The sequence below is a fragment of the Schistocerca gregaria genome, chromosome 5 (genome assembly GCF_023897955.1).
Source record: "Schistocerca gregaria isolate iqSchGreg1 chromosome 5, iqSchGreg1.2, whole genome shotgun sequence".
Classification (NCBI taxonomy): Eukaryota; Metazoa; Arthropoda; class Insecta; order Orthoptera; family Acrididae; genus Schistocerca; species Schistocerca gregaria.
The window spans coordinates 145,759,523-145,903,701 of NC_064924.1; the positions used below are offsets into that span (position 1 = coordinate 145,759,523).

Consider the following 144,179-nt stretch of genomic DNA (forward strand, 5'->3'; position numbering starts at 1 on the left):
GCCAACCTACACAAAATCCTCGTCTGCCCTATTCCACTCCTGCTCCAAAGCCTTTGCCCCATGACTTGTATCCATGTATCTTTGTCTTGAATATAAGAACTGTCTGATGCATGCTACCAATATCACCATCTCCAGTCCTGTCACAGACACATACTGTCCCATACAGCGCAGGGCTACCCCTAGAAGCAGCCATGTAATCTACCAACTTACCTGCAACAACTGCGCAGCATTTTATGAGGCATGTTCAGAAAATAAGTGTACTGTGACCATAATGTTAATTAGCTACATTGAGTGGTAGAGAGGGGATATCCTGACCAGAGCGAGCATTGCGGAAACATGTAGAACCTAACTCACCTTGTAGTGTCCAGTTCCATGCAAGATGTCGGTAAGAAATCCTGGTAAGTGCGAGCCACATGCTGTGACCTGCCTCCTACTCAAGGAAGGAATAAGACCTATCAAAATTTTTCGGAAATCAAAATGATTTACAGCGAAGGTTTTATGAATGGAATGTGTGTGTTTAAGTGTTGTAGGGAGTTTAGTGGGGACAGAACAAATGTTTATATGAACAGGGGAGCCAATGGCCTTCCATTTTAACTGATGAGTTGGTGCAAAAAATCTAGGAAACTGTTGGTGAAGACTGCCAGTTGACAGTGGATGAAATTTCTGCAATGTTTCCACAACTCTCCAGAATGTTCATATACAAAACGCTCGTAGAAATGCTGGGATACTGGAAACTGTGTGCAAGATGGTTCCCAAAACAGCTGACAGAGCAGCATAAGACAAACCAAGTCACTTTCTAGAGTGACTTGAATTGGAAAGTGAGGACTTTCAGAGCTCTATTGTGGGTAGAGATGAAACACGGGTGGCTCACTACACACCTGAGACAAAAAGACAGGTAACACAGTGGTGTCACACCAATTCCCCATGGATCGAAAAATCCAAAGCCACAACTGTGGGCAAAAACATCATGGACACAATGCTTTGGGACAGAAGAGGCATCATTTTGGTCAAATTTCTGCCTCTGGAGGAGACTATCAATGCATGACAATGTCAAGAGACCCAAAAAACTCAAAGGAGCATTTAAAACAAAGGGAGAAGAATGCCGACCAGTGGAGCGTTCTTTTAGGATAACAGCACCAATCCTCACACAGCCTTAGCCACAAAGGCTCTCTTAGACTCATTTAGTTGGGATGTTTTGAACTGCCCTCTGTACTCTTCTCTGTTCTCACTCCAACCTCTCTTATGTCTTCTGTCTCCCCCTCCCCCCCCTCCCACCCCTCCTTCCCCCAGTGCACCTGCATAGATCTTTTCTTTTCCCTTCTCTACCTCTTCCCCCCCTCAGCAAAGCCTCCTAATGCTGCAACTAGCAGCCCACCATCCTGCCTCACTAACCTTGTCCATACCCATAGGCACCACTACAGTGTTTTACCCCACACCCACACTGCTGCCCATATGCCTTTTCTGCACCACCACTACCCACATTAGCTGAGATTGCCACTCATTGCAGTTGGGCTTCAGTGCCCAGAGATGGCAGTGGTGATGTATATGTGCAAGTTGTGCATGTGTAAATGTGATGAATGACTATGTCCAATTGATTAGTCTACTTTTAAATTGTTTGTCTGCTGATTAACAGACCGTCTATGCGGTGAATAGCAATTTGTTCTTATTCACGTTGATATCCCTAGTTTAAGAAAAGTGAGCCCCATAATATATAGTTTATCTGACTGAGATGATCAAATAGCATCAACGAAGCATCTCCATCAGTCAGGTTTCGCTCAGAAAGGAAAATTTCCACAGAATTGTAAATGCTGAATCAGTTACATTATTAAGAGAGAATATACTGCATGAAAACTGGATGAAGTTTACCTAGGAGACCCATTACATGATAAATTTAACTCCTTCCTAAAAATATTCTTACAGCATTACAAATCCAGTTTTCCTTTACAAGGGGCCAGGGACATTCACAGTGGAAACTGAGAAAATGGATGGCTAACGTTAGAGATCATAATCTCATGGTCTAGGAAGAGAGAACTTAATTTAATAAAAAGGACTAGCTCTAATCAAGACTTTCAGACGTACTACAAGCGATATTGTAAAATTCTATCACCAAAAAGGCATGTGCTATGGACAAAAGATTCAAAATTCCAAGGACAGTTTAGCAAATTCAGCAACAAAAATGGTACTGAATTCCCAGATGAATAGTGGCAGTGAGATAGATGATATGAAGTTCAAATCATTGACTACTGGCTACTAAATTCAGTAAATGATTTCTAAATGTGGCTCAAAACAAAAAATGGTCCTTTGCAAGCATATCCAATAAAACTTACTTAGACAGGCAATGCTAATTCCACCACTGGACAGCAGTTTTTCCAAGCATCTGTTAGAGAGATATTTTAAATATCACTGGGTGACTAAAAAGTAGTCCGCAACTCATGGTCATGCAGTAGCGCTCTCGCTTCCCATGCCCGGGTTCGATTCCCGGCGGGGTCAAGGATTTTCTATGCCTCGTGATGACTGAGTGTTGAGTGATGTCCTTAGGTTAGTTAGGTTTAAGTATTTCTAGAGCCATTTGGACCATTTTTGAACTAAAAAGTAGTAACTCTTTTGACTATCATGGTAGCTCAGCCACAGTGCTAAAATTTTGTGCTGGAAACTAAATTACAAATCAAAATAACTTCTATGTACAGAGTAATTATAATTAAAGTTAAATTTTCAAAACTCTATAGAAATAACACCATTGGTCATAATGATGTCAAATTGCAAATGAATATTATTGGAGAAGGGGGAAAACGTATGGCAGAAAAAAATAGTGTGAAAATTGATCAATAGATGGCCCTGTATGTGTCAGAATATGTAGTCGAAAACGCCTGTCATGCGCACGACCCATTGAAGTTGGTATAAACACGCTGGATATACGGCTTTTCCTCCTTCCGTGTATGCTACCTCCGCCATGATTGTCTCAATGCAGGATCGCACTCTGCTTGTAAAGCTGTAGTACAAGAAAGATGACTGTGCACACGTCGCTCTGCAGAAGTTCTGGACACTTAAGGGTTTGAAAAAAAGCGTGGGCCTGATGACTGCTGTGGGTTTGGGGAAAAAGATTTCAAAATTCGAAAAAAAAGAAGGTTCTTTTTGTGTGCAACCTGGTAGAGGGAGGAAACGAATTGATTCTACATCAGTGGAAGCAGTGGCCACAGCAATGCAGGAGGAGACGAGTGGTAATGTGCAAATGTGTAGTGCACGGAGAATTGCCCGACTATTCGGCATACCCGTGAGCACAGTTCATCAAATCCTACCGAACATCCTTCTTTGCTATCCATTCAAAATTACCCATGTGCATGAGTTACTTCCTGTTCACCCACCAGCATGAGAGAACTTAGCTTTAGAATTTCTTGCTCGCATGGAAGTGGACAACTATTGACTGTGGAAGATTTTGTGGACAGACGACCCATGTCCATCTGACAGGATATGTAAATACACGGGTACCACTTCATCCTGAAAAGGTCACTGTGTGACGCAGGTTTATGTCATCATTTTTTCGTGGAAAGAAGGATTGTCCGTATGCTTCTGTGTGGGCTCTAATCTCTCTGATTTTATCCTCATGGTCTCTTCATGAGATATACGTAGGTGGGAGCAATATACTGCTTGACTCTTCGGTGAAGGTATGTTCTTGAAACTTTAACAAAAGCCCGTACCGAGCTACTGAGCATCCCTCCTACAGAGTCTTCCACTGGAGTTTATCTATCATCTCTGTAACGCTTTCACGATTACTAAATGATCCTGTAACGAAGCGTGCTGCTCTCCGTTGGATCTTCTCTATCTCTTCTATCAACCCTATCTGGTACGGATCCCACACTGTTGAGCAGTATTCAAGCAGTGGGCGAACAAGCGTACTGTAACCTACTTCCTTTGTTTTCGGATTGCATTTCCTTAGGATTCTTCCAATGAATCTCAGTCTGGCATCTGCTTTACCGACGATCAACTTTATATGATCATTCCATTTTAAATCACTCCTAATGCCTACTCCCAGATAATTTATGGAATTAACTGCTTCCAGTTGCTGACCAGCTATTCTGTAGCTAAATGATAAGGGATCTATCTTTCTATGTATTCGCAGCACATTACACTTGTCTACATTGAGATTCAATTGCCATTCCCTGCACCATGCATCAATTCGCTGCAGATCCTCCTGCATTTCAGTACAATTTTTCATTGTTGCAACCTCTCGGTACACCACAGCATCATCTGCAAAAAGCCTCAGTGAACTTCCGATGTCATCCACCAGCTCATTTATGTATATTGTGAATAGCAACGGTCCTATGACACTCCCCTGCGGCACACCTGAAATCACTCTTACTTCGGAAGACTTCTCTCCATTCAGAATGACTTGCTGCGATCTGTTATCTAGGAACTCCTCAATCCAATCACACAATTGGTCTGATAGTCTGTATGCTCTTACTTTGTTCATTAAATGACTGTGGGGAACTGTGTCAAACGCCTTGCGGAAGTCAAGAAACACAGCATCTACCTGTGAACCCGTGTCTATGGCCCTCTGAGTCTCGTGGATGAATAGCGCGAGCTGGGTTTCACATGACTGTCTTTTTCGAAACCCATGCTGATTCCTACAGAGTAGATTTCTAGTCTCCAGAAAAGTTATTATACTCGAACATAATACGTGTTCCAAAATTCTACAACTGATCGACGTTAGAGATATAGGTCTATATTTCTGCACATCTGTTCGACGTCCCTTCTTGAAAATGGGGATGACCTGGGCCCTTTTCCAATCCTTTGGAACGCTTCGCTCTTCTAGAGACTTACGGTACACTGCTGCAAGAAGGGGGCAAGTTCCTTCGCGTACTCTGTGTAAAAGGATGCGACTACTCCCTATGTGATCCATACTTTGTAGCTGTTACTCCTCAATGGCTTTTCCATATGTCTTTTGAGAGGAAAGGCAATTTTAAAGTAATGGGACAAAACATCAACAAATAATTTTGTTTACTTATCACAGTCATTCTCACAATGAACATTTTCTTAAATCTCATAATTCAGCAGGTACTTATTTAACATTTGACATTAAACTGTTGGTATGTCTTCTGTACATGAGTTTGGATTTGTTTACACCCAGTTCTGTAAGTAAGAGACCCTTGTACTGTAAAACCCTATTGGGCAACTTTTGTAAACTGAGTGCCAGTGTAGAAACAGTTTTCATAAATATAACACTGACTGAACTGCAGGATTTGAGTGTTACTCTCTTAGGCATGTTGCCTATGTTGAGACAGGGACAAAGAATGTACTCAGTAGATTACTCACATCAGTTCATCCATGTGATTCAATCACAAAGTTTATATTAAAATCACCACACAATATAAATCTATTGCATTTGGTCAGGAAAAGGTCCACAACTTGACCCAATTTATTTTGAAATACTTGAATGTTACCATCTGTTTTTGTGGTGTAATCTCAAGAACAAGAAGCTCACAATGTTTCTCAACATTTAGGCTGTTTGTTTTCAGTGCACAGAATTGGGTATCTCCTCTACCTAACATCATACAGCAACCATCTCTTTTGGAAGTTCTGAAATACTATGAGACAGTATTATAATTTGTAATATTGGTTACTGTTTGTTATCACCCTTTAGCCAGTGTCCTGTAAGTTACCATATATTACATCTAGATTATTGAGTTCATTTAAATAGTGCATCAGATTTCCAAGAGCTTATTCCTGATGCATCGTACTTTCTGATAGATAACACAGATTGCTGTGACACTTGTCATGCATGTAAATTTTGGAATAGTTACGTTTTTAATAAGAGGTCAAGATACCAGCCAATATGAAAGTTTTTGTGTTTCTCCATGAAAAAAAGGGTACAAATTATAGGCATAAAATTGAAAAGTAGAATGAATGTCTATTGACCGTACAATTTAGTTAGTGCACTGAAAATGAATATCTTGAGTCTCCATGTAGGATAATGAGTCTTTACAGTTAGAGTTTTAAGGTTTTGTGATCTGTCCAGCTTGTTTCCAAAAATTGTTCTTAATGTGTTAACTGGGTGACTGACTCTTGACTTTTTTTTTGTCTCCTCTCATGCACCTGACTCATTAATGAAAAGAACTGCAGTACACTGCTTGCAGTCTGCACTGATGACACAGATAAGCAGTATGCACTGATAACATAGATAGCCTCAGAAATGAAAAACTGTCTAATACAATGTGTATTAGAAACTGACTGAGTTAAACCCTTGCACAAAAAGGGGAAATAAGCTCAGAAATACAAACCTATTGCTGTAATCTCAAGAATAAGCAAATTGATTGAGAAAAGAAGGCCCGCGGAGTAGACAACATTCCATTAGAACTACTGACAACCTTTGGAGAGCCAGTCCTGACAAAACTCTACCATCCGGTGAGCAAGATGTATGAGACAGGCGAAATATCCTCAGACTTCAAGAAGAATATAATAATCCCAATCCCAAAGAATGCAGGTGTTGACAGATGTGAAAATTACCGAACTATCAGTTTAATAAGTCACAGCTGCAAAATACTAACGCGAATTATTTACAGACGATTGGAAAAACTGACAGAAGCGGACCACGGGGAAGATCAGTTTGGATTCTGCAGAAATGTTGGAACACGTGAGGCGATACTGACCCTACGACTTATCTTAGAAGAAAGATTAAGGACAGGCAAACCTACATTTCTAGCATTTGTAGACTTAGAGAAAGCTTTTGACAATGTTGATTGGAATACTCTCTCTCAAATTCTGAAGATGGCAGGAATAAACTACAGAGAGCGAAAGGCTATTTACAATTTGTACACAAAGCAGATGGCAGTTATAAGAGTCGAGGGGCATGAAAGGGAAGCAGTGGTTGGGAAGGGAGTGAGACAGGGTTGTAGCCTATCCCCGATGTTATTCAATCTGTATATTGAGCTAGCAGTTAAGGAAACAAAAGAAAAATTCGGAGTAGGTATTAAAATCCATGGAGAAGAAATAAAAACTTTGAGGTTCGCCGATGACATTGTAATTCTGTCAGAGACAGCAAAGGACTTGGAAGAGCAGTTGAACGGAATGGATAGTGCCTTGAAAGGAGGATATAAGATGAACATCAACAAAAGCAAAACGAGGATAATCGAATGTAGTCGAATTAAGTCGGGTGATGCTGAGGGAATTAGATTAGGAAATGAGACACTTAAAGTAGTAAAGGAGTTTTGCTATGTGGGGAGCAAAATAACTGATGATGGTCAAAGTAGAGAGGATATAAAATGTAGACTGGCAATGGCAAGGAAAGCATTTCTTAAGAAGAGAAATTTGCTAACATCGAGTATTGATTTAAGTGTCAGGAAGTCGTTTCTCAAAGTATTTGTATGGAGTGTAGCCATGTATGGAAGTGAAACATGCACGATAAATAGCTTTGACAAGAAGAGAATAGAAGCTTTCGAAATGTGGTGCTACAGAAGAATGCTGAAGATTAGATGGGTTGATCACATAACTAATGAGGAGGTATTGAATAGAATTGGGGAGAAGAGGAGCTTGTGGCACAACTTGACTAGAAGAAGGGATAGGTTGGTAGGACATGTCCTAAGACATCGAGGGATCACCTATTTAGTATTGGAGGGCAGCGTGGAGGGTAAAAATCGTAGAGGGACACCAAGAGATGAATACACTAAACAGATTCAGAAGGATGTAGGTTGCAGTAGGTACTGGGAGATGAAGAAGCTTGCACAGGATAGAGTAACATGGAGAGCTGCATCAAACTAGTCTCAGGGCTGAAGACCACAACAACAACAAGGTTATTACATGAACTGTAAGTTTTACTTAAGTGGAATAGAGTCCACGTTCTGTGGTACAAGCTAATCAGTAATAGCCCTCTTGCAAACAATATTGGTGATCTCCTATTACAAAATTTAGCCCCACTGCTAGTCTTGATCTGGTCATTATGCATGGTTGTAGCCTGAGCGAGTCAGTGAGTGAGCTCGCACTGCAACTAACTGACAGACGCCAAACTGGAATGTGAGTTGGTGAGCAAGTCCGGTCAGCGACGGCGGCCTAAGTACTTGCAGTGGAGAGGGCGTTGGCAGTGTGTTGCTTGTGAGTCTCTCTCTGGCCTGTCTCATGACAGGTGCGCTTGGTCGAGTGCCTACTATTGATCTTCGTGCCACATCTTTGCCAGCACAAAACCCAGATGTCAAGTAGCAATTTTTCATAATTTGCTACCAAATGATCATAAGATGTTGACAGGAGATAGCTTTAAAAATCTACTAAAGGATGGGTTATTCATAGATGCCCTTATAACTTGGACTGAATAATGATTTAAGTAACAATCAGACCAATTATATACTATGGGATTGATGATTGTCCTACTGTTTGCGTTATTTAATAGTAGAATATTGTAAGAAATAATGTTGTAATTTGAACTTGAATCAACATTATCCATGTGCCTAAAATTACGTATTATGAGCAGAAAAAAATGAATTTGAAAAACAATGTAAACAACGTTTTTCTTATGAGAACTGCTCTGCATTTTGATCGACTTTCCTGTATTATTTATAATGAACAATGTCTGTATATTGTGAAGGCCAACTTAGCATTAAATGACCTTTTCTAAGCTTGCTTAATTTTCCTTGCACATGAGCCATAATAACATTGCACATGTAATTATTGCCAAGGCCATTGAGCTGAAGTGAAATCTTCCTCAAATGTTATTTGAATCAACAATACAATCATTTCTGAATACTTTGCAGATTTCTGAGAATTAATTATTTTCAATTTTTACTTGTTGCCTTGCACAAGACTCATTCACTAAGTCATAAATAACAATGAGCTATGTTAGTGTATTTAACATTTGTACATGTACTAACACGTAATTTCAGGTCTACAGAGCATTTTCTGTCTCACTTTTGTAGACATCATTTGCGCCAGCTGTTACTATGAAAATGTCAGTTATTTAACAATCCACTTTAGTGGACTCAACATATTCATAACTTCAGACAAACAGCACCAGGTTTCACAAAACCAAATCCTCTCAGATTGTATTTCACATTTAGCCAGGAAGCAATAATATGGCAGTGATTGCCACCTACCATGATCACTTTTCTAATTACACTGTCATCTCAAGAAGAAAATGTATTTAAAAAAAAAAATGTGGAATACTGTGGCATCATTCACGCAGTTGAGTACTGCTTTGTAGCAAATACTTCGATGCACAGAACCTTGAAAATGAAATGAAAGAGCAGACTGTAGGTATACAGTGGATGGGTTGTGCATACAGTGGGTCCATAATCAGACATCTATGTGATGTTAAAGATTCCTCATCATTGTAGCCACCAGCCATCTGAGATCCACTATTGGATTAAGGCTGCTGTTAGACTATTCCATCCGCGATGGTCTTCTCTTTGCACCCATGTTTCGTTAATTAGTCATCTAGGTCAATCCCTTCAAATTCAACACAGAACTGTCAATATCCATTGTATTAAAGGACAACATTCAATATGGCACAGTGTACATGTCTTAGAAGAGCAGACAGTTGACACATGTGCCTGCAGTATTGGATGACCGAACATATCATGATGCTGCACAAAGTTTTAAGTAATACTGAATGTATGTACTTTGATTTAATAATTGTCAGTTCAGAAAATATCTTGGTTCTAGGCTGAAGCTTTTGCACTAAATAAATGTGAATAAACGCATTAAATAAAATGATTTTAAAAATTAAGATTAATGAACACAAACCACTGAGACATTCCTGCAATACATAACTAATAGAGTTCTTTGAAAATAATTTGAGGGAGACAAACACAAAATTTTACTCAAGTTTGCAACATCTTATTCACTATTGTTGTCATCAATCCAAAGACTGGTTTCATGCAGATCTCCCTGTTAGTCTATCCTGTGCAAACCTTTTCATCTCTGCAGAACTACTGCAACCTTCATTCATTTGAACCTGCTTAATGTGGTCAAGCCTTGGTCTCTTCCAGCAACTTTTACCCTTCACACTTCTCATCAGTTACCAGTTAGAAAATTTTTTCATGCCTCAGAATGTATCGTACCGACCGGTCCCTTCTCTTAGTCAAGTTGTACCACATACCTCTTTATCTCCCTAACTCAATTCAGTACCACCTCATCAGTTATCCAATCCATCCTTTCTATAATTCTTCTATAGCACCTCATTTTAAAAGCTTATATCTTCTTTTTATCTGAACGGATTATTGTCCTTGTTTCATTTCCCTGCTAGGTTACACCCCAGATAAATAATTTCAGAAAATTGATTTCATTGCTAAATAATTCATCTTTTTCAGAAAAGCTTTTCTGCTCTTTGTTTAATCTATATTTTAGCCACATGAAGTTATTTTTCTGCTCTTATAGCAAAACTCATCTATTACTTATCACGTCTCATTTCTTCACCTAATTCTCTCAGCATCTATATTCCACTGGCCTTGTTTTACTTTAACTCATATTCATCTTGTAAGTGGCAGTCAAATTTAAATGGGACAGACAGAAAACAGTAAGTAAATTGTTTATTATTTCAAAAATAATTGTCATAACTGTTAATAGATTTATTCAACATTGAGACGAGACAAGACAATCAGTGCCTTCATGGAAAAATGTTTGCTGTTTGCCTATTGAACCATGATTGTACCCAAGCATGCACATCATCATCTGAAGCACATCAACGCCTACAAATGTCTTTCTTCAGAGCTCCAAAAATATGGAAATCACACAGGGAGAGATTGGGACTGTATCAAGAATGTGTAAGGGCTTCCCAGCGAAACTTCTGCACTGTACCGAAAACAACCTTGGCAACATGTGGGCAGGCCCAGGGTTGTTTCAATAATGCTGCATAAATTTCACTGGAAAGCCCTTACACATCCTCCAAACAGCCCCAATCTCTCCCCATGTGATTTTCATACATATGGAGACCCCAAAGAAATACACACATAACCGCTGATTAGCTTCAGAAGAAGTGGTACACAGCTGGGTACAATCATGTAGGCAACTGCACACATTTTTCCACGAAGCCATTGACCATCTTATCTCACAGTGGAATAATAGTTATGGTGATTACTTTTGAGACAATGAACAATTTCCTTTCTTTTTTTCAACGTTTGACTACATTTACATAATCTCTTTTCAGGATACCATCCATTCTGTTAAACTGCTCCTCCTTTACCATCTCTGACAAAATTGCGGTATCATTGGCAAATGTCAAAGCTTTTAATTCTTCTCACCAAATTTTAATGCCTTTTCCAAATTTCTCCTTGGTTTCCTTTAATGCTCACTCACTGTACAGACTGAATAACATCAGGGATAGACTGCAAATCTGACTCACCCCTTTCTCAACAAATGTTCCTATTTCATGTCCTTCACCTCATATAACTGAAATCTGGTTTCTGTATAAGTTGTAGATAAAATATTTCTCCCTGTGTTTTATCCCTGCTACCTCCAGCATTAACAAAGAATACTTTTTAATGATAATTTATTTACAGAGGCATTAGTTGTTTTCGTACTACTGTAAATATATATCTGAACAGAAAGATTCTACTCTGCGAAAGAGTTGGTGATTTTCTACATATGCTATTGGAAATATATTTATCTACCTCAGCAATTAATTGTGTTTATTTACTTTTGTTATTTTTTCTTTACACACACACAGGATATCCCATTGATCTTGACCACCCCCAAATAACTGTTTGTCCAGATGCAAATTACAAAATGTTTCAAGCAAATGTTCTTTAGCCGTCATGGGGACATCAATCAGCATGATTGCCTTCATTGTAGCTTTGTTTTTTCACAAAGATATGAACAGCGGCACGACTTTTTTAAATGGCACCCTGTATTTTTTATTCGGTAATTCATTTCCTCTCCTGAAGAGCTATTCAAAAATTTAACACAGTGTACAATTCACTGAAACACAGGTAAAATGCACACCCCTCATTCTGTTAACCATCGTCAGTTGAAGAGTTGTGCGAGTAGAATGTATACCAACGAAGAGAAGGTAGACATGCTACTCAACTAGGGGGAATGTAAGTTAGCAGAACAGTAATTGCAACACTGTTTTCTTATGTACGGGTACATTTAGCACAGTAGTTTAGTCCTTTTAAATACTGTTGTGTAGAGTAGTGATACAGTAAAGGCTGTCCTTCCTACAAACTGCAATTATGTAACATTTCTTTTATTGTTGATGTTGAAAGTAGGCAAAATGCTCGGAACTGTACACAGAGCAATATCCTGACAAGAACCCACCTTTGACTTGTTGCGACGCTTCAGGAAATGTGAAGTTTCAACCCACGAGAATGCAATCGTCATAGCACTCGCACAGACGAAGCTGATGAAGTTGTTGTTCTCACTTCCGTTGCTATGAATCCACATGTGAGCACACAACAGCTTGAACATGAGATTGGCATTCCTAAAACCAGTGTACATTGTACTCTTACACATCACCAGTTCCATCCTTACCATGTACAACAACATCAAGAGTTACATGGGAATGATTTCCCAAATTGTGTACAGTTCTGTCAGTGGGCACAGCAGCAAATTCTCACCAACCCAAATTACTTCTCCAGTTTCTATTTACTTATGAATGTTCCTTCTCAAACAAAGGACAGGTAAATACAAGGAACATGCATTATTGGTCCAGTGACAACCCACGATGGCTTAGACAGGTGGAACATCAGCATCAATGGAGAGTTAACGTCTGATGTGGGATGCTTGGTACTACAATTATTGGCCCTTATTTCATCAATGGCAGTCTAAACGGCACAGCATATGCCAACTTCCTGAGATGAATTCTTCCTCCTCTTCTGGATGAAGTGTCGCTAAGAACCAGAATGCTTATGTGGTAACACGATGGATGTCCAGCACATAATGCCTTGCGTGCACATCATGTTCTGAACCGCAGGTATCCTGCCAAATTTATTGGTTGAGGAGGAACAGTTACTTGGTCTGCTAGGTCTCCTGATATAAATCCTCTGGATTTTTTTCTTTGAGGATGCATTAAAGACATTGTCTATCACTATATTCCAAGACATTGTCTATCACTATATTCCAACAATTCCAGAGGGCATGCAGGAATGTATTGTGCTTGCTTGTAATTCTCTTCAGCAAGCAACACTGGAAGCTGTTAATCAGTCTTTCATTCAACGAGTGCACCAGTATATTAGTATCAAGGGTCACCACTTTGAGAACCTTTGAATGTTCTACTCCTGGGCAATGGTACAGGCGAGTCAAAGTCAATTTTGTGTTATGTTTTTACTTGATTTTCATTTGTTTTCTGACAACTCCAGCAAGTGGACGAGTTTTCGCTCGCAGGCTCAGAGTCAATGTTGTGTTATGTAATTAATAACGTTGTGTTTCAGTGAATTGTACATTGTGATACATTTTTGAATAGGTCTTTAGAAGAGGAAATGAATTACTGAATATTAAATACAGGGCGTCATTTAAAAAAGTCATACCACTGTTCATATCTTTGTAAAAAACAAAGCTACAGTGAATGCAATCATGTCCTCCTGAAGCTAAAGAACATTTGCTTGAAACATTTTGCAATTTGCATCTGGACATTATATATATACGGAATATTAACAGAGAAGGGGGAAACGTATGGCAGAAGGAAAATAAATAGTTATAAAATGTAGCAATAGATGGCACTGTAAGCATCACAATTTAATAATGGTATACTGAATCATATAACAATGTCTAAGGGGTAAACAAGCTGTACTACTCAGTGTGCATGGGTGTACAGGTGTGATACTGTTAGTTACGTAAGCCCATCAACCAAGGCAAGGTCATATCACATCGGATGGAAAAAATCGGTTTTTAATTGTGCTGATGCCAAAAACCACATAAAAAGCATCAACCACATCTGTTTTTAACTGCTCTGAGGCCAAAAACTGCATAAAAAGCATCAATCAAAGTAAAATCCGTGTGACTGGCCCAAAACATGTTCAATACACTGTCCACCATGTTCTGCTACAAGTTGAAATCGAGAAACAGCATGTTTCACAACTGACTGAAATGTTTCCGGGATCACGTTCAGACTGTGTTGCGCAATGTGTAGCTTCAATGCAGCTAAGTTTGCAATCAGAACTCAGAACACAACATTTTTCATACAGCTCCATTGCCAGAAGTCACAGAGATTAAGATCAGGTGATCAGGACAGCCAGGCTGGAGGGAAATGGCAGCTGATATTCTAGCATTTCCAAAATGGCACTTAACTGGATTTGCAACGTGCGGAGGTGTGCCATCTCGCATAAAAATGATGCCATTCACACTGTTGGGAGACCTGGAATGACGTGGTGCTTAAAAAGACTCTCAAAGTTCTTACCTGTGACGTTACAGGTATTGTAGCTTGTACTGCAACTTTTTGTTAAAAAGACTGTGCCTAACACCTATAGCTCAAAGACTGGACTCATTTCTATGAAAAAAATATACATATGTCTTATGACCTGCCCCTTGAGTGTTACTGCCTTCTGTTGCCAATTTATAGAATTATTTTGAAAGAAACATTAGCTGCTGTTTTGAATGGCTGAGCCAATAGGACCACACTGACAATTTTGTTTTGTGTACTATTTAGATTTTGCATTTGGCTGTATTTCTGCTACAAATATATCTTGTTTGTTGAGTGAGCAAGAAATTCTGGAAGCTCAAGAACAAGAAATCTCTCTATAACTTGCCTCACACTTTTCTTTGGGAGGAAAATTATATTTTTGTATCATTATTCTGAAATTTGTAATCTAGTAAAGAAGTAAAGTAAATATGAAAAACAAATCTTGAAGCTAGGCCCTTTTTTTTTAGTATTATTCTTGGAGATTCACCAGTTACATACATGCCAGTAACTTTAAATAATGGCATAAATGGCTGGTTCCCTAGGACCTCCAAAGTGGCAACAGATTTTTTAAAAAATATATTAATACAAGTATAATACAAAAGGCTCTGGAAGAAAAGGAATCAGAGATTTACAACAGGGAAAGCTTCCACAGGTTTCCAGCACGGCATTACACCCCAGGACAAAATCACGGACAGAAGAGTGAAGTAGGTTCCAAAATATGACAATAAAAGAATACTGGACAAGGAAAAAGACAAAATGAAACAAAAGTTGACCCAAATTAATGGTGTCCTCAGATGTCCAAAATGAAAATAAGAAGAAGACAAGCATAGAAAACACTGATTATTGTTTCTCTGAATATTAAACTTTTAATAATTTTTTAAAACAATGTCAACTATATAAAATACTGGTTATGTTTATCATAATACTGTTTTACAAAAATATAAGATCTGGTGGATGTTACTGTGCTAAACATAAACAAGAAAAACAATGCATTTTAAAAAACAATAAACATTTTCAAAATACATTTTGTGTTTTCCACATAAAAAGATGAGTTTCAAGTTATGACACCTACTATAATAAAATCACAACAGTGTAACATCGCTTTTTAATGATACTGTCATAAAATTTTCATACAAGATCAAAACAAAAACACTTTATACAATGTAGAAAATTCATTTCATTTGAAAAATATGATACAAAATGCAATTTTTCACACATAAAACAGCCTTCAGATCTATAGCATTGTGAATTGTGACACAATTAAATTCTCTTAAAATAGTGTACAGTATTTATGACATAAATATTATTATATTTTATCTTTCACATGCACACCCCTTGCTTGCACACACACACACACACACACACACACACAGAGAGAGAGAGAGTTTATATACAATTAAAATATTGCAAAATGGCATCCATAAATAAATTTGTACAACATCTGTGGCACTTTTGTCAATAATGGGCCTTTTAATATCTTATAAAATTAAACTTGTGTGAGACAGTGAGTGTACATAAACTGAATTAATTTCTGGAACAATATTAATGATGAGATGAACACACTGTAATGCAGGATCAAATTCTGTAGCTGCAACTGCTGCAACGAGATACTGTTTTTCCTTCTCCTAATCTAATTGTTTCCCTCTCCACACTTTCAGTATACGTGTTTGCATCATGTCTTCGCTGAAATAAACAACACTACATTGTATTATTAGTGCAGCAATAACACAAAACAGTGTGACATTATAATTTTATATAGAGTATAAACCACAAAGAACAATTTAATCATTGCTAACACAAGGTTTAAGAATAAAGAAAGAAGACTGTACATATCAAAAGGACCTGAAGATGTAGAAAGATTTCAGATAAAATTGTGTAAAAGTAAAACACAGATTTTGAACTCCCAAACATTTTCAAGGAGAGGTGCAAGCTCTGATAATTAATAGGTTATGAACTGCACATTAAAAGTTAATTAATTGCAGGAACATAGGAAATTAAGCAAATTGAACCAGGGCACAGGTTACTGAGAATTTCATTGGAAGCATTTGGCTGAAACAGGAAAATAAATACAAAAGAAGACAAATAAGTAAATTCAAGAAGTGATATAGTGAAAGCAGCACAGGATTAAATAGACACAGACAAGGCCCCAATAGAAATCCTTGGATACTACTAATCTTGGATGTTAACTAAGAAAGACAAAAGAAATGAAATTTTTAAGGAATATTATAAGATATACCCTCAGATCAAGTACAAAACAATATTACAAGAGAACAATTTATACATACTGTATAAATGAAAAACTGAGCAAAATAGTATAAGATTGAAGTAACATACTGACAAATGAAGAAGACAGATTTGTTGAATAAGTAATTAATTATGAACGAACAGTGAAGACAGAAAGAGCTGTAAAGCATACTCCATTGCAAACAAGAATAAGAAGGTGATGGTGGTGAAAATATAAGAATGCTGCAAATGAAGCAGACAAATGGGAATACATACATATCAAAATTCACATTGACAAGTGGTGTCAAATACCAGAACAGGAATGGCTAGAGGAGAAAAGCAAACCTTCAAAAGCACGTATGACCGGAAGAAACAGATGCCACAAATGCGAAAATTAAAGATACATTTGCAGGAGAGAGAAACATCTACATGAACATTACATATCTGATGACACACCAGTAGGGAAAGAAGAGAAAGCTGACAGACGAAATATGCAAAAGAACTATTCACAGGAAAGAAAAATGAATACAATATTATAGAAAGGAAACATGAAGCAGATGAAGATGAGATGGGAGATATGAGGCCGTTAGGACGATTTGACAGCACACTAAAAAACCTAAGTGAAAACAAGACCCCTGGAATAGATGGCATTCCCTCATAACTATAGAAATATTTGGGAGAGTGAGCCATGACAAAACTATTCCACCTGATGTGTAAGTAATACAACACATAAGAAAAATCCTCCATGCATATATTAATTCCAATTCCAAAGAAGGCAGGTGCTAACAAATGTGAATAGTGTGAAAAGTTAATGTTTTGATTGTTGTTGTTGTTGTTGTCTTCAGTCCTGAGACTGGTTTGATGCAGCTCTCCATGCTACTCTATCCTGTGCAAGCTGCTTCATCTCCCAGTACCTACTGCAACCTACATCCTTCTGAATCTGCTTAGTGTACTCATCTCTCGGTCTCCCTCTACGATTTTTACCCTCCACGCTGCCCTCCAATGCTAAATTTGTGATCCCTTGATGCCTCAAAACATGTCCTACCAACCGATCCCTTCTTCTAGTCAAGTTGTGCCACAAACTTCTCTTCTCCCCAATCCTATTCAATACCTCCTCATTAGTTACGTGATCTATCCACCTTATCTTCAGTATTCTTCTGTAGCACCACATTTCGAAAGCTTCTATTCTCTTCTTGTCCAAACTAGTTATCGTCCATGTTTCACTTCCATACATGGCTACACTCCAAACAAATATTTTCAGAAATGACTTCCTGACACTTAAATCTATATTCGATGTTAACAAATTTCTCTTCTTCAGAAACACTTTCCTTGCCATTGCCAGTCTACATTTTATATCCTCTCTACTTCAACCATCATCAGTTATTTTACTTCCTAAATAGCAAAACTCCTTTACTACTTTAAGTGTCTCATTTCCTAATCTAATTCCCTCAGCATCACCCGATTTAATTTGACTACATTCCATTATCCTCGTTTTGCTTTTGTTAATGTTCATCTTATATCCTCCTTTCAAGACACTGTCCATTCCGTTCAACTGCTCTTCCAAGTCCTTTGCCGTCTCTGACAGAATTACAATGTCATCGGCGAACCTCAAAGTTTTTACTTCGTCTCCATGAATTTTAATACCTACTCCAAATTTTTCTTTTGTTTCCTTTACTGCTTGCTCAATATACAGATTGAATAACATCGGGGAGAGGCTACAACCCTGTCTCACTCCTTTCCCAACTACTGCTTCCCTTTCATGCCCCTCGACTCTTATGACTGCCATCTGGTTTCTGTACAAATTATAAATAGCGTTTCGCTCCCTGTATTTTACCCCTGCCACCTTTAGAATTTGAAAAAGAGTATTCCAGTCAACATTGTCAAAAGCTTTCTCTAAGTCTACAAATGCTAGAAACGTAGGTTTGCCTTTTCTTAATCTTTCTTCTAAGATAAGTCGTAAGGTCAGTATTGCCTCACGTGTTCCAACATTTCGACGGAATCCAAACTGATCCTCCCCGAGGTCTGCATCTACCAGTTTTTCCATTCGTCTGTAAAGAATTCGCGTTAGTATTTTGCAGCCGTGACTTATTAAACTGATAGTTCGGTAATTTTCACATCTGTCAGCACCTGCTTTCTTTGGGATTGGAATTATTATATTCTTCTTGAAGTCTGAGGGTATTTCGCCTGTCTCATACATCTTGCTCACCAGCTGGTAGAGTTTTGTCAGGACTGGTTGTCCCAAGGCCGTCAGTAGTTCTAACGGAATGTTGTCTACTCCGGGGGCCTTGTTTCGACTCAGGTCTTTCAGTGCTCTGTCAAATTCTTCATGCAGTATCGTATCTCCCATTTCGTCTTCATCTACATCCTCTTCCATTTCCATAATATTGTCCTCAAGTACATCGCCCTTGTATAAACCTTCTATATACTCCTTCCACCTTTCTGCCATCCCTTCTTTGCTTAGAACTGGGCTGCCATCTGAGCTCTTGATATTCATACACGTGGTTCTCTTCTCTCCAAAGGTCTCTTTAATTTTCCTGTAGGCAGTATCTATCTTACCCCTAGTGAGATAAGCTTCTACATCCTTACATTTGTCCTCTAGCCATCCCTGTTTAGCCATTTTGCACTTCCTGTCGATCTCATTTTTGAGACGTTTGTATTCCTTTTTGCCTGCTTCATTTACTGCATTTTTATATTTTCTCCTTTCATCAATTAAATTCAATATTTCTTCTGTTACCCAAGGATTTCTAGCAGCCCTCTTCTTTGTACCTACTTTATCCTCTGCTGCCTGCACTACTACATCCCTCAGAGCTACCCATTCTTCTTCTACTGTATTTCTTTCCCCTATTCCTGTCAATTGTTCCCTTATGCTCTCCCTGAAACTCTGTACAACCTCTGGTTCTTTCAGTTTATCCAGGTCCCATCTCCTTAATTTCCCACATTTTTGCAGTTTCTTCAGTTTTAATCTACAGGTCATAACCAAAAGATTGTGGTCAGAGTCCACACCTGCCCCTGGAAATGTCTTACAACTTAAAACCTGGTTCCTAAATCTCTGTCTTACCATTATATAATCTATCTGATACCTTTTAGTATCTCCAGGGTTCTTCCACGTATACAACCTTCTTTCATGATTCTTAAACCAAGTGTTAGCTATGATTAAGTTGTGCTCTGTGCAAAATTCTACTAGGCGGCTTCCTCTTTCATTTCTTAGCCCCAGTCCATATTCACCTACTATGTTTCCTTCTCTCCCTTTTCCTACACTCGAATTCCAGTCACCCATTACTATTAAGTTTTCGTCTCCCTTCACTATCTGAATAATTTCTTTTATTTCATCGTACATTTCTTCAATTTCTTCATCATCTGCAGAGCTAGTTGGCATATAAACTTGTACTACTATAGTAGGTGTGGGCTTCGTATCTATCTTGGCCACAATAATGCGTTCACTTGGCTGTTTGTAGTAGCTTACCCGCATTCCTATTTTCCTATTCATTATTAAACCTACTCCTGCATTACCCCTATTTGATTGTGTGTTTATAACCCTGTAGCCACCTGACCAGAAGTCTTGTTCCTCCTGCCACCGAACTTCACTAATTCCCACTATATCTAACTTTAACCTATCCATTTCCCTTTTTAAATTTTCTAACCTAACTGCCCGATTAAGGGATCTGACATTCCACGCTCCGATCCGTAGAACGCCAGTTTTCTTTCTCCTGATAACGACATCCTCCTGAGTAGTCCCCGCCCGGAGATCTGAATGGGGGACTATTTTACCTCCGGAATATTTTACCCAAGAGGATGCCATCATCATTTAATCATACAGTAAAGCTGCATGTCCTCGGGAAAAATTACGGCTGTTTTGATTAACAACACAAATTATTTATAGAATAATCGAAAGATGGTTCAAAGATGACCTCTTTAAAGAGTAGCTTGGTTTTCGGAGAAATGTAGCAACATGCAGGCAGTGATCTAATGACTTATCTTAAAAGTAAACAGCACCAACTTGACCTCATTTATTATGGAGGAAAAACAAAAAGCACACTTGCAAGAGACCAGCCACCAAAATCCAACCTGTGCAAAGAATGAGGCCATAATTTTCATAGTATGCAGTTAGAACTACAACATAAAAATGTTCAAAGCAACAGTGTATCTGACATCAGCAGACACCAAGTGCTTGAATATTTAAAAGCTAGTCTTTCAGATCATCATATTATCAGAATTTTGACCCAAATTTTCACACAGGATTGATTTCTCGGGTTTATATCTCGCAAGTGCACTTTTTTCCTCTTTAAAATAAGATGTCATGTTTTCTAGATAGAGGACACACTGAAAAAAGACAAACCTACATATAAAGCTTTTGACAAATATGCTCTTTGAATTTCTAAAGGCAGCAGGGATGGATGAAGTGCTTTTGACAATTTGTGTAGAAACCAGGTAAAAGATACAGTGGAAAATGCAGGATGGAATGTAACAATATTATGAGAAGAAAAATTGCTAATCACATTATAGTGGGGATGCTGAGTTGTAGACAGATACAAGATCTGAAGAATGTTAAATGGGAGCATTAGTTGGAAAGGAAGTGGGAATGAATTGTAGCCTATTGCAGATATTATTCAATCTGTAGATTGAACATGCAGTAAAAGAAACTAAAGTGAAATATGGAAATGATGTTGCAGTTCATGAAGAAATAAAAATTTTGAGGTTTGCCAACAACATTATAATTCTGTCATAGACTGCGAAGGACTTGGAGGAGTAGTTGAAAGGAATGTATAGTGTCTTGAAATGAGGTTGTAATATGAACATAAACAAAAGTAAAACAAGGGTAACGTAGTGTAGTCAAATCAGGTAATGCTGAGGTATTTTTATTAGGAAATAATACATTGAACACAGATGAATTTTGCTACTTGGAAAACAAAATAACTGACAGTGGTGGAAGTACAGAGTATATAAAATGCAGACTTGCAATAGCAAGAAAAGCTTTTCTGAAAAAGAAATCAAACAATGGAAAATCTATGATATAACAATGCTAATATGAATTATGATAGGTTTCTACTCACCTCATAGACAAGGCATTAAGTGGCAGACAGGCACATTTAAAAGTAGACTAAGCTACTGGATAAAGTCTTTTGTCACTTCTATATGGTGGGTCACACTCTATCCTAATTAATACTGTTTTATGAAAAAGGCATATTTGAGATTTAATTGTTAGGAAGTATTATCTGGAAGTGCCAATCTAGAGTTTATCCTTGTACGCAAGTGAAATGTAGGTGCTAAATAGTACCAAAACTCCACTCATTCCACTTTCCTTGACTGTCTTATTCTGCCCATGTTGGAAAGTACTGTTCAACAAACCTTGGCCGTTATTCTATTTTAGTCTTTATCAAAATTTCTAACCATAATGTAGGAACATTTTGTGCATCCTATGACAGCAGGTTAATCTAGATTACAAATTTTAATACACAAAGTTTGACTGTCAACTCGTCATTGTGACTTTTCTAACAACATTTTAATCATGGCTCGACATACAGTCCGCTTCATTTGCATTTGTTTTAGGATAGATTAATCAAGAAATGTGTCAAAGCACACCTTGCAAACATTCTATCACTGTGAATGGTAAACTGCACTCAACAACAAAACTGGCAAGTTTTATTTGGGCTCCATGTGCTAATCTTTGAATGCCACTTCCACTAGTAACTTAACTGAAAAATGTAAAGCCTCTTCACAGGCAACAGACAAACACTTCACATATGTAATGTATCAACAAAAATATCCACTTTTTGAAAATATAATGTAATTGGGTAGAGAAAAAATCTACTTGCCAAGCAGTGGCATGAGAACACCCACCCTGTTTGGTAAGTCTCCCTTACCTGGAGTTCTGGGTGGCTTTTCTGAACTCTATCCCTTTTCCTAAACCTCACCTGTTCTTTTCATTCACCCCTCTTCCTTCCCCTTCAACCCTTCTGCCGACAAAGAAGTTACTGGCTCTGAAAGCTTGCATACGTAATACCTTTTTTATCTCTCCAATGTGCTTTTCACTTTTGTTGTGTATTCTTACACTTCTTGTTTCTGAAATAAGTTACACCATAAAAACTCTCTTCACCCCAATTCACTGGATGGAGCTGGATGCAAACAGTCCCCACAGTCCGCAATACTTTCCCACCACTGTCTTTCTTATCTGTGTTTCATCATTGTACTTTTACGATGACTTTCTGCATAACACATTGCTTGTATAACTTATTCTCTACTCTCCCAGAAAAGAATGTGAATTTTACTTTCATAGTGAACAGTCACTTGAGTTCAGCACTGGATACTGCACACTAATCTTTAGTAGCTCATGAGGACCTCAAACCTGAGCTGAAAATGCTCCCTCATGCTCAAGAAAGGTAATGGTGACTGGTACAATGGTTCCAATATTATCCATCATTACTATAGTGAAACAATGTATGTTGATTAATGTTGTAAATTGCTGGCTGAAATATAACAAATACAAGACAGACAGATCATGCCATTATTATCTTTGGAAAGAGCACATTGTAAAGTCTAGAGAAATAGATTTATTTGCTCTTTTAGTGATAGAGGCAAAGTTTTCATGGAGAGAAAACTTAATAAATCACCGAGTCATGAACTGTGATAAAGTGCTTCAATTTCAAAAGTTTAACTTCAAGAGTTTTAAAAGAATTGGGTTTGACACTGAAGGAAATTTTCAACATTTGTGAAGTGTGTCCATGCATCCATTGAACATGCTGAAATCAAACAATGTAAAATCCATGATGGAATGTAACAATATTGTGAAAAGGATGGTTGCAAAAACCCATACAACTGGCGAGACTGGTACGATGCCATACGCAAACATACTGATGGCCTGTGCTCATCAGATTTTACATGAAGTAGTGAGTATGATAATGTTTTTGGCTAATAGGTGTGAGTCCATGTCTTGTGACAAATTCATTTTAGCCAGGAGATCTTTGAGACTATCTGGCTGCCTCAACTTCTTGGCTTTAGATATTTGCCTTGACGTGACTTCTGTAGCACCCCACAGAGGACATGTGTGCCTTATGGTTTGTCACAGATGCAGTCATGGTCCCCCAGTTACATTTAGTTAACTACAGAAAAAGACACTAGCTGCCTAAAAGTATTGAATAATGGTTTGCCACAGGGATCTGTCATTGTTCCTCTCTTGCTTAATCTCTGTTATCCCTCCACACAGTCCAGAAAGTTTCGCTATGCAGACGACTGGACAATAGCTACCCAACACAAAACCTTTGAAAGAACTGACGAAATTCTAACTTCTGATCTATATATCTGCAGCCACTATTTCCACATATGGAGGTTACAACGAATCTCAAATAAAAGAGAAGTTTCATGTTTTCACCTGTCCAATAGATTGGAACACAGAGCCTTCGATATCTGTTTTGAAGGAGACAAACTTCATCATAATATGCACCCAAAATACCTTGGGATCACATTAGATAGGGCCCTCTCTTTCAAGGAGCAGTTGACACAAACATCTACTAAGCTTAAAACTAGAAACAACATTCTCCATAACTCTGCAGCTCTCGTTGGGGATTGTCAGCAGACACTCTCTGGGTATCAACACTCAGTTTGGTATACTCAGCAGCAGAGTATTGTGCACCTGTCTGGCTTAATGGTCCACATGTAAAAAAGACATATGTACAGCTGAATGAGGCCATGTGCATTTTTAACTGATCAATACAGTCTTCTTCCACATACTGGCTGCCCATCTTGAGCCACATTGCATCTCCTTATATCAAACTGAAGAGCGCGCTACTGCTTGAATATGAGAAGACTGTTAATAACACTGGCCTTCCAATAATAGACAGCGCATTCACTGGGGGCGAAAAAGACTATGATCAAAACATACCACTCTCACCACAGCCAGAATGCTCATGGAACCTGAATTCAATCCCATTGATGAATGGGAATGCCGCTGGCAATAATATGATCCCCACAATGTTTGAAGCTGCCTTGTATCCAGAAGAAACCCCTGGATTCGACCAGCTTCAGGCAATTTGGACTACCTCGAACCGCATCCGAACGGGCCATGGACAATGCACAGACACACTCTGCAAGTGGGGCAAATCTTCATCACCATCGTGTGACTGTGGTGCTGAACGGCAGATAACTGCTCATGTAGTATCAACATTTCCTGCACGTGCCTACAAAGGTCCTTTAGAAGATTTCCTCACTGCGGCGAGTGATATTATAAAATACATAAAAGACCTTGATATCCATCTATAGCTGTTATTTGTGTTATTTTATGCTGGAGAGCTGTGCTTAAATGTTGACGTGTAGTAGTTTTGTAATCTTTGTATGTATTGCCATACGGTAAATAAATGACTAATAGGTGCTGCATTTGTTAACCAGAGACAAAAAATGCAGTCTAATTTTGTAGCAGAATGTTTAAAATTATTTAAATACAACTCCTAAATTTTGCTGCAGTTCATCAGATACTGATTCACCATTACATGCCAGAGACAAAGGACTAATCTTAACAGCGGATGGAAGTGCACCAATGAAATTGAAATCTTTTCCAGTCATAGGAAAAGCCTTGGCTATCATTTTCTGGGTTCTCACGGTGAGCTGCTCACAGACTACCCTACAAGTGCTCAATCATTGCTGCAGAGTATTATGCTTCAATTTACAGCATGCATCACACATTTATAAGGGGACACAGCTGGCAGTACTACAAAAACAGCAGTGTACATAGACTACGAAATGCCATAAGCTGCTACTGATAATGATATCAAATATGATCTGAAGACAATGCTACCTGTGCAGATGTTATGCTGATTGTCCCACAAAGAGTCTGGCAGAAACTGCAGGCAGTACCACTACTGAGATTCCTCCTTAGCACTGTTCTGACTGACCATTATTAGGAGATGCTTGTAGCAAGCTGGCCTGAAGCTTTTACAGAAATTGCAATCAGTGCTACAAGATCATCTTGCATCACGCAAAAGTTTTCCCTGAGCACATGGACTAGGCCTACACTGGAATACCATCAAATGTTTGCCCAGAATAATTTTCTTCATATGTACACCAATCTACAATAATGTGTTTGCAAAAATTTCTTGAGAAGTGTGATATGGGGCTTTCCATCTGCTACCAAAATTGGGCCAAAAAGCATCTATCCCTACAAACAATCTGGCTTTTTAGAAGCAGCATTATTTTTTAAAATCATTTTGACCTTTACAAAAATACTCATAATAAAGAGCATCACATTTTACTAGGACAAAAGAGGTTTCTATAAAGAACAAAATCCATGCTGTCATAGTATATCTGAAAAACACTAATAGTTATTACCTCTGAGGGAGATACTGCTATCATAGGAATATCCCTGCTGTCTGTTGGGAGAGCAGCATTTTATAGGGTAAATTCAGAGTTCAGGCTATCAGTATTAAAACCCAATAAAGCTGATAATTTTGATCCTTTAATGTGAAGATAAAAACTGGACATGGAATCAATATATTAGAAGGTTGGCAACAAACTAATTTTATTTCTAGTAGATGAATTGCAGTCTACAAAACATGCAGCTTTTCTATTTATTTCTGATTGTCACTTGACTAAAATAGTATCAGATACGGCGAGGAGGAGGAGGAGTTGGTGCTTACAGTAAAATGAGATACAAATATAAAACATTGCCATCTTTAGATTTTTGCAGTGAGCAACATATGCCTCAGCTACAAACATAGAAATCCATGAAAAGTTAACATTAATACACTACTGGAAATGGAAAAAAGAACACATTGACACCGGTGTGTCAGCCCCACCATACTTGCTCCGGACACTGCGAGAGGGCTATACAAGCAATGATCACACGCACGGCACAGCGGACACACCAGGAACTGCGGTGTTGGCCGTGGAATGGCGCTAGCTGCGCAGCATTTGTGCACCGCCGCCGTCAGTGTCAGCCAGTTTGCCGTGGCATACGGAGCTCCATCGCAGTCTTTAACACTGGTAGCATGCCGCGACAGCGTGGACGTGAACCGTATGTGCAGTTGACGGACTTTGAGCGAGGGCGTATAGTGGGCATGCGGGAGGCCGGGTGCACGTACCGCCGAATTGCTCAACACGTGGGGCGTGAGGTCTCCACAGTACATCGATGTTGTCGCCAGTGGTCGGCGGAAGGTGCACGTGCCCGTCGACCTGGGACCGGACCGCAGAGACGCACGGATGCACGCCAAGACCGTAGGATCCTACGCAGTGCCGTAGGGGACCGCACCACCACTTCCCAGCAAATTAGGGACACTGTTGCTCCTGGGGTATCGGCGAGGACCATTCGCAACAGTCTCCATGAAGCTGGGCTACGGTCCCGCACACCGTTAGGCCGTCTTCCGCTCACACCCCAACATCGTGCATCCCGCCTCCAGTGGTGTCGCGACAGGCGTGAATGGAGGGACGAATGGAGACGTGTCGTCTTCAGCGATGAGAGTCGCTTCTGCCTTGGTGCCAATGATGGTCGTATGCGTGTTTGGCGCCGTGCAGGTGAGCGCCACAATCAGGACTGCATACGACCGAGGCACACAGGGCCAACACCCGGCATCATGGTGTGGGGAGCGATCTCCTACACTGGCCGTACACCTCTGGTGATCGTCAAGGGGACACTGGATAGTGCACGGTACATCCAAACCGTCATCGAACCCATCTTTCTACCATTCCTAGACCGGCAAGGGAACTTGCTGTTCCAACAGGACAATGCACGTCCGCATGTATCCCGTGCCACCCAACGTGCTCTAGAAGGTGTAAGTCAACTACCCTGGCCAGCAAGATCTCCGGATCTGTCCCCCATTGAGCATGTTTGGGACTGGATGAAGCGTCGTCTCACGCGGTCTGCACGTCCAGCACGAACGCTGGTCCAACTGAGGCGCCAGGTGGAAATGGCATGGCAAGCCGTTCCACAGGACTACATCCAGCATCTCTACGATCGTCTCCATGGGAGAATAGCAGCCTGCATTGCTGCGAAAGGTGGATATACACTGTACTAGTGCCGACATTGTGCATGCTCTGTTGCCTGTGTATGTGCCTGTGGTTCTGTCAGTGTGATCATGTGATGTATCTGACCCCAGGAATGTGTCAAAGTTTCCCCTTCCTGGGACAATGAATTCATGGTGTTCTTATTTCAATTTACAGGAGTGTAGTTACAATATATACAGGTCCAGCTGGTAATTTTGAGTTGATGCTTTACTTATTTAAAAAATCTATACAGGCTTTCGTAATACTAGCTGGAAATTTCAATTTAAAATATTTTTAGAGCAGGCTTATTCTAATGCTCTACTTAAGTCCCTTGACATTTAGTACACTCCAACTCCCCTGGAACAATTTTGCAATAAGAATTGGCAGCACTGCCACTGACAGCTGTTTTACATACACACACTAAGACAGCAAATTGTAGACATTTGGTATCATACTGCAAGACATTATTTGAAAAGAAGTGGAATGCCACAAGGCAGTAAACGAAAATGGAATTTAAGGACTGCACTTTTTCTTGTGGTAGAAAGCAGATTTAAAATATCTTCAATTACGGAGAATAGGGCCACACAAATAATGAACTAATAATATAATTTACTCTGTGACACAGTCATAGGCCATAATGGAAACAATTGAACTAAAAATTAGCCCGTGTGATTAGATTAAATGCTTCTAAACACAGGGTCAAAGCTGCATCAGAATATTCTGAAAAATTAAGATAAGACTTCTTACGAAAGGTCACTGATCACACTATTATCATACCATTTCACAAAAGGGAGATACAACAATAGTAACGAATTGCCAAAACATGGCATTGTTGCTGACATTTTACATTTTTTTAATTTATAAGCTGGGAAAATATTCTCCACTTGTAAACATGGATTTGAAATGGAATAATTGATTGAACAGGCTATATTTATCTTGAAAGGCTATATAGTAATACTATATGACTTATGTACTGCTTTTTGCATCATGCTACCCCTATTAAAATAATATAGAATGAGAGATACAGAAGGTTCATGGTGTTTAACTTACCTCCATGACAAAGTATTCCAATGACCATCACCCAGATATAGGTATTTAACAATATTGTGAAAAGGAGAGTTGCTACTTACCATATAACAGAGATGCTAAGTTGCGGATAGGCACAACAAACAGCTGTCACAAATATAGCTTTCGGCCAGTAAGGCCTTTGCCAAAATTAAGACCCCCCCCCCCCCTTTCCACCCCCACACACGACTGCAGTCTCAAGCAACTGAGGCCACCAGTTGCCTGAGACTGCAATCATGTATGTGAGAGTTGCATTTGCGTGAGTGTGTATACGTTGTGTAATTTTGGCGAAGGCCTTACTGGCCAAAAGCTATATTTGTGATAGTCTTTTTGTTATGCCTACCTGCGACTCAGCATCTCCGCTATATGGTAACAACTTTCCTTTTCACAATATAGTTACATTACTTCCTTGATTTTCCACTGTTAGATATAGGCACACATCTATCTATCTATATCTAACAGTGGAAAACTTCAACACCTATTTCTTCCAAAATGACCTCTCTTTTCTTTGACTGTATTCAAGCTTTCAAAAAATGATTTTTCTGCTGAAAGGCAGTAGCATTTTCCTGCCAGTGAACTGAATGCATCTCCGACTGAAGGTGTTTCTGGACATTATTCATGTTTTCCAGCTCAATGTGGTGCTTATAAAATCTGCAGACTTTTGACCTTTGATGTGCATTCATAACTGTGCAACCCATGCTTGACAACGCTACACACAGAACTGACAAGGGACTTTGTGTGAAATGATTGGTAAGTCACATCATCTTTGTTTTTAGATATATTTATTTAACTGGATAGATAAAAAATTTTACTCACCAAGCGGCAGCAGAACACACACAAGACTGTTGTGATTGGCAAGCTTTCAGAGCCAGTGGCTCCTCCTTCAGGCAGAAGGGTTGAAGAGGAAGGGTGAAGGAAAAGGACTGGAGAGGTCTAGGAAAAGGGGTAGATTTTTGGAAAGTCACCCAGAACTGTGGGTAAGTAGAAACAAAAGAAACTACTGTAACATAAGTGGAAAAAATTTCGCACAGTCAAAAATGAGACAGACTTTCTCTCTCAATAGTTATAGAGCTGAGTGTGAGCACTAGAGGCGATAACGGCATATGGCCACAAGAGTAAACAAACTAGAATTTGGACCACTAGACAAGCTGTGCAGAGGAATGATCCCTGCCTCCCTATCACAGGGCAGCAGCCCACACCTTGTTTTTTTGTGAAAGCAGAACTGACACATCACCACAGGGGTTGCCTATCTCTTCTGACGTGGTATAGGTCTCAATCTAAATCAGTGTTAGGCTAGTGAGTCACTTCACTCATTTAAAGATAAAAAAAATAAAATAATGAGCAACACACAACACAAAACATTTGGGAATGGTTACCACGCAATTCCTTGTTGAAGTTGACTTAATTCAGGCCTGACCCCTAGCGGTCCTCCTCCATCCAATTTGCCACGTTAAGTGTCAACATACCAATTTTTGAACTTTGGCTAACAAACAAACATACGTGTTTTTCGCTATAATATGCTAGGTCCCACAGCTGAGTACTATGTTGCATTACACGGTCATTATCTCAAATAGACCACTCAACTGCCCACTGTTAGCTTGGTACCATAACACTGAGCGTGCTGATACATCGTCATTGTGATTATCGACCTTTTATTTTGCAAAAATGTTTTTATTCGCATTATCTTTCCAAAATGGGCTTTGTCAGATGATGTACAACACCAATAACAGAAAGTTGTTTACATTATATGCATAAAATAAAGCAATTTCAGACTGTCTCTGGTAAAACATTCATCTGGATACAATTAGCTATGAAATAGGGTCTATTAAGTAATTTTGCATTTTTGCATTTTGAGGCAAAATTTGCGTGTATTTCACACTTAGCACAAAATATGAATTTTTCTGGTCTGTATTAATGAGTCATGCTAGATTTTTTTAGGAGCTCAACTTGTAAAGATAATGTTTTCAGAATACAGAAGCACTTTTCATGAATTACATCTGAAGTTAATTACAGAATATCCTGCCAATCAATCTTCAGAACTGTAGTATTTTAACAACTCTTTCACTATTCATTCATTATTGATAAAATTATTTAACTGGATAGATTAAAAACTCTACTCATAAGGGGCAGCAGAACACACACAAAAAAGACTGTTGTGACTGGCAAGTTTTCGGAGCCAGTGGTTTCTCCTTCAGGCAGAAGGGTTGAAGGGGAAGGGTGAAGGAAAAGGACTGGAGAGGTCTAGCAAAAGGGGTAGATTTTTGGAAAGTCACCCAGAACTGTGGGTAAGAGGAGACTACCATACTGGATGATAAGGAAAGACTTTCCTTCACATCCAATACTTCAGCCTCCCCTGACCCGTGGTTCTGGGTGACTTTCCCAAAATCTACCCCTTTTCTTAAACCTTTGCAGTCCTTTTCCTTCACCCTTCTTCCTTCCTCTTCAACCCTTCTGCCTGAAGGAGGAGCCACTGGCTCTGAAAGCTTGCCAATCACAACAGTCTTGTGTGTGTTCTGCTGCCGCTTGGTGAGTAAGATTTTTTATCTATCCAGTTAAATAAATATATCTAAAAACAAAGATGATGTGACTTACCAAACGAAAGCACTGGCAGGTCGATAGAAACACAAACAAACCTAATCCTTCACCTACACATCAGTTTGTGTTTCTATCGACCTGCCAGCGCTTTCGTTTGGTAAGTCGCATCATCTTTGTTTTTAGATATTTTTCCCCCTGGAATGTTTCCCTCTATTATATTCAGTTAAATAAATATATTCATTCATGTCATTCATATTACCAATTCTGGTCTTTTCTCTAAAAAATCATCCAAAGTTGTGCCTATAACATTGGAACCATAAAACAACCTCTATATAGACTTTAAAGATTTATTATTAATACGGCAAGGACTCAGATACAGGGCTACAAAAGTGCTCAACAATCTGTCATGGAATTAAAAAAAGTTGAAGATACTGTCGTGAGATGTAACACGGAATTAAAGAACATTCTAGTGGAAACTCCTCCTACACCGTTGAAGAGCACCTTCACAGAAAGTCTTGTAGTTATTGTATTAGATTATAATACAGAAAGGTCCAATAACGTGGCATAATGCGGATACAAAACTAGATGGCTAACCAAAAAACACGTACAAAAAACTGCATAGAAACTAAGAAATTTTGAAACTGGTATATGGTGCTAATGATGTAACTCTGAAGACTGTTTAGAGGTGGTATGAGAGATTTAAAAGCGAAAATGAACTGGTAGAAGATGAGCAATGTTTGTGACGTCCATTAATCTCAGAAACAGAAGAAAATGAGCAAAAACTAGCAACAATTGTTTGTTCGGAAACGCAGTTAACTATTCAAGAGCTTACTGAAAAAGCAAAATTTCTTCTCAGACTTCTGAGTGACAAACTGATGAAAATCATGTTTCAGTTTGCATGGATTTGTAGGATTGTCTTAATTCAGACATGGACTGCATGTCCAGAACTGTAACTGGAGATGAAATTTGGGTCTATGGGTACCACCATGACAAAAAAATTCTGAGTTGCCAGAAATCAGTGAGTATCCTCGGCCTAAAAAGGCACGTTAGTTAAAATCAAATATCAACATAAATGTTCATTTTTTCCTTTTTCTCTTTTTTTGATATTGAGGGCGTAGTGCTATTACAGTTTATTTCATGGGGAATAACTGTAAATGATGAGTTTTACAAGGGTGTACTGCAACATATGCAAAACAACATATGAAGAAAAAATCCTGAAAAATGGACTTATGGCTTGCTTCTTTATCACAACAATGTGGTGTGATTCACAAGTTTTTGGCTGAAAAAAAGTGTTCTTGTCTGCCCACATCTGCCTTACTCACTAGTTTAGCACCATGGGATTCCTGCTTCTTCCCAAAAATTAGAACTGTTCTTAAAGGAAAATGTTTTGACACCATTCCTGACATTGAGAGGGCCATGGCAGGGCAACTGGATGCTTTCCAATAGAAGATTTCCAAAAATGCTTCCAGTGATAGATTCCACATTGTGATAAGTGCATTATTATTGAAGACCAGTACTACTTTGAAGGAGATTAAATCAAACTCCCTGTGAGCTTCTTACTTTGTTCCTAATAAAATTATTCACCGTGTCTTTTGAGCGCACCTCATATAATCAACATGTTTTTCCCATAAGCTGCTATTTACTGTAATTACAAAGCATGCAACACTTAACATTTGATAGCTACAAAACTACCTGCACAATTTACAGTTACTCAACAGAAACTCTGACTTATTCGAAAAATTACACTTAAAGCAAACTAAATTTCATAGTGTTTGCTTTCAGTTCACTTTTGAGAAATAACTGGCAGAGTTTGCTTTTCATACACCTGGTAGTCTTATAGTCACACATATTCTGTCCTGTGTACTTTAATATCAGATCAATACATTTCAGTGCCCCAGTGTCCTTGGCAATGGGTTCCGTTATCTCATTGTTGTCACCTTCTTCTCCTTCTACCAAACACAATTGGTTTACTATATCTACATTGCTTTGCTACTTAAATCCAATTTTTGAGCCATTGCTGTTTTAAGCACTTGCAGAGGTTTCTATCACCTACATCTTCACAATCAGTAAATTGTACTGTAAATGAAAGTTTTTTCTAATTATAACAATACTTCTTCCTTCATTGGTATTTTTTTCCAAAATTCACATAACTATGCTAAGATAATCAGTAACTGAATAATCAGGAGTTTGCTGCGTAATTAATATATCACTGTAAATTATATAAATTATATTCCCTCACAAAATTATTTCACTTGAATTGCACATAAATAAAATACACATCCTTGACTTATTTCCATACCCTAGAGAATTCTTCCCAGGGAATCCATGGAATATGATGTACCTGCAGTAAAGACTCAATGACCTTATTGTAGTTGCAACTTATGTCTATATGATGTGCAATGGTGACCAAACTCATTTTACATTTTGATCTTTGTAAGGCAGGAGCCTACTGTTAACTATTTTGGTGACACTGTGTAATCTGTTTCACTACTACCTGTCCACATAGTGCTCACATCTATTGCTGATACAAGGATTTCTTGCAAATAAATTGTATTTACAGTTTCAAAGAGTAAATGATATGTTTAGCACATGTATGTCTGAAAGACTATAACATAACATTCCACTAAAAATGTACTTTAAACATCAGAAAATCCAGGCTAGAATGTAACAATATTACGAAAAGGATAGTTGCTATTCATCCTATAGCGGAGATGCTCAGTCGCAGGAAGACACAACAAAAAGACTGTCACACAATAAGCTCTCAGCCAACAAGGCCTTTGTTAAAAAGAGATGACACACACGTCACACAATAAGCTTTCGGTCAACAAGGTCTTTATCAACAAACAAACAAACACACACACACACACACACACACACACACACACACACACACACACACACACACACACACACACACGTAACTCACACATGCATGACCACAGCTTCCGTGGTCTGCTTGTTTCTTGGCCACATTTTGTCGGCGGCCATTAATGCGGCAACAGCTTGTTGGTTGTCATGCCCAAATAGAATGCAGTACATTGGTTGCATCTTAGCTTGTAGATCACACGGTTGGTGTCACAGGTAGCCCTGCCTTTGATGGGATAGGTGATGTTTGTGACCAGACTGGAGAAGGTCATGCTGGTTGGAGGATAATGGGATAGGTCTTGCATCTAGGCCTATTACAGAACTATAAGCCATGAGGTAGGGGGTTGCGAGCAGGGGTGTGTAGGGATGGATGAGTATGTTGTGTAGACAGCAGGATACCACTGTGGGACAGGTGGGAAGGATAGTGGGCAGGACATTACCCATCTCAGGGCACGATGAGAGGTAGTCAAACCCTGGTGGAGAAAGTAATTCAGTTGCTCCAGCCATGGGTGGTACTGAGTTATGAGAGGAACGCTCCTCTGTGGCCGCATGGTCGGTGTTTGGGAGGTGGTGAGTGACTGGAAAGATAAGGCGTGGGAGATATTCTTTTGTACAAGGTTGGGAGGATAATTACGGTCTGTGAAAGCTTCGGTGAGATCTTTAGTATATTTCAATAGGGACTGCTCATCACTACAGATGCGATGGGCACAGGCAATTAGGGGAATGGAACAGGCGGCAGCTGTCAGAGTGGAGGTATTGCTGGTGGTTAGTAGGTTTGTATGAACAGAGGTACAGATGTAGTCGTCATCGAGGTGGATGTCAACATCTAGCTGACAAGCCTTGTCTCACAGATCTACTACATTCACCCCTCTCTCCTAAACACTCTCCCACCACCACACAGAATCCAGAACCTAAACAGACCTGAAACACAGTCATGAGCCTTTCATCCAAAAGCCGTAGAAATATCAGTCCCTTCCAAACGCCTCACCTTTTGCCCCACTCCTAAACTCAATCATGCAGGACTTGTTCAAGACCTCCTTTCCTTCTCCCGGTCACTACAGTGGAAACCCTACTAATGAGACTCAACCAAAGTCCAATATTCAACCACGCCCACCTCCGTTCACTCCTCCATCCAACTGTGATCCACCCCCATTGCCCCCAAGTCACCGCCTGTTAATTTTCCAGAATTTATTAATCTTGAACCTTGCCTCACCATCATTCCCCAAATCCCTCAACATGCAAAGTGACCTTTCATCTGCAGAAAGAACTGCAGTCCACCATCTCAAAACTGATCCCGACCTTATAATCCTACCTGCTGACAAAGGCTCCACCACTGTTGCTTTGAATTGTAAGGATTACCTGGCAGAAGGACTCTGCCATGTGCTGGATACACCCACCTACAAACCTTGCCACAGCGACCCCATTCCAAAAATCCAGCAGGATCTCCAGTCTCTCCTCAAACCCTTACGACAGAAGTGCACGACACATGACTTTGGGGCCGAAAACTGGAAGACATGGGCTAGAGCCCATGACTGCGCCTTGTGGATGGCTCCTTGCAGGCAACGCTCAGCACCACCAGTACTGGAGCAGCAGTACGAGATGCATATAGAGAAGGCGAGACGAGGGACCTACAGCTGCTGCTAGACCGTTAATGACCACTAAAAATAGAGACACACTCAATACAGAGCCCTGCAGGACTCCATTCTGCTGGATATGGATGGAAATATTGAAGGCACCAACTTGGACACAAAAATTACTCATACAATGTGCAATGTGGCAAGGATACGATGTCGCCAGGTCGTGTTGTATGCTTTACGTAAGTCAAAAAGACGGCAACCAGGTGTTGCCATCTGGAAAAGGCTGTTCAGATGGCAGACTTGAGGGGCACAACCGCCGACATACCATATGTTTCAGCAGCTTACAAAGACCGTTGGTGAGTCTGATGGCCTGATACCTATCCACATTAAGTAGGTTTTTACGGGGTTTGAGCACTAGAATGATGGTGCTCTCCCACCGTTGTGATGGAAAGATGGCACCACACCAGATCCGGTTGAAAACATTGAGGAGATGTCACTTGTAGTCAGATGAGAGATGTCTAATCATCTGGCTGTGGATCCGATCAGACCCAGGAGCTGTGTCGAGGCAATGTGCAAGGGCACTGAGGAGCTCCCACTCTAAATGGGGCGTTATAGGATTCACAGTGGTGTGCAGTGAATGAGAGGACATTCCCTTCCAGCCGCCATTTGAGAGTGCGAAAGGCTGGGGGGGGGGGGGGGGGAGGGGGGGGGGGTTAATTCTCCACTGTAGAGGCTCGAGCAAAGTGCTCGGCAATCGCGTTTGTGTCTGTAGATAACATGCCATTTATAGTAACACTAGGAACACCTGTTGAGATCTGCTACCGTAAGAGACGTTTGATCTTTGCCCAGACTTAGGAAGGTGACGTATGGCACCCAATGGCCAAGCACTATCTCTCTCAACACTCCTGCTTCTGTCGTTTGATAAGATGGCAAACAGAACCGTTTACAGACTATGAGGTGCTCCAGGGAAGAGTTCTGCTTATGCCACTGTAGAGCTTGCCGGCGCTCCTTAATTGCTTCAGCGACTTCCGGCAACCACCAAGGGACTGCCTTAGGCCTTGGGCACGCTAAAGTGGGATCGCATTTTCTGCCGCAGAAACAATTGTTGTAGTCACATGCTCAACCAGTACACCAATGTTACTGTGTGAGGGAGATTCAACAGTAACAGCAGAGGTGAAAGTTTCCCAGTGCGCCTTGTTTAAAGCCCATCTGGGCACGCATCCATGGGCCCGATGCTGGTGCAGTGACAGGAAGATGGGGAAGTGGTCACTACCGCACAGGTCGTCATGTGCTCTCCAATGGATAGATGGGAGAAGTCCTGGGCTGCAAATTGATAAATCAATGGCCGAGTAACTACCATGAGCCACTCTGAAATGTGTGGCGTCCCAATATTTAAGAGACAGAGGTCGAACTGAGACAGTAAAGTTTCGACATCTGTGCCTTGGCCAGTAAGCACAGTGCCACCCCACAAGGTGTTATGGGCGTTAACATCTCCTAAAAGTAGGAAAGGTTTAGGGCAGCTAATACTTTCAGGGGGTATTGCACCATCTGGAGGAAAATATACATTGCAGACAGTTATTTCCTGTGTCGTCCTTATTCTGACAGCCACAGCTTCAAGAGGGGTTTGAAGGGACACAGGTTCACTAAAGACTTAGTTTAGGACATAAACGCAAACTCCACCTGACACTCGATTATAGTCGCTACAGTTCCTGTAATATCCCTTACAGCCATGGAGGGCAGGGATCCACATTGTCAGGAACCAGGTTTTCTGGAGGGCAATGCAGACAGCAGGTGTTAAGCTTAACAGTTGCCATAGCTCAGCCAGGCAGTGGAAAAAACCGCTGCAATTCCACTGGAGGATGACGTCATCATGAGATCGTATGGAATATTCAATGAGATAGTTTATGCCTCAGAGTCACCTGCTGCCACCGATTTATTGCCTGGCGAGATCTAGGTCCTCAGCCAAAATCTCCACCCCATCCTGAGATGCAGAGCTTGTAGGTAGTGGTGGTGTGGGTGCCATTGCAATTTCCTTGATCGTAGGGGTTTTCTTTTTGGATTTCTATCGCTGTTCCTTGGGTTCCCCTGGCTGGGAGGACTTCACTGGCTCAGTCTCCAGGACTGAGGATGAGCCTGAAGCCCTACGACCAGCTGCTTTTAGGCTCTTCAGCCACTGGCGGGTGTCATCTTTCCCACTAGCAGAAACCAGGGAAGGGAGTGACCCACGGGACCCCTTTCTAGTGAGAGAAGCTGATGAAGACTTACCCTTCTCCAGCTTAGAATTGGGGACAGACGTCCCCATTGGTTTGGGGGTAGGGGTGGGGTGGTGTTGCTCCCTAAGCAGGTGGTGCAGGAGTAACAGGGAAGGAAATGCCCTCCACATCCAGGGGGCAGGTGTAGTCTTCTAGCTTTGAGAAGTGACTGGGGTTGGCAGAGCTGATGGTGCCAGAACTGTTGCAGCGGTGACGTATGACAATGTCATACGCACAGGATGTAGGCGTTCAAATTTTCTCTAAGCCTCAGTGTAGGTCAGTCGTTCCAGGGTCTTGTACTCCATGAGTTTCTTTTCTTTCTGGAGAATCCTGCAGTCTGGTGAACAAGGCAAATGGTGCTCTCTGCAGTGAACACAGATGGGAGGTGGGTCACATGGAATATTGGGATGTGATGGGCATCCGCAATCTCAATGTGATGCTGGAAGTACTGCGGGAAGACATACGGCCAAACGTCCAGCACTTAAAGCATTGGAGGAGGGATATAGGGCTTTACATTACAGCAGGATATGTATCACCCTCAAAGGCCAAGATGAAGGCAACGGTGGCAACCTGATTATCCCTCAGACCCTGGTGGACAAGCTGGACGAAATGTACACCTCGCCACTCTAAATTGGCATACAGCTCAGTGTCAAGCTGCAAAAGAAGGTCCCTGTGAAATATGATATCCTGGACCATATTTAAGCTCTTATGGGGCATGATGATTACAGAAAGATTCCCCAGCTTTCACAAGCGAGTAACGCATGGGGACTGAGCAGAGGATGCTGTTTTGATCCAGGCTGACCCAGATCTCATTCTGGACAAGCCCTCCAGCTCCCCAAGCTTGTCCTCTAAATGCGTCATCATCATGAAAGATTCCCTATCAGCTCTCTAAAACACAGGGTACCGGGATGAATAAGATCCGCTGACATCATTAGTTTGACATTCCTCCCATAGTGTGGCTAGGGAGGGGAACAATTTGAGGTCATACTTCTATGTGCTGAATTAAGCTCGTGAATGCTTAGAGACTGTTGGTGTTTCACCGCCAACAAGAGATGATGGACTACGCTTCATCGCATGTCATCTGCTCTGATGCCACCCACTCCGACCAGGGGGCCTCCCCATGGGCGCCACCCAGTGGCAGCAAAGGCCACCTGGCAGGATGGTCATTGCCGCGAGCCCCAATGCCCCAGGGGGATGGGCATCTATCCCTTCGCATACATAGCTACAACCAACAGGGTACATGGCGGCCCCACCACAATGGACTGGCTACCGTGCTGGATATCAGGTGCAAAGTAGTCCATGGTCATCGTCAACACAGAAAGCGACATTGCATAGTGCGTGGTGGAAAACGCACCCAGGAAGGTGTCCTTGCCTAAGAGAAGGAGAATGGGTAGGACTGCAATGCAACGATGAGAAAGTGGGCTACAGATCTCGATGCATGATGGACACGATGCACCATGTAGGCGCCCTTCCCTAATTGGCTCGATCTTCGGGAAAATTTTGAAGAATGGAGGTCAAATCCTACAGGGGACCATCATATAAAGGCCGAAAGGTGTGAAACTCCTTTTAGTCACCTCTTACTACAGGCAGGAATACCTCGGGCCTCTTCTAGCCCCCGGACCCCAGGGGGATGGCAAACATGCCGCCAAACACGACATTCTTTGTTTCAATGATTGCTTCACAGCCTGTGCCATATGGATCCTTCCAACCAATACCAGATTACCTGAATTGCACAGGTGAGAACTCTCCCTGCAATATATCGTATCTTCCTGTAACCCTCCTGGCATCAACCTTCATTAATCATTGTCCTCACCCATCCAGAATTCCCTGTTCCTATTCTAGCACTACACAGCCATTTTCCCACCAACGCACCCAGTCTTTCTACTTCTCTCCTTTTCCGCCACCCCCTCCTCCCAATTTTGCCCCCACCCTCTAACCTCCTGACTGCAGTCAGCTGCCCTACCCTCTCTCCATCTCATCCCTGCATGCTCCCCAGAAGCACGTCACTGTCCCCCGCCCTTGCCCTGCTATCCCTCCCCCTGCCCACCCAAGCCTCCTTTCTCCCACCCATTTGCCTCTTCCATCAGGCGCTGAAGCTGCTCGTAGTGTGACTTCAGTTGACAGAGGCTGTGGTAGTGTGTGCGTGTCTGTCATCTATTTTTGACAAAGGCCTTGTTGGCCAAAAGCTTATTGCGTGACAGTCTTTTTGTTGTGCCTGTCTGCGAGTCAGCATCTCCGCTATAAGATGAGTAGCAACTATCCTTTTGATAAAATGAATATGTAATTTAGATATAGCAACTGAGAAAAAGACTTCTGCTGATGTTTCATTGTTCAGGAAATATGAGGGATAAACATTAGAAACAATAAAAGTTTCAATTTTGCATTTGCTTGTGTCCTTTACACAAACCGGCATAGGCTGATGCCCAGAGAAACTGGCAGGAGGTTTCACTATCTTAGAATCTCTACATCACCAGAAGCTGGAAGTACACAACTGGTACACAACTCATTCACCAATGTAAACACCTGGCAAGACACAGGGAAGAACACACAAGCTGTGGTGATTTAATTAATTTCTTGTAACAGTTGTTAACTGACTGGCAAACAAGCAGCAGTACAGTTTGCATGTGGGACTCATTATGGCCAACTTATCAGCAAGCTCAGAGACAGAGCAGAGATGGAGGCACTTGGAGGAGAATCAAGAATGGTCTTGAAAAGAACTAGTTGGAACGTTAAATGTATAGCCTGTTGTGATGGCCACACTGTTAACAGTATTCAATGTTCTATAGCAAGGACTTACACACTGATATTACTGCCAAACTGAATATGGTACTTGATCACTGCTTACTTGTTCAGTACAATTTCCTCATTTGTAATAATAGCACAACAATATAGCTCCTGCATTATTGTTAAAACCTGTTGGACCCATCGTGTTATATTACAATTTGTCAGAGGTTTTCTTTTTCTTAAAAAAAACCTCTGATCTACCAATTATTATTATTTGAATTTAATTTAGTCCTGACGAAACACTTTTGCGGCTATGTATTGGATACTTACTCATGTTATTAAAACACCCAAAAAGTTTTCAAAAACAACATGTAATCTATTACTGACCTTCAGTTCTGTAGCGAGACACATAAATGCATCATCAATATTTGTATTATCTTTTGCAGATGCCTCCAAGACAAAGAGTATCTCAGGAATATATTCACACATGGCCTCTGCTTCAGCAAATTCTACCTCCCTCAAGCTTTCCATATCACACTTGTTTCCTGTTGACATAGAAAATATACACAAAATGATGATAAATTAATGTAGCAAATACCTTGTATACATTATCAGCAGCTCTCATAAAAGTGTGTAAATACTGAGATAAATCGACTACACGTATCCATATCAAATGCTTGAGAAAATACATTTAAAAGTAAAAATCAAAAGAAAGACATAAATGATGTACCAATCACAAATGATAAATAGCGAAATAGAGATAATAACAACAATAGCAAAAACTGGAGAGAAGGCCTATCTTACTTAACACCTGTGATCACTATCGACATGCAGAAAATTCTGCACTATGGATATTTGAAGAATAGTTCCTAGCACTGATGCCCCCACTGAGGGCAATTGCCTTCTGGGACTTCTGCGATGCCAAATAACCCAACATTTTTGGCATTTTGGCCACTGATACCAGAATCCTCAACAGGAGTGTAGCGTTCTTTGTTCTGAACACCATGAGTAACCACATACTAGCCATAATGCAACCAACAGTGCCATAACTACTCAGAAAGGACTGAATATTATACGCTGTGTTTCCAGTTTGTTAAGATGGTGATGAAATATACATAACTACCAAATATGATATTTTGCACATTGTTTTCTGAGCACTATAGCTCCAATTTTAATCAAATTATTTGTTTAATTTATTTGGGGTTGTGCAGATAGTGTACTGACAACATTTTCAGACTACTGTCCCATTTTCAATCATCAAAACTAGTACATGCATCCTTGAAGAATGGCACAATGCCACTACTGAACACTACCCTTCGCAACGACTGTCTGTCTTCAAACCTACAACCTCCTTCCTGGTCAGCTGCATCAACTAAATCCTCACCCACAACTACTTCTCCATAACCTACAAGCCAATCTGTGATACAGCAATGGCAACCCTCATGGCACCATCCTGTCCTAACTATCCTTGAGCCATCTACAGGAATCTTTCCTAACTACCCAGTTTCCCAGCCCCTCACCTTGTTCAGATTCACTGATGATATCTTCGTGATCTGGACCGAGGGTCAGGACACCTTGTCGACATTCCTTCAGAACCTCAACGTCTTCTGCCCCATTCACTTCACCTGATCTTCCTCAACCCAATTAGCCACCTTCCTCGATTCGGACCTCCAACCCAAGGATGGCTACATCAATACCCCAACCATATTAAACTTACCAACTGCCAACACTGCCTTCACTTTGACACCTGCCGTCAATTCCATATGAAGAAGGCCCTTTCATACAGCCTAGCCACATGCCATCGTCACATCTACAGTTGTGAGCAGTCCCTCTCCAAATACACCAAAAATCTCTCAGAGGCCTTCACAGACAATAATTACCCACCCAACCTTACACAGAAACAGATCTCTCATGTCTTGTCTCTCCAGTCACCTACCACACCCCTTGTGACTTAGTGCCAGCCACGATTGGAGCAACTGAATCACATTTTCTAACAGGGTTTCAATTACCTCCAGTTGCGGCCTGAAATGAGAAGTTTCCTACTCACAATCCTTCACACCCCTCCCACAGTGGGATTCTGCTGCCCACCAAACCTACACAATATCTTTGCCCATCCTTACTTAAACTCCTGCCCGCAACTCCTTGCCCCACGGATCATAGGCCAAGACCGAGGTGCAAAACCTGTACCATACATCTCCCCACCACCTTCTACTCCAGTCCAGTCACTGGCATATTCTATACTATCAAAGGCGCAGCTGCCTGTGAAAGCAGTCATGTGATATATAAACTAAGCTGCAACCACTGGTTTGGTTTTTGTTTTGTTTTGCTTTAGGGCACAAAAACAATTGGGGTCATATGCGGCCAAGTCAAAACTATGGAACACGCAGACAGAGAGGAATTTTTTTCAAAAAGACTGTATGTCAGTCCCGATTGACAGAATAGAAGACAGCTAAAAACAGGCATGTGGAAAAGGGCTAAAAGACACCATACAGCCCACACAACATTTGCTAAAACAGCCGATAACTCAGACAGCAAACCCAAATGGGAACATAAAAGGTTAAAAAATGAACACTCCATCAGGAAATGACAGACAGTTAAAACTTGAGTGGTTATGTGTATAAAGTGGTCGGGTAGGGCCACTTAGCAAATGACAATGGCTAAAAAGGCAGTGCCTAATACGCAGCTGAGTTAAAATAACCTCCTCCCGCTGGGAGGGCCGAGAGGAGGTAGTCCAAGCCACTGGTAGAGGCTTAATAAGCTGGAGCTTATTCCTGTGAAGGGAGAACCATTGGCAATGCCAAAGGGACACAGAGGTCATCGGAGGGACTATATGTACTCGGGTGGAGGTACGAGGACTGCAGCTCTGGCAGCAGTGTCAGCAGCCTCGTTTCCTGGCAGACCGACATGACCAGGAAACCACAGAATCATCACACTGGCTCCACCAAGAGTGAGAAGCTGACAGTTTCCTGGACCCACTGCAGTAAGGGATGGGTGGTGTATAGCACACATAGACTTTGAAGGACGCTGAGTGAGTCTGAGCAGAGGACACAACTGAAAAGGCTGTGTCTCCGGATGTACTTCATGTCCTGATACAAAGTGAAGAGCTTGGCTGTAAATACTGAGGAGTGTGCCAGAAGCCGGTATCAAAAGACACGGGTGCCCATGGCGAAGGAACACCCGACTCCATGGTCAGTCCGAGAGCCATCAGTGTATACAAAGGTATTATCGCGAAGTTCCATGCGAAGGTCCTGAAGCTGAAGGTGATAAGACTGAGGCTGGAGTCGTGTCCTTAGGAAGTGAATGAAGGCCAAGGTTAACATTGGCCACTTCACGAAGTGAAGGTGATGAAGTGTTCACACACACCAGGAAAGGTGCAGGTAGCGTGAAGTTAAGCTGCCGTAGCAAGTGCAGAAAGCAGATTCCAGGAGGTAACAGAGAAGAAGGACGAGCCCCATACTGACTATCAAAGGAATCAGAAAAGGAGGCATAGGATGGGTGGCCACGAATGGCAGACAAACGGCATGCATATCTGCTGGGGAGAAAGTCACTGCAGTAGGACATGGGTAGTTCAGCAGCTTCAGCATACAGACACTCAACCGGGCTGATGTAAAAGGCGCCCATGGCCAAACGGATGCCACGATGGTGGATAGTGTTGACATAAACAAAGCACCAATAGTCGAATTTCGAATGAACAAACCATGAGTATAAACAGAGGAGGGTGGTTTGATCGGCATTCCACCAGGAAATACCACTGACGACATGTAGGTCATTCAGGAACCGCGTACAGCGAGCATGAGCCCCAGGATTTTCGTAGGTTTGACGAACGTAAGGTCAACAGGCCCAAGATGTAAAGATGGTGGGAGAAACTACTTGCATTGCCAGAAATTCATACAGATGGTTTTGTCAGTGGAAAAGCAAAAGCCATTGTTGATGCTCCAGGAGTAAAGACAATCAAGACACCGCTGAAGATGCTACTCACAAGGGAACCTCCCCATCGCACTTCCCTCAGGTTTAGTTATAAGTTGGCACAGTGGATACGCCTTGAGAAACTGAACACATATCAATAGAGAAAACAGGAAGAAGTTGCGTGGAATTCTGAAAAAAAAAAAAAAAAGCAAAATATACAAACTGAGTAGTCCATGCGTAAGATAGGCAACATCAAGGATAGTGTGAGCTCAGGAGCGCTGTGGTCCCGTGGTTAGCGTGAGCAGCTGCGGAAAGAGAGGTCCTTAGTTCAAGTCTTCTCTCGAGTGAAAAGTTTACATTCTTTATTTTAGCAAAGTTATGATCTGTCCGTTCGTTCATTGACTTCTCTGTTCACTGTAGTAAGTTTAGTGTCAGTGTTTTGCGACTGAACCGCAAAACTGTGCGATTAGTAGACGAAAGGATGTGCCTCTCCAATGGGAACCAAAAACATTTGATCGCACGGTCATAGGTCAACCGATTCCTCCACAGGAAAACACATCTGATATATTCTATACGACACTGGTGACGGCATGTGCGTCACATGACAAGAATATGTTGTCGACCTACATAACTTGTACACTTGGCGAACGGGTAAAAAGATTCTTCTACCTTGCCCAATTTAGGTATTCTCGTAGATGTGATAATCACTCCCAAAAAAGTGATGAAAACAGAAGAGTTTGTCACAGAAACTGCAACAAATGAATGCAACAGTTTCACAGTCGAAGAGTTTTCCCTGTGGTCTGTCAAATCATATGTTTTTACCTCGCATCGGACTGATGGACAGACATTTAATAATTGTCTTAAAATAAAAAATTAAACTTTTCACTCGAAGGAAGACTTGAACCAAGGACCTCCCGTTCCACAGCTGCTCACGCTAACCACGGGACCACGGCACTCCTGAGCTCACACTGTTGCCTTATCTTGCACATGGACTACTCAGTTTGTATATTTTGCTTATTTTTTTCATAGTTCCACACAACTTCTTCCTGTTTTCTTGATTGACCTATGTTCAGTTTTTCAAGGCCTGTCCAGTGTGCCAACTTGTAACTAAATCTGAGGGGGTGCGATGGGGAGGTTCCCTTGGCAGTGAGACAGGTCCATTGAGAACTGCAATAGGTGGCCAAATCGTTAACAAAAAGTGAGCCAGAGATGCCCAGTGGGAGACAGGCCATGACAGGCTTAATGACGATAGTAAAGAGGACAACACTCAGGACGGAATCCTGAGGCACACCATTTTCTTGGATAAAGGTGTCCGTCAAGGCAGAACCCACACGCACCTTGAAAACTCAATCTCATAAAAATGCCTGAAGGAAACAGGGAAGGTGGCCACGGAAGCCCCACATATAAAGAGTACGGAGGATACCAGTTCTCCACCAGGTGTCATAGGCTCTCTCCAAATCGAAAAACATGGCCGTAGTCAGCAGAAAACCATTCATGACGTGTGTGGACAAAGTAACGAGATGGTCAACTGCAGAACACCTTGCTTGAAATCCACACTGCATTCGTCAAAAAACCGCGAGACTCTGGCCACAATACCAGCTGCGTATAAATCATATGTTCCACCGCCTTGCATGCGCAACTGTTAAGAGAGGTGGGGCAGTAGCTAGAAGGTTCTTGTCCTTATCGGGCTTAGGTATGAATATCATGGTGGCTTCACACCAGTGTCTGGGAAATGTGCCCTCTCCCCAGATGCAGTTGTACTTTAAGCATAAAGTGCTTGCCTACAAGAGAAAGGTGCTACAACATCTGAATGTGGACGGGTTCAGCCCTGGGGCAGAGGATCAGGATGAACTGATAGCATGATCACGGATCGAGCTCCCTCATAGTAAAGGCGGCATTGTAGCACTCTCAATTCAGAGAAGAGAAGGGTGTCACCCAAGCCTCATCCACTAGTTTCCAATGGAGGAAGGCAGGCTGATAGTGGGAAGAGCTCAAAACTTCCGCAAAATGGTGGCCCAAGGTGTTGAAGATAGCAACAGGGTCCACGATAACATCATTTGCTCCTGTGAGGCTTGAAATGGGTAAATGGATCTTGGTCCCAGAGAGCCACTGGGGGACTGGGACACGGTGTGGTAAAGAGGAACTGTGAGGAATGGAACATACTGCAGCAGTAAGGATAATGTTGGTGAGATAGTGCACCTGGTCATCATAACTGGGGAAATCTTTTTCTTCGAAGGTTGCCAGGGAGGAGTAACGCTGCCAGTCAGCCATAGTAAGCTGCTATTTGGGGTTGCACGCAGATGGGGTAGGAGTCAGCAAACGGAGAGCACACGGGAAATGGTCGCTCAATAGGTGTCAGGAAGAATGGACCATTCAAGACAATGGGCGAGCTGGACAGTGCAAAAGGACAGGTCCAAATGTGAATAGGTGTGTAAGGAGTCGGAAAGGAAAGTGGTTGCTCCAGCGTTAAGGCAGAAGAGGTTAAGTTGGTTAAGAAGGTCAGCCAAGAGAGCACCTCTCTGACAGGTCCTGGGAGAACCCCAAAGGGGATGATGTGCATTGAAGCCACTGAGTAGCAAAAACGAGGGAAGTGGCTGCCCAATAAGGTGAAAGAAGGCTGCCCTGGTGACATCAACTGAATGAAGTGCCTAAATGGTAAAGAGGGAAAAAGTCAGGCAGGGAAGGAAAAGACGAACTGCAACAGCTTGAAGACCAGTAGTCAGGGAGATGGACTGACTATGAAGGTCAGCACGACACCCTCACGAGACGGAATGCCGAGCTCAAGGGGAAGATCAAAATGAATCGGTAAATAATGTGAAAGCTCGAAGAGGTTACGAGGGTGCAATTTCGTTTCCTGAAGGCAGAGTACAAAGGGATACTGCAATGCTAAAAGCACCTGTAAATCCTCTGTGTGGGACCGAACACCTTGAAGTAGGGGTGTCAACTCGGCGGCCACCGAGTGACAGCCGGTGTAGAGTCGCTACTACAGGGCACAGAAGCAGGAGGATCCTGCTCCATGGGGTCCACAGCAGCATCAACTTGCTTGTGCAGTCAGTCCGTGGAGTCCAACGCTGAAAAACGGTTGGTGGGGCGCACTGGTGAGACAGAGACAGGCCGGCCGTGCTAAGGTACCACATGGCGACACCGTCAAGCAGGATCTTAAAGTTGGCTAAGAAGACTGTTTGCCTTCGACGGATTTCTTCGAGCCTTTCCTGTTACAGGAAGACTCGGGTGTTGTTTGGCTGGAGAGATGGAGGAACTCTTCACAGGAGTACTCCTCCTGTCCTTTCCTGCCTAGGTTGACAGTTTGTTGCACATTTCATTAACTGTACAGAGTAACCCACCACTTTGAAATTGAAGGTGGGTCAGATGCTTCTGAATTTAACAGCAAAGACTTCTCAATTGTTACCATCTTATTGGTATACAGTTGTTAATGCTGTTTTTTATAATATAGAGAACATAATACATAAAGATTTCTCTGAGGTTACAGCGAATTGAATGCTTAACAACTGTTAAAATGGTTCCATATAATTTGTTACTACCTAGTTGATGAGGATATAATTTATATAATGCAAATGTCAAAGAAAAAAAAAAAAGAAAATGTAACACAATGAGAGTGGTGATAATAATTTGTAGTATGTAGAGGGAAGTGATACGCTGTATTTGGATGTGTAATAAAGTCTGAGTAACATGTAGGTTAATAATGGCCTATTTCTACCTATTTCAGATGACAAGGTCTCGATACAACCTCGAGGTATTCTCACTTGAAATGGTTTGTGCTAATGTATACAGATTAAATGGTGATTGAGCACTTTATACACGAAATACATTAATTTTAGCTTCACATGAGAAATACAATTATGTTTCTAACTTGTTAGTAGAAATAGAATATAGTTCATTGCTACTTGAATGCATTATTCCTTAAATAACTTAATACATTTATAATATATGTAAAATTCATTGTTGTAGCTTTGAATAGAAAAGAGAATATACTTCTGTCTGCACACAATAAGACAAGTAATACATTACTGTTTGTGTGTAGTGTACATTAAACACTATGCAGGATGTCACTGGGGAGGAGGAGCCTCTGAATAAAAGTTCTTCGAGTCTTCTCCTCTCGAGTGACATTATCTTATTACTACAGTCTTAGTATGTGGTGCCAGTGTTTGTTTGTTTTATGATTGTTGTGTTGTTGGCGACTGTGTTGTGGCATGCTGTGTCATGCATTGTGGATTTTGGTCCCTTACAAGTTGATACCTTCTGAGTCATGTTAATGTAGTGTTCCTTCCTCATTTTCGGAATCTGTGGTCATGTTTGTGTCCTTCCATGTGGTTTGTTGTGTTGTTTGTGCTTGTCTACGCCTCCTTCCATATGGGTTTTGGCACTTGTATTCTTTGTGCACAGTGTTCAATACAATATTGGTTATGCTATTTATTGTGTTCCAGTCATCGGGATTAAGTATTATTTTGGCGATGTCATTGTCATTCTGTATAGGTCTCACTTGTGCTAGCGTGTTGCACAGCAGTGTGACATGTTCTGGTGTCCCAGTTTCTCTGCATACTTCATTGTTAGTTAGTCCCATATGGTTTTAATGTACCGGATACGGCCCATGGCCTGTCAGGAAATGGACCACCCCCCAGCTTGGGTTGACATGTTTCAGTTTTGTCATTCGTGTACATCAGGAAAGAAAGAGTGTAATCAGCGACCCTTGTCGGATGCATCCTGCTCTTCCTGCCATGTTTGCATCAGCCATTGTTTCATTTGTGTTTTGTTCATAATGTCGGTTCCCGTAATTTCAGTGACTTTATCGAGCCTGTCACTCGTAAGCCAGTAAAGTGCAGCTATATAACGTTTGTTGCACAGCGGTACGGGAGGATGACGATGCTACCTTGACACTGGGCGATTTCACAACCTCAGAGCTGAATTTGAGGTTGCACGTCTGCGTGGCCATGTCCTTCATAGAGCGAGAGGTAACAAGAACAGAACTATAGGTGCCAGAACAGAGGGTTTGTGACTAGCAAGGAACTTGCGAGCTACTGGGTAAGGCACTTTTTCCTTTACCCGAATCTCTTGGACAGCCCGCTCATCAAGATACATGGGATAACCCCTAGAGAAGGTGGCACGGCCACCATTGCAGTTGATACAGCGGGGAGAAGGAGGCGGACAATGGCCCTCGTGTGTATCCGTACCACAGGTTACACATTTGGCTGTGTGTCGACAAGATGTTCCACTGTGGGTGAAACGATTACACTGGTTGCAGCGCATCAGGTTCAGAATGTATGGCCGGACTGTGATAATTTCATAGCCTGCTTTGATCTTGGACAGCAGAAACACTATCAAAGGTGAGGAAAAGAGTGCGGGAAGGCACTAAGGAGGAATCTACCTTTTCCATTACACAACGGACGGCGGTGACATGCTGATCTGAGAGGTAAGATTAGATCTTAGCCTTGGTTAGACTGCCGAGCAGACTAGCATAAATTACATCACAGGAAGAATCCAAAGTTCTATGGGCCTCAACACGAACACTGTAGCTGTGGAGAAGCGAGGCAGCAAGCAGTTGTTGAGAATCAGTGCAGAGAGTCTCCAAAAGCAAAGTGCCATTCCATAAATGAGAGGAGGATTTCACAGGACTAGCAACTGCATCAACACCTTTCTGAATAATAAATGGATTTACCATGGTGAAGGACTGACAGTCTTCAGTATGTGGTGCAGTGGGAAGGGGCTTTGAATCATTAACCCTATTACATTTACGTTACGTAGTTGTTGATTGGGAAGATGATTAACTCATTGTGAAAAAATTCCCATGATTGCCAGCATCTCCGATAGTGTGCTTCTTCCAACTGGGGGATTCCTTCACAATGGGGAGCACCCACCTTAGATGACTGTTCACACCTCAGGTCACACCTTCCAAACATCTGACAGATGGACCAATCGGCAATTTGGGAATGTTGCAGCTCAGGCAATCGCCACTCCCTGGGCCTGACTTGTACCAGGGAGTACGTGTGGACCCTACCTGTCGACCCGGGGTTGGGAATTATGCACTGCCCAGTCACCTGTTACCCGTCAGATGTGTAGGCTCGTCTTCAGGAACGCACAGGGAGGAAGAAGGGAAAGAGAAACATGCCGAAGCAGGGGAATGAGAGGAGAAGGGAAACAAGGAAAGGAAAAGGGAGCGAAAAACAAAGGTGAGACTCTTTGTATGTCCGCGACAGACAACGCATAGCATTCCCAATTACATCCCAGACATGTTCCCCAAGTGAGGGGAAAAAGAATAATAAGAGGATAGATATGCAACACAGAAAGGAAAAAATGCTGCAAAGGCTGGGGGTCATGTGGTAGCCACGCACGAATCTGACAAAGAGAGGCGAGAAGTGCTGCTTTCTACATGAGCATCGTGACTAACAAGCTGTCTGTCCACATGAATGGCTACTGACAAACTGTGGCCAAGAGACAGCTGGACCACCCAGTTGCTGAATATGCTGCCCAACACAATCTGCTCCACTTCAACAATTGCTTCAAAGCCTGCGCCATTTGCATCCTCCCTACGAACACCAGCTTTCCTGAAATGCACAATTGGGAACTCCCCTTGCACTACATCATATGTCCTGGTAAATCCCCTGGCATCAACCTTCACTAGTCCCTCTCTTCCACTTAACTATCTCCCTCTCTGCTCCCACTCTAACACAACACGGTCTTCAACTCCACCAATGCACCTGCTAGTCCTTTCCACCTTCAGTATCTCTCCTTTTCATCCTTCCCCTTAAACCTCCAACTGCTACCCTAACCCCATGATGTCCCTGTACACTCCCACAAATTGCATTACAAATTCTCCCACCCTACCCTGCTATCCTCACCTCACACCACCTTACCTCTACCACCAGGTTGTTGCCCCCATCTTGCACAGTTACGACTCAGTATGGTCACTGCAACCAGAGACAGTGATCTGTGTGTGAATTGTGCTTGTGTGAATGTGTGCGTATTTTCTATTTCAGAGGAAGAATTTTTGCTGAAAGATAAAATGTGTAGCAGTCTTTTTGCTGCACCTCTATCCGACTCAAGAGTCTTCTCTATATGGTAACAATCTACCCCTTTCGTAATATTGTTATTACAAAGCAAAAATACCTGCCTTTGTGATGGGCAACAATATACTTTAATGCGATACTTTTAGTTTCTGTACAATCTGAGTCAGCCTCTTCTCATTAGTCACTGAATCTACCCATCCAGTCTTCATTCTTCTGTAGGAAAACATTTCAAAAAATTGTTTTGTCACCTCGTCTGAACTACTTATCATCTGCATTCCACTTCCGTAAAATGTTACACTCCAGACACCCACCTTCAAAAATACTTCTTAACACTCACATTTATATTAGATATTAACAAATTCCTCTTTTTCAGACACTCTTTCCTTGCTATTGCAAGTACGTATATTATACCCTCTTATCTCCCATCATCATCAGTTATTTTGTTCCCAAAATGGGAAAACTCATCTATTACTTTCAGTGTATCATTTTATAATCTAGTTCTCTCAGTATTGTCTCATTTAGCTGACAACATTCCATTACAATTGTTTTACGTTTGTTGGGGCTCATTTTATAACCTTTTTCAAGACACTGTCTATTATGTTCAGCTGTTCTTTGGCACAATTACAATTTCATCAGCAAACCTCAAAGTTTATATTTCTTCTCCCTGAACTTTTAGCTTGTACCCGCAGTCTGGTTCCTGTAAAAGTTGTAAATAACCTTTTGCTTCCCATATTTTAGCACTGCTACCTTCAAAATTTCAAATAGTGTCTTACAGTCAACAATATCAAAAGCTTTATTTAAATCTACAAATACTTCAACAATGGCTCTGAGCACTATGGGACTTAACATCTGAGGTTATCAGACCCCTAGAACTTAGAACTACTTAAACCTAACTAACCTAAGGACATCACACACATCCATGCCCAAGGCAGGAATCGAACCTGCGACCGTAGCGGTCGCACGGTTCCAGACTAAGGCGCCTAGAACCGCTCGGCCACACCGGCTGGCATCTATAAATACTACAAAAGTAAATTCGCTCTTCTTCAACAATCTTGTAAGGTAAATCAAAGGGTCATTACTGCCTAACATGTTCCTCCTTTTCTGCAGAAACCAAACTGATACTCCCCAAGGTTGGCCTCTACTAGTTCTTCCATTCTTCTGTACATAATTCGACGACTCAGTATCCTGCAACCAGGGCTTATTAAACTCTTGTCAATTAATATTCACACCTGTCAACACCTTTCTTGTCTTTAATTGAAATTATTATATTCTTGTAGAAGTCTGAAGGTATTTCACATGTTTCACATCTTGCACATCAAGTGGAATAATTTTGTCAGAGTTAGCTCTCCCAAGGATCTCAATAACTAATATTCTTGTCCACTCCAGAGGGAATGTTTCCACTTAAGACTTTCAGAGTCCATCAAATAATTCTTGTAGTATCATATTTTTCATCTTCACCTACTTCTTCCCTTTCTATCACACTGGCTTGAAGTTTGTTTCCCTTATACAATCTCTCTATACATTCACTCCACCTTGGAACTTACCCTTCTTCGACTAGTAAAGGCTTGTCACATGGACTTTTGATATTTATACAGCTGCTTCTTATTTCTCCCAAGGTCTCTCTAATTTTTTGACAGGCGACTTCTATCTTTCTCCTAGTTACACATGCTTCTACAGCCTTGGAGCCATAAGACAGATTTAAAATACCTTCACTGATTTCAGAAATAACCTCAAAAAATGTCGACATTTTGAAAGGAGTGTTGTGTAAGCCAACACTATAGACGACTGCCAATAAAAATTTGGTATTACTATGTTCATTATTGTTATTCCCCACTGTGTTACGTCTATTATTTTACAGGTTCTATTAAAAACAAAGATTCCAAGACTTACCAAGCGGGAAAGTGCCGGCAGACAGGCACATGAACAAAACACACAAACACACACACAGAATTACGAGCTTTCGCAACTGGCAGTTGCTTCGTCAGGAAGGAAGGAAGGAGAGGGAAAAATGGAAGGATGTGGGTTTTAAGGGAGAGGGTAAGGAGTCATTCCAATCCCGGGAGCGGAAAGACTCCCCTTAGGGGAAAAAAAGGACAGGTGTACACTCGCACACACACACACACACACACACACACACACACACACACACACACACACACACACACACACATATCCATCCGCTGTGTATGTGCGGATGGATATGTGTGTGTGTGTGTGTGTGTGCGCGAGTGTACACCTGTCCTTTTTTTCCCCTAAGGGAAGTCTTTCCGCTCCCGGGATTGGAATGACTCCTTACCCTCTCCCTTAAAACCCACATCCTTTCATTTTTCCCTCTCCTTCCTTCCTTCCTGACGAAGCAACTGCCAGTTGCGAAAGCTCGTAATTCTGTGTGTGTGTGTGTGTGTTTGTGTGTTTTGTTCATGTGCCTGTCTGCCGGCGCTTTCCCGCTTGGTAAGTCTTGGAATCTTTGTTTTTAATATATTTTTCCCATGTGGAAGTTTCTTTCTGTTTTATTTACATCATCATTAATTTTACAGGTTCTGTGTGATTTTTCTTTCACGAAATATATGAGTACATAGCGTGCAAACTGTCAGCAACTGCCACAATTTTTTTCTTCTTATCGCCCACACTTGCTAATAAATAACCTACTTTCGAGGTGCCAAAATGTACAAGAATAAATGAAATGTCTATAAAATGCCACACTGTACAATGCACTTGTGGTGAGACAGATGCAATTCCTGAAATCCATCACCTGTGGTCTCTGGCCTGCCAAGGAGCGCTGCAGTCCCAGATCCATGGACAAACCATGAAAATCCACCGCATTATGCTGCACGCAAACAGACCCAGCCTTCGGATAGATTGCTGAGACTAGTTATAATGGGCAGGGTTTGCACATTAGTGGGAAACTATGGGCTTCAGATCGGCATGCCCAATCTGTTAAGAGATATCTACAGAAATGGCCCGTGCTTTTAGCCCAATGTGGAAGTCCATTCGTGTGGCCAGCTTTCATTTGTCACAGACATCATTTTGATGAAATGAGGCTGCCATGATCAATATGCAAACAGAAAAGTTGCACAAACACTCTGAGAATCAGTACTAATCAGGATAGGTAGCAACTCACCATAAAGATGATCTCTGAGCTGCAGACAAGCATGTAGAAAAGACAACAACACACTCACAATTAAATTTTTGGCCATAGCCTCTGTCAGAAAATGAGAGCACACACACATTTACGCTATCACTCAGACACAGCACACACATGATCACCGTCTCCAGCCACTGCATCAACAATCTCTGAGAATCAGATAAAAAAATAAATAAATAAAAAAAAACTACTACTCAAGCCTCCCTGCCTCTTATCGGCAGCTGCAAGGCTAGTGGCCTAAGTGGTGGCAGCACTGACTGCAAGCTGAGGGGAGTGGTATGAAGGGGAGAAGGACTAATAATGAGGGAGTAGGGAAGCGGTGCAAAGCCAGCAATGATGCATGACTCTCAGTAAACAAACCATTTCATCCACTGAGATAAAAATGAGATTTTTCCAGTGTTTTATTTTCCAAGTTTCTTTTTATTCCCCTGATACATTTGAAATTCCCTGATATTCTTTGATTTACAGAACTTGTGGCAACCAGGACAATTAAACTGATCAGTGAAGTCACTCAGTTTCAATATAATTTTGATAAAATGACTAGGCAATCGTGTAGAGCAAAATTGTTTTGTACCTATTTTTCAATTACTCTACCTGTTATCAAACTTAATAACACACAAAAAGAGAACAAAATGATCAGCTGTTTATTTATCAATACTTGAGCAGTACTTACCAACCAGTACCAACATCACATTTGAAGCCGTGTATCTTCGAACTTCTTCTATCCACCTTTGCAGGCTAAGAAATGATGATCGCTTGGTTATATCATAAACTAAAATACACAAAATGGAATAAACAGCTAAATAAAAACATGAATCATACATGCAGAACATTATATTTGGAACAAACACAGATATTGACAATACTCATAAGGTAACTTTCCAAATTTTATTACATTAACATGTTGAAACTGGTAGCAAACACAGAAAGCAAATTCACAACAATGTATATTAACTTACTTACTCATTTTGTTTTTAAAACACAAAATCATAAGAAAATTCTTTAAATTACATGAATTCTTACCAATTATAACACCATTCGCTGAGCGATAATAACTCTGTGTTATTGTCCTAAATCTTTCCTGACCTGCTGTATCCCAGATCTGGAGCTGTAAAAATACAAATATTTACATAACCTGTGAAAAATTCCATTGTCTGAATATGCCTAAACATAAAATATGAATGTAGAAAAATTAAAATTAACAGATCTCTATTTAAAAGTTACCGGGACAGAAGCAAGGATATTAGACTTGGAAAGTGATCCTTCACCAAAACCAAGAGAAAGAGAGAACTGAAAAATGGAAAGATCTTTTCTTATCTGCATATAGGTGCACCAATGAAAGGGTAGTTATTCTTCAGCTAGAAATGGCCTTTACATTTTCCTTATTATTGGGCACATGGTGCAACGTTTCTATCGTTACAGAAACATTGCTACAATATCTTCATGCTGTTGTTGTTGTTGTTGTTGTTGTGGTCTTCAGTCCTGAGACTGGTTTGATGCAGCTATCCATGCTACCCTATCCTGTGCAAGTTTCTTCATCTCCCAGTACCTACTGCAACCTACATCCCCCTGAATCTGCTTAGGGTATTCATCTCTTGGTCTCCCTCTACGATTTTACCCTCCAATGCTAAATTTGTGATCCCTTGATGCCTCAGAACATGTCTTACCAACCGGTCCCTTCTTCTTGTCAAATTGTGCCACAAACTCCTCTTCTCCCCAATTCTATTCAATACCTCCTCATTAGTTATGTGATCTACCCATCTAATCTTCAGCATTTTTCTGTAGCACCACATTTCAAAAGCTTCTATTCTCTTCCTGTCCAAAATATTTATTGTCCATGTTTCACTTCCATACATGGCAACACTCCATACGAATACTTTCAGAAGCGACTTCCTTACACTTAAATCTACACTCGATGTTAGCAAATTTCTCTTCTTCAGAAACGCTTTCCTTGCCATTGCCAGTCTACATTCTATATCTTCTCTACTTCGACCATCATCAGTTATTTTGCTCCTCAAATAGCAAAACTCCTTTACTACTTTAAGCGTCTCATTTCCTAATCGAATTCCCTCAGCATCGTCCGATTTAACTCTACTACATTTCATTATTCTCATTTTGCTTTTGTTGATGTTCATCTTATATCCTCCTTTCAAGACATTATCCATTCCATTCAACTGCTCTTCCAAGTCCTTTGCTGTCTCTGACAGAATTACAATGTCATCGGCGAACCTCAAAGTTTTTATTTCTTCTCAATGGATTTTAATACTTACTCCGAATTTTTCTTTTGTTTTCTTTACTGCTTGCTCAATATACAGATTGGATAACATCGGGGATAGGCTACAACCCTGTCTCACTCCCTTCCCAACCACTGCTTCCCTTTCATGCCCCTCAACTCTTGTAACTGTCATCTGGTTTCTGTACAAATTGTAAATAGCCTTTCGCTCCCTGTATTTTACCCTTACCACCTTTAGAATTTGAAAGAGAGTATTCCAGTCAACATTGTCAAAAGCTTTCTCTAAGTCTACAAATGCTGGAAATGTAGGTTTGACTTTCCTTAATCTTTCTTCTAAGATAAGTCTTAAGGTCAGTACTGCCTCACGTGTTCCAATATTTCTACGGAATCCAAACTGATCTTCCCCGAGGTTGGCTTCTACCAGTTTTTCCATTCGTCTGTAAAGAATTAGTGTTAGTATTTTGCAGCTGTGACTTATTTAACTGATAGTTCGGTAATTTTCACATCTGTCAACACCTGCTTTCTTTGGGATAGGAATTATTAAATTCTTCTTGAAGTCTGAGGGTATTTCGCCTGTCTCATACATCTTACTCACCAGATGGTAGAGTTTTGTCAGGACTGGTTCTCTCAAGGCCATCAGTAGTTCTAATGGAATGTTGTCTACTCCCGGGGCCTTGTTTCGACTCAGGTCTTTCAGTGCTCTGTCAAACTCTTCACGCAGTATTGTATCTCCCATTTCATCTTCATCTACATTCTCTTCCATTTCCATAATATTGTCCTCAAGTACATCGCCCTTGTATAGACTCTCTATATACTCCTTCCACCTTTCTGCTTTCCCTTATTTGGTTAGAATTGGGTTTCCATCTGAGCTCTTGATATTCATACAAGTGGTTCTCTTTTCTCCAAAGGTATCTCTAATTTTCCTGTAGGCAGTATCTATCTTACCCCTCGTGAGATAAGCCTCTACATCCTTGCATTTATCCTCTAGCCATCCCTGCTTAGCCATTTTGCACTTCCTGATGATCCCATTTTTGAGTTGTTTGTATTCCTTTTTGCCTGCTTCATTTACTAAATTTTTATATTTTCTCCTTTCATCAATTAAATTCAATATTTCTTCTGTTACTCAATGAGTTCTACTAGCCCTCATCTTTTTACCTACTTGATCCTCTGCTGCCTTCACTACTTCATCCCTCAGAGCTACCCATTCTTCTTCTACTGTACTTCTTTCCCCCATTCGAAGAGCGGGTAGGACAAGGGTAGGGTGGACCACTGAGCCTAGACATCCACAGCCCGGTCTGGGAAGAGGCGGCAACAGTGTTCTGCCAACCCCTCAATGGGCTGATAAGGTTCAGCAGCTCTCCCTTAAAGAGAGTAGTAAAAGCGTCCTTCACAAATGAAATGTTAAACTAAGTCAGTCGCTGAGGCATCGTCTCCGAACACCGAGTCAGGGAGATTAAGAGTCTGCCACAGGATGTCTAGGTTGGAGCAATTCAGCACAATGTGGACCACTGTCAGACGGGAACCACAACAACAGTGGGGTGGGTCCTCATGATGGAGGAGAGAGCCATAAGCCAGCTCAGTATAGCCGACGTGGACCCGGCAAGGGACAGTAGAGTCCTTGCGAGAGGCCTGCATGGAGGACCTCCACAGCTTCAAGGTCTCTTTTATCATCCATAGTTAATTTGGTGAAGTCAGAATGAGCCCGATCCCTAAAACTTGACAGCATAATACAAATTGGAGGTCTGTTTCCAAAATATCGATCTCAAGAGTTGGCTTACTGGTAGCAAGTTTTGCCAGGCTATCAGAGAGTTCATTCTCCAGGAGCCCAACATGGCCCAGGATCCTGACAAAGGTCACTGAGTGTCCATATTGTTCAAGGGCATACAGGGAATCTTGGAAAGCCATAACCAAGGAATGGCAAGGGAAACAGTGATTGAGAGCTTGCGAACTCCTCAAGGAGTGTCTACAGATGAGAAAGGACTCACCGGAGCAGGAAAGAATATGCTCAAGCATATGAGATATGGCTACCAACTTTAAAATGAAAACCTACAGCCATCCAGCAAGGGGCACACTTCACTTGAGTGTGTCTGGCATGAGTGTAAGCAAAACCTATGTGACCAGCAATCATCAAGCCATCAGTATAGCCCATTTCTGAGCCCCAAGATGCACAAAGCACAGAAGTATAGAAATATTGGTGACAGAGGGCCTTTGGGTGAAGTGAGTCTTTCGGACCTTGTGATAGGTCAACACAAAGATGTGGCCAAGGGATGCACCATGGAGGTGAACATGAGTGGGCCCGGCGGGCAGGTGGTGGAGGAAACAACTGGAATTCAGAGAGGAGGGACCGGATGAAGATTGCGACTATTATCACTGATCTGGGCCACTGTTACCAGAGATGGAATTCCGTGTTTGGAAAGAGGAGACGGTAGTTCAAATACTTAGGAAAGCTGCAAATTTCTGTAGCATAACGGGCAAGCTATTATTGGCACCTGATCTGCACTGGAGGGACACCAACCTCCACGAGTCAGCTGTTCACACGGCTAATTCGAAAGGCTCCAGTCGCAAGTCAACCCCACTCATCCCGGTAGGTCCTTGCTTGTGAGTAATGGATGGGAAAAAATCTGAATTTCATGTGATGATTTGTAGCTTCAAATAAGAGTAACATTTTACAGACTGGTTGCATAGCTTAGTGGTTAAGGTAATGACAGCACATATACGAGGTTGTGGGTTTGAATCTTGTCAGGTGCTTCAAAATTTTTTATTTTTTAATCTTTACCGAAATTACTCAGGCCATTCCTTTTATTCAATTAATTAGCTTAAGTGTGTGTTTTCCTATTCCCCTGTCAGATTGTATTAGTCACCATATGAAATACACCATTTGTTCTAATTTCTCTTTCTATCAATTTTTTTCCAGTTAGAATCCTTGTTCATTTAATTTTGATTATTGTTATGTGTTTTTAATTTCAATTTAATTACTTCCATTTTTGTCCATTTTGCTGCATTCATTACTTGTATTTCTCATTTTGTCCGCCCCCAGTAGCTGAATGGTCAGCGTGACGGATTGTCAATCCCCTGCGCCCGGGTCGGTGAATTTTCTCCGCCCAAGGACTGGATGTTGTGCTGTCATCATCATCATCATCATCATCCTATCATCCTAATCGACTGCAGGTCGCCGAAGTGGCGTCACATTGAAAGCCATATGATTAATTTTTTTTTTTTTTTTGCTTGAATTTTATTTTACTTATAATACCTGCTTTCAATGACAATTGTCATCCAAAAAGACACACATCTTGTAATGAAAAATACATTTTTGACACCATTGCACAATCAACATAAATAGATTGCTTTGTTAGCTTTTTTTAAACTGGCAGATTGGCATTTTTGCTTTAAATATTATGATATATAAACAAAAATAATTAATTCACCTGCACAAAGATTCCAAGAAAATGACAGGGAAAAAAAAGAGCAACTGATGATGTTAAAGCATTGATTAAGATGATGTGACAAAGGAGTAACAATTTTTAAAAAATGCATTGAAACCAATTACCTGAATAAAAATAATGATCATCATTTCAATAAAGACTTGAAAAAAATTAATCAATGCACCTGACAATATTCAAACTGACAACCTTTTCTATATGAGGTAGGTACCTTAACCATTCTGCTACGCAACCCGTCTGACAATTGTTACTATTGGTAAACATACAAAGCATTAAGCAAACTTCTTAAACGAAGGCCCACCAGAGTGAATGGCAGCAGGGTGTGATTCCTTGAACTTTGACACTCATCGCTGTATAGTCTGTTTCGAAAAGTTGATCCCTCCAATGGGGACTTCTCCTTGTCAGTAATACTGGTAGCCAGTTCATACCATTTCATGACTTGGAACCATTATGACATTCATATTTGAACCTTTTTCCAGGTAGCCTAGATAGCCTGACCGATCCCCCCCCCCCCCCCCCCCGAAAAAAAAACAGACTCACATTACACTGAAGATAGATACAAAAACAAACAACTGCCCACAGTAGATTCCTTTCATGCTAAGAAATGTAGAGATGAGCCCAGCACATTAGTAACAATCAAGTCCAGGCAATGGGCTACCACACTGTCATCAGGAAGCACTGCAAAATTCGTACATGTGGGAACTTTTAAGACCATGACCACTGTTAACCAATTTCTTGGCCTGTAAGGCTGCTAACTAATCTTACAGGTACAGTCTGTTATGAAGATAGATTTAGCAGATGCATATCTACAGCTGCCATTTAGGGACACTTCCAAACAACATACTGTTGTCAGTAGAGTGTGCGACCTAAATCAATATCATCAGCAACTTCCAATATGGATTAATAGTGCTCCAGATATTTTTCTGAGATTTGTGGAGCAGACAGATTACCATATCCCACACTACAAAAACTACCTAGTCGATATCACCACAGTAGCAACAAAATAATACAGCAAGGGAAATCTCAGTCATTCGTATTTTGCAAGAAGCTGGGCTTAAGTAGAACAGCTCTAAATATAATTTTGCTTTAAAGGTAACCCAAATACTTGAGAACATTTCCTAGACAGAAAAATAATATGGCCTATCATCACATCCCTATAAGCTATCTGTAGTAATAATAAATCTGTAAAACTGTTGTAGCTGTTTGAACACACTTCCCCAAAACTACTAGGACGAATTTTCATAGGGCTTTTGCAGGTAACTTGAGCATAGCTCAGCGCACCATATAGACTTCAGTTTATCAAAATAGACATTGTGATATAAAGTTTTAGATAAAACTCGTACCTGTCGATCTGAACATGTTAATGTCTTTTATATAGTTTTCACAGATAACTTTGCATAGCTTGGGACACCATATAGGCTTTAGTTCATCAAAATTGCATGATGGAAAAAATGCATTTTAGCTGGAAATTTAATGTTTTTTATTTCAGTCTTTGATCACAATATGAAATCTTTAGATGATGACCAGTTTCAGTCCGTAATGACCATCCTCAGATCTTTTTTACACCATGTCCTAAAGTGATTAGACCATAATGACATTATGGCCTAATCACTTTAGGACACAGTGTAAAAAAGATCCGAGGATGGTCATTACGGACTGAAACCGGTCATCGTCTACAGGATTCATATTGTGATCAAAGACTGAAATAAAAAAACATTTGACAGTTTTGGATCACTGTTTGTTTACGCGACCATGTCGCAGTTGGTGAAAGCTGGAAGTTAATCCACACTAATATTGTGAATGCGAAAGTAACTATTATATTTTCATGACTAACCTGCTGAACAGATTTAAATGAAATTTGGTATGGACATAGCTTGAACCCTGACAAAGAACACAGTCTAATTTCGAAAGTGTGTAATACAAGTTACTTATTGATTTGGAAAAAATTATGTGAACTAAGGAAAAATATTTACTCTCCGAAAAAGCTATTTACTCTTTGACTTTTGGTATTTATCATTGTTGTGAAAATGCTTTCATAGGGTTATATGTGCTATATGATATGACTGAAAGTAATGCATACAATGCTCAATACTTCTACACTATTTGTTGCTTAATGTGCATGCTGTATAGCTACTTCAATAGCACGATTCATAGATGCACACACTTGCCCATGGCAAGTATGCACTGCTCAACAACACTGCACATAGCGATGCACTGTGCTTGTGACTTGAGACAGCATGCGGGTGGGGGTGTTGGGAATGGGATGCACATCACAAGCTATGCTTAACCTGGACAGACAGGGATCTTGATGTTATTGCACATACAGTAGCTTATTTACCCTCTATCACTCTTCATCAAAAATTACTGATATGTGAGTGCAGCCACAGGAAACAGCTAGACTGCACTAATAATAAAACTAAAACCATCATGTCTGCCTATTTGAATATGATAATCTCCAAAAACTACTAAGGAATTTGTGTGGTTCTCACAGGTAATTTGTGCCTAGTTGGGGCAAGAGACAGGCTTTCTTTCATCAAAATCATTTCACAGATAAAAAAAGATACTGTACTTTTAAAATTTCATCTCTTTGAAGAATGTTATTTTATACATGTTGGATCTTGTGAATGAAGTGGCCATTAGTGATAGATGGTGAATGATGCAATCACCAACAAATACTTTTTAGCACTGTATGGACAGTCAATATTTTATAATTAACTGGGGAAATATCAAGAATGGTGTCCCACAGTGTTCAGTATTGGGTCCCTTATTGTTCTTCGTTTATATTAATGACCTGCCACTCTATATTCATGAAGATGAAAAGCTAATTCTTTTAGCTGATGATACAAGTATAGTAATCACACTCAATAAACAAGAATTATCTATGGAAATAGTAGATAATGTCTTTCAGAAAATTATTAAGTGTTTCTCTGCAAACAGACTCTCACTAAAGTTTGAGAAAACACAGTACATACAATGCTGAACAGTAAATGGCATAACACGATTGATAAATATAGACTATGAACGGAAGTAGGGGGCCTATGTAACTAAGGCAGAATGTTCAAAATTTCTGTGTGTGTGCATTGATTAGAAGTTGAATTGGAAGAAATACATTGATTTGATGAAACAGTTAGGGTCAGCTACTTATGCTATTAAGTTTATAGTAAATTTTGGTGATAAACATATCAGTAAATTAGTGTATTATGCCTATTTTCATTCGGTGCTTTCATATGGCCTTATATTTTGGGGCAATTCATCATTAAGAGGAAAAGTATTTATTGCACCACCCAAGATCACCTTGCAGGCACTTATTTAAGGAACTAGGTATGTATACAGTACCTTCACAATACATGTATTCACTTAAGAAATTTGTTATTAATAACCCACCCCACCTATACCGGCAGTATGACCGATGATGCACTACTACTTGATGCCACACAACAACACAGGAAGCCATCTGACTCATAGCAGGCTGCCTCATGCCCAGAGGAAAAACTATGTAGTGAAGATGGTCAGACAAGGATTTAAACATTTTTTCTCCCGACTGTGAGTACGGAATACTAACCACTACTCCACTCTTTTTCAGTAGAGTCCTTTCACCATCGCAGCTTATTGTAACTACTATTAATCTTTTAGGTCAAATAAACATTAGCTTACTTATTCTTTTGACTTTTTGCATGTCAGTAAAGGTGTACTACACCTACAGAAACTAACCCTTGAAGCGGAATGTAAAGAGCAATAGAAAAGCTGAATGGAACAAACTCATTACTAAGCATCAAATTAGAATTAAGGAAAAATAAAGCAGAGGTTAGTTACAAATAATACAATAAAGAAGTATAGTTACAACAAAGTAGTAAAGTTACTTGATTCAATTCAAAATTGCAGAACACACAGTAGCATAAACAAGACACATTTGAAACTGGTTCCTAAGAGATAAGTATTAGATACTAATTACACTCTGACATCAAGCACACTGAGTGAATATAAGAAAGAAAGGGTCTGTGTCATGAAATGGAATTATTTAGCTACAAGATACGGTTCCAACAGAACTAGGATGTCATTAACGTAGTGGAAGTACAAGGTTTCACAAAAGGTCAATGGTTAACATCACTAACATGAAAATATGTGGGGGAAAATCTAAACTAATGGGACCTTTAAGGGAATAGGGAATTTTGGGTCAGCATCACCATTACTAACACCTTTAAACCATACTCAAAACTTGAAACTATCATACTTGTGGAAAAATTGGAATTCTGATTAATATAATAAATGTAGCTCTGGAATGGGCAATGTATATATAAAAACATTGTCAGGACACAGTTACTGGCGAAAGTCAGTAGGGAATATACATACACAATTCTAGCAGACAACACAATCTTGACCATCATCCCTCACAACAAATAAAAGATATATTATAAACAGAACTAGCAACCGACTTTCTATGCCTGAAATATAAGACAGCTAGATGTCATCTACGTAACATTAGTCACACACAGATGAATATACCCATGTCTCATGTTGCTCACTAGCTCCCATTAAACAACTTTCATGTTGTCCTCCCTCATAACAAGATTATAGGGCTGCAGGGCCACGGCTACAGGATATTCCTTGCAGCAAGTTAGCTGTTGGGCATGAATTATCTGGGCCTGTTTTCAAAGACATCCTGATGGCAGAGGTATTAAGACTGGAAAATCAAATGGCTGTACTGGCTCTGAGCACAACAGGACTCAACAGCTGAGGTCATCAGTCCCCTAGAACTTAAGAACTACTTAAACCTAACTAACCTAAGAACATCACACACACCCATGTCCAAGGCAGGATTCGAAACTGCAACCGAAGCAGTCATGTGCTTCCAGACTGAAGCACCTAAAACTGCTTAGCCACACAGGCCGGCTGCTGCAAAATCGCCACTAAAATTAAAGTGAACTAAAGAGTCTCAACAACCAATCTCTATGATTGCATGGAAGCTCAGTGTGTAATACATCAGGAAAAGCCATGAGAACGGAGAGATCCGACTAGCTCGCATCTTCATTAAGTTAATCAGTGTACAATTGTAAGAGTGAGGTGCTAATTCTACTAAATATGCTGTGATAATAATACATGACGTTTGGCAACCAAAACTTGTTAAATTCATAAGGAATTACAAGGATAACATAAAAATTTTGATGAATATCATCACGCTTTACTTATTCCTGTCTAACACGGCTGGAAACAAATATACAGCACAAGCAATAACCAACAATTGAAAATTTATTTAATGTAGGCCTATAACAAGCAACACATACTTCACTATGACAGGAGTTTGAGATCCCTTGAGATGTTTTCTTTCAGCCGACTTGTGACGTTATAAGTTACAATGTCGTAGGCTTTCAACCGTAATATAACACTTCAATGAATGTCTTTCATGAATTATTATCAATTATAGCGATATTCAAAAGCAAGAACTACATTAGTTCTAACACTGGTTATATACTAATAATGATCACTGTTTAATAGATACACCACTCTTCCTACAGATGTCTCACACTCACCTTCACTTTTTTCCCATCCACAATCACAGTTTTCATAGAAAAATCTACACCTATAGTACTTCCATGTCTTTCTATAAAAGTTCCAGATTTGAATCTCTGAACTACACATGTCTTTCCCGTACCACAATCACCAATCAAAACTATTTTAAACAAGAAATCGAAACTGTCATCTCCTGAATTTGTCTGCGACATTTTTTTGGTTTATGGACAAAGGCTGCCTACACTTTTTTAATTTCACTCTGTAGCTACATGACACTGCAAAGATATTACGCATAATAGATATGCCATCAAAACAGATCTGCACGAACAGATATATCTTTAACCTGTGACTCTTCATGCTTTCCCGCCGGTAACTCCTATTTGACAGCTGTGGCCAATAGTCACCATCTGACGATATAGAATATTTGTTTCGAAGTAATACTGTAGGTCATACTAGAGGTGGGCCAAACGGTTATTCTAGAGTAACCATTATCACAGTTCCAGTTATTCTTTAATAACCGTTATTTTAACGGTTATTAATAACTGTCAAGTTATTTTTCGCAAGCGAATACCGAATACTCCGACGGGGCTATAGTTAAATAACGACATAGTTGGAATCAAAAATGGTTCAAATGGCTCTGAGCACTATGGGACTTAACATATGTGGTCGTCAGTCCCCTAGAACTTAGAACTACTTAAACCTAACTAACCTAAGGACAGCACACACATCCATGCCCGAGGCAGGATTCGAACCTGCGACCGTAGCGGTCACGCAGTTCCAGACTGTAGCGCTTAGAACCGCACGGCCACAGCGGTCGGCTATAGTTGGAATCCATCAGTTTAGTTATCAGTATAACTGCGAGTAGTGTGAAATGGCATGAATGTCGTATGAATCGTGTCATAAGCTTAGCTAATTAACTCAGGGTACATTTTAGTTTATGTTAGAACGATTATTAGTGTTTCATATTATATGTTTGTGGCCTCATGTCATCACCAGTGCCGTGATGTGCGTGAGTGTTAGGAAGTACAGTGCTGCGAAACTTTCCCGCTGGACGCTCAAAAAATGGCTCTGAGCACTATGGGACTCAACTGCTGAGGTCATTAGTCCCCTAGAACTTAGAACTACTTAAACCTAACTAACCTAAGGACATCACACACATCCATGCCCGAAGCAGGATTCGAACCTGCGACCGTAGCAGTCGCACGGTTCCGGACTGCGCGCCTAGAACCGCGAGACCACCGCGGCCGGCCCGCTGGACGCCAGAGACGCTATACACAAGCAACATTTGTTCTGTGTTTTATTCTTTGATTGTTGAGTTGAGTTCCACGTTCTACTCTGTGGCGGAAGTGTGAATCCAAGTGTGTTAGATACGAAATAATTTACCGTACTGAACTTTTCTCACACATTCGCACGAGTTATCGGTTGCAGTGTAATATTGTCTGTTCCGACCGCACGATTGCGTAAATAAATTATTCCAAGCTGAGACAAGCCTACTTCTCTTATTCAGCCTACAAGACACGCACATGTTAAACAGTCGATCGCGGTACCAACAAGGTAATGACCCCGACGTGATCTCCTGCGTGCATGCTGAATTTACGAGAAGTCCTTGCAAGAAATTGAGATGGCGAATCCACCAGAGCCGACAAATAATTCTGTGGCGCGTCTAGCGGTGCGACCACCACCCTTCTGGCCGCACAATCCATCCCTGTGGTTTGCGCAAGTCGAAGCAAATTTTTCCTATGCGGGTATCACGGTCGACGACACGAAATTCGCGCTCGTGGTCAGCCAACTAGATCACCAGTACGCCGCTGAGGTTCAAGAGATCATAATTAGCCCGCCGGGAACGAACAGCTACGACCGATTGAAAGCAGAACTAATTCGGAGCGTGTCCGCTTCGCAAGAAGAACGAATTCGGCAGGTGCTTACCGAAGAGGACATCGGCGGTAAGTAACCAGCCGGCCGGGGTGGCCGGGCTGTTCGAGGCGCTACAGTCTGGAACCGCGCGACTGCTACAGTCGCAGGTTCGAATCCTGCCTCGGGCATGGACGTGTGTGATGTCCTTAGGTTAGTTAGGTTTAAGTATTTCTTAGTTATAGGGGACTGATGACCTTAAAAGTTAAGTCCCTTAGTGCTCAGAGCCATTTGAACCATTTTTGGTAAGAAACCTTCACAGTATCTACGTCATCTGCGGAGTAAAGTAGACGCAGGTACAGTCCCAGACAGCTTACTGCGCACGATCTGGAGCAGCCGGTTACCACCACCAGTAAAGGCAATCGTGGTGTCACAGACTGACGCGTCTTTAGACGCAGTGGCCGATTTAGCCGATAAGATCCAAGAGACAATGACGCCGTCAAAAGTTAGCTCGGTCACCGTGGCGTGCACCAACGCGGCAACAACTGTCTCGCGCGCGGATTCTGATGTTCTCGTCAACAAAGTGGACTTGTTATCACGGCAAATCGGGGAGCTGTTACACTGCCGCGACACGGACAACAGGAGCCGACATCGATTCCGTCGTCGCTCACGCAGCCGATCATCGACAGCCTCGACTGCGACAGTTACCATCGCAAGTTTGGCGAGCAAGCACGTAAGTATACGACGTCCTGCGCCTACCTAAACGGCAGCGGCGATCGGAAGTGAGCGCCTCCTCCGGTTGCTGTCCGAGATCCAGGCGCCTGTTTGTAAGTGACCGACGTTCGACCTGGAAGTACTTAGCAGACACTGGTTCCGATTTGTCAATCTTCCCTCGAACCATGCTACGTCAGAAGCGATCGTCTAGGCCCATACGCCTCGTACCTGCTATAGTTCAATTCTTTTATCTTGGCGGTTCGCGCATGCCCGGCCAGATGCGGGAGATTGCTGCGTTGCCAGTTGTACGCGCCAAGAGAGGCAGAGCAAAACAGTTTAGTGGGGAGCGCGCAGTTACGAAGTAAAGCCACCACGGCCGCATTAACCTTTTCGCTGCTACGGAGACGTGCTCCCCGCATTCCGCGATGTGCACGATTTTGTCATCATTGCACTGCTCGCCTGTGCAGACACATGGTGTTTCGACTGCTTTGGCACACTTTATCATTCGATTTCACAAAAACTATTTGGCCCAAAAATTTGATTTTTACACATCTTCTTGATGTGACTTAATTTTGTTTCGAAGTTCAACGCAGTTATTGTGCAGCATTAGCTGTAGTACACCATTGCACAAAATGTTGAAGAGTTTGCAGAGGTTTAAGTCCATAACGTATACTTTCCGTATGGTCAATTTCAGTTGCCACTAGAAATTTCAAAAAATTACATTCAAACGAATAAAATTCATAAAGTAAGACACTTCGATATTGTTTTTAAATAAAGAAAATATTAAGCACTAAACAAGGATTGACGTCAGAACTTTACGCTTCATAGCCATACACTTAAACCATTACGCTAACAGAGCTTGTCATTCAATGTCAAGAAATTACCGATAAACACTGTTGGTATGACTATGAATTACTCATGTTTCGTCGAAATACAATACAAAATAAACAATTACGGCTGTTCTTTATTGCGAAAAAGCGGTTAGTGAGAATGATGCAAACACCTTTCCTTGCTATCGCCTGAATGAGGACGCTTATTGCTTGTTTGGTTTAATTAATTAATAGAATATGAAGCAATTGGTATAAAGAATGCTTTTTCCAATCTTTCTATAAAAGAAAGTTTGCTATCAAAACACTGCTTTTGTTCAGTTACTTTATTTATGACTGAACGTTTCTAAAACTGAAGACACTCGTCCGTGCTCTGCACTGCAGTCGAGCTCTGGCAACGTCGTTCTATGTTCATTGGCTGACTGTGTTTTGTAACGTCAGATGCGCAGAACGAATCTAAACTCGGCCTCCGTCATAAATGACGCGCACTTTGACAACTCCCGAATTACGACGTATGGCACGATACGCTTGGAACTCGACCTCGGGTTGCGGCGCGCTTTCGCGTGGGACTTCATCGTCGCGGACGTCGCCGAACCAATCATCGGAGCCGACTTCCTCGCCCACCACAACCTGCTGCCTGACATAAGGAACTCTCGCCTGGTCGACAACACTACTGGCCTAACAATTTCCGGATTCCATCGAGATGCCGCTGTCCATACTGCCAAGGTAATTCAGGTAGTGGGTGGCGAGTACGCGGAGCTGCAGCGAGAATTTCCAGCCGTGATGCGGCCTCCCGGAGCACCTAAGGAGGTAATACATGATACCGTCCATTATACTGAGACTACTGATGGACCCCCTACCTCTTGTAGGCCGCGACGTTTAGCCCCAGATCGCTTCAAAATAGCAAAGGCAGAATTTGACTGTATGTTACGTGAAGGTGTAATTCGGCCTTCCAACAGCCCTTGGTCCTCACCATTACTTCTAGTGCCAAAGAAGGAAGGTGCATTGAGACCGTACGGCGATTATAGAGCCCTGAACGCCCGGACAATACCCGATCGTTATCCCGTACCCTTGTTGCGCAATTACAATTACGCATTGAGTGGTTCAGTAGTGTTCACTGTGTTAGACTGTGCAAAGGCCTACGCACAGATACCTGTAGCCGAACGTGACATTCCAAAGACAGCCACCATCACTCCTTTTGGTTGATTCGAGAGCATGTTCGTGACTTTTGGACTGAGGAGTGCCGCACAGACATGGCAACGCTTCATAGATTCTGTGCTACAGGGTTTACCTTTTGCATTTGCATACCTGGACGACCATTTGGTTCTTTCGTCGTCGCCTGAGGAACATCGACACCATCTAATCGAAGTGTTCAAGCGATTGGAACACTACAGAATCGTGCTCAGTACCTCAAAATGTGTCTTTGGTCAGCCTGAAGTAGACTTTCTCGGACATAGAATTTCTGCCACAGGATCGCTACCACTACCTGAGAAGGTGGAAGCCATTTCGCGCATTCCGAGACCCACTACAGCCAAGCAACTACGGCATTTCCTTGGGATGTTAAATTTTTACCGCCGTCATTTGCCACACTCTGCTGAGCTACAGGAACCTTTAGTCGCAGCGCTAACTGGCCCGAAAGCCAAGGGTAACGCGCCCATAACTTGGACTCACGAAATGACTGTCGCATTTGAAGCGGCCAAGAAAAGCATCGCCAACGTAGCCCTGCTGGCACATTCATATCCTACCGCCACGTTACCACTGGTAGTCGACGCTAGCCAGACCGCAGTCAGCGCTGTGTTGCAACAACAATATAGTGACACGTGACAGCCACTCGCATTTTTTTTCACGCAAGTTGGCAACATCACAAAGACTTTGGAGCGCATACGACAGAGAGCTTCTGGCCATTTACGAGTCTGTCAGGTACTTCAGACCGCAACTAGAAGCACGCGACTTCGTTATCTTTATGGATCACAAGCCACTAACATATGCATTCCGTCAGGACAACATGAACTGTTCTCCCAGACAACACAACCAGTTCATGTTTATTTCTCAGTTTACCTCTGATATACGTCATGTGTCTGGGATCGACAATGTAGTGGCCGAGTGTTTGTCCAGAGTCAGCAGCATCGCCAATACGATCGATTATTCCAACCTCGCTGCGGCACAGCAGGCTCATGCGGAATTACAAGCGATTCTGTCAAATGATGAATCAGCACTGGACCTGCAGCGTAGACATTCCTGGAAGCGACGTAAAGCTATATTGTGACATGTCCACATCGAAGCTGAGACCCTTCCTACCACTGGAATTCCGGTAGGAAGCTTTCCAATCACGACAGCACGATTCACGCATGTCCACCTTGACATTGTTGGCCCACTGTCATCATCTCATGGTCACCGTTACGTACTTACAATGATTGATCGGTACACTCAATGGCCAGAAACTGCACCAGTGGACAATGTTACGGCAGAAAATATAGCATTCATCTTCATCACACACTGGGTGTCACGCTTTGGTTGCCCGCTGCACATTACGACAGACTGGGGACATCAATTCGAGTCCGATTTGTTTCGAGAGTTGACAAAATTTTGTGGCACAGTTCACCACTGGAGGACGAGCTATCACCCTGCCAGCAATGGTTTAATAGAGCGATGGCACCTTACCCTAAAAGCTGTCCTAATGTGTCATGACACCGGATGGACCAAAGCACTTCCTGTGGTATTACTTGAACTCCGAAGCACATTCAAGCCAGACCTGGACGCTTCTTCAGCTGAATTGGTTTATGGCGAAACATTACGCCTGCCGGGAGAATTCGTGGCTACCGACGCTCTGCCGAAACCTACGGGTGGCCAGCCGGAATTTCTCCGCCAACTGTGACAACATGTGGCTCGCCTCCATCCGCAGCAACCTCACCGACACGGGACTCCTGCCACGTTTGTCCATCGTGACCTATCCTCCTGCACACACGTCATGTTACGAATGGAAGGTATTAAACCCTCGCTCCAACCACCATATTCCGGCCCACACCTTGTCGTAACCAGAGGAAGCAAGACCATGGCGGCTGATGTGGCGTCTTCTGTCATCGTCCAATGCTGTGACATGAGCGGGTGTTTGGAAGTAAAGTGCTGCGAAACTTTCCCGCTGGACGCCAGAGATGCTATACACAAGCAACATTTGTTCTGTATTTTATTCTTTGATTGTTGAGTTGAGTTCTACGTTCTACTCCGTGGCGGAAACGTGAATCCAAGTGTGTTAGATACGGAATAATTTACCGTACTGAACTTTTCTCACGCATTCGCACGAGTTATCGGTTGCAGTGTAATATTGTCTGTTCCGACCGCAGGATTGCGTAAATAAATTATTCCATTAAGCTGAGACGAGCCTACTTCTCTTATTCAGCCTACAAGCACACGCAGATGTTAAACCGTCGATCGCGGTAATGCAAACCGGTTCCGACGTGTTTGTAGGTTATCGCTCCTATTAGAAATATTGTCTTCGCAGCCGCAACAGAAAGTACGCGGAACTTCGCCACAGCACTGTTTAATTATAATGTTAACAATGTGCGTTTTTAAGTGTGAAGCAATATGCAAACTGAATACTGTAGGTAAAATTCGAATCTTAATTTCTTGTGCTGCTCAGTTCTAGGCGCTTCAGTCTGGAACCACGTGGCCGCTACAGTCGCAGGTTCGAATCCTGCTTCGGTCATTGATATGTGTGATGTCAAGGAAGTATATAAACTACATAGAGTGGCTATCTTTGAGGTAACAGCGCTCCCAGCGGCAGCAAAAAGCAACACCGACCGCCATTTTTTGAAACGTCTACATGTCAGTATATTTACATTTGGTGTATAGTACTGGCGTTAGAAAATCGCTGTTTTTCGGCTGTAATTTGTTTTAAAAGTCTTATTGACCGATCGCGAATCATGCCTAGTGTATGTGCAGCGTACAATTGCGCTAATAGAAGTGATAAAACAACTGGAATATCATATTTCAGGTGAGTATCTAAATGCGTGTTGTACTTAGCGTCTTGTGCATAATATTCGTGTTTAAGCTGTATACAAAATGTAAATAAGCTGTTGTATACACGTCTCTTTATTTTTAGATTTCCTCTGGAAAAGGAAGAGCTGTCAAGCTGCGGATGGAGGCCAATATGAGGCGAGATAAGTGGCAGCCAACTCAATATAGTTACATATGCTCGTTTCACTTTGAAGATAGATACAAACGAGAAAAGGCGACTTCTGGCAAACGCAGTGCCGACAATATTTACGTTTGCTGACCATCTTCAGAAAACTACTATAGTATAGAGACAACCAAGGAAACGGCCTCTCAGTGAAGAATCAGCTTCCTTATCAAATGAACCAGGTAAAATAGTTTTCCTGTTATTTATTTGCTATATGGGTTATGTGTGAATTTTACTATTAATCAATGTATGTTTAAAGAAAAATAAAGCTTAATGATAATAATTCATTTTTGTAGGTGAAAGAGTGAATCAGAATGATCATACAGATCATTCTCATTGTTTGCCTAGCCCCACAAAATTTGAAACAGAATTATGAGGCACTAAAGAAAAGGACTGAGAAGCTGAGGAAGCAAGCGGAACATGCAAGGCAAAGTGTTACAAGAAAGAAGAAACAAATTGTGACATATGAAACAGGGGTTGTACGCCTAAATAAGAGACTTCAAGACTGTGCTTCTGAAGTGATAGGATGTGACAAAAATAGTGATATTCTGAAGCACTTTTTGCAATGCAAAACAATTGTTCAATTCCTGAATATCCTAAAGAAATAAGACAGTTTGCCCTTAAACTCAATTTTTGCTCCTTCAAAGTTTATAATTATTTGAGGAAGTCTGTTAAATTACCCCATCCTGCGCTGTCAGTTGGTCGTTTTTGGACCCGCTCAGTTATTTAAAATTGTTATTGACCTAATCTATATGGCATTGCAGCGAAATGAACTGCAACATTTCGTAATAAGCTTTTCAATTAATCGACGTCAGGAGTGTGTTTCATTTCTTTTAGCCTTCATCTCTATATGTTTTACAGTATAGAAATCAGATTGTCAGTGCAGATTGGCTTTTTTTACGCCATGCGTAGTAAACAATAACAACATTCAGTATTAGCAGACGACGTGTAGGCTGTACCTTGACGTTACAAGCCATGGCGGCTCAGTTTTCAAGTTGCTTCAAAGATGGCGGTGCCATAGCCAGTCTATGTTGTTTATATAGGTCGTTGTGTGATGTCCTTAGGTTAGTTAGGTTTAAGTAGTTCTAAGTTCTAGGGGACTGATGACCTCAGAAGTTAAGTCCCATAGTGCTCGGAGCCATTTGAACCATTTTTCTTGATCTGCTCACGTAATAGAATAAGTGTACAGCCTTGTAACACAACAAAGAATGTAATGTGACAGATTCGTTTACTCCTGTCCTGTAAAAGATAGTCCTATTGGGGAAAGTGTGAGTACGCTAATCCAAGTTGTATGCGAGATTTGGAAACTGCTCAATTTCTCCAGCTATATTTATAACATATGAAGACATGCAGATCGAAAAGGTTGACAGTGTTAAATTTCTGGGACTACAACTCGATAGTAAATTCAGTTGGGAAGGGCATACCACAGAATTGATGAAGCGCCTAAACAAGTATGTATTTACAGTGAGAATGATGTAAGATGTAGGAGACATAAATATAGAAAAGCTTACATATTTTCACTCTGTTATTTCATAAGGGAGCATATTCTGTGGTAACTCATCAAACGTAGCAAAAATTTTTCGCATGTAAAAGCGTGTAATAAAAATCGTTTGTGATATAAACTCAAGAACATCATGTAGGAACCTGTTCAAGGAACTTTGTATTCTAACCATTGCTTCCTAGTATATTTATTCCTTAATGAAATTTGTTACAAGTATTTTCAACCAATAGCTCAATACATAATATCAGTACTAGAAATAGGAACAGCAATCTACATAAAGACCTAAAATAACCTTCCTTGGTCCAAAAGGGATCCAATATTCAGGAACATGCATTTTCAATAAATTGCCAGCAAGTCAGTAACCATTAAAAATTTGGTTTCAGATAAGGCACGGTTTACAGTGTGTTTGAAAGACTTTTTGATACAGAAGTGTCTGATTCCACCCGTCTGCTTTGACCCAGGACGTCATCAATATGCCGGAAATGGCTATTTTAAGTGTGTCCATGACGTCACTACATACACATGGCAACAAACACGAAGATACATATAAATAATACAATAACATCTCCCACCAAAAATACAGTCAAACCAACGGGAGAACTGCGGGAAGTTGGGGTTCTTAGGGCGAGGACAAGCTAGTAAAAAAAACTAGTTGACGCGAAAGCGTAGTACGATCTTCGGTCAACAAATGCCTTGAGGCACTGTTGACACTAGACAGTTATTGAAATAACTGCCTGCATCAGAGGAACGGTTATCGCAGTAACCTTTACTTCTCAGTAACCGGTTATTTCTATTAGTTACGTTATTTTTTGCCACCTCTATGGCAAACCCAAGAGCCAAAAGGCCGTTGCATACTTCAAATCACGTCACGTTAACGTCAACATCAGGAGGCATTTACACTGGACGTTACATCACATCACGTCAGTTCGCTTAGCCTAAACGTCCATTATTTGTATGTACATCAAGAGAAGTGCCCTTGGCTGTACTCCTTTTAAAGTTATAATTTGGCTTTCTCGAAGACACCTATAGGTGTAATTACTTACTGAACACAGTCGCTGTTGCGTGTGAGGTGTTACCTTTTATCTGTAAATGACTGGTTTCGAACTACTACAGAGATCACCATCATAACTAAATTTCTTCGAGATAGTAGGAATCCGTGACTTGGAGGGAAAATAAAAACAAAAAAAGTTAAATCCATAGACGTCTCTGTTGTCAAGGTATCACCGTGACTGCGGATGAAGGGAAGCAGTGCTTTTCATTCATTGTAAATTTGGAAATTATTTCTGTCTTTTCTTCTTTGAAACTGACAACCTGCCCACTTTAAACGGTACTCATTTATGTAGCAGCATGTAGTAAGCAAAGTATTTAAGGAGCTACCGCAGCGCTAAATAAGTATGCTGGCTGTGTGAAGTGTGTTCTAATTTGTTAGAAAGATTACAACTATTGTCGTATTTTCTTTCTGACAGCCTGTCAGTTCCATAAAAGCTATTTACTTTGTGGTATGTTCTAGAAAAAGTACTTAAGGAGAAGCTCGCCTACTACTAAATAAATGTGGTTGCTGTCTGAAATGTGTTCTAATTTGCGCACATAATTACGATTCACTGCCAGAAAAGTAAACTTCTTCCTTTGCAATTAAAAGTAACTGAAGCAACTAGAAAAAAAACACCAACAGAAATATGCCTGCACTAATGCCAGAATATATTTTGTCTGCATATTTGCTTAATTTGAAGACATTATTTTGGTTGGAAAAAAGTCTCCTAAGATAATTAGCTTGTAAATTTTCTTTTATACATTACAACAGCTGACAGTGAGACTAAAAATGGGTTCACAAACGCAACAGACGTGTCTCCATAGATACTGGGATTCTGCAGTTGGTATGCAGCTGCATATGTGAACTTAGCGCAATTAAAGAGTCGCAACTTCTGCCATGCTACAGAAACTCCAACTTTGTTGCGCCACTCCCTGTCACCACAGCTCCCTGGTGATGTTTCGAAACACAAACATTCTGTCACAGTTATTATTGAGTAATTCCTGTCGCATTCCATTCTATTTGAGTATGTATACATTTTTCACTGAAAAGAGTGAAAACAGTCATTGGCAGGCACATGTTTGGAGCTTCTGGAACTACAAGAACAGAAAACTATGTTTGATTTTCTGCAGCAGTGTGCGCGTGTGTGGGCAATACCTGCCACGCAATGACATGTCTCACAATCTTAAAAGTATTTAGATGAATAAATAAATACACCTTATATGTGGAACCAAAAAAGCGAGTCGTATAAACTTCTGATTTGAGAGTCCAAGCATTGTATAAATTGTGTATTACATGCCGCAAACAAGTCCCGAGTGTGATGTGGCAGCTGTTAAACTGAAAATTACTTATTCAAAATGCCTGTGTCAACGAAAGCAATATGATTCTAAAATCTTGGAAGAGTGATGTGTCTGCAGATGGTACTTACATGCCAGCTGTTGGTTACTATAGACAGCATTTTTTTCATGTGGTATTTCTTTTATATATGTGTTTGTGGCCCCTGATTTATCCCTGTACGAAATCTATTTTTGGATCCAACATTTGGGCTTCGTTTTCCTTGTATTTAATTCTTGTCACAGCTCTAATGCCAAGCCTTCTCTAAACACCCACACCCGCCCATATGATTTCAATTGACGCCATATTGGAAGCTGTGCAATTATATAGAATTTGTGACATCCTGTGCAAGTGGTAGGTCAACGTGCCACTACTGAAAGACATATGGAGTGGCGCAACATTAGTTGCATGTGTGAGAACGGCATAAGTCACCTTTCAATTCTTTCTCAGATGTGTCAATCTTCTTTATTTTTTTGTTCTGATGATGAGTAGTAGTTTGTTTTTACCAGATAATCAATATGTTTTGAATATTCCGTCACATTCCCGTGTTTTGACGATGAATGGTAGTTTGTTTTTACCAGATACTCAATATTCCCGTGTTACATACTTCATTTGTCAACTGCTGACAATGACAAGCCACAGAAGCTGCCAGAAACATGAAGATGTATTATAAAATTGTTGCAGATGGCAAGACGCGAACCAAAATTATCACATCTGCAAGTCCACCTCCTGAGCAACCACTGCTGCTGTTACCGACTACAGCACAGTGGTAATATGCGTCCTGTAAGTTTGTGCTTCGTCACACGCCTACTGAAACCTTTAAACGTCAGTAACTCATTATTTGACATTTAATATCAGTAAATTGTACCTTTTCGGGAGATCCTCAACCTGCTAATGATTTGAAACAGCATTTATTTACAGGACACAAGTTATAAGTTGAGTATAATATAAAACACCAACTCGAGCTTTATGAAATTCAAGCCTCATACAGGTGCTTTAGTCAAAGTATTTCTATGAAAGGAGCGCAGCCACAGTACCTCTCATAACATATATGTAAATAAAGTCACATTTAGCCCAATACTTAACGATGAAAGTGATTTTATTAGATGTCATCTGTTATACAAAAAGTCGGAGTGTAGTACTGGGACTGAAGAGCTAATAATGATAAAGTTTGTTTATAGCCAGAGGAAACTTCATAACTGATATTCTGGATCAATTTTGTATGCTGAATTTCTGAGAAGTGTATTAACATTGCGAAAATTGTAAATCATTTCCCAATGCAACTTTCACAGCAGTTGACAGCTCTGTTTTACAAAACATGGTCTGCACACAAATAACAGGGGTAAAGATTTAACATTTTCCAAAATAATAAAAAGCTGTTCTATCAGTGTCTACCTGCATCTATCATATTGCATTATAATCTGGAGAAATACAACACATATGCACGTTCATAGGTTAATGAAACTTCAAAAGAAGATTGTTAGATGCATTGCAAATCCGACCCCAAGACAATAGTGCAGAAATGAATGGAGAACTTAATATCATGACTGTCCCTTTACTAAATATATTTGCTACAATTGCGCACTTGAAAGAAAATAGTAGTGCACCGTTAAATACAGTCATACACGACTACAATATGAGCAATAGGGACAATTATTATCCATATAGGAAGGCTCCCATGTTAACCGAAAAATATGGCATAGCTGTTGAACGCATTTTGTACAATAAATCGCCACAAACAAGAAAAAGCATTGAAAAGACATCAGATTTCAGAAATAAATTAAGAGATTATTTAGGCCCTTTATCTCTACATAGCCTAGAAGAATATCTAGACCCTACTGTTTAATAGACAGGATCTCCTTCAAAACAAGAAGGACATCATAAAATGTCTGTATCCCAGGAAGCATATATATACAATTACGTATTTTCTCGTCAGATAAGAGTGATCCGGCTGCTGCTTGATCTTTTTTAATTCTTCTGGTTTCCCTGGACAGACACGGTGATGTAGAGTGAGGCTGTCAGAGTGTAAGATAATAAATAATAGTAGTTTTTATCGCAGAAGTGAAATGGTGAAAGTGTAAAACTTTTGAAAATATGAAGATGAGTATGTGAATTTTGCGTGGACATCGAATTGTTATTATTCATATTTTTATCTCATTCAGCTCATGTTAATGAAATCTTGCAGTAGTGTTTGGTATTCATCTAAGGATGAAACTTTAACTAAATAAGATTTATTTTTGTTATGTTATATGTAAAAAATGTAATTGAAATTTTGTATATCCTGATTACATTTATGGAAATTATGTACAGAAGGATTAATGAATAAATAAAGTAAACAACAGCGCTGTTCCCTAGCGAACAATGGCAGATAGAGAAGGTGCAACCATACTTGGGCAGGCAGTTGAAGAACCTACAGAATTATTACCACAAACTTTAGGTGCAGCAACAGTGATTATGGAATCTCGGAAAGCAACCATCAAACCTACAATAACTGACCACCTGCTTTCATCAGCAGCATTTCAGAAACTGCATCAGATGTTGACCTGTCACAGTAGTTCAGTAATCCACAACCTTTCTTGAATGTTGGTTCCTCCAAAATCTTTACCAATTCACCACTTGATGTGCAACCACTGTCATCAGTAGTATCAGATCCAAGCAGAAGAAGCACAGAACTCAGGAAACGCACAATTTTGCAACATTTTTCATATCCTACCTCCATTCAAGTACTAACCTGCAACCTCTAATTGCAATTTAAAACATAACAGCATCATCAGGTCTAAGTGATTAGGAAATGACAAATTTTGTACATTTCACCAGAATATAATGGATCCCACAAACAAACTGGACCAACTGTCTGAATGAACATTGTCCACATATTATTAATAGTGACTGACCCAGCCATGATCATGATTGTGATTTTTATTGGTCCCATAAACCATCCTTCATACTGTTGTGTACTTGTAATATACAACACGCCATTGTGCTTACAATCTAGACAATATATACATGTAAAAGCTTATACATTAAATAGTATAGTAACATGCACAGCATATACATAATGTTAAGTAATTCACAGTAAATTACAATACATAATGATTGAAAGTACCAGAGTTAAAAATTTCAATTTTGTGACATAATATTATCTTATATTGTATATGAGTGCTTATTTTCTAATATTAATTCCTACTGCTAGCTTCTCTGAATGTGGAACATAAAATTTATCACTCACAGCATGAACTTCTCCTCACTGTCTGCTCATATACTCAGCCACACAATAGAATTCTTTGCCTATTAGAAACCTTTTTAGGGTTGTAGGGAATATCTCTGTTTTAAGTTTTTTTAAGTCTCTTGGCAATGCTTGTATAACCTGATACTGGAGTACTTATGTCCTTTTTCGAAAAACTGAAGTCTATGTGAAATGCACCTCAATACACTAACCTTCAGCCTGTACACTGGTCTTTTGGACTGGGACACCCCCTTCTCCCCCCTCCACATCTACCCTTCGCAGCAGCCTCAAGGCAGCTGCAGAGGGAGGTGACGTAAGTCTCATGTTTGTTGTGCATCTGTCTATAATTCTGTAGTTAACGAATTTCTCTCTCTCTCTACTACCAATCAAAGAGACTGAGGTGCACGTCGAATTTTCTTTTTTTTTCCTGGTCCAAAAGACGCCATGTACCGTCAAGTTGTGTGTTTTGCCTTTCAAAGTTGACTGCAAGTCTGCAAAACTGGGAAAAATCTGTGTATGTATCCACATATCAAGTGTGTGTGTGTGTGTGTGTGTGAGTTTGTGTGTTTTCTTGTGTGTGTGTGTGTGTGTGGGGGGGGGGGGGTGCACAGGCAATGTTCTATTACTCAAAGTTGTCAAAAATTGTCCACATTCTGTTTTTTCCCTTACATACAACAAAAGTGGCACAAAAATCTTGTACCAGTGGAAAAAAAAACAGATTCCATACTGACAATCTGAATTTCTCAGAAATGTTGGACAGAATTTTGTTTGCAGATGTTTCATACACTGGTCAGGGAAATTATGCATCAAAATCAGATGAAGGAGATGGTGCTAGTAGGGAAGTAGAAGAAGACAATTTACTTGCTAATTCCAACGATGATGTAGAAGATTATGTTGATTATTAGCCACCACCAGAAGACGAATATGATGCTAATATTGACACTGATTATGAAGACAGCAGTGGGCATCCACGCCCGCAACAAGACTCTACTGAAGAAGAAATCGAAAAAGCGGCTGAATGAAACGTTTCCTTGCTCATCCCTGAAACTTACTTAGTTGCAGATGGTCTTGAATGGCACTTGGAATGTAGTAGTAACAAAGTACGAACAGTAAGAGGTAATATTCTGGCTGCAATTCCAGACGTGAGAGGCCCTGTCTTTGCACTAGGGGATAAACCAACAACCAAACAACTTTTGGACTTGTAAATTGATAAAGTGTATATTGATGAAATAGTGTTATGGACTAACAGGAAACTGGATTCTGTTCATGATATAAATAGAACTGTGATGAACGAATCTACAAAGGGAAGTACCGAGATACCAATTTTGATGAAATAAATGGCTGTATTTCACTTCTTGGATTCAATTTACAAAGCATCTGTTGTTGTTGTGGCCTTCAGTCCAGAGACTGGTTTCATGCAGCTCTCCATGATACTCTATCCTGTGCAAGCTTCTTCAGCTCCAAGTACCTACTGCAAACTACATCCTTTTCAATCTGCTTAGTGTATTCATCTTTTGGTCTCCCTCTACGATTTTTACATTCCACACTGCCCTCCAATGGTAAATTTGTGATCCCTTGATGCCTCAGAACATGTCCTACCAACAGATCCCTTCTTCTCGTCAAGTTGTGCCACAAATTACCCTTCTCCCCAATTCTGTTCAGTACCTTCTCATTAGTTATATGATCTACCCATGTAATCTTCAGCATTCTTCTGTAGCACCACATTTCGAAAGCTTCTATTCTCTTCTTATCTAAACTATTTAGGGCCCATGTTTCACTTCCATACATGGCTACACTCCATACAAATACTTTCAGTAAATATTTCCTTACATTTAAATCTATACTCGATGTTAAATTTCTCTTCTTCAGAAATGCATGCCCTGCCAATGCCACTCTACATTTTACTTCCTCTCTACCTCGACCATCATCAGTTAATTTCCTCCCCAAACAGCAAAACTCATTTAGTACTTTAAGTGTCTCATTTCCTAATCTAATTCCCTCAGCATCACCTGACTTAATTGAACTACTTTCCATTATCCTCGTTTTGCTTTTGTTGATGTTCATCTTATATCCTCCGTTCAAGACACTGTCCATTCCATTCAGTTGCTCTTCCAGGTCATTTGCTGCCTCAAAAAGAATTACAGTGTCATGGGCAAACCTCAAAGTTTTTATGTCTTCTCCATGGATTTTAATTCCTACTCCGAGTTTTTGTTTGTTTCTTTTACTGCTTGTTCAATATACAGATTGAATAACGTCAGGGATAAGCTACAACCCTGTCTCACTCCCTTCCCAACCAATGCTTCCCGTTCCTGCCCCTCGACTCTTATGACTGACATCTAGTTTCTGTACAAATTGTAAATAACCTTTCGCTCCTTGTATTTTACCCCTGCCTCCCTCAGAATTTGAAAGAGAGTATTCCAGTCAGCATTATCAAAAGCTTTCTCTAAGTCTACAAGTGGTATAAACTTAGGTTTGCCTTTTCTTAATCCATCTTCTAAGATAAGTGGTAGGGTCAGTATTGCCTCACATTTTCCAACATTTCTACAGAATACAAACCGATCTTCCATGAGGTCAGCTTCTACCAGTTTTTCCATTTGCCCATAAATAATTCGTGTTAGTATTTTGCAGCCGTGACTTATTAAACTGATGGTTCAGTAATTTTCACACCTGTCAACACCTGATTTCATTGGGATTGGAATTATTATGTTCTTCTTGAGGTCTGAGGGTATTTCGCCTGTCTCATACACTTTGCTCACCAGATGGCAGAGTTTTGTCAAGGCTGGCTGTCCCGAGGCTATCAGTAGTTCTAATGGAATGTTGTCTACTCCCAGGGCCTTGTTTAGACTTACGTCTTTCAGTGCTCGGTCATCTAAATAACAATAAAGTCTCTTTTTTCTACTGAGATTTTAGAAAGACCAATTTTCCGCGCTGTCGTGTTGGCCAAACAGTTTTAAGTGCGGCCTTCAGGTTTGATAATGAAATAAGGGTGACAGCTGCTCCCATTTCGTTCCTTCTCGAAAGGTTCATAAGAAATTGTCAAGTCCCTACGAGCCTAAACAGTCCTGTTTGCTTTGACGAAATGTTAATTCCGATTCGAGGGAGATGTAAATTCAAGCAGTATATGCTAAAAAAGTTTGCAGAGTATGGCCTCAAATCCAGTGTCTCACTGATGTGAGAAATTCATGTTTTTATAATGCATATCTATATACAGGTGAAGGATCCGCTGGTATAGGACTGAATACAGAAGAAAAACAAGTGTCATTCCTAACAACTAGCCAAGAACTATAAAAATCAGGGAGTAGCATAACTGCTGACAATTGGTTCTCTTCTGCTGAGTTGTGCAGGGAACGCACAGAGTGAGACCTAACTTTCCTTGGAACCCTGAAAACAAACGAAAGGGAAATACCTCCAGATTTCCAAGCTTCGAGCAGGAGACCTCCGAAAGATACAGAATTTGGCTTTGCTCAAGATATGACACTATTGTCATTTGCCTCCAAGACAATAGAAACGCGCTACTGATCTCGACCATGTTTGACGAAAAAGCTAGAGATGATTCAACTGGAAAACTAGAAATGATTACATACTACAACAAAACAGATGGGGAAGAGCAGATGCACTATACAGAAAGTGTTCTGTTTTTTCTTGGAAGAGAAAAACTTTGCGATGTCCTATGGCCCTATCTTTTTGTATTTGCGGAATTGCTGGAGCAAACATCAACTTATTGTTTCTCTGCTTCCATCAGAACTATCTGTCAAAAAGGTTCAACATTTTAGAAAAGCTTACAATAGAACTTATGACTCCACATTTACTAAGGAGACATGAAGAATAAAGCAGATACAACTTGAAAGCCCTCAATAGTATTGTGGTTGGTACAGACACAAACACACCAGTAGATGTGGTGGAAGAAGGAAATGAGGAGGAAGTGGGTGGGAAACAAAATTCGTCTCCACGAAAGAAGATGAGAAAGACTTGCAAGTTTTTTGCAGCAAACATTCAAATATAACTAGATTATGTCCTCCATGTTCAAATAAATGAAAAAGGAGAATGTCGAAATTTCACATGAAGACTGAATTGATCTCATTTTGATTGTGTTTGGAAGTTTTGATTTCGTTTTCTATTGGTAAGATTGGTGTTTGGTTCGAAAAACAATTCGTTTGAGATCAAAAAGTTGAAATTATACTGTGAAGTTGTGTTCTTTTATGGCAGTTGTTTTTTTTAGTCAGTTATTTTTTTCTCGATTTTTCCCAAAGTTTAAAAATGTGAATGTGGTTTTTTATCCATAAATGCAAATTTTATTGCACATACCTAATTATCGTTTTTAGCTTACTTCACTAATTTATTACTTTTAACCTACTAAGTGCCTGTACTTAAGTTACAAATTTTCGTAGATTTTTCAGAATTTTTTTTTCATACAAATTTGTCACTAACTTTTTTACGAATTATTATTATTTTCAAGAAAAAGAGTGAGACAAATGGCCGGCCGGAGTGGCCGTGCAGTTCTAGGCACTTCAGTCTGGAACAGCGTGACCGCTACGGTGGACTTCGACTTTCATCAACACCAGAGGTAAAACTCCTTAGTATCCAAGAAACAAGACAATTTCTGCCTCTCCATCCTCACTGTATGTTAAGTTTAGATGATGTGTCAATTGATAAGGAGAACACACAGGGGTCCTGTCATGCTCGAAGAAACTATCCATACTTGTAGCTGAAGGAACCTCTTCCCATAATGCTGGAAACCTGTTTGAAGAAATTCTAGATAAGGAGCCCCTGTAAGACGGTGTAGTAACACAATAGAATGAATCAACTGATTAAATTCCACAGCAACTAGAAGACTAATGTACAAAATGAAAATTTATCTTTATAACCAGCTTTATCTGTGTAATCAATAAAAATTAGGCACAAATTATGTGGAATGTTCTATATAAATTAGTCTATATTGCCATCTCCTATCTCTACTATCTCTCTTCATGTCCTGAAACGAGGGACTTCTCAGCCATCCTAAACTGTACTCTGTCGCCCACCCAACCTTATGTCTGTGCTGCTCTCTTTCCCAGCCTCTTGCGACAGGGATCACATCTCTGTAGTAGAACAATATGTAAGATCTATCCAATGCATCTACCCAGCAGTTCCTATTCCAGTCCTGCCATGGCATTATCTCAACTCACCAGAGGCTTGGCCACCTGTGAAAGCAGCCTAGTCATATACTTTAAGAACACCCACAGTTTCAGTCATCTTATGAGCTCCAAGGCATCCTTTCAGTGGCGAACTCTGCTGCAAACACTGCACAGCTTTTTATGTCAGTGTTACTACCAACTAGCTGTCCACCAGGAGGAATGGGTACTGCCTAACTGTTGTCAAGAAAAAGGCTGGTCACCCAGTGGCACAACATGTAGCTGAGAACAGTATGCTCAATTTCAGTGTCTTCTCCATACCACAGGCCATCTAGATCTTTCCCTCCACGACAAGCTTCTCTGAAGTAAGCAGAAGGGAGTTATCATCAGAACACATCCTTCACTCCCACAGTCACCCTGGTCTCAGTTTCTGGTAACTCACTGTCCCTACACGCTCAGTTTTCTGTTCCTCTATCCTGTTGTCCCTCCCAGTTCAAGTTCTCTCATCACCTTCAGCATGAACCACTCCCTACTGGTTCCGAGAGCCATGCATCACATGTCTAGCCCATGTACCCTCCATCCCTCCCTCTTGTATTCCTACTCGTAAACCGGCGACCTCCCTCCGAGCCACTATTCACCCACCCCAATCACTGTCATTGCATCCTGCCTCTCTTTTCTTCCATACACGCCATCTGACACAAACCTCTGCTATAAGCCTAGACCACCTGCCAAAATGCAACACTGGCACTGCCCATATAGCCGGCATCATGTAGTGGCATAGGCGTGCGTGCGTGTGTGTGTGTGTGTGTGTGTGTGTGTGTGTGTGTGTGTGTGTGCGTGTGTGCCCACACATGTGTTCTCTGTGTGTATTTTACTCTGGTTCCAAAAAGGTTTACACAGATAGCTAGCAAGTTTCCTTTCTTTTTGTGTATAGCTATTGACGACTCAATATTTCCTGTTTTTCGGTGAGTGGTCTCCTTTAATCCTAAATTACACTACCGGCCATTAAAATTGCTACACCACGAAGATGACGTGCTACAGACGGGAAATTGAACCGACAGGAAGAAGATGCTATGATATGCAAATGATTAGCTTTTCAGAGTATTCACACAAGGTTGGTGCCGGTGGTGACACCTACAACGTGCTGACATGAGGAAAGTTTCCAACGGTTTTCTCATACACAAACAGCAGTTGAGCGCTGCCTGGTGAAATGTTGTTGTGATGCCTCCTGTAAGGAGGACAAATGCGTACCATCACGTTTCCGACTTTGATAAAGGTCGGATTGTAGCCTATCACGATTGCGGTTTATCGTTTTAGGAGGAATAGTAACTATTTTGGGAGGTAGTAGTGTACTCTGATTAGAATAAAGTTTCCAATGTAACATCTGTCCAATTTTTATTGGCTATAGAGGACATTTCTGCGCGCGTTGGTCGAGATACAGTGTCTGTTAGCAGAATATGGAATCGTTGGGTTCACGAGGGTAATACGGAACGCCGTGCTGGATCCCAACGGCCTCGTATCACTAGCAGTCGAGATGAAGAGCATCTTATCCGCATGGCTGTAACGGATCGTGCAGCCACGTCTCGATCCCTGAGTCAACAGATGGGGACGTTTGCAAGACAACAACCATCTGAACGAACAGTTCGACGACGTTTGCAGCAGCATGGACTATCAGCTCGGACACCATGGCTGCGGTAACCGTTGACGCTGCATCACAGACAGGAGCGTCTGCGATGGTGTACTCAACGACGAACCTGGGTGCACGAATGGCAAAACGACATTTTTTCGGATGAATCCAGGTTCTGTTTACAGCATCATGATGGTCGCATCCGTGTTTGGCGACACCGCTGTGAACGCACAATGGAAGCGTGTATTCGTCATCGCCATACTGGCATATCACCCGGTATGATGATACGCGGTGCCATTGTTTACACGTCTCGGTCACCTCTTGTTCGCGTTGACGGCACTTTTAACAGTGGACGTTACATTTGAGATGTGTTACGACCCGTGGCACTACCCTTCATTCGATCCCTGCGAAACCCTACATTTCAGCAGGATAATGCACGACCGCATGTTGCAGGTCCTGTCTGGGCCTTTCTGGATACAGAAAATGTTCGACTGCTGCCCTGGACAGCACATTCTTGAGATCCCTCACCAACTGAAAACGTCTGGTCAATGGTGGCCGAGCAACTGGCTCGTCACAATACACCAGTCACTACTCTTGATGAAGTGTAGTATCGTGTTGAAGCTGCATGGGAAGCTGAACCTGTACACGGCATCCAAGCTCTGTTTGACTTAATGCCCAGGCGTGTCAGGGCAGCTATTACGGTTAGAGGTGGTTGTTCTGGGTACTGATTTCTCAGGATTTATGCACCCAAACTGCGTGAAAATGTAATCACATGTCAGTTCTAGTATAATATATTTGTCCAATGAATACCCATTTATCATCTGCATTTCTTCTTGGTGTAGCAATTTTAATGGCCAGTAGTGTATTAATGTTCTGCCATCCCCTGCGATATTTATTATTCCTCATGGAATACCCTACATAGTGCGAAGAATAACAGACTGTTAAAACTTAACATAACAGTTGAAGCTTTTCGTTTTTTGAAATGAATTAATGCACTGAAATGAATGGATGTATGGGTATGTGCTGTCAGAGCTTGTTGGGTATATTGTATCTACTCCATTTGGACTACAGGAGCTTAGTATTAGTAGTGTGAAGGTATTACTGCATCAAGCATGGTGAGTAATCTGAGTCAGTGTGTTGTTTGTTAAGACTGCCCTAAGAGCCAATTTCAACTGATTCAGTCTGAACCAGCAGATATTACGAGGGCGTGCTGAAAAGTAATGCCTCTGTATTTTTCGTGTGAAAATTCTCAAAGCTTTTTAAATAAAAGGAACTTTATTAACATTCTGCATCTTTACTCTTCATGTCTATATCTTTATTTCTCAACATAGTCACCCCAATGATAAACACATTTCTCCCAACTAGTAACCAGTTTGTTAATAGCGTCACTGTAGAATGTTTGACCTTATTGTCAGAGCCACAACCCCACCTCTGCTGGCACTATCAAAGTGGAGCCCTCGTAGGTGTTCTTTAAGTTTTAGAAACAGATGACAATCTGATGGGGCCAAGATGGGACTACATGGAGGACGGTCGCTATTGGTGAACCCAAGGCGTCGGATTGTTGCAAATGTCGCAGCACTTGCATATGGTCTGCCATTGCATTCTGCAGTGTGGTCACACTCTTAGAATTCGGAACTCGATTACAACACGCTATTTCTCACGCACTGACGTAGTTGCGTTACTTACCACCTTGTTACACACTATAAATAGGAGCCCTCTAGCGGCAGAGGGTTGACACTTGCTACAGCGAAGAGTGAAATTTGACCGGGCAATATGTATGACACATAATACCTCAACCGATATTGAGAACAGAATTAAAAAATTGGAGGCATTACTTTTCGGCTTACTCAGTAGTGAGCTTTCCACAAGCTGGCACTTCTTACCGACAAGACAGTTTATTCACAATGCTTAGTTTTTACATTACTCTTACGTAATTGGCTACATTTTTTTGCTTGGAAGGAAAACAGCAAACCAGTTTTGACTGCAATGAGAAGTTTCAATTTCCTTACATATCATTATCTTTGATACGCTCTCATGTAACTTTCTACAGCCAGTATGGCAAAGGAGTGTAGCCGTTGCAGAATTTTTGTGAAAACTTTGACTACTGTCCACTAACAACTGGATCTCCGTTGGAAACTGTTGGACTGCTTTATATAACTAGATGCCACAAATTACACTGGTGGTTAAATAATTGGATGGCGTCCTGCTGTCACAAACGTGTTACGAAGCTTTCCAGTGTGTTCCATTGCTGCCATGGATCATAGATAACCTTTATCAGGTACCAAGCAGTCATCTGATGGTGGCTGTCTCATCGGGCCCATATCTGGACCTGTTTCGCGTTGTCTGTGGCAAATGGCCGAAAGATTAGCCCTCAACTTCTAACATGAGATTTCCCTCATCATTAAACGGTGATTTTCCCTTTGACAGGGTTTGATTTGAGCAGTCACAGAACTTTCTATTTGTAAGCCGAACGAACGTTAGGCATGCGATGTGCTTTTAAGCCTCGTTTATGCTGCAAGAATGAAAGCACACTTAAGCTGGGTTCACACATGCAACAGCCGCGCGGGATTAGCCGAGCGGTTTAGGGCGCTACAGTCATGGAGTGTGCGGCTGCTCCCGGCGGAGGTTCGAGTCCTCCATAGGGCATGGTTGTGTGTGTTTGTCATTAGGATAATTTAGGTTAAGCAGTGCGTAAGCTTAGGGACTGATGACCTTAGCAGTTAAGTCCCATAAGATTTCACTCACATTTGAACATTTTGAACACACATGCAACAAAAGTGTCGTCACAGCTAGTGGCATACTGCAGTTGTACATGTGAACTCTCAGTTTTCAGTGGCGTAACTTAGGAGACGCAACTTCTGTCACGCCACAAAAAGTTCAGCATGGTTGTACTTTCTTGCGCCGCATTCCTACCATCACTCTCTCTGGTGGCAGTATTTCGAAACACGAGCATTCTGTCGCAGTTATTGTGGTGTAATTGTTGCTGTATGCCGTTTGATTTCAGTGTTTTTTTTAATTTTATTTTTGAAAAAAGGGAAAACAGTGTTCGGCAGGTACACTTCACAGTTTCTATAACTACAAGAACAGAATCTGATTACTAAATACACTAATGAAAAAAATTGCAACATCAATAAGGAGTCATGTGGCCTAAACTAAATCTGAAAGATGATGTTTATTCAGATTTCGGGTCAGTGGCACGAAAGTGGCGCTAGTTGCGCGACTATGGGGAAGCAAGTCAGGTTTGCTTTAAATACAGGCTTTAACGATCATGAACATTAGTTACCTCTTGAGACTGGATGTGGCGAGTTGATATTAGTCGAATGCTTCTAAGGCGACAAGGACGCCATTATCAACACCTCACTGTTTGAACGTAGTCGTGTAATAAGGCTACAAGAAGTTGGAGGTTCCTTCTGCGATATTGCGGAAAGACTTGTCAGGAATGTAGTCATTGTACTTGATTGCTTGCAGTGGTGGTTGCGAGAATGTACCGTTGCAAGAACACCTTGGTCCTGACGGCCACGAGGCTCTACTGAGAGAGAAGGCCATCACGTTCGGTGTATGGCTCTGCATCTACAGCAGCAATCTGAGCAGCAGCTGGCACCACAATGACTCAATGAACTGTTCTAAGTTGTTTACTTCAATGAGAGCTCCGAGCCAGACGCCCTCTAGCGTGTATTGCACTGACCCAAACTACTGCCATTTGCAACTTAAGCGGTGTCAAGCAAGAGCTCATTGGAAGGCTGGCTGGAGGTCTGTTGTGTTTTCTGATGGAAGCTGGTGCTGCCTCGGTGCCAATGGTACCCATGTGTTGGTTAGATGGCCTGCAATCAACCTGTCTGCAAGCTAGACACATCAGACCTACACCTGGAGTTATGGTATGGGATGCGATTTCGTATGACAGCAGGAGCACTCTCGAGGCTATACCACACACCGTGCCCGCAAAACTGTACGTCCTTCTGGTGAGACAACCTGTTGTGCTGCCATTCCAGGAGGTGTTTTACAACAGAATAACGCTTGCTCACATACTGCTATTGTAAACCAACATGCTGTACAGAATGCAGACATGTTACTTTGGCCTGCTCGATCACCAGGTTGTCTCGAATCGAGAACATAAGGTACGTCGGCGCACGACAAATCCAGCGACATCCACACACAACTTTAACCGTCCACGTATTGACCGATCAAATGCAGCAGGCATGGAACTCCTCCCTCAAAATGACATCTGGTACCTATAGAACACAATGCATGCGAGTTTGCATGCTTGCATTCAACATTCTCCCATTACACCGGTTATTAATGTACTATCAATTCACATTTGCAATGATTTACTCCGCACTTAGGTTAATCTACGGTCTTGTAAGGTTAACCATCTACAAATATTACCTAGACAAATGCACTCCAGAAATTTCAACACACTGCATCAATTAGTTTTTGGTGTCGCGATTTTTTCTCATCAGAGTAGTTCTATAACCGAAGTGTTTTTTCTATCTAGTACTGCAACAGTATCTGCTTTTTGAGGATTTGATAAATTTCATTTATTCTGTAACTGATAGGTCCCTGGGCTAGCAGGACAGAGCGGATGCGGTTATATTTGTGGGAAGGGCCAAAACCTGTCAGTTGCATTCAACATATAAACTTGATTCCTTAAAACACACAATCACACAAGCAAGAATCAAAACTCTCAAGGTTTTAATGAAAGATCTCCTTTCATTCAATTTAGATCGGCTGAAGGCCACATCGAAAATCCACGGCACAAAGACTAAGCAAGGAACTGAGGTACAGGAATTCTTCTGGAGGTTTAACTTCTCTAGAATTTTTTTTTTATCTTCAATATAAATAGGCTGAAAGCCTTAGCTTACATTTTCCCCATAGAACTCGGCTGAAGGCCTCACATTAATCAAGAACAGTGTTACGGCTTATAGCTGAGACAAAGATTTCCAATGTTTAATCTAAATACTCTGCAAACTCGTTTGAAGGCCATATATCAGCAAAACAATTTAATGGCTTAAGGCCTAGGAAGAAGAACTTTCAATTTGAAAAGGCTGAAGGCCTTATCTTAAAATATTTCGTGTAAAACTCGGCTGAAGGTCTCATGCTAAAGAATAACAATCTTATGACTTAAGGGCAAGACATAGATTTTAAATTTTTAATATAAGAGAGGTTAAAACTCGGCTGAAGGCCATACACCATGCAGAATACAATTTTACAGCTTAAGGCCTAAAGGGAAGAGCTTCTAAATTTCAACTAAAATAGGCTAAAGGCTTTATCCTAAAATGCTTCACATAACTCTCGGCTGAAGGCCACATACGAAACTCAAACAATCTCATGGCTTAAAGCCCAGACAAAGAAATTTCCAATTTTTAATTTAAGCTGGAAAACTCGGCGGAATGCCACATAAAAACTAGAAAACATTTCTTATGGCTTAAGGTCTGGACAAAATTTATTTAACTTTTGGTTTGAAAAAGCTGAAAACTCGGCTGAAGGCCCATACCAACTTGAAACCAATTTATGGCTTAAGGCCTAGGCACAAGGATTTTTCAATTTTAATTTTGAAAGGCTGAAACTCAGCTGAAAGCTACATACCAAACAGAAACAATTTTTTTTATAGATTAAGGCCTAAGAAGAAAAGCCTTGCAATTTTAATAAGTTAAATCTCCCACTGAAGGCCACACGGGGTACTTAAGACTAACAAGGAAATCACTATGTAAAACACAAGGAGCGGCGCTCAGAAGGTTCCAAGGATCGGCCTGGGAATGTAACACTAATACACGTTTAGGTGAGACAGGCAGCCAGACCGACAACCTCTTAATCAGAAGGCAACCCAACTGAAAGCTGGCTGACAATCCAACCAACAAGATCAGTTCTGCTCCACCCGACCAGCAAAACGACAACAAGCAGACAATAGCACACCGTCCTGGATACTGGCGCCCAATCCAGCCAAGTCAGGATAAACGCCCAAAACTGCCAACAACACCTCATCTGTCGAACTACACGCCGTGCTGGTCAGCATCAACACGACAAGGAAAATACAATGCTAAAGACTATATCAACAACCAGGGCATATGGCAGAAGATACTGCTGGTACACTTCATTCATGAAGGAATGAGTTAAATTAAGTTAAACATCACACAGGAAGACGGCTGCAATTCTAGCCGACTTCAATGCACACATGTTGTTGCTCGAGGGAATCTCCCAGAAAGCGACAACCAGGATCAAACGAAGAGATGTGATAGCAGTTGAGGCTTGGTGGTAGGTTAAGTGAGCACTCAACTTTAGTGTCCAGGCTCGGTGGGCGACGAACTTCACAACCCTCACAAGAAGCACCTCACAACTCCAACCGCGCATGCACGCCGCCAGCGGCTCCGGCCTGACTACGCGCCACGGAAACTTCCTCGGTGCTCTGCCCCAACCGACCGACTGCTTCACACACGGAAACGGCCAAAAGGAGCAAATACACGTCGGCCGATGAGACGACCGACCGTACGACCAACCAACAGTCGTTCCTGCTCCAGTCTCCTTCCGTCGGACAGGTCATGTGTCCCCAGCGGTCAGCGAGCACTGTCTGTCAGCACCACACTGGCGCTCCGTCCCCGACGCTGCTCCGCGCCCAACTACACTCCTGGTCGTCTCCCACTGACTTCCAGACACACGAAGACCTGGAAATACTATCGGTCGCTTCAGAGATGGTACGACAGTGCACTTATCGATAAGCGCTGCTGCTGCCACTCTCGGGCAAGTAAGGTCGAAGTTAGTGACGCTAGTAAATGGAAAAAAAAAAACGTAAAAGAAGATGACGAACAATAAATGGCGTGAACACGAGCAGGGCACGGCTCAGTAACTTTGTGTTTGGATGCCCTTACAGCAGCCACAGTGTTCTAGGTGACTTAAGAAAGGGAGGTAGACTGCCACTTCTGTCTGTGAATTGTGTAAACTTTGTTCTGTGTGTTGTCGTAATTTCACTGTTTGTGGTGGGTCCTATTCTCTGAGGCTGAAAGTGAGGACCATATCAGAATTTGCGTAAAAGAACGTGGCACACCGCCTAAAAACAACGCTCAGGTTGGCCGGTCTACCAATCCACGGTCGATGACCTGCAAGGTTGGTTCGATCTAGATGTGGCTCTGATCCAAACCTCCAGATGTCAGACAATTACATCGGTACCAAACGTTGTGTGTCGATGGGGAATCAACCAAAACACCGACTTACTTATAGTTTATGCTGTGTGCTGTCGTCTTGTAGAAGATGCGTAAATGGTAAATAAAAGTAACGTCAGAACTATGGATTATAAGCAGACCGTATCGTGTGAGCCATAAATGTGGAGAAGTCTGGTAGTTGAGTTGGTAGAGCATCGGATTGTAGTGCGAAAGGTCCTGAGTTCGAAAAGCACTGCTGGTGTTATATTTTTAACGGAAGTTTGAAATTTGGCTCAAAAGTGCATACGACTTTCCCCTGTAGTGGTGCAAAAGTGTTGCGACATACGATTTCTCCCTCGGACTCGGCGGCGCTGCCTACAGCAAGACGGTGACAGAGGCTAAAAAACGGCCAGAGCGCAGAAGTTAATGCGAGCTTTAAGGTGGGTAATGTGGTAACATTTTCTCGAAATTCCATCACAATTCTGTTCAACGCAACAATGGACATATCACTCAACTGGGAGGTGTTCACTCTCCCTCTTCTCCACATTTCGCTCCTTCTTTTGACGCCTCTGTGATGGAGGTCAGAACCACGATGCCGAACTTTGAAATCACGCTGTTCTGTTGTGGATAGTCGAGAAAAATATTTCAGACACACCGCTGCTCAGAATCTACAAGTTCGCAATGTGATGAGGAACAGGGCGACGTTCTTGACAATCTTTGACACAGAAAAATGATATGACCCTATGGCATTTTTTGCGCCATACACTTCTGTTCATTCGTAATAAAATCTATTGCCTGTATTTTCTTGCAATTCGGATCTTATCAGAAGCCAAATGGTTTTGTTCCACTATCATTGAGGTAACAACACCAACAATGGACTCTAGTTTAGATAATATATCTAGAATTTAACATTGTAAGAATTACGTAGCACAGCCTTCATTTGTGATTTCACGTTCTTTAGTTAATGTCTCATCAGCTTCGGACCTGTAAGTTCAGTTCGATTATGTACATTCATCTTAACATCAGTATAAGGTTCACATTAAAAATAGAGATAATCCCTCGTACCTGTATTAATCACGATGCAAAATCAAGGAAGTGGAGCTTCATGTTAATTAATAAGTGCGTACAACACTGGCAGATCAAACTGCACATAAAGGGAAAAGATAGAATCTGGAACCACTATTTTGGACAATCGAACATATATGCTACACATTCCACTGGGATGATAAAACAACTTGTAATAATCATGATTCCTACAGTTAATAAAATTCTGCATTTAATTATTTCTGCTATTTGCTAACACCACTAAAGCAAAATGTATAGAGCTAACCCTCAGTGCAAAATTTGCTGCTGTAAATTTCACGAAAACAATTTTTTTTAATGATCTTACTTTTAGTACACGTCGGAAGTTGCAATTAGTTTTCATTTTCTTTCCGTCTGAATTTTTCATTCTGCTTGTCTTGTTTTTCGTCCACATTTTTGTCCCGTGCATCAAAAATTATGGTCATATGTTAGCGAAATAAAAAAAAAATTCATAGTATAATTCAACCGACTAACATTAATTTGCAGTCTAAGAAACATTTACGTGTCCTTTCACTCACGTTGTCAATATATAACATAACTTCTTTCTTTCTTCGCATGTTATTATTTGGTTCTTTTAATTCCTTCATTTAAAGTTATCTTTATTCTCTCATGACCTCGACGAAACCGGTTCTCTGGCTTGGGACGAGGAATATTATAAATGAATTTACATCGTCGAGGATAGGAGCTTTGGGAAAAAAATCTGAATATGGATTAAAAATGTACGGATGTCACTCAACAGATTTCAGTTATTACCTTTGGTTTATTATTTACCTCTCCTCACATGTATGCGATTCGATATTAACAATTTCTTATAAATATTTGCTCATAATGGCGGGTTATTGTTTCCATTCATTAAATTACTGTTGCACTGCAAAATAACATACTTGGTGCAGCCAAGTGAAATTCAGATGCCTTCCTAGCTACACAAAAATCTGAGGAAAGAATGTCAAGCCATAACAGCCGTGTAAAATGTCAACATGGAGAGACTACTGATATCGCATTATTACCTACACATCCCAGAGCGGGTTACTACACGTGGTAATCAATTTGGGCACCCAGAGGCGCCAAATTATGGACACAGCAGAAAGACAGAGAATACAGGGCTCCAGTGGCCATATTTCTCCAGGCTGCAGCTCTGTTATGAGTTGAGGTGAAGAAACCAGTAATGCAGCATAACAAGCACAGGTCAGGCCCACATTAATATTGCTCAATTTTAGTAGAAGTATGCACAGTCTGCCGGCGACCTACAACGAATAGAGACCTATGTTGGTCCACTGTAAACCCATCTAGCTGTCTACAAGCTTCCACATTGCTGCAAGTCACACCCTGCAGACTTGGACGCTGTTGGCTGCAGCACCGCCATCTATGTTGAATCCGTGGAGTAGAACTTAGGCACCTTCGACTAGTTGGCCAGAAGACGGCCCCAGTAGAGCCTGGATGTGCAACGGCTGTTCCACCATTGCAAGGGCGAAGAGTCTCCCAGCTGCCCGCCTCTGCACATGTGGGCAGACCTCGCTGCTGCTGTCTGCCTTTCCTGTCCAGAGGCCACAGCATGAATCACCTTGCCATGGCGTGCCCTGCGCATTGCTGTCCATCTGCCACTGGGCAGAGTAGCTGGCATGCAGTGGAGGAACTACCACCTCAGTGATCTCGGCCACCTCTGCCACTGTGCCGCAACAGTAGGGGCCACATGTTCACCCTGGCGCCATCCTAGCTGGGCGTCCACTTCTACTACACTGCTGCCACGGGCGCCCTATAACATCATCGCATCATCTGTGTATTGTTGGACAACGTATATTTGGTTCTTTAATGCTGTTTTACTAATGCACTTTGGGTATAAGACAGGCACCCACTCACCAAGCCACTACTCACCCACGCTAAGGGATGGTTGTCCATCAGCATCCTGATCTTGACTTGCCCATAACCGTAGTCCAGTGTACACTGAGGTGACAAAAGTCATGGGATAGAGATATACGCATTCACAAATGGCGGTAATATTGCGCACACATGGGATAAAATGGCAGTGCATCGGCGAAACTGACGTTTTTACTCAGGTGATTCATACGAAAAGGTGCCCAACGTGATTGCGGCCGTACGACAGAATTAACAGACTCTGAACGCGGAATGGCAGTTGGAGCTAGACGCATGGCACATTCGATTTCTAAAATCGTTGGGGAATTCAATGTTCAGAGATCCGCAGTGTCAAGAGTGAGCCAAGAATAGCAAATTTCAGGCATTACCTCTCAATATGGACAATGGTAGTGGCCAACGGCCGTCGCTTAACGACAGAGGGCAGCAGTATTTGCATAGAGTTGTCAGTGCCGACAGTAGCCGAGCGGTCTGAGGCGTCTTGACACGGTCCGGGCGGCTGCTCCCGTCGGAGGTTCGAGTCCTGCCTCGGGCATGGGTGTGTGTGCTGTCCATAGCATAAGTCAGTTTAAGATAGGTTAAGTAGTGTGTAGGCTTAGATGACCTCAGCAGATGGGTCCCATAAGACCTTACCACAAATTTCCAAATTTTTTTCAGTGCCGACAGACAGGCAACACTGCGTGAAATAACAGCAGAGATCAATGTGGTACATGTGACGAACGTATACATTAGAACAGTGCTACGAAATAAGACGCTTATGGGCTATGGCAGCAGACAACCGACGCGAGTGCCTTTGCTAAGAGCACGACATCATCTGTAACGCCTCTCCTGGGCTCGTCCCCATATCAGTTGGATCCTAGACGACTAGAAAACCGTGGCTTGATCAGGTGAGTCCCGATTTCAGATTGTAAGAGCTGGTGGTAGGGTTCGAGTGTGGCGCAGACACCATGAAGCCATGAAGCAAAGTTGTCAACAAGGTACTCTGGAAGCTGGTAGTGACTCTATAATGGTATGGGCTGTGGTCCTCTAGTCCTACTCAACCTTTCACTGACGAGGCGTAGAATATAGCCGACCTCCCGCTGTGCTACAAGGCTGCTGCAGATGACAGCCGAAGTGTCCTGCCGTGAAAAGAAATGGCAGATCAGACCATGACTCATAGTTCTGAGCAGGAATGACACCGCGAAATAAAATTCAGAGGCTCTCCCTGTCATTTCAAGAAGCCGAGATAAGCAGATCATGGAGTAACAGCTGGACAGAATTTCAACTAGGAGAATCCACTAGTATAGCAGTATTACGGGCACATGTTGAAAGGTGGCTACACTGAGTCACAGCACCAGAGATTGCACCAAAGAGTTTTATTCAGCCGCCTCCACTGGCAGTTGTAGTTCAGAAGTTGCTGTGGGTTGTAGTAGTTCTGAGGTAGCCGTGATCAGTGCTTGTTGAGACGATGTCGAGAGAGTACTAGTTGTGAGCATGTCGTGTGCAGTTGTTCTGTTGGGCAAGACACCATATGTTGTTCGATTGGGGATGTTATAATGATCAGAGCGTATTTTTCGTCAATATATATGAAGGTAACGAATTTTTTTTATTTTTATTTCAAATTCCCTAAATAACAATGCCTCTTGGTCACAGGTTCAGTCAACAAAGCATCTGGCTTGTGTTCATGTATTAGACTGTAATTATGGTTTCTATGCGCAATTATAGTATTTCTGGTTTTTTTACTTACTTCATTGTAAATGGCGTTTAAAGCACCTTGTCGTATTGAGGAAGAACCGTGCCAGATGTGTACGCTGAATCACACTTCCACACACAGAACAGTTATACTTGTACTTTGTTGTTTCGCAGCTTTTTGTTTCGTAGCTTTTATAGTTGCTGGGGACTTAATTAATTAATTGTGTTAACGGAAATTTACTTTTATTGTTTGTTGTTATTCTATGCAGTCAGATTGCGTACTAATACTACTCAGGGCCAACCGGTTACGAGACTTCGTAACCGGACAACCAGCTACTAAAACTCAAAATATTTGCATTATATTTAATTAAGGCCCCATGCAATGTGCTAATTGCTTCATACTGTAGCCAGGCCAGGTCGCCCGAGACTCGAAATTACAGACACAGCAGAAAGATGAGGTGATGAGGTGTCAACTGCTCAGATGGCTTGATTTCTCCATGGCCAGGCCGCAGCTCTGTTAAGAATGTAAGTAAGGAACCAGTATGTTAGCAAAACAAGCACAGGACAGGCCCGTGAAAATATTAGTCATTTCAGTAGAGGTATGCACAGCCTGCCAGCGAGCTGCAACGAGTGGGGGCCTAAGTCTACTCGCCGTACAGCCGTTCTAGCAGTCCATAAAAAAAAAAAGGTTCAAATGGCTCTGAGCACTATGGGACTTAACATCTGTGGTCATCAGTCCCCTAGAACTTAGAACTACTTAAACCTAACCTAAGGACATCACACACATCGACGCCCGAGGCAGGATTCAAACCAGCGACTGTAGCGGTCACGCGGTTCCAGACAGAAGCACCTAGAACCGCACGGCCACACCGGCCGGCTAAAAGTCTAGCATTCCACAAGTTTCCATGTGGCTGCAAGTCACACCCTGGGCTTGGATGCTGAACCCATTGGGGGAGGGGGGAGGGCTTGGGCACCTTTGGCCAGCAGGCCGCTTGGCGGCCTCCAGCACAAACCTGGATGTGCACCCTCTCTTCCTCCCTCCTTTGCTCCTGTGGGCACATTCTGCTGCTGTTGACTGACTTCCTCCATCCTCTGCTGCTGCTGGCTGCCTTTCCTGTCCAGAGGCCACAGCGTGAATCTGCACACCACGGCGAGCTCTATACTGTTGGGCACGGTAGCTGACATGTGGCGGTCGAGGCGCCACCTCTGTGGCGCTGGCTGCATCTCCCACAACATGGCCCTGTGTTGACTTCAGCACATTCCTAGCTGCGTGCTACTGCCCTGCTCCCACGGGTGGCCTGGAACGTCGTCACATCATCTGTGTGTTGTTGGACAATAAATGTTTGGTTCTTAATGTTGCTTTACTACCGCCCGTCAGGCACCAGACAGGCATCCGCTCACCAAGCGACGTCTTTGTTGGTCGTTGTTGTTCAGTTCGAAACTGGGCTCATCACTGAAGACAATTCCACTCCAGGCAATGAGATTCCAGATCGAAGACATGTCTGAAGACGCTCCAGACAGCAGTGGGGTACCAACCTTTGCCCCGCCAAACGGCAGACAACCAAGAGTGATGGTCTGGTGTGCTATTTCTTTTCATAGAAGAACCTCTTTGGTTGTCATCCGTGGCACTCGACGATATTCAATCATCTCGTGGTTCTGACGATCTAACGTTCCAAATGTACAGAATCTGGCACAATATCTATCAGGAAGACATCCAACGACTGTATCAATGCCAAGCCAAATACACTCCTGGAAATGGAAAAAAGAACACATTGACACCGGTGTGTCAGACCCAACATACTTGCTCCGGACACTGCGAGAGGGCTGTACAAGCAATGATCACAAGCACGGCACAGCGGACACACCGGGAACCGCGGTGTTGGCCGTCGAATGGCGCTAGCTGCGCAGCATTTGTGCACCGCCGTCGTCAGTGTCAGCCAGTTTTCCGTGGCATACAGAGCTCCGTCGCAGTCTTTAACACTGGTAGCATGCCGCGACAGCGTGGACGTGAACCGTATGTGCAGTTGACGGACTTTGAGCGAGGGCGTATAGTGGGCATGCGGGAGGCCGGGTGGACGTACCGCCGAATTGCTCAACACGTGGGGCGTGAGGTCTCCACAGTACATCGATGTTGTCGCCAGTGGTCGGCGGAAGGTGCACGTGCCCGTCGACCTGGGACCGGACCGCAGCGACGCACGGATGCACGCCAAGACCGTAGGATCCTACGCAGTGCCGTAGGGGACCGCACCGCCACTTCCCAGCAAATTAGGGACACTGTTGCTCCTGGGGTATCGGCGAGGACCATTCGCAACCGTCTCCATGAAGCTGGGCTACGGTCCCGCACACCGTTAGGCCGTCTTCCGCTCACGCCCCAACATCGTGCAGCCCGCCTCCAGTGGTGTCGCGACAGGCGTGAATGGAGGGACGAATGGAGACGTGTCGTCTTCAGCGATGAGAGTCGCTTCTGCCTTGGTGCCAATGATGGTCGTATGCGTGTTTGGCGCCGTGCAGGTGAGCGCCACAATCAGGACTGCATACGACCGAGGCACACAGGGCCAACACCCGGCATCATGGTGTGGGGAGCGATCTCCTACACTGGCCGTACACCTCTGGTGATCGTCGAGGGGACACTGAATAGTGCACGGTACATCCAAACCGTCATCGAACCCATCGTTCTACCATTCCTAGACCGGCAAGGGAACTTGCTATTCCAACAGGACAATGCACGTCCGCCTGTATCCCGTGCCACCCAACGTGCTCTAGAAGGTGTAAGTCAACTATTCTGGCCAGCAAGATCTCCGGATCTGTCCCCCATTGAGCATGTTTGGGACTGGATGAAGCGTCGTCTCACGCGGTCTGCACGTCCAGCACGAACGCTGGTCCAACTGAGGCGCCAGGTGGAAATGGCATGGCAAGCCGTTCCACAGGACTACATCCAGCATCTCTACGATCGTCTCCATGGGAGAATAGCAGCCTGCATTGCTGCGAAAGGTGGATATACACTGTACTAGTGCCGACATTGTGCATGCTCTGTTGCCTGTGTCTATGTCCCTGTGGTTCTGTCAGTGTGATCATGTGATGTATCTGACCCCAGGAATGTGTCAATAAAGTTTCCCCTTCCTGGGACAATGAATTCACGGTGTTCTTATTTCAATTTCTAGGAGTGTAGTTGCTTACTTTCGCCGAAGGGTGATAGTCAATCAGTATTCTACCGCAACCTGCCCACAAATGGCACCCAACATAACGTCCAAAGCCGCTGGTCCTTATATTCCTGTTAAAGGTGGACGAGTAGACAGATGCATCCTATCTGTTTGTATGATGTACTAGGACTAAGTGTCTTCGTTCATGATCATCATCCTTGAAAAGAGGAACATGATGTCAAAAAAGATACCCAAGTATGAACTATATCATGATGCGTGTCCTACGTAATCATAGACTGTATCCTAATCATTGCCAATAGCTTTATTTATTTCAAAATTTTTGATCTGATTCGTATCCAGTTCGGAGGAGCAAAGTAAAGGTCAAATATGCTCACTGACATAACTTTATTTATTTATGAATTAATGATTTGGTTCATAACCACGTCATAGACAGAAAGAAAAGAGACATTACATCACGTTTTTTTAGCTACCTCCATACAGAGGGTGTTCGACTGCGGCCGTGGCGAGAGCATTCTCCAGATATCCATTGAAACCACTGATCTGCGAAACACCTCAGACGACCACTCGCCAACCACTGCAACTGATCAACTGTGGTGGCGTGACGTATCTGTACCTGTCATTCAAGCTAAGTTTGATTTGATACCCACCAACATTAGAGCCACTGTTGCTGCCATAGTTAGCAGAGTTGGCAGCCCTGTGTACAAAATTCCTCCTCCTGTATGCCCTGAAATCCCCCAAAAATTAATCAAGTAGTCTTCCTATTGTACTGTACAACAAGTAAACATTCGTTTACTGCTAACCTTCACTGTGTGACAAGGCGCACTAATTTGTTGTATCGAATGTGATTCACTTCCAGTATGCATTATTTCCTTTTATCTTCAACAAGCAGAATGATACTTTGCGTACATATTTCACGTATATCATCTGCTTTTATCGTGCCAGCAATTAAATACTTCAGTTTGTCCAAGTCATTCTTCTCTATGGTACATCGGTATCTTGTGTATGTTTCGCTTTGTTTGTTATCACATTACTACAGTGATACGTAATGCGCCAGTAATAAATATCACATCATTTTCTTATCGAAATAACTTGGCTTTATCGCGAGATATCATCACACAGAGTTTGATAACGGTTATTCTGATCAGGTTTATGAAATCAGATGTTGTCTCCTAAGGTGCACTACATCAGATAATCGAACACGTGCTTCATCGAGGACGAAAGTGAAGTGCAACGATTAAAATCGCTAGGAGCACTCTTTTTAAGGAAATGAATTAAATGGACTGGGTGGACCAGTTGCAAGGAATGGAAAAGCTCGTATATCATGTCCAGTTTTTACCAGCATGATTATTACGGCTTTTTGAATCACAGCAAAATGGATTTTATATTTTTATTAAGGTTATCGACCTACCAGTTCATGAGATTAGCAAGTATGCAGCAATTTAGAACATCATAAGCAAAAATAATATTGGAATGAGTTATACATTTGTAATCTTACAAAACAGGACTTATACAGCTCGGTAATGACAGCAAAGAATGTGTATGTTGTACAGTTACTAATTTTCAGTGGATAAGAATTCCCGTTTCGTGATTATCTATCTTCTGTGCTTCAACTAACGGTGTGTCGAAATTCGTCCAATGCAAATCTCAGACAGTCCGTGGGCTTGCCTGTTAGAAGTAAGTGCTGTGAGAGTGTGCAAACACCAAAGGAACAACTTCGCCTGACTGAGATGTAGTCGAGTATTGTCATTTAATTGTTAAAAAAATAAGACGTATTTTTATGTGTGTTTAATTTCATTTCCTGTGTAGATTTTGAATTGCTTACAAGTCGCTTTCAGTGTAAACGATCAGACTTGTTTGTCAAGTTCGCTGTTTGTATTGTTTGGTTTGTCAAACAAGCGTGCAGACGTAGAAACGTATTTTATCGAACTTAACCTCACATTTGAGGCAGCTCTTCCATTTTGTAGTGGTTGCATCACCAAGTATTTTGAGACAAGTGGACATGACTACCAGCACAGACAAGTCATTTCTTACATTAACTTCAATGCTGTGTATAAATAACAAGAATACAAAATGCTGGTCCTGTGAATGATTGAAACTGTGAGGTAAATAAGTTCATGAAAATCTAAAAGAAATATTATGCACAGAAATTAATGACTGCATAAACTCTCACTGAACGGACAGTCAAACTTTTAATAATTTGTTAGAGTTTCTTCATCCCTGTACTGGAAAAGACACTCTCATGGAAATGTTATTCCACTGTATGAACGATTCTCTGCAATGTAACGAATACTAAACAAAAAAAAACCAAATCAGAACAAATTAATTCAAAATAACCAAAACAACATTGTAGCGGCTTTCGAACATGTAAAATTTTTCACCTGAATTGCACTTTGTCCATTCAGTGACCTTATTATGGAAACACGAGAAGCAATTAACTAAGTATTTAAAAAAGCAATGCTTGTATGTCGTGAGTAGAATATTATTTTGTTTTACGTTCCGTTGGACCCACAGCAAAGTATTCGTCATTATAAGACACAGTGAAAAAGAATGCTCCAAACCTAGCTGCAATAAAGTAATATATTTTATCAAATATTTTAAATGACAGGTCTGCTTCGTCTTACTGCCATTATCAAATGATGTCTAGTTGGAAGTGACGACCATAGTGCATCTGTAGTAAATCTTTTCTGTCATGTCTTTTAAGTGTATTACTTATTGTAGTTATGAAACGTAGTAGTAGGTTTTTGTCAGATATTTTGACAATTCAGTTTGGACAGTTCTTCACTACGATGCTATACGCTCACTTTCAAAATTGAACTGTCAAAAGGCCCGACAAAAACTTATTTTTACTTTTTGTAATTATAAAAGGTAATACGCTAACCAAGACCTGATAGAAAAAAATATACTGTAGGTGGAATACAGTCGTCATTTCCAACTAGATGTCACTTGATAATGGCAACAAGCCGAAACAGGTCTGACGTGAAAAAATATTTTAAAAAGTATATTAAAGTATTGCCGCTACTTTTGCTGCATTCGTTTTAACTATTGTTTCTCTTTGCATATTCCTCTGTTATACTGGGTTGGGTAAGATACCTACCATTTTCGTACTCGCGTTTTATCTTTTATTTTTGCCAATGCCAATGGCCTCGTCACAGTGGTAACACCGGTTCCCGTCAGCATCAAAAAGAAGCTCTGTCGGGCTAGGATAGGACTTGGATGGGTGACCATTCGGTCTGCCGAGTGCAGTTGGCAAGCGGAGTACACTCAGCTCTTACGAGGCCAATTGAAGAGCTACTTGATTGAGAAGTGGCGGCTCGTTTCACGAAAACTGACAACGGCTAGGAGAACCATGTTCTGACTTCACGCCCTTCCATATCCGCATGCAGTGACGCCTATAGGCTGAGGATGACAATGCACTTGGTCAGTACCGTTAGGGTCTTCCGAGACCTGTTTAGTAAATATCCTTCCTCCCCTTACCCCTCCTTCTTCCACCTCTCCGTCCCCATACAGGTCACTTGGGCTGTTATTCAGTGTATTGTTGAACTTTTATCGCCATAACATATCAGCCAAGGCGGCTGCGAGATATTTTTACAAGATAGCCTTAACTTAATTGGTTTAATTTATGACTCAATGTGGCTACCGCAACAAAACATAGCTGACAATATGACGTCACATGGACATAGTCCAGAAGAAACACGAAGAAAAGTTAAAAAAATCCATGTGAGACAGCTTGCACTTTGCCTGGTCTATTTATGCAGAAACGTTTTGAGTCCCTCCAGACATTTATGTAGCTGTATTGAGTTACAAACAGACTGCAGGCATCACCAGAAATGTCATAGCTATAAAATAGCACAAAGTTTAAAAATGAAAAATAGCTTCCTTGTCAAAAATAATTTTTAGTGTTATTTGTCATGAATCAGAAACTTTTTATATTCCTCAAAAAAAACATAGTCGCCGTTAGGAGTTTGTGCTTGCTCCAGAACCAGGAGCGCAATATTTAACAATTTAAACCATTAAGGAAGCGTTTTGACACCTCAGGATACACCGCCACAGGGAGTTGAGAATGCACACTCTTCAGATGCATTTCGGAAGCTAAGTTACACGTTATTATGGCAAGCCATTGCATTTGACCCACATACAACCAAAACTTCACGATATAACTGTAAGCAATTTAGACGTTTTGCCTACAAGCATCGTACTGTCTCGCGCATTTCAACTTTGCAGACAGTACATTTCCAGTCGCAGCACATTTAACTCCCACACTGTGTTTTGTCCGAACCGCAACAGAACTGTGTCTGCAGGATAGCTCTCTTCTGACAATACGCCACTCTTGTTGCACAATGGTCTTGGCGTCGGACGACGTGTATAACTTACTTTCTGTAGTGTGCTCCTACCAGTGTTCTTCAGTGCAAGTCACAAACATTCTGGAGCCGAGTGCATGCCTCAAATGGCCCAAGTTTGTGTTGAGCTATAACCAGTTACACCCACGCAATTCTCAACTTTTTTGTGTGTATCTGTTGCGATTATGATGCTCACACCGAATCTTGAGCATTGTGGCTAACACTCTTCAGAATTTCAATGTCAATACAATTTCACATCAATAATCACCTATTCCCAGCATGAAATGAAAGTTGGGCACATCATATTGCTATTTTGGCGCTTCATGGTATTTCGTGTATCTTGATGTCACTTCACTACTACCCAGTGTAGGTTTTAAATACTTCTGTATATGAAGCAATGTTATATGTACAACAGTACGCTCTCATTCTCTGACAAAATAGGTGTCTCGTGGATTCAGTTCGCAGCCACGGGGTGCAGTATGTATTTTCTTCGCTGCTGAGTGGAATATCTCTCAGATTCTATGCAGCACTGGCAGTTGACTTAGCCTCTCTTTTAACCATAATATAGCGTAGACTTCTTGAACAAAAGACAGTGCAGAATTGTTGGAAGAAAACATAGTGTAGAAAAAGTGATCCACAAAAGTACCGGCCAGTATCATTAACATCTATCAACTATCGAATGTAAAGACTGGCAACTAACTTTAAATATTGGGAAATGTAAAACTCAGAATACCTATAACTACAACGCCTATGAGCCACAACGAATCACTCAAATCAAGCAAATAACTGGCTGCAACATGTTTGTAGAAAGACGAAATGGAATGATCACATGACGTAACTCATGTGTTTGAAATGTAAAATTGATAGGATACTGGTAAAATATAGTCAGTCTACAAATGAGACTGCTTACAACAATTTTTCGACCTTGAATTGCCTAGAGGTGTGTGGTACCCATAGCAAATAGGATTAAGATTGTCATACTGTTTTCTGGTATATAATATCGTCGCTCAAACGTTTTGTATTGAGTATCAATATGCGCTACGAGTTTATGACATTTGGAGAACTATTGTCACTCACGAACTCTGTCAATTTGACTGTCATACGATTTGATGCTCCTTTACACACTTTGCTTAGTTAACATAGGAACATACTTCATATTATCAACATTGTTTTGAATATATCTTGTTGTTTGTGAGGAAGGTATTTCGTCAGTGGAAACTGATCTTCGGGATCTAAAATGAAATTAAAATTTAATATTCCGTAGCTTCATTGTTATACACAGACAGAAGTGGTAGATCATGAAGCATCCGTCATATATTTATCAAACATTGTGGAGATATACTTCACATAACAGAATTAAATTACTGAACTATCATTCCATTAGGACCTCGTGTCTGTCATCAACACCAGTATGAGTTGGAAATCCCAAGGACACGAAGAAAGTCCAGTATTCGTTCTGGAAGTTAACAGCTTCTGAATATCATTGAGAAATTTCTTACCACGGTTGCAACAGACTCTGTCAGGGCATAAGGCTGCTGGCTGAAGGATGGTATGAAAGTAAACTTCTTCGCATAGCATAATAAATATGCTCCATGGGTAACAAATCAGGGGATCAGGTAGACCAGTCGAGGGTCTGTACATTCAAAACGCATCTGTGATATGAACAGTGAGGTCTCACATTATCTTGCTGGATTATGCCGCAGTACTTTTTGGAAAAAGTGAAACTCAGAGGCAGAGAGATGTGATAACAATGAAATTTACTTCACCGATTAAATATATGCACTACACAAATATTTAGATTGAGATCCGCCTACATGCACTGTGACTGTGGAAGTTCAGTACAGTGTAGCACCACCACGTGCTGTAACCAAAACCGCTAGAAATCTTGGTATGGTATGTATTCAAAGAGCGCTTGAATATGCTGCTGTGGAGTACTCTATCACACGGTTTGCCGGCACATCCACAAAGCATCAACAGTGGATGCAGGAGGACCTGAACGAACAACCTCCTGACCGACCATATCCCAGACATGTTCGATGGGTGACATGTCAGGCAAATGGACAGACCAGGGAAGCAGTGGCATCCAACGTTCTTCGAAGAAGGCTTGCACATTCCTCGCCACATGCAGGTAGGTGTTGTCCTGCTGGAATATGGCATGTGAAAATGCCTCCAGGAGCAGCAGTGCCTCGGGCAGTAAACCCTTCCTGAGGTAGCGTCAGCTCTTCAGATTGCCCTCAAGCTGTAGGATTCGAGATGGCGTGTTATAAGCAATGGCGCTCCAAATCATCGTACTTGGCGTTTGTCTGCTACACTGCCCAACACTACAGTCTGCTCGACTGCGTTTATCACAGTGGCGTTGAAGGCATAAGTAGCCGTCACCGTAAAAGAAGTTGAAGTGGGATTCGTCCAAAAACACTACATTTTTCCACTCAGCACACTAGCGTTGGCGTTCACGTGGCCATTGCAATCTGCAGCGTTGGTGGGTTCTGGTCAATGGAAACTGACGCAATGGAATCCGTGCTCGCAGTACAGCCCACAGAAGGCAGCGTCGAACCGTCGACACAAACTTGTCCACACCCGTTGCAGTGCTCCAACGTCGCGACAACTCTATGGGCGAAGTTGTTTTGTCCGTAATGACCAAGCGGACAAGATGGCGGTCATGTCGTGCTGTGGTCACACTATGTCGTCCAGTACTCTGCCGTCGCTGTGTACGGCCCTCTTCTCTCCTCCAGGTCCACACACGACTCACTGTGGATGTAGCGTGCCCTGCACGAGCCGCTGCTTCACGGAACAACAGATCCGCCTCCCAGAGATCAATCATTCTACATCGTTTGAAAGCACGCACATGACGATATTCGAGCCGGTGATGTCGGCGAGGCACAGTGGCACTTGGTTACACGTTTTCACTTTAAATGACGGTTCTGCACCTCGTCTGGGAATTGTGTAAACTGACCTGACCACTACACGGAGCAAGCGGCTACACGGGTATCAGGGGTTGTGTGGCGTGGACTGGGCGGTTTTTTTTAGGTTAGATGGCCTCGGGCAAGTACAGAAAGGGCAACACCCTCAAAGGGTGCGGGGCAAAGTCAGGACATGCGGGGACCAAGCAGCAATCGGTATTGTAATTGTAAACTGTCGAAGATGCATTGGTAAAGTACCGGAACTTCAAGCGCTGATAGGAAGCTCCGAAGCTGAAATCGTTATAGTTACAGAAAGCTGGCTGAAACCAGAGATAAATTCAGCCGAAATTTTTACAAAGGCACAGATGGTGTTTAGAAAGGATAGATTGCATGCAACCGGTGGTGGCGTGTTTGTCGCTGTTAGTAGTAGTTTATCCTGTAGTGAAGTAGAAGTGGATAGTTCCTGTGAAATATTATGGGTGGAGGTTACACACAACAACCGAGCTAGGTTGATAATTGGCTCCTTTTACCGACCTCCCGCCTCAGCAGCATTAGTGGCAGAACAACTGAGAGAAAATTTGGAATACATTTCACATAAATTTTCTCAGCATATTATAGTTTTAGGTGTAGATTTCAATTTACCAGATATAGACTGGGACACTCAGATGTTTAGGACTGGTGGTAGGGACAGAACATCGAGTGACATTATACTCGAGCTATTAAACAGAGAACCGATTCGTGGAGATAACATCTGGACCTACTTATAACAAACAGACCCGAACTTTTCGACTCTGTAAGTGCAGAACAGGGAATAAGTGATCATAAGGCCGTTGCAGCATCCCTGAATATGGAAGTTAATAGGAATACAAAAAAGGGAGGAAGGTTTATCTGTTTAGCAAGAGTAATAGAAGGCAGATTTCAGACTACCTAACAGATCAAAACGAAAATTTCTGTTCCGACACTGACAATGTTGAGTGTTTATTGAAAAAGTTTAAGGCAATTGTAAAATGCGTTTTAGACAGGTATGTGCCGAGTAAAACTGCGAGGGACGGGATAAAACCAACGTGGTTCAACAAAGAAGTTAGAAAACTACTGCGAAAGCAAAGAGAGCTTCACTCCAAGTTTAAACGCAGCCAACACCTCTCGGACAAACAGAACCTAAACGATGTCAGAGTTAGCGTAAGGAGGGCTATGCGTGAGGCGTTCAGTGAATTCGAAAGTAAAATTCTATGTACCGACTTGACAGAAAATCCTAGGAAGTTCTGGTCTTACGTTAAATCAGTAAGTGGCTCGAAACAGCATATCCAGACACTCCAGGATGATGATGGCATTGAAACAGAGGATGACACGAGTAAAGCTGAAATACTAAACACCTTTTTCCAAAGCTGTTTCACAGAGGAAGACCGCACTGCAGTTCCTTCTCTAAATCCTCGCACAAACGAAGAAATGGCTGACATCGAAATAAGTGTCCAAGGAATAGAAAAGCAACTGGAATAACTCAACAGAGGAAAGTCCACTGGACCGGACGGGATACCAATTCGATTCTACACAGAGTACGCGAAAGAACTTGCCCCCCTTCTAACAGCCGTGTACCGCAAGTCTCTAGAGGAACGGAAGGTTGCAAATGATTGGAAAAGAGCACAGGTAGTCCCGGTCTTCAAGAAGGGTCATCTAGCAGATGCGCAAAACTATAGACTTTTATCTCTGACGTCGATCTGTTGTAGAATTTCAGAGCATGTTTTTTGCTCGAGTATCATGTCGTTTTTGGAAACCCAGAATCTACTCTGTAGGAATCAACATGGATTCCGTAAACAGCGATCGTGTGAGACCCAACTCGCTTTATTTGTTCATGAGACCCAGAAAATATTAGATACAGGCTCCCAGGTAGATGCTATTTTCCTAGACTTCTGGAAGGTGTTCGATACAGTTCCGCACTGTCGCCTGATAAAGTAAGAGCCTACGGAATATCAGACCAGCTGTGTGGCTGGATTGAAGAGTTTTTAGAAAACAGAACACAACGTGTTGTTCTCATGGAGAGACGTTTACAGACGTTAAAGTAACCTCTGGCGTGCCACAGGGGAGTGTTATGGGACCATTGCTTCTCACAATACATATAAATGACCTAGTAGATAGTGTCGGAAGTTCCATGCGACTTTTCGCGAATGATGCTGTAGTATACAGAGAAGTTGCAGCATTAGAAAATTGCAGCGAAATGCAGGAAGATCTGCAGCGGATAGGCACTTGGTGCAGGGAGTGGCAACTGACCCTTAACATAGACAAATGTAATGTATTGCGAATACATAGAAAGAAGGATCCTTTATTGTATGATTATATGATAGCGGAACAGACACTGGTAGCAGTTACTTGTGTAAAATATCTGGGAATATGCGTGCGGAACGATTTGAAGTGGAATGATCATATAAAATTAATTGTTGGTAAGGCAGGTACCAGGTTGAGATTTATTGGGAGAGTCCTTAGAAAATGTAGTCCATCAACAAAGGAGGTGGCTTACAAAACACTCGTTAGACCTATACTTGAGTATTGCTCATCAGTGTGGGATCCGTACCAGATCGGGTTGACAGAACAAATAGAGAATATCCGAAGAAGAGCGGGGCGTTTCGTCACAGGGTTATTTGGTAAGCGTGATAGCGTTACGGTGATGTTTAGCAAACTCAAGTGGCAGACTCTGCAAGAGAGGCGCTCTGCATCGCGGTGTAGCTTGCTCGCCAGGTTTCGAGAGGGTGCGTTTCTGGATGAGGTATCGAATATATTGCTTCCCCCTACTTATACCTCCTTAGGAGATCACGAATGTAAAATTAGAGAGATTCGAGCGCGCACGGAGGCTTTCCGGCAGTCATTCTCCCGCGAACCACACGCGACTGGAACAGGAATGGGAGGTAATGACAGTGGCACGTAAAGTTCCCTCCTCCACACACCGTTCGGTGTTTTGCGGAGTATAAATGTAGATGTAGAACCTAAGGACATCACACACATCCATGCTCGAGGCAGGATTCGAACCTGCGACCGTAGCAGTCGCGCGGTTCCGGGGCTATGGCAGCAGACGACCAAAGTTAATGCCTGCGCACAGCACGACATCGCCTGCAGCGCCTCTCTTGGACTCCTGAACATATCAGTTGGACCCTAGTTGACTGGAGAACTGTGGCCTGGTCAGATGAACCCCGATTTTAGTTTGTAAGAGCTAATGGTAGCGTTAGAGTGTGGCGCAGACCCCACGACGTCATGGACCCAGGTTGTCAACAACGCACTGTGCAAGATGGTGGAGGCTACATAATGGTGTGGTGGGCTCTGTTTACATCGAATGGACTAGGTTCCCTGGTCCAACTGAACCGGTCGCTGACTGGAAATGATTATGTTCGGCTTCTTGGAGACGATTTTCAGCCATTCATGGACATCACATTCCCAAAAAACGATGGAATTTTTATGGATGACAATGCTCCATGGGATTACTCCACAATTAGTCGCGGTTGGTTTGAAGAACATTCTGGACAATTCGAGATAATAATTTAAACTCCCAGGCCGCCCGACATGAATCCCATCGAACTTTTGTGGGACATAATCGAGAGATCCATCGTGCACAAAATCCTGCACCGGCAACACTTCCCCAATTACTAACGGTTATAGAGGCAGCCTGCCTCAGTATTGCAAGCAGCGGACATCCAACGATTTTTTGAGTCCATGCCACGTCGAGATGCCGCAATATGTTGGGCAGAAGGAGATTCGACACGATACTAGGAAGTATCCCATGACTTTTGTCGCCTCAGTGTGTTATATCTGATGCAAGAAGGAGAAACATCTTCCAACAGGTACCAGAATTTGACAGTGGCAAGATGGTGGTCTCAGGCCCAGCACCTGGTGAGATGGCAAAGGGGACATATGGGCATAGAACAAGGTAACTTCGGATTCCCCTAGCCCATAATATGGCTAGTAGGTGTTACATTTTCGACGTGCTAAAGCCAGTTGCCGTTGTTGTCCTGATTTAATTCAGTAAAGAGGGTATTCAACTCTTGCTCTACTCTTCACGTTCTGTAATCTCACAGTCCTTGAATATATCTGGTGATGGTCTGCTGAGAATCTGTTACGCCACTCCTCTCTTGCCTCTGCGATAGCTCAACAATGACATGCATTTGAAGCTCCATGGAATTTATCTCTTCTAAATGTAGCATTGAATATGATGTAGTGAAATATTCCAAATTAAAGCACATAATACCGATAACTTAACGTTACGCAAGCGTAGCAGGAAATCTGATTTGTCATTGCATTATGACAATGATATGCAGTTCATTTGGAATAACATATCATTACCATCATCTTGCCTTTATTGCGAGATAGAAACGCTTCTAGGAAAAATTGTTGAATCACTTTGTTGTCTCTTGACACACATTATATCAGATATACAGGGTGAATCACCTAAACTTCCACCGAAGATATTGCGAAAATGGAAAGTGCTATTGATGTGCGATTTTCACCTAATGGATTGATACTCAGGGGCTCGTATTGTTGGCCAATAAACAGATTGTAAAAATACTTAGAAAAATATCTTTTATGCAACATACAATTTGTAAATGGAACAATACCAGTTGACCTAAACAGACTAAATGTGGTATGGATTAGAAAGTCAGTGGTTTTTGGTGCATGATTCTAGTGCAAGTCGTTTAAAAGGTATCGTATTTTGAAAATTTTCACACCAACACTTGCTTGTGCTATTCAACTTGCATAGCTGTTAATTACGATGTTGTTATGCTTGCTTACTGTGTACCTGTGTGTTCCCTGAGTACATAGCGAGTTTCTAGGCAGTTAGTGTGTGACAGGCCAAGTAGGAGGTGGTAAGCGGACGATGGCATCTACCAATGCAGAAAAACCCAACACGCTCACAGAGTATGGAGAGTGTAGGAAAAATATAGTTCGTTCTTGTACGGTGTATGCAGATAGATATCCCAATAGACGTCACCTATCTCGGCAATTATTTATCGAGTTCCTCAACCAGTTACATGAATGAGGTGATGTAACACCAAGACAGTGTAACAGAAGGAATGAAGTGACAGCAGAAGAAGGGGATATTGACGTACTTGCTGCTGTTTCAGCTGATCCGCACGTTATCTCATGCTCAATCGCATGAGGAAGTGACATGGGTCAGGCAAGCGTCCTTCGCATTCTCCATCGACATAGGTTCCAACCCTATGACATGCCTCTCCATCAAGAGCTGCATGGGAAGGGCTATGAGACTCGTGTTATCCTCTGTACATGGGCTTTAAAACCAGATACTCCAGATGCACCAAGTATCTTGTTTATTGATGGAGGAACATTTACCAATCATGGTCAGGCAAACCACTATTGGTCTGCTGACAATCCCCACTGGCTTCGACAGTTGGAAGGTCACCATCCAAGGAGCGTAAACGTTTGGTATGGGATAGTGAACCACCAGTTCATAGGTTTATTTTTCATAGATGGGACACTGGACGCGCACAAATGTTGAAGCCTCCTAACAGACAGATCTTAGAAGACATTCCTGTGCAGACAGGGAGGAGTCTGTGATACCAACGCGATAGCTGTCCAGCCTACAATGTACGAAGTACTACAGTCTGTCTTCATGAATTGTTTCCAAATCATTGGGTCGGATGCAGGGGATCTGTGCTTCGGCCACCCCATTCCTCGGGTTTGACACCTGCAGACTTTTTCTGTGGGAAAAGCTGATAGACACTGTCTACAAGGACATATCAACTACGCCTGATGTTATTCAACGACGTATTACTGCAGCCTGCTAGCACATCTCGGCTGAAATGCTAGCACGTGTGCTGCAATCGTTCCATACCAAACTGGAAGCTTGTATTGCCTCTGCTGGTCATTTTGAACACAATCTATAATGGTCAACTGTCTCGTTACTGGTCAGAATCTACATAACTAGTGTATGCATAACTAGTGTATGCATACCACAAGTATCGAACAAGTGGCAGTGAGAAAAGTTTTCAAAATACTATATCTCGTAAACTATTCACACTAGAAGCCTGCAACAAACCCGACTGACATTGTCATTTACCCTGATTTCAGTTTGTTAACGTCAATAGGCATTGTTTCATTTAAAAAAGTATATGTTTGCACAAAAAATAACTTTCTAAGTATTATTGATTGTTCATTGGCTAACAATACAAGCCCCTCACTAACAGTCAATTTTGTGAAAACCACACATCAATAGCACTTTCCATTTCAGCAAAATTTGCGGTGCAAATGTTAGATGATCCACTCTGTATACTGTGTGCGTAATGAAATAGTTGAATTAAAGTTCAAGTGGACCTGATTTGTAAGGTGGTGAACGAATTAAATGTTCACTAGAGTGTGGCACCACTTTTTTAAAGAGAAGGTTGTGTATTCAAATTACAAAGGAAAAAGTGTTCCATACTTATTCAGGTTACAGTACTTGTCAAAACGAGAAAGAAAAGATAGACATGTCCAGAATCAAATACTTGTTGATGTATCGACCGTTTTTTTCCTGTGACAGCCATGAAGTCCGTTGACGTTACAGGAGGTGCTCGGTGTTGTTACCACTCAGACTTGCCGCGAGGGGTAGCCGCGCGGCCTAGGCGTCTTGCCACGGTCCGGGCGGCTGCCACCGTCGGAGGTTCAAGTCCTCCCTCTGGCATGGATGTGTGTGTTGTCCTTAGCGTAAATTAGTTTAAGTGAGATTAAGTAGTGTGTAGGCTTAGGGACCGATGACCTCAGCAGTTTGCTCCCTTGAGAATTCACACGCACACTCAATCTTGGACATATTCCAGGTCTCCTTCTCAAGGATACACAAAATTATGCGAACAAACCCGGCTGCCCTCGGATTTGGCACATCCATGGGACACCCGCCGGCTGCGGTGACCGAGCGGTTCTAGGCGCTTCAGTCGGAACCGCGCGACTGCTGCTGTCGCAGGTTTGAATCCTGCCTCAGGCATGGATGTGTGTGATGTCCTTAGGTTGGTTAGGTTTAAGTAGTACTAAGTTCTAGGGGACTGTGACTTCAGATGTTAAGTCCCATAGTGCTCAGAGCCATTTGAACCATTTTTGGGATACCCGATGGATGTGGAATACACCAAAGTCTTTTCATGTCCCAACTGCCAGATATCTTCCGTACTTATAGTAAATCCGTAAAGCCGCCGTGTCTGTCTGTTTGTCCTTGAATAAACTTATCTCCAAAACTACTTGGCGAATTTTCAGGGCGTTTTCGCAGGTAACTTGAACATTGTTTGGGACACCGTATACTCTTTAGTTCATCAAAATCGGATGACGAAAAAAAGATATCGTGATTTACAGTTTTACTAAAATTTTCTTATTTGTCTCTCTGTCTGAACACTCTGATCTCTAAAACTACTAGACAATTTTTATGGGGTTTTCTCTGATTAACTTCAGCCTAGTTACGGGGCATTATTTATTCAAAAGTCGAATCACGAAAATATAGATATATGCATACATATTATAAAAATGGGTCTAATGTGTGTATGTTCCACATCTCTTACGAAAACAATGGTCCGGTTTCAACCAAACATGGTAGGTACACTTATTACTTACTGTCTGGAAAGAATCACTGTGAGGGCAACGACCACCTACCTATCAAAAAGGGGTGGGGTGAAATAGGAGTGTAGGTCAAAACGCGCCAATACCCAGATTTTATCCAACCAGTATTTGAGAATGAGAACACTTACAGACTTGCAATGCACCTTAGACATAATTTCAAACACTTACGAAAATTTTTTCTCCTGGAATGTAGCTGCAAAATTATATCTATGTAAGAAATGTAGTTCACGATGTTGTTGTTTTTGTGGTCTTCAGTCCTGAGACTGGTTTGATGCAGCTCTCCATGCTACCTTATCCTGTGCACGTTTCTTCATCTCCCAGTACCTACTGCAACCTACATCCTTCTGAATCTGCTTAGTGTATTCATCTCTTGGTCTCCCTCTACGATTTTACCCTCCACGCTACCCTCCAATACTAAATTTGTGATCCCTTGATGCCTCAGGACATGTACTACCAACCAGTCCCTTCTTCTCGTCAAGTTGTGCCACAAACTCCTCTTCTCCCCAATTCTATTCAATACCTCCTCATTAGTTATGTGATCCATCCACCTTATCTTCAGCATTCTTCTGTAGCACCACATTTCGAAAGCTTCTATTCTGTTATTGTGCAAACTAGTTATCGTCCATGTTTCACTTCCGTACATGGCTATACTCCATACAAATACTTTCAGAAACGACTTTCTGATACATAAATCTATACTCGATGTTAACAAATTTCTCTTCTTCAGAAACGCTTTCCTTCCCATTGCCAGTCTACATTTATATATTAACTACTTCGACCATCATCAGTTATTTTGCTCCCCAAATAGCAAAACTCCTTTAAGTGTCTCATTTCCTAATCTAAATCCTTCAGCATCACCCGACTTAATTCGACTAGATTCCATTATCCTCGTTTTGCTTTTGTTGATGTTCATCTTATATCCTCCTTTCAAGACACTGTCCATTCCGTTCAAGAGCTCTTCCAAGTCCTTTGCTATCTCTGACAGAATTACAATGTCATCGGCGAACCTGAAAGTTTTTATTTCTTCTCCATGGATTTTAATACCTACTCCGAATTTATCTTTTGTTTCCTTATATATATATATATATATATATATATATATATATATATATATATATATATATATATATATATATATATATATATTGTCATCAGTCTACTGACTGGTTTGATGCGGCCCGCCACGAATTCCTTTTCTGTGCTAACCTCTTCATCTGAGAGTAGCACCTGCAATCTACGTCCTCAATTATTTGCTTGACGTATTCCAATTTCTGTCTTCCTCTACAGTTTTTGCCCTCTACAGCTCCCTCTAGTTCCATGGAAGTCATTCCCTCATGTCTTAGCAGATGTCCTATCATCCTGTCCCTTCTCCTTATCAGTGTTTTCCACATATTCCTTTCCTCTCCGATTCTGCGTAGAACCTCCTCATTCCTTACCTTATCAGTCCACCTAATTTTCAACATTCGTATATAGCACCACATCTCAAATGCTTCGATTCTCTTCTGTTCCGGTTTTCCCACAGTCCATGTTTCACTACCATACAATGCTGTACTCCAGACGTACATCCTCAGAAATTTCTTCCTCAAATTAAGGCCGGTATTTGATATTAGTAGACTTCTCTTGGCAAGAAATGCCTTCTTTGCCATAGCGAGTCTGCTTTTGATGTCCTCCTTGCAACGTCCGTCATTGGTTATTTTACTGCCTAGGTAGCAGAATTCCTTAACTTCATTGACTTCGTGACCATCAATCCTGATGTTAAGTTTCTCGCTGTTCTCATTTCTACTACTTCTCATTACCTTCGTCTTTCTCCGATTTACTCTCAAACCATACTTTGTACTCATTAGAGTGTACATTCCGTTCAGTAGATCATTTAATTCTTCTTCACTTTCACTCAGGATAGCAATGTCATCAGCGAATCGTATCATTGATATCCTTTCACCTTGTATTTTAATTCCACTCCTGAACCTTTCTTTTATTTCCATCATTGCTTCCTCGATGTACAGATTGAAGAGTAGGGGCGAAAGGCTACAGCCTTGTCTTACTTCCTTCTTTATACGAGCACTTCGTTCTGGATCGTCCACTCTTATTATTCCCTCTTGGTTGTTGTACATATTGTATATGACCCGTCTCTCCCTATAGCTTACCCCTATTTTTTTCAGAATCTTGAACAGCTTGCACCATTTTATATTGTCGAACGCTTTTTCCAGGTCGACAAATCCTATGAACGTGTCTTGATTTTTCTTTAGCCTAGCTTCCATTATTAGCCGTAACGTCAGAATTGCCTCTCTCGTGCCTTTACTTTTCCTAAAGCCAAACTGATCGTCACCTAGCGCATTCTCAATTTTCTTTTCCATTCTTCTGTATATTGTTCTTGTAAGCAGCTTCGATGCATGAGCTGTTAAGCTGATTGTGCGATAATTCTCGCACTTGTCAGCTCTTGCCGTCTTCGGAATTGTGTGGATGATGCTTTTCAGAAAGTCAGATGGTATGTCACCAGACTCATATATTCTACACACCAACGTGAATAGTCGTTTTGTTGCCACTTCCCCTAATGATTTTAGAAATTGTGATGGAATGTTATCTATCCCTTCTGCCTTATTTGACCGTAAGTCCTCCAAAGCTCTTTTAAATTCCGATTCTAATACTGGATCCCCTATCTCTTCTAAATCGACTCCTGTTTCTTCTTCTATCACATCAGACAAATCTTCACCCTCATACAGGCTTTCAATGTATTCTTTCCACCTATCTGTTCTCTCCTCTGCATTTAACAGTGAAATTCCCGTTGCACTCTTAATGTTACCACCGTTGGTTTTTTTAATGTCACCAAAGGTTGTTTTGTCTTTCCTGTATGCTGAGTCTGTCCTTCCGACAATCATATCTTTTTCGATGTCTTCACATTTTTCCTGCAGCCATTTCGTCTTAGCTTCCCTGCACTTCCTATTTATTTCATTCCTCAGCGACTTGTATTTCTGTATTCCTGATTTTCCCGGAACATGTTTGTACTTCCTTCTTTCATCAATCAACTGAAGTATTTCTTCTGTTACCCATGGTTTCTTCGCAGCTACCGTCTTTGTACCTGTGTTTTCCTTCCCAACTTCTGTGTTGGCCCTTTTTAGAGACGTCCATTCCTCTTCAACTGTGTTGCCTACTGCGCTATTCCTTATTGCTGTATCTATAGCGTTAGAGAACTTCAAACGTATCTCGTCATTCCTTAGAACTTCCGTATCTCACTTCTTAGCGTATTGATTCTTCCTGACTAATGTCTTGAACTTCAGCCTACTCTTCATCACTACTATATTGTGATCTGAGTCTATATCTGCTCCTGGTATGCCTTACAATCCAGTATCTGATTTCGGAATCTCTGTCTGACCATGATGTAATCTAATTGAAATCTTCCCGTATCTCCCGGCCTTTTCCAAGTATACCTCCTCCTCTTGTGATTCTTGAACAGGTTATTCGCTATTACTAGCTGAAACTTGTTACAGAACTCAATTAGTCATTCTCCTCTTTCATTCCTTGTCCCAAGCCCATATTCTCCTGTAACCTTTTCTTCTTCTCCTTCCCCTACAACTGAATTCCAGTCGCCCATGACTATTAGATTTTCGTCCCCCTTTACATACTGCATTACCCTTTCAATATCCACATACACTTTCTCTATCTGTTCATTTTCAGCTTGCGACGTCGGCATGTTTACCTGAACTATCGTTGTCGGTGTTGGTCTGCTGTCGATTGTGATTAGAACAACCTGGTCACTGAACTGTTCACAGTAACACACCCTCTGCCCTACCTTCCTATTCATAAGGAATCCTACACCTGTTATACCATTTTCTGCTGCTGTTGATATTACCCGATACTCATCTGACCAGAAATCTTTGTCTTCTTTCCACTTCACTTCACTGACCCCTACTATATCTAGATTGAACATTTGCATTTCCCTTTTCAGATTTTCTAGTTTCTCTACCACGTTCAAGCTTCTGACATTCCACGCCTCGACTCGTAGAACATTATCCCTTCGTTGATTATTCAATCTTTTTCTCATGGTAACCTCCCCCTTGGCAGTCCCCTCCCGGAGATCCGAATGGGGGACTATTCCGGAATCTTTTGCTAATGGAGAGATCATCATGACACTACTTCAACTACAGGCTACATGTCCTGTGGATACAAGTTACGTGTCTTTAATGCAGTGGTTTCCATTGCCTTCTGCATCCTCATGTCGTTGATCATTGCTGATTCTTCCGCCTTTAGGGGCAATTTCCCACCCCTAGGACAAGAGAGTGCCCTGAACCTCTATCCGCTCCTCCGCCCTCTTTGACAAGGCCGTTGGCAGAATGAGGCTGACTTCTTATGCCGGAAGACTTCGGCCGCCAATGCTGACTGTTTATCAAAATTTAGGCAGTGGTGGGGATCGAACCGGGACCGAAGACGTTTTGATTATGAATCAAAGACGCTACTTTTTTTTTTTTTGTTCCTTGCATCTGCTCGGGGCGGACGTCGTAAGACATCCGTTTAAGTTCGTTGTTGATCGATTAACTCAGTTTTTTTATTACAGAGGGAGCTAACCCTCTGACCGAACACGCTGAGCTACCGTGCCGGCTACCCCTAGACCACGGGTATATAGACTGAATAACACTGGGGAGAGGCTACGACCCTGTCTCACTCCCTTCCCAACCACTGCTTCCCTTTCATGCCCCTCGCCTCTAATAACTGCCATCTGGTTTCTGTACAAATTGTAAATAGCCTTTCGCTCCCTGTACTTTACACCTACTACCTTCAGAATTCGAAAGAGAGTATTCCAGTCAACGTTGTCAAAAGCTTTCTCTGAGTCTACAAATGCTGGAAACATAGGTTTTCCTTTCCTTAATCTGTCTATTCTAAGGTAAGTCGTAAGGTCAGTATTGCCTCACGTGTTCCAATATTTCTACGGAATCAAAACTGATCTTCCCCGAGGTCAGCTTCTACCAGTTTTTCCATTCGTCTGTAAAGAATTCGCGTTAGTATTTTGCAGCTGTGGCTTATTAAACTGATAGTTCGGTAATTTTCACATCTGGTTCCCGATGTATGACGTCATAAACACTGAGATGTATGGAAAACTGCCATATCATGCATGACATTTAAATTTATTGCCGGCCGTTGTGACCGAGTGGTTCTGGGCGCTTCAGCCTGGAACCGCGCGACCACTACGGTCGCAGGTTGGAATCTTGCCTCGGGCGTGGATGTGTGTGATGTCCTTAGGTTAGTTAGATTTAAGTAGTTCTAAGTTCTAGGGGACTGATGACCGCCGATGTTAAGTCCCATACCGCTAAGAGTCATTTGAACCATTGAAATTTATTATTATTAAACTGCTGAAACGATTTCGATGGAATTTGGAAAGGAGACAGTTTGTACCCTGATATAGAACATAGGCTAGTATAGATAGTGTGTAGTACAAGATAATTATCGATTTTAAGACTTTTGCGAGAGTTAGGGTAACATATTTACTCTTTGAAAAAGCTATTTGCTGTTTGATTTTTGAACTTTATCATTTTTGTGTGTGGCGCGTAGTTCAAGATGTACGAGGGAAGGAGATGGACAGAGAGAGGGGGAGGAGTCATAGAAAAGGAAGAGAAGTAGTAGACAGAGACAGAGGGAGAAGGAGGTAGGCAGAGAAAGGGGGCACAGGAGACCGTCATAGAGAGGGGGAAGCAGGAAATGGTCTGATACAATTGAAATAAATACATATCAGGGCAATGTCCAGTACTCAGCTAGTCAAAGGAGTGAAACTAATTCATTCTTAAACTGGGCATACTATACAGATTTCATGGAGAGGCATTGTCTCAACGAAGCACATCTGTCGCAAAATGAACGAAGAGTTTCAGCAGGGAACCAACCAGAAAAGGGTTGTAAATCAGAAACACTATTCTTCTCCCGGACATGGCAGCAGAGCTTCCTGGCGAACGTCATCAGTGAGCGTGGCACATTTTTTCTTCAAAAATGGTTCTAATGGCTCTGAGCACTATGGGACTTAACTTCTGAGGTCATCAGTCCCCTAGAACTTAGAACTACTTAAACTAACTAACCTAAGGACATCACACACATCCATGCCCGAGGCAGGATTCGAACCTGCGGTCTCGCGGTTCCAGACTGTACCGCCTAGAACCGCTCGGCCACTTTTTCTTCTATTAGTCGACCACAATATTATTGCATCTAGGAGTGAGGATGCTTCAGTTGGTTTACTGTGAGTTTTTTTTGTGATATTTCCCGGGCACATGCTGAACCACTTGACAGTATACGCACAACTGTCTTGAAGTCATTCACAATTCGATGCGCTTTCCTTAGTCGCCACTGTTACTTGTCTACTGTAACGTCTCTGCTTGTTTCTGATAATGGCCACTAGAGGCCAAATGCAATACTATCGTGGCTGCGTAGTGTTTGTCGGCTGGAAGTTGTCAACACAGACTAGGCTTCCTTCAACTTAGTTGCTTGTTTCGACTACAGCCCTTTTCTGATGCTGCATGGTCGAACGATTGATGTGTCTGAACTCTCAGGAGCTATTCGTGTGGGGCCATTGGGAACCTGTATAGTGTTGAGTACGGCCGAACTAAACAGATCCATGCCATAGTCGCATAAGAGGGGTGAGATCCTGACCAATATACACAGCAAATCACAGAACAATATGGTAAATTTTAATAAGCTAAGTGTGGGTAGGCCATGAGCTTCTCTCTGTCAAAGTCTGATATGCGCTAGTAGCCACTTTTCGTTTTTACACATGATCTCAAACAGCGTTCAGATGATATTTCTGCATGAGTTTTGAAAGGTGGCTACACTGAGTCACAGCGCCAGAGAGTGCGCCAAAGAGTATTATTCAGCCGCCTCCACTGGCAGTTGCAGCTGAGAAGTTGATGAGGGCAGTAGTAGTTCTGAGGTAGCCGTAGTTAGAGTACTAATTGTGGCCATGTCGTGTGCAGTTGTTCTGTTGGGCAAGACACCAGATTTTGTTGGATTGGGGATGTTGTAATGATTAGAGTGTATTTTTCGTCAATATATATATAAAGGTAAAGAAAATTTTTTATTTCAAATGTCTTATGCCTCTTGGTCACAGGTTCAGTCAACAAAGCATCCGGCTCGTGTTCTTGTGTTAGACTGTAATTCTGGTTTATATAAGCAATTATAGTATTTCTAGTTTTTTTTTATTACTTCAGTGTAAATCGTGTTTAGAATATCTTGTCTTATTGAGGTAGAACCGTGCCAGATGTGTACGTTGAATCACACTTCCACACACAGAACAGTTACATTTCTACTTTGTTGTTTAGTAGCTTTTATAGTAGCTGGGGACTTAATTAATTAATTGTGTTAGCGGAAATTTCCTTTCATTCTTTGTTGTTATTCTGTGCAGTCAGATTGCGTACTAATATTATTCAGGGGCAACCGGTTACGAGACTGCGTAACCGGACAAACAGCGACTAAAAATTAAAATTATTAGCATTTTATATTAATTAAGCCCCCGTGCAGTTTTCCTTGTAGACAGTGTTATTCATAAGTACCTCGGGGGTCAGACGACGACTGTGCGAAATCCACGAGACACACAGAAAAATGACGCTTTGCAGTAGGCAGCGCATCTCCCCACATTTCGATTCGTTATACAGGCAATGATGTAGTTGCAGGTAGCAGCACTATGGGGCAGGTATTTCACAACATGTAGACTTATCATCCACTCCATATTGTTGCATCAAAATGGTTCGCGCTGTGTACGACTTCATACACGATAGTAAGGAGAAGAGGACTACAGAGTGTTGTGGCAACTGTCGCTGTAGGAAAGCTGTGCAGGAGCAGAAATTATTAGTGAGAAGGTTAACACAGTAAACAGAAGATTTACTTTCTTGTATTTCTCCAAACGAACGAAGACTCATTACAAAAAAATGTTCAAATGTGTGTGAATTCATTAAGGGACCAAACTGCTCAGGTCACCGGTCCCTAGACTTGCACGCTACTTAAACTAACTTATGCTAAGAACAACACACATACCCATGCCCGAGGGAGGACTCGAACCTCTGGCGGGAGCGGCCGCGCAATCCGTGTCATGGCGTCTCAAACCGCGCGGCCAGACTCATTGCAAAAAGTGGCTCGGAGCACTATGGGACTTAACTTCTGAGGTCATCAGTCCCCTAGAACGTAGAAATACTTAAACCTAACTAACCTAAGGACATCACACATAATCCAAGCCCGAGGCAGGATTCGAACCTGCTACCGTAGATTTCGCGAGGTTCCAGCTGTAGCGCCTAGAACCACTCGGCCACTCCGGCCGGGATTACAAATAATACAGTAAGAAACATCGCAGTGCAGAGCTGTTGGTGGTGCGACTCATTGGGTGCGCATCACTGCGTCCGCCAAATCCTGCACAACCGCTGTTGGTCGCTAACGGAAACGTGCAATTCTATTATTATCAATTGTAGAACGCCATTGGGGTGGTATCGATGTATGATACCACAGTTCACACCAGCAGAGAAGCTCCCAATGAACAGATTTTCAAATTCAGCTGCTGTTGTAACTTCCCAGGCAGCAGCAGCAGCGATTTTAGTGAACTGTAAACATGTCTAAACTTTTCCAGTGTCAAAAACGATGCGTACATTGAGCACCTCAGTGTGAGCCAATAACTTGGAGATATGCTCTATGCACTAAAATGTATGTTTCTTATACATGATGTAATTTATGTGCAGTCATCTTCTGCAACCCTGGAGGTACTTACAGATTACCCTACATGTAGACCATTACTAATAAATGTTATATTTAACATATGATTGAAATTTTCACAGTGTCTCTCTTCTCAAGATTCCTTTCCTGAGGCAAATTATTACTGAAACTTGTTTTGACATATCGCTTATATTTCCGTCCCAGTTGCACATTTTTTTTACAGAATGACACGTTTTGATCCTGTGGCTTCATCTTCAGATCTATTTAGCTGCGTCAGCAACCCGTTGGGACTGTATCGGAGGTACACATTAGAATACACACTGCCCTCTAGCAGAGATCCAGTTGTCATAAGGTGAATAAGAGACACACTCCATTAATAGGTTTCCGGATACTTTTGATTATATAGTGTATACAGTCGCGACACTCAGTGCTGTGAAAGTTGCTGCCATCTGAAACTTGAAGACGCACCAGCGCTCCTAGCGGAAGAATGCCAATCTTAACGACACATGTGCCATAAGATTAATACTTGTTTTTAATCTTTTTCTTCTTAATTTACAAAATAGTTTTTGTATCTACAGAGGGCGTGACAAAACCACGAACTATCACCGTTGGCACAAATATAAATATACCAGCCGACGGTGGCTTGAGTACAAAGCTGGGGAGGTGGAAACCTGACGAGGGAACGGAACTCGACGTAAGAAACCATCTACAGTGGAGCACAGAACCCGATCTCAGGGTAGAGACGAGGACTGAGGTAAACACCAAACGCGACCACCGTGAGTGACTTAACAACTAAGCTGTCAGAAACAGAGCACACTGTGAGGCAAAAACTTGGTCCAAAGTAGTTGAAAAATCTACCAAGCACATACCCCATTCATTCCTTTCCCGCTGACCATTTTATCGTTAAGTTTTTCTGATCGAATGAGTTGTTGTGGTAAGACACTGGCTTCGCATTTGTGATGGCAATTCTAATCCCAATCCGCCATCTAGATTCACATTCCTGTTATTTCCCTAAGTCACCTAACTCATACGTCAGGACGCTTCCTTTGAAAGGGAACGGTCGATTTTCCTCCTGATACTTCTCCAATTCTAGCTTGTGTTCGGTTTCTAATTTTTCTTCATGGATGTTTAAAGGCACATTTCCAGGATGTACTGCAAAAACGTAGATATAAGTTGAGAATATAAATAAAAATTACTTAAGATTTTAATTAATATAAGCGGTTGTACCGATTGTGGCGTGCAACCGCTGAAACGTTAGAATAATTACGTCTTGCCGAAGAGACGGCACCTTTTTGTTGTTGAAGCGGTCCAGATCGGGTGCATATCTGCCATCGCTGGAGATAATTATTTGCCGCACCGTCATTACTCTATTTTACTGAGACGCAATCTCACTATGAGTACTCACAGTTACACCCAGTAATGTAAGTGTTCAAATGCTCTGAGCACTATGGGACCTAACATCTGAGGTCATCAGTCCTCTAAACTACTTAAGCCTAACTAACCTAAGGACATCATACACATCTATGCCCGAGGACGGATTCGGACCTGCGACCGTAGCAGCAGCGCGGTTCTGGACTGAAGCGCCTAGAACCGCTCGGCCACAACGGCCGGCCAATGTAAGTGTGTATATAATTTAATTTAGTATAATATTTTGTGAATACAGTGATATTATTTAATCTTGTGATTCATTTATGTTGCCAGCTATTGTTCCAATTAAACGGCGTCCTGGCATGGCTGAAGGTTCCATGTTACAAACTTTATGAATAGTCCAGCACGAGCCAAAACTTTGGAATTATTCAATCTACGAAGTCCGATAAAGAAATATTTTCAGGAGAATCACTCACGTCAAACTTGACAGTGAACGGACCTTACTCAAAAAGCCACTGTCAAGCGCCCAAAGTTTGTGCAATACTGGCCATTAAAATTGCTACACCAAGAAGAAATGCAGATGTAAACGGGTATTCATTGGACAAATATATTATACTACAACTGAGATGAGATTACATTTTCACGCAATTTGGGTGCATAGATCCTGAGAAATCAGTACCCAGAACAACCACCTCTGGCCGTAATAACGGCCTTGATAAGCCTTGGAGTTTGAGTCAAACAGAGCTTGGATGGCGTGTACAGGTATAGCTACCCATGCAGCTTCAACACGATACCACAGCTCATCAAAGGTAGTGACTGGCGTATTGTGACGAGCCAGTTGCTCGGCCACCATTGAGCAGACGTTTTCAATTGGTGAGAGATCTGGAGAATGTGCTGGCCAGAGCAGCAGTTAAACATTTTCTGTATCCGGAAAGACCCGTACACGACCATCAACATGCGGTCGTGCATTACGCTGCTGAAATGTAGGGTTTCGCAGGGATCGAATGTACGGTAGAGCCACGGGTCGTAACACATCTGAAATGTAACGAGCCTGTTCAAAGCGCCGTCAGTGCGAACAAGAGTTGACCGAGACGTGTAACCAATGGCACATCATGCCATCACGCCGGGACATACGACGGTATGGCGATGACGAATACACGCTTACAATGTGCGTTCACCGCGATGACGCCAAACACGGATGCGACCATCATGATGCTCTAAACAGAACCTGGATTCATCCGAAAAAATGTCGTTTTGCCATTCGTGCACCCAGGTTTGTCGTTGAGTACACCATCGCAGGTGCTCCTGTCTGTGATGTAGCGTCAAGGGTAACCGCAGCCATGGTCTCCGAGCTGATAGTCCATACTGCTGCAAACGTCGTCGAACTGTTCGTGCAGATGGTTGTTGTCTCGCAAACGTCCCCATCTGTTGACTCAGGGATCGAGACGTGCCTGCACGACCCGTTACAGCCATGTGGATAAATGCCTGTCAACTCGACTACTAGTGGTTCGAGGCCGTTGGGATCCAGCACGGCGTTCCGTATTACTCTCCTGAACCCACCGATTCCACGTTCTGCTAACAATCATTGGATCTCGACCAACGCGAGCAGCAATGTAGCGATACGATAAACCGCAATCGCGGTAGACTACAATCCGACCTTTATCAAAGTCGGAAACGTGATAGTACGCATTTCTCCTCCTTACACGAGGCATCACAACAACGTTTCACCAGGGAACGACGGTCAACTGCTGTTTGTGTATAAGAAATCGGTCGTAAACTTTCCTCATGTCAGCACGTTGTAGTTGTCGCCACCGGCGCCAACCTTGTGTGAATGCTGTGAGAAGCTAATCATTTGCATATCATAGCATCTTCTTCCTGTCGGTTAAATTTCGCGTCTGTAGCACGTCATCTTCGTGGTGTAGCAATTTCAATGGCCAGTAGTGTATTACGCACCGTTAAAAAATTTAGACATGATCACATATTACTATCACTATCTATTATTATTTATCTGTTCTCTGACATTATCAAACCAGACCGGAAAAGCCGATAAATCAAACTGACGATTTCGTGACATGACCTTTTAGCGTATTTGCTACATTGTTTTTGTTTGTTGCATGGATAATGGGATCATATCTGACTAGCCATTGCCATTGAATATTTGTAAAGACCAAACAAAAAGACAAACCATTGAAATTGTTGATGAAACCTGGAATCTACACTGCACACTAGGATACAAGGTAAGACATCGCATTTTTACAGTAGAACACTAACTAGTCTAAGCGCTTTCAGTAATTGTAGCTTGCTTCCTAGCTCTGTCAAAATTTTACGTAACCGTAGTGTCATTTTTGCACAAGATCCCGTATTCGAAATTATTTTTGTCATACAGTTTATTACAACAATACAGTCATACCATTCCACAAAATGGCCGATTTGTGTCATGAGCACCGTAAAATGGCAAGCAGCCATTAATGTTAATTATATCACCATTATTGCAATTCTTGCTCAGTTTTGCCATACGAAATTAATCTCATAAAGTCATTCTCAAACGTGTTTAAAGATTTTTCTTGCAATATACATTACATGTAGCATGGTGGTAAAATGTAAACAATTAGCAAAAATGGAACACGACAGACAACAAATGCCAAACGAATCCAACTTGGACATCGAAGGACATTGAACAAAACAGTGACAATGACTCAGAGTTGATTCCAATAGTAACGAACAATCAGCAGTTAACTAGCCTAGTGAGCAAGCAAATGATTGAAAAAAAAAAGACATGCTGAACACATGATAATTTTAAAAACTCGGCATGACGAGATTTAAGTCTGAATTAAGAGCACTAAAAACTTGTAATGACACTTTGTGTGAAAGAGTATACGAGATTAAAACGAGACTGAGCGGCTAAGTGTCCGAACTTGACTCAAAATTTTCCGAATTGAGCTTACAGCAAGAAAAAACCACAAAAGACGTAAAAGATATTCAAACTAAGTCAAACATTTAAACGCAACATGCGAAGCTGTTGTCCCTCAAGTCGAGTCTTACATGTGAACTGCAATTACACATTGACAATCATTTTGATAACATAAATAAAGAATTTCATGACTGGGTTGATCAGAAAAATAAATATTTTGACCAATGTATAGAGGAAAAATTACCGATGGTTGTGCTCGACGCTGTAGCCGAATTTGTCAGAAATAATAAACATCTCATAGCTTAGGCAGCTCAATCCAACGCAGGACAACAGAAACAACTAAGAGATGACATACGACCGGAGTGTAGTAATGCAAATAATCAAAATGCTCGCTTTGGTAATGAAAACAGATACATGAATGACACGTATCCTCCGTACACAACTTACACCTCAACAGCAACAACAGTACACACCAGTACACCTAATAATCGTGACATTTATGGGCAGTACGTTCTCTTCCGTCCACCAGCCGATCACTACAATAATTACAGCGATATTATTTATTTTATTTATTTATTTATGCATTTATTTTACATGGCAAGATTAGGGCTTTCAGGCCCTCTCTTACACCTAACGAGGCATACTCAGACTGAACGAATTTCAGTTTCTACACAACCTTATGGACATATAACGCGTTATACAGTACTAATGTTCAAGAAAAAAAATAGAGATTATAAGAGTAGTACAATGATAATTATATCAATCAAAAAATAATTATAACAATCAATAATAATAATGACTATGTATATGAAAGTAAACATACTTTTCTTTTGTGAATGTCAGTCCCATTGTTAGTTGGGAATTTTCTCGTTATGTTCTTGCAGCTTGTGAGTTATTCTCATCGAGCAGAGACATAAGACGATAGAATGAGGTGAAAGAGATATAGAAGAGGTAGAAAGATTAGAGGAATAGAAATAGAATGGTAAAACTCGAAGTTATGATGGAGAGGAGAAAGAAAGAGATGAGAGGGGCACAACAAAGGTGGCTATACCGTCCCTAATATGTAAGTTTTGAGTTCCCTCTTGAATGTTGAGTGGTTCTGGATAAAACGCAGATTACAGGGGAGCGCGTTCCATAGTCGTTTGGCTGAGATGGAGAATGACACGGAGAAAGATTTTGTGTTATGTAAAGGTACGGCCAAGATGCTAGACGTATCCGATCTGGTATTGCGGTTGTGGAATGATGATAGGTGTTACTGTGTCAAAGAAGAAGAATTTCAATCTTTCACCCCAGAAAAATTGAAAATTTGTGGTAAGGTCTTATGGGACCAAATTGCTGCGGTAACCGGTCCTTAATCCAACTTTAACTTACTCTAAGGACAACACACACAGGAGGGAGGATTCGAACCTCCGACCAGAGGGGGCGACTGCGGGCGGTGGGGGGTGGGGGGTGGGGGGTGGGGGGGCTGACGCCGCCTCATACCGCGCGGCTTCATCTCAGAAAAACGTACTGTACATCCTGTAATTTTTCTGAAAGCGCTTAGAAATTCGTTCCCAAGAGCATGGAGTGACCGAAAGAGAATTTCTTACGTTGTAGGTTACATCCAGGTTGGCGCAGCTGTCTGGGCATATAATGAAGCGTGACATACGAGCAATTTGAAAGAGCTTTCTTGGCCAAATTTTGGTCGCAGTCGGTACAACAACGTCTTAGGCAACAGATTGTGAATCCAGAGTCTTTCAATGCAGAAAAGGCAATTTGTGTCGATGTTTTGAGAAATATTTGAATATAGGACACTTTCTTGAAGAACCTGTAGCTACGCGCTTTATACTCCGCGCACTGAAAGCCAGGTTGCCATTTAACATTAAAGAGAAGTTACTGGAATTTCCAGACAATGATGCAGAATGTTTTTTGACTGTGCTTGATTCTGTTGATATGTTATACGAGAATCAAGGTTCGCACGGCAAAACAGCTGCCCCAATGTCTACGTCAGTGGCTAGCCAACTTAACCCTCAGTTGGTAACATCCATCTCTTAGGCTGGTATAAAAGCTCTCAATGTATTGTTGACAGACGTGCATTGTTACTTGGATCTGATATTTCAGCTATGCTTCATTGGTGAGTTGGACTTGCTACTGTGTGGACGTCATTGTCTCATTACCACGATAGTTTTGCTCCCACACAAACGTCAGTCACATCGTCTGACGAGCGGGCAATACTGTAGAAGTAAGATTTTTACTCCGTCTGACATACGGATATTAATCTATCCGAGTAGGTTTTTTTTGTTGCACTCTTTTCTTTTCAAATATCTCATTACTTGTAAATGGCTACTAGTGGAGGAATATCCTGTGTGTCATAAAGAAGCAAAAGAGTGGTGCATATGGCTTTAGAGGAGTTTGAAGAAAGCGCTGATGATTAGCATTCAGACGATTCTTATGTTCCTGAGGAAGGTCACGTATCAGATTCAGACCGTGACAATGATTCTGAAAAAGATGTGAATGATATTCTCTGCACGTCCGAGAATGAACAAGATGGCGTTGACTTTCTTCAGAGTAGGGAAAATGATGACACCGAAACTGACACAATTTATCATGGCAAGATGAACTATTTCTTTGCATGTATATCAAGATATTTGAGAAAACACATGTCAGGTTTAGAAACTATTTCATTTGAAACAGAAATATTAAACTTTGTGAATTTTGCTAGAGAATAATATCCTTTATAAACTTTTTTATGTACAAACTAGTACTTAATTTTATAATTTTTTCGTATTGTATTGCAAAATGTATTTGAAAGAAAATAAAAATAGCAGAATTAACTTTTCATAAAGCTTTTAAATTGTTGTTTATTTTCAGTATTCACTACAGTGAAAATTTTTTTGAAAAATTTGGTCATCTTAGTCTACTAGACGGATGTTGCTTTAAACGCCATTTTTTCACATGTTACCAACTAAAGGTTAATCCTGGCGCGCCGGCCGCTGTCGGTTACGTAGCGCATCAGAATCAACAGCTTCCTTCCGCAATACAAAAATCAGCACATACACCCAATTATGAACAATAATCATAACATATCATACACAAAAACCGGCAACCCACACAAGATGCGCTGCAACAACGACAATAATGGAAATAACAGAAACGGAAACAATAAAAATAGAAACAATTATCAGCCTGTACAAAATCAACAGCAAAACTGGAATAGTGACTTCGGCAATGCACACCAAAATTCTGTTCCACCACCTCAGTACAACATCAACACAGGTGCATGACAAATGCCGCCACAGCTTGTACAAAATCAAAATTGGACTTTACCCACCAATCAGTAAGTAAATCAAGGTGCTCAACCACAAAAGCCACAACTGATTTGAGAGTGGAATACACCATACGCTAATGTAAACACAATAGAAGTGTCAAGTGAAGCTCCACTTACGCCTGTATCATCACCTGTATCAGTTACGACGACGTCAAATTAAAGACAGCCACTACTGTGCCCCAGTTCGTGGCTGAAGAAGGTTTCCGGGGCAACTTCAATATGGAATTATTGTCTGATACAACCATTGATGAACAACAGAATGATTATGTAGCAAATAGCTTTAGGCAAAAACTGTTATTTAAATGCTACAGTCTTCATCAGTGCTTATCTGATGAACTATTGCAGGAAAATACACAATGTCGTTCAACTAGCAATGCATTAGTTTAAGCTGCAACTACTGATATAGTAGGAGGTTTTCCAACCAGTATTATTATGGACACAGGAGCGGCAGTGAGTATTTTGTCGTATAATTTCTATAAGAAAACGACTGAATTTGAACCCGTACCAGAGTTTCCTGTTCAAAAGTGTAAGATTTTGACTGCCGTAGGTAATAAGTCTAGCAGAGTTACAAAACAGGTTTTTGTCACCATTAAGATAGATAATGGAACAGTACAATGGCCATTCCTCGTGGTACAGAATCTAGTTACTAACTGAATTATAGGTTTAGATATGTTATGTGAGAAGGACAGTATTATTGACTACTCGAAACGTAAATGTTTCCTTAGACATAACGGCAGTGAAATCACGATTGACTTGGAAAGCAGTACTTTCACGCATGACATGTATTGCAATGGATACAAAATTCAATTTTTGCAAGAGAGTGAAAAACAAAAACATAGAGACACTCGCACCTGATGCAGAACGTGATGATCTGAAAACATTGGTTAGCCATATATTAAGTGAAACCCCTGCTATGGCTGGCGATGAACGCAATGATCTTTATCAAGTACTAAGTATACACAGATCTTTGCCAAACGACCAGGTGTTATTAAGACATATGTTTATAAAACTGAAGTCAAGTCTCACCAAATTTTCTATCACAAAACGTATAAGGTACCACTATCTCAACGATCTGCGGTGTGGCAAGAACGTAAACGGATGTTACAGCAGAAGATCATCGAAACCTCCACATCTCCCTACTGTAGTCCATTCATTATCAAGAAACCTAACGGAAATATTAGAGTGGTGTTGGACGCACGTGCCACAAATGAAATTATACTACCTCTACACACTAAACCAGAAAAAAATTAGAGGAACAATTACAGAAATTTTTAGTAACTAAGCACTCTTCCACAATCGACTAGACAAATTCGTTTTGACAGGTGGCAATCACTGCTGATTCCAGAAAATATACTGCTTTCGTGTTCGGTATACTGCTTTCGTATTCAGGGGACGAACATACAAATTCTGTGTTCTTTCATTCGGATTGAGCGTCAGTTCAGGCGTATTTATTACTGCTCTGGATACTGTGCTTGGTGACGAGTTAGTTGAGACTGTTACACCACATTATGTCGATGATCTTGTGATAGCTACTAAGATTTGGAATGAACATCTTGACACCCTTGAAAAGATTCTGGATAAATTTGCATAAGCTGGTGTAACAGCTGACCGAAATGTCAAAATCTGCTTGTAGTGAGATTAGTTATCTTGGACACATAATTAATGCGCAATGTGTACGCCCTGATCCAGGTAAGTTGGACGCTATTAGAATTTTCTTAGTTCTCGCACTAAAAAACAACTGAAGTCATTTATAGGACTCTGTTCTTTCTTTCGACGTTTCCTGTCACAACAACTATTGAACAGTAAGCATCTCCTAGATTTACTGAAGAAGAATCAGGTATAGATCTGGTCTGAGGCGTGCCAGCAAGATTTTGATTACATTAAGGACGCATTGGTGAATGCAAACCTTTTAGACCATACAGACTTAGTTTAGATTTTTGTGTGACGTGTGAAGCGTCATGCAGTGACTCGGGTTGCTGCCTGTTTCAAGTAGCTAAGATCGGAGAAGAGGAACAGGTAAAAATCATTGGATTTGCAGGCAGTACTTTAAGTGAATGTGAATGTACTTATTCAGCCACTGAACTTGAAATTCTTCCTACTGTCTGGACTTTCATAAAGTCTAACTGTTACTTGTATGATAGACGAAAATTTATACAGATCACCAAGTTCTGACATTTTTGTTAACATGTAAGTTACTTTATCATAGTTTATCTTTCTGCGCTATATCTCTGCAGAATTACTCTTTTCATATTTTATACATTAAAGGCAGCATCATTTCTGATGCTTTGTCTCGTCTTCCACAAGGTATGAATGATTGTAACACTGATCTACAGAATATTACTAATGCAGGATAAACAATATTACCAATATTACATTGATTTGTGTAGAAATATGGTAGCTTTACAAAAATCTGATCCGCACTGGAACTTCAGTCAAAGATCAACCTGACCATCCATTATCTTGCCGCTATCTGATATATACTGATGTGTTATTGTATCGTCGTCATCCTGATGGCTCTAACTGATGTGTATGTATTCCCAAAGATTCTGAACACAACTTAATCTGGCACACACATTTAGTTTGGGGACATTATGAAACGAAGAAGTGCCTTGCAAAACTTAGCACGTATTGTTATTTCGTTAATATGTGACAAAAGATTCACAATATATCTTATCAGAAATCTAAACCTCAGAACCTATCTTCATAGATAGATCTACATTCCATACTACCAGCAAACCTCTGGAGACTGTGAGCATGGACAAAGTGGTCCACATCCAACAAGTAGTGGTGGTGTGAAGTATATTTTAGCATTTAATGTCATATTTTCTATACATGTTAAGCTGTACGCCATAAAATCTGCAACTGCTAACGCAATAATCAGACGATTTTCACGTGACTGCATTCCTCACGTGGGAAAATCTAAGGCAATTTTATCTGACAGCGCCACGCACTACACTGGGTGCAAATGGCGTAAATTCTAAAGGACAACAGCATTAAGAGCATCTCTATGTCGAAGTTTAGCACACAATCTGATCCTACTCAACGAAGTTTCAGAAATCTGAACAGATTCATGATTTATCAAAAATATGTTCATTTTGTAGCCCACATCTTTCTGAAGGGAATGATATACAAAAGATATATGTTCGAGAAAATGTAAGACATTCTATTTGGTCTTAAGTGTGTCAAAGTGTAGTGCCACGCCTCTTCACAGTGTATTCTTATGTCGCAAATCACTGTATTTCACTCTGTGGAATCCAAACGGATGTATATTGTAATGGAAGCCATAAAGCATATATTCAGCAGAATGGAAATTAATATGACCTGTGATGCTTCTCCTGTTCCCAGTCGGCTCCTTTTTTTTCTTAAAAGAGAAAACCTCACAGTTAATACTGGATGTGATTATTTATGACTGGGAGAGTGGGAACTCTTCAGAAACTTTGCGCTTTTTGACTACTAGCTAATACCTTTCTCTTTTGCGCGACATAAAATTAAATATAGGAAACATAAAACCAGTAAAGACAAGGGACAAGCAAAACAGTAGGCATTTTTTCCAACCTTAGGTCCCAACACTTTTTACTTCTAATCTTGCTACAGCTTTACAAGGCGTGCTTTCCTTTCTGCGGAAGAATCTATTACCTCATTAAAGCTCGTCAGGCGTTTTGCTACATGAAAAATCAAAATACTGAAAACGCTATTAATACGAATAGTATCCAGGAGTGGTGTGGATTTTCAATTTGATTACATCTGTTTTGTCAGTGTCTGCTAGGTAAAACAGGATAGGCCTTTCTAATATTGCAGCAACTGTAACACATGCCGAATAAGCAAGACTGCTTTGGGATAAATGGTCACTTTTATCTACCTAATTTACATAAATAACACGATAGAATATAATTCACGAAGTACCAATATCAAATGCCTATTACGCCTACTACAAGCAAAAAGGTTTATATTAGTTAACAGTTTCACATATCAGTCATATGGCCCAGCTTCGCAAGCATGAGGTCGAAAAGTAGTAGTAGTACGAAATTTTTATATAAATTTGGAATCGTCGTGTTCTCCCATATAATTTGTGTGATGTCCCCATTTCTTCTCCTTCCTCGTTCTAACAAATAGTCTGCAATCTGCCGACTATTTCAATTGCAATCAAGACTAATAAAATGGCAAAGGAAATGTTAATCAGAACACTGGGAGGAGTTGTGGTCTAAATAACAATAGATTTATTCATTCTTAACATCACATGATAAAAGATGGCTAAAGGAACACCACACAAACATTTTTATGTGACAAACGCTTTGAATAATATGCGGTATGTTGCCAGCTAGGGATCAACACACCACACTAACCAGAACTAATCGCTTTATCTCACTTCATAAATGTGAATCCGTGGTATGGCCTAAAAACTAACTACTATGAAGCATCTACACTCTACTATTCCATAAAGAAAAATATGGTTCCTAAGAACTGGGTGCTGAGAAGCATATATTGGAGCCCTAAGCAGCGAATACTTTACCCTTCTGCAGGTGAAGGCGACGCGGTACAACGCTCGCCGATTGCAGTCACGGAAACCGGCAATCTGTTAGTAAAGACGCGCGCCCGGAAATAAGTATGCAAGCAGGCGGTCTCGCTTTCAGCTGATTCGGAACGCAGATACTTCCCTATGAGCCTCTGAAACCCCGGTGGACTCCAGTGTGCAGGTTCACCTATTTGTGGACTACCAAAGCAATTTGACTCTGTGACACAACTATGCGCGGCAGAATATGCCAAACATTTAGACAGCTGACTCAAAACAAATAAGTACACCCATGCATAACTCGTCGCGTGCGTGATGCAAGAAGCAGTACCTCTGACGGTTCAGATGGTGACTGGAACAGGCTCTAAGTGGCACACTAGCAAAGGACACAAGTCTCACTATCTAGGTAAAGATCTGCCGTTCTTTACTAGAGAAGTGCCAGTACAAGAGTGAGATCTTCTTTTTCTCTATAGCTTTTCCTCTGCAGCACAGTAGCATAGCACATTTGTGTGCTTAGACTACACCCACTTTAGCACAAGCCAATCACAAGCTGGAACTTGGCTTTCGAAGCTGGGAGATCGCCCCACTTCTCTGCTTTCACAGATTTGACCAACAAGAGACTTAAAAAATTAAGTGGGAGAAGAGGAAAAAGGATTCAGCTTTGCGGCCCCTTTCCCACGCGTCTACGCTGTGTCTTTGCTAAAAGTATTACTTGGACGGAACCATAAAAAGATCATTATCTGCCCTGTCCATTTCGAACTTCCGAAAGAATGGCCATAAACTCGCTAAAAGCCTCATGCCTTCACAAATATGTTTTGTAGCAGAGTCTGGATGCCTTGGTCCCACTGCCTTGCCCCATGCAAATTCACAGGAATTCACAGCTATCTTATCCGCTCTCTACCTAACAAGAGCCCATCCTCTGCTCTATTTCCGGTCATCAATGTTCTGCCCATAGCTGCAGCTACTTCTCGGCGCTAGTAAGCCTACCTGGACGCGGCCACAGACCTACCGGCGCCACCCAATGTGTTTGCACAATGAAACTGAGAGACTTGGCTATCGGCAAACATTTTCACCTGGTTCTGCAGAGAAAAAGCTCCCCTCAGCCCTCAGCTGCCATACGCCTTTACTGCAGTCAATTAATTCGGCACTCTCTCCCTTTGAACGCAGGTGAAACCTACCTCTCTGCCTTCACTAGAGCACACAAGCAAGAGTGTTGACTACTACCAAGCATTTCATCAAATGAATGTATTCAGATCGTACCAGGTATAGCAACCAAGTAATAAAGATCATCTTCCCTATGAACATTAAGCAGCATGACACCGCATCAAAAGTGTGAGTGCCCTGCAATCTCTCACAGCCTCCCCGTTCCTTTCAAATTTATTCTTGAGGAGTGTCACATTTTAAAATGGTTAATGTGACATGGAACAGAATAAATTGTGACACTTTAGTGGGGTCATTATCAAAAAAATAAACATAATCAATCTTTGTTCACCATAAACCCCAGCATAATGTTATATCCAGTCTTTACCACATTCAACCAGGGAGCATACACGCACTCTGTTGCATGCCTACAAAATTAGAGTGGGATAAAAAAATGTGCTAGGTGTACCATCAGGCCATATTCTTGTAGATCCAGGCTTTGTTAACAGTTACTAAATGATTACACGGTCATGCAGATATTTATCTAATGATTCATCCTGAAATTTGGGCCAGAGAAGGTTATTTCCCTAACCAGAATATAATATTGTTGTCTTGAGGATTCTCTGCCCCATGGAAAACTACTACCCCAGCTCAATTATACACATGGCTGCATTCGTTCCTTGACAGGACATCGATTACAAACGATCTCGTATTCACCCAATATAAAAGAATCATAGTGTTCTTGTGGCATCTGTTCAAATTATTTCTTTAGCATGTGTCAGTCTGTTCCTTTAGTACAAATATGTAGGTGTCAACATAACAAAGCAACATGTAAGAGACATAAAACAAGCGAAACTTTACACAAAATGAAAAATAATACAGGAGTTCATTAAGAGAAAATAAAACTTGGTAAGAAAGCGCAGAAAATACATGTTACCTTGTTAAAATGAGAATAGCAAGGCACGTACAAAACAAATTAGTGAAAAACATCAAATATTTCCTACAGCTCCTCTCTCAAAGGTCTTTAGGGAGTCCAATTTTTTATAATTACGAGGGTCGGTCAAAAAGTAATGCCTCCCATTTTGTTTCTACTTAAAAAAATTAAGTTAAGTGAAAAATTTGAATTTGGCGCCATTCCTCAAACCTTCTTCTGCAATCCACTGCAGTAGTAACTTTCTGTGTCAACAGGTGGCAGCACAGCAGAAGTTTGTAAGATGGCCGACATCGATGTTCGTTTGAGACAGCGTTGTGTGATTGAATTCTTGAATGCAGAAGGTGAAACGCCCATACGCATTCATGAAAGACTGAAGAAGGTGTATGGTGTTGTGACAGTGGATGTCAGCACTGTTAGACGATGGGTTCGTCGTTGTAAGGAAGCTGAAGGGCAAACACCGTTGACTGACGAAAAGCGGAGCGGCAGGCCGGTGAGTGCAGTGACTCCACACAACATTCAGCAAGTTGATGACATCATTCGAACCCTCAAAAAACTTAAGGCACGTCTTCAGCGAGTTCGCCCAAGAAAATCAATGGCAGATGTTCTTCTTTTGCATGACAATGAAGACCACACACCAGTCGTCACACCTCTGACGAGATTGTCAAAATTGGATGGGAAGTTTTGCCTCATCCCCCATACAGCCCTGACCTGGCACCATCAGACTTCCATCTGTTCAGGCCACTAAAAGAAGCTCATCGTGGGATTCATTTTGAAGATGAGGAGGCCGTCAAAACATCCGTGCGTCAATGGCTTAGGAAGCAGAGCTGTGATTTTTACCGTGCTGGGATACATGCCCTTGTTCAAAGATGGACCAAAACTGTAGAGATGGGCGGAGATTACATTGAAAAATGACAAAATGATCCTCAATGTTGTGGTTTTCAACCTATGTAATTGCATTTAAATTTCCTGACAAGTAAACGTAGAAAAAAAAATAGGAGGCATTACTTTTTGACTGACCCTCGTACAATTGTCACACTAGTAAACACATACTACATACGTCATGTCACAGCTTAGATGTGGCAGCTATGTGGGATGAGTTTGCCAAAACGGGTTACCCGCAGGCCGGGGTGGCCGAGTGGTTCTAGGCGCTACATTCCGGAACCGCGAGACCGCTACGGTCGCAAGTTCGAATCCTGCCTAAGGCATGGATGTATGTGATGTCCTTAGGTTAGTTAGGTTTAAGTAGTTCTAAGTTCTAGGGGACTGATGACCTCAGAAGTTAATTCCCATAGTGCTCAGAGCCATTTGAACCATTTGAACGGGTTACCCCTTCTACTCGGCATGTACAGTACAAGCAGCAGCCTTGGTGTCGCAGGACCTGCTCCATGTGTGTGGGCAGCAATCACTGGCGTCTCGATTACTGACCGTCTTGGATGACGTGGTAGTCGGCAATGCATTGCCATCATTGAGGACGTTCGTGGGATGAGCTGGGCAGCATAAGGACACAGGAGAATGGAAACTCTGTTGGGGCTATTTAATTGATTGAGAATGTTGGCAAAATTTTAGTGTACTAACAACATTTATTTTTTCAAACGAGACACAAATTATACTAATCAAGTTATAGATCGAATACCCGACATAACTAACAGATGCTATAATACTTCACTGCGTGGATCCTTGTTGACAAAGACAGTTAAACTAGGTGACCAGTGAATCAAGTACTCTGGCCCTACAAATGTGGATAACGCAAGCTGAGCTGCTCTAACGCTGAGCAGACTCTGATCAAACCTACTGAAGTTTCTCTACATTGGCGCAGCTGAGAGCAAGTTGCGATTGATATCTGTATGCCCTGATAACGCCGCAGCGGCGGTACGTTAGGCTGTTCACTTCGTTAGGCCACGTGACTTGCAGCTGGTGAGAGGCGCGCAGTGGAGGAGGTGAGGTGCGGAGGCGACACGTGTGAATCGATCGTGGCCATGACAGAAATGCAAAAACTCACAGTATGCTGACACACTTATAAGACACAGTCATTAAAGTTTTGGGCATTGTTGTTCACTGAAATGTATTCAAAACATTCAGGAAAATATATTTTCAAAACATTGCCAGAATTTCAGCAAGTTTCTTGCCAATTGTGACAGATGTCAAAGGGTAAACATTAGCAACAAAATGAGCAGAGGCTATCTGTACACTGAATACCCAATAAACAAATAGATTTAGTAGGCATTGGCTTGTTTGTTAAACTACCAAGAGCTAAAATGCTTCCAATATATATTTGTCATGGTAGATTTGTTCTCTAAATATGTGAAGTTTTACACTTTTAAGAAAGCAACCAGAAAGAAAATCATTTCTGAAATCTCAAAGGATTTTCACATAGTGGGCATATCTAAAGCAATATTATCTATTAATGAAAGTTCACATCAAAAGCATGGAAACAGTTTATCAAATACTACAAAATGAAACACATACTTAATTCACCTTACTAATCAAGTTGTAACCCTAACTAAACAATACATGAGAGAAACAAACCATTTATGTAGAATCTATTGCAGTAAGGATCATTGAAGTTGTTTGGAGTATATCATTAGTTTTGAAGATGTAGCCACATGTGGATTCTCATCATATGAAATTATATTTAACAGGAAACCCATTTATGTTATCAGTGAACTACTTGAATATCCTACATGCAAAAGTACGTCTGCTACTGAAAGAGAGGATATTGTAAGAGAAATTATGAAACAGCACTACAATAAGAGAAAGCAGAATCATGATAGGAAAATGAAACATACACATGTTAAAATTGGAAACTTCGTTGTAGCGAAAAGTTAAACTAAATCCAAAGCAGAGAAATTAACAATTTTTTAATATTTACATATGACCTTTTGAAGTTTATGAAAACTCATATCCTAAAGCTTACAGGCTCATCTATCTAAAGTCCAAGAAGCTACATGGAGTTAGAAATGTAACACCATTGAAACCATACAGGTATTCTGACTGAGTTGATACATTTCTTAACATCAGTTCTTTTGTGAAAATTTTCCTTTTATTCCAGTTTGGAATTTTCTTCATTACTACCCTCAGCGGATTGCATGCACTTAATGCATTATGCATGTGGGAAAGCCAGGGTCCAAGCCTTGTGAGATTTTCTTGAACATAAACACAATTTCCGATGTCACATTCCTCTTTTTTCCTATTACTTATGCCCTTTCTATACACACAGAACAAAACACATACTCATACATAACCTGCAATGTATGGTTAGCATATGCATACTAATTTGTCATACATAAATCTATATGAAACTGCTAATATTTATTTTGCATATATGTTATCAAACCGCTAATTATACCAAAATTATTGTTACTATTGGACGTGAACAGCTTGTATGCTGCTTATGTCGTGGATGAAAACTGTGTTCAATGTGCATTCCTTTAGAAATGAGGAAACTGATTATAATTCATCTATATTCATCCATATGAATCTCTGATAAACTCTATGCAAAGTCTATTTGTCCACATACTTCCAAATACTCTATAAACTGACACTTGTCACCTGGCTTATCAATCTATTATACACATGATTGAATGAATTCTTTGTTACATTGCTTATTGCTCACTTTTCTCTATAAAACAACACTTGTAATTATGCTGACCAATCTCTCAATATCTTATATTATATATATTCATGATTAGCTATACAGATGCATAGAATTTGATAAGAAATTCTTATAATATCTGGAAAGAGAATGGTATTTAGTAACTTAGACAGTTGTGAGTGAAGAAAGAAAATGTTGCATAGAGGAATTGCTGCATAATTTACACACATGATTTTAAAAACTTTACTTTTACTTGTGGGAGCTGGATTGCTTTAAGGCTAATATTTCATATCTGAGCTGCAGATATACTCTGAAGTCCAATTTTGATTATATTTTCTTGCATAAAAAAACTTGAGTAAAACATATCATTACATTTCTCCATTACTAATTCACCAAGAGAGTGTAGAGATACTAAGTGGAAAAGACGAAACTTTGGTTTTGTGTCTGTGCTCATTGAGATAGTGACGATGACGTAAGTACAGTACTGAAAGAAGTAAAGTTTCATTTGAATTGAGCTATTTATGACCAAAAATCATGAGTATAATGATAGAAGGAGAGAAAGGTTTGAATTTTGTTCATTACTTTATTTTTAAACAAAGATTTGACTGTGGAATAGCATTATTATTGTTATTGTTGTTATTATTACAGGATTAATTAATACAGAGATCAATTAGTAACCACATTTTGTTGTATTCTTGTTTTATTCTGCCAAGCTCCTCTATTCAGTGCCGCCTCCTTGCATATGCCGTGGTGCTCCATTATTGTTTTGACGTGGTCATTCCAAGAACTTCATGATCTCCCATGTTTACGTCTGCCAGATTATTTCTATTTAAAAATTTTCTTTTGCTATCGATTAT

General features: G+C 41.5%; 2 protein-coding genes across 2 annotated transcripts; one reads left to right on the plus strand and one right to left on the minus strand.

Moving 5' to 3' along the window:
• Positions 1–15,141: 15,141 nt before the first annotated feature.
• On the minus strand, positions 15,142–66,078 carry LOC126272896 (ras-related protein Rab-43). The gene is made up of 5 exons (XM_049976152.1): positions 65,795–66,078; positions 55,617–55,701; positions 55,267–55,365; positions 40,908–41,065; positions 15,142–15,997 (listed from the first exon to the last, which is right to left on the minus strand). Exons 1-5 carry the CDS (start codon positions 65,984–65,986, stop codon positions 15,890–15,892), a joined length of 642 nt encoding a protein of 213 aa, XP_049832109.1. The 5' UTR covers positions 65,987–66,078; the 3' UTR covers positions 15,142–15,889.
• A 1,014-nt stretch (positions 66,079–67,092) lies between these two features.
• LOC126272542 (uncharacterized) lies at positions 67,093–79,491 on the plus strand. The gene is made up of 2 exons (XM_049975460.1): positions 67,093–67,717; positions 77,891–79,491. The coding sequence occupies exons 1-2, from the start codon at positions 67,396–67,398 to the stop codon at positions 77,977–77,979; spliced, it is 411 nt and encodes a 136-aa protein (XP_049831417.1). The 5' UTR covers positions 67,093–67,395; the 3' UTR covers positions 77,980–79,491.
• The last annotated feature ends 64,688 nt before the right edge of the window (positions 79,492–144,179 follow it).

Excerpts from the sequence above, each read along its gene's own strand:
- LOC126272542 (XM_049975460.1), top strand. The coding sequence starts at position 67,396 with ATGGCGAATCCACCAGAGCCGACAAATAATTCTGTGGCGCGTCTAGCG. Across the intron at positions 67,718-77,890 it reads TACCGAAGAGGACATCGGCG|ATGGCAAGACGCGAACCAAA; the intron begins GTAAGTAACCAG and ends AAATTGTTGCAG.
- LOC126272896 (XM_049976152.1), bottom strand. The coding sequence starts at position 65,986 with ATGTCGCAGACAAATTCAGGAGATGACAGTTTCGATTTCTTGTTTAAA. Across the intron at positions 55,702-65,794 it reads TGGATGGGAAAAAAGTGAAG|CTCCAGATCTGGGATACAGC; the intron begins GTGAGTGTGAGA and ends GTATTTTTACAG. Across the intron at positions 55,366-55,616 it reads AGCGAATGGTGTTATAATTG|TTTATGATATAACCAAGCGA; the intron begins GTAAGAATTCAT and ends TGTGTATTTTAG.